The sequence below is a fragment of the Medicago sativa genome, chromosome 4, assembly GCF_051527215.1.
Source record: "Medicago sativa cultivar Bolivia chromosome 4, Bolivia_mono, whole genome shotgun sequence".
Lineage (NCBI taxonomy): Eukaryota > Viridiplantae > Streptophyta > Magnoliopsida > Fabales > Fabaceae > Medicago > Medicago sativa.
In genome coordinates, this window is record NC_140752.1 from 10,962,340 (window position 1) to 11,106,518 (window position 144,179).

The 144,179-nt window shown below is 31.3% G+C and overlaps 6 protein-coding genes, 2 long non-coding RNA genes, 1 other non-coding gene and 1 pseudogene across 13 annotated transcripts; 5 read left to right on the top strand and 5 right to left on the bottom strand.

Annotated features, from left to right (window-relative positions):
* Window positions 1-26,472: 26,472 nt before the first annotated feature.
* LOC146926264 (uncharacterized) lies at window positions 26,473-32,773 on the top strand. 3 transcript variants are annotated; one of them, XR_015034073.1, is made up of 7 exons: window positions 26,473-26,803; window positions 27,167-27,249; window positions 27,976-28,053; window positions 29,177-30,313; window positions 30,857-30,939; window positions 31,348-31,428; window positions 32,695-32,773. It is a non-coding gene; the product is annotated as an uncharacterized LOC146926264 (long non-coding RNA). The 3 variants fall into 3 exon arrangements; XR_015034072.1 differs by having other exon boundaries at window positions 26,473-26,778; XR_015034074.1 differs by lacking the exon at window positions 27,167-27,249 and having other exon boundaries at window positions 26,473-26,778.
* Window positions 32,774-43,208: 10,435 nt separating this feature from the next.
* On the bottom strand, window positions 43,209-49,634 carry TBL35 (TRICHOME BIREFRINGENCE-LIKE 35). Its single transcript, XM_085758654.1, has 6 exons — window positions 49,417-49,634; window positions 48,865-49,144; window positions 47,611-47,782; window positions 47,012-47,208; window positions 46,779-46,931; window positions 43,209-44,059 (listed from the first exon to the last, which is right to left on the bottom strand). Exons 1-6 carry the CDS (start codon window positions 49,622-49,624, stop codon window positions 43,729-43,731), a joined length of 1,341 nt encoding a protein of 446 aa, XP_085614780.1. The 5' UTR covers window positions 49,625-49,634; the 3' UTR covers window positions 43,209-43,728.
* A 4,162-nt stretch (window positions 49,635-53,796) lies between these two features.
* On the bottom strand, window positions 53,797-57,229 carry LOC146926266 (protein trichome birefringence-like 34). Its single transcript, XM_085758655.1, has 5 exons — window positions 56,330-57,229; window positions 55,640-55,817; window positions 55,178-55,374; window positions 54,511-54,669; window positions 53,797-54,339 (listed from the first exon to the last, which is right to left on the bottom strand). Exons 1-5 carry the CDS (start codon window positions 56,677-56,679, stop codon window positions 53,991-53,993), a joined length of 1,233 nt encoding a protein of 410 aa, XP_085614781.1. The 5' UTR covers window positions 56,680-57,229; the 3' UTR covers window positions 53,797-53,990.
* Window positions 57,230-62,095: 4,866 nt separating this feature from the next.
* On the bottom strand, window positions 62,096-63,230 carry LOC146926267 (abscisic acid receptor PYL4 pseudogene; annotated as a pseudogene). The gene has a single exon (XR_015034076.1). The product of XR_015034076.1 is annotated as an abscisic acid receptor PYL4 pseudogene (transcript).
* Window positions 63,231-70,586: 7,356 nt separating this feature from the next.
* Window positions 70,587-74,217, top strand: LOC146926268 (calcium-transporting ATPase 12, plasma membrane-type-like). The gene is made up of 2 exons (XM_085758656.1): window positions 70,587-70,880; window positions 71,306-74,217. The coding sequence occupies exons 1-2, from the start codon at window positions 70,587-70,589 to the stop codon at window positions 73,991-73,993; spliced, it is 2,982 nt and encodes a 993-aa protein (XP_085614782.1). The 3' UTR covers window positions 73,994-74,217.
* Window positions 74,218-86,106: 11,889 nt separating this feature from the next.
* Window positions 86,107-88,260, bottom strand: LOC146926269 (uncharacterized). 2 transcript variants are annotated; one of them, XR_015034077.1, is made up of 4 exons: window positions 88,124-88,260; window positions 87,304-87,898; window positions 86,611-87,188; window positions 86,107-86,496 (listed from the first exon to the last, which is right to left on the bottom strand). XR_015034077.1 is itself a non-coding variant. In XM_085758657.1 (4 exons), exons 2-3 carry the CDS (start codon window positions 87,881-87,883, stop codon window positions 87,095-87,097), a joined length of 588 nt encoding a protein of 195 aa, XP_085614783.1. In that variant the 5' UTR covers window positions 87,884-87,898; window positions 88,124-88,260; the 3' UTR covers window positions 86,107-86,496; window positions 86,611-87,094. The 2 variants fall into 2 exon arrangements, 1 of the variants encoding a protein (XP_085614783.1); XM_085758657.1 differs by having other exon boundaries at window positions 87,390-87,898.
* Window positions 88,261-88,579: 319 nt separating this feature from the next.
* On the top strand, window positions 88,580-91,678 carry LOC146926270 (uncharacterized protein At5g01610). Its single transcript, XM_085758658.1, has 3 exons — window positions 88,580-88,770; window positions 89,849-89,903; window positions 91,144-91,678. Exons 1-3 carry the CDS (start codon window positions 88,684-88,686, stop codon window positions 91,512-91,514), a joined length of 513 nt encoding a protein of 170 aa, XP_085614784.1. The 5' UTR covers window positions 88,580-88,683; the 3' UTR covers window positions 91,515-91,678.
* A 12,766-nt stretch (window positions 91,679-104,444) lies between these two features.
* LOC146926271 (small nucleolar RNA U3) lies at window positions 104,445-104,658 on the bottom strand. Its single transcript, XR_015009044.1, has one exon. It is a non-coding gene; the product is annotated as a small nucleolar RNA U3 (small nucleolar RNA).
* Window positions 104,659-105,894: 1,236 nt separating this feature from the next.
* On the top strand, window positions 105,895-108,794 carry FER1 (ferretin 1). Its single transcript, XM_085758660.1, has 8 exons — window positions 105,895-106,281; window positions 106,644-106,727; window positions 106,837-106,897; window positions 107,270-107,357; window positions 107,635-107,696; window positions 107,831-107,896; window positions 108,381-108,444; window positions 108,549-108,794. Exons 1-8 carry the CDS (start codon window positions 105,989-105,991, stop codon window positions 108,581-108,583), a joined length of 753 nt encoding a protein of 250 aa, XP_085614786.1. The 5' UTR covers window positions 105,895-105,988; the 3' UTR covers window positions 108,584-108,794.
* A 1,519-nt stretch (window positions 108,795-110,313) lies between these two features.
* On the top strand, window positions 110,314-113,084 carry LOC146926273 (uncharacterized). The gene is made up of 4 exons (XR_015034078.1): window positions 110,314-110,948; window positions 111,321-111,406; window positions 111,627-112,476; window positions 112,705-113,084. It is a non-coding gene; the product is annotated as an uncharacterized LOC146926273 (long non-coding RNA).
* The last annotated feature ends 31,095 nt before the right edge of the window (window positions 113,085-144,179 follow it).

Below are 144,179 nucleotides of genomic sequence, written 5' to 3' on the forward strand. Positions count from 1 at the left end.
AATTTTGGAAGAGAACTACGGTGGATTTGATCCCTTAAACGGGTACGTAGGCAAGGAATCAAAATTCCTTCAATTCAAATAAAATAAAAAATTCAAACACATTCTTCTCCCTCCAATTCTTCATTTAGAAAACCTTTAGGCTTAATATCACTTTCAAAATAGCATTTAAAAAATAAAGCGCGCGCGTAGAAAATAAAGACGGTTCCTATGGGATACTATAGTCGTTATGGGTGCCTAACACCTTCCCGTAGCGAAAACAACTCCCGGACCTCGATTCTCAAGGGTTTTGCTTATTTTTTCCCTTCCCAAGAAAAAATGAGATATCACCGGTTAAAAAGGTTCAAACGTAATCAATGTTTGACACCCGAAAACCAAGATAAAACATCAATCACATCACTTTTATTTTTCATAAGATACATACAAAATATGTTGGAACAATCATCAATAAAAGTGATAAATTTTCTTTTTTGGTTTATAGTGAAGATACCATCCAACTCCCATATATCAAAATGTATTAGATCTAAAGGTTCAAATTCTTTAATTACCGATTTATGCGATTGTTTGGTATTTTAACTTGACTACAAAATTTGCAATTTTCAAAATAATTTAAAAATATATTTGAAATTAAACCTAAGTCACTAAGTTAAAAATAATTCGTTTATTTTGCGTGAAAGAGTCTAGTATGCCAAATATTAAAATCACACATTTTTTTTTGAAATCACACAACATATAAGTGAAGGAGAAATTTTATTAATTTCAACATTCATGAACACAAAAATCAGTTCTATGGTTGGAGATGCCCTAATATAGTTATTCTTTCGGTTCATGATCACTTTTAGACTTCTTTTTTAACACTAATCCTTGGTTTAATGATTAAGAAGGTAATTTATTGATATTTCTAATGTGGTAAACTTGCATTACCCAAAGCATTAACACTGATTTAACGGAAAACATATATAAAAAATGAATTTGCTCAACTTAATTTTCCAAAGAAAATCATGTGTGCATTTACCTAATCATGTTTTGGGATGTACTTTGGTGTCGTGGTCTGCAACTTTAAATTGGAATAGTATTGTAACTGAACTATAGTGTTTATAATTTACACTTAGCTTCTTTAAAAAAAATAAAATAATTTACACTTAGCTTGGGCACATGATTAAGTGTTCTTTTCAACTATTTATAGAAAGTGGAGAGATCGTAATTACTAATGATACTTTCTTAATCAAGATTAGCAATGATGTTGAGCTAAATGATTTTAATAAAATGATTTGCTTATTGGAAAAATCACTAATAGTACTATATTTTACGATAAATATATGCATTTGATTGTCTTGTCTCCCACTATGGCCTCGTTTGGTATGCCCAAAGAAGATAGAAACACAAAAAGAGTTGAGTACATGATTATTTCCATAAATTTGGTATTAGTGTATCATGTTGAGAAAAAGATTTGAAAATGATAGTACTTCTAAGGGGCTTACTGGTTTTTCATATCTCAATTTTGATACTATGTTTATGAGGAAATTAGATTCTATACCTTTCAATTATCTATTTTTTTTTTCTTCTAAGGATTTATTTGCGAGTTTGGAGGAGAAGGAAAGAGAAGACTTTAGAAAAAAAAAGAATGAGCAAGTGGAAGAAACAGAGAAAAATGGCAGAGGAGAATTTTAGGGGTTAATTTTTTTTTTCATAATACAAAACACTCCCCAAAGCTCTCCATTTCTCTCCCCTCCAAACTCCCAATCTCTGTTTGATTGCGTTTTCAGTTTTAGTTTTTTAAAAGCATTTTATAAATCAGTTTTTAGAAACTATTTTTAAGAAGAAAATAAGATAAATACCTGTTTGGTAATCTTATTTTTAAAAAGTGTTTTATAGATAAGAAAATTTTGCCACCTATTTACTAAAATGCCATTAATGAAAATATACCACATTTCCGTGTTTTTAGTTTTGGAAACTGGAAATCAAAACACTGTTTAGCAGTTCTCATTTTTCAGTTTTAAAAACAGCAAAACATAAAACAGTTTTGGGAAACAGTTTTTAAAAAGTAGTCAACCAAACAAGTTTTAGAATTTTCAAATTTTAGAGAAGAGAAAACAGTTTTCAAAAATGGAATCAAACAGGCCCTAAATCTCTAGATTTGCTTTCTCACGCTTTTTTCCATTATTAACATCATTATCTCTCTTACTGCCCTTTATTTTTTCCTAAAGTCATTCTTGAAAGGTAGCGGATCTTTGTCCGCCTATGAGAAAGATCAAAGTTTTCAACTTTGAAGGGTAAAATGAGTATATAAAACTTTCCAATAGTGACATTTTGACATAAATTACACGATATAGAGGAATAAGAAAAATAAATAAATTGTTGAATGTTAAAAGTAATATTAATTAGAGGATAGAATCGAAAAACAAACAATTTATATTTCTTTAAAGGGTAATGTTAACCAGTGCCTCCGGGGCACTGGTTAAGGAGTCAAATGTGGTAAGTATTATATTGGAACTTGTGTTGTCAACTTTTCAAAAGCATAAAAAGTATTACTTTTATTTTAAAACTTCCTTTTTTAGTTTCCTTAACCAGTGCCCCTGGGGTACTGGTGACCCTTCTTTAAAAAGCAAAAATGTTATTCATTTAGGGATTTTTTTCTTCAAAATAAGTCATTCATCGTGGAATGAAAAAATGTATAGTATACACCCTCCGGTCACTATTATAAACAAAAAACTACATTTTAGATTCATTCATTAAATGATGTATGTGGTTCATAATAAAGACCACATACATCATTTAATGAATGAATCTAAAATGTAGTTTTTTGTTTATAATAGTGACCGGAGGGTGTATGTATATATTTAAAATAGTTAAATTTGATGTATTTTAATACATGTGTGTCCAAATAGTATGATCAAATGATTATAATCAAGCAAGTATCTTCCATGGTTCTCCTAGAAGAAAAAAAGGTACTTTTCCATGTTTGGCATTGCTTTTCTCTTTTTTCTACACTAAAAAGAAAAAGAAAGAAAGTAATCTCTCACTGATTCGGAGGGTTACCTCGAAAATGTGGAGTGAGAGTGACTTTTGATATGAGCGACCAGAGCATTTGTAGTATTGGAGGCTTCCCTGCAGTACATGTTCTGATGCCCACACTCGTTACCTTATAAGCACATTCTTCAATATCTTTTGAAAAGGACCCACCAACCAATACTTATGTTGTGCTCATTTATACTCCCTAAAATATGTGTCTAAATAAATATATTCATTTAAGTTCACATCAAGTAATAAGCAAAAAAAAAAAATCATAATAAATTTTGGAGGAGTTTGAGATTTCTTTACCATAATAATTTGGGTCTTGTAATCTTGTGCCCTTAGGGCACAAGTTAAGGAATCCAAAACTAGAAACTTTTTGTGGAAAAGAGTAAAACTTTGACTTTAAAAAGTTGAATGCACAACTTTTAAGACAACTATTTCTATTTTAAATTCCTTAACATATGCCTTTGGGGCACATGTTAACATTTGCCAAATAATTTTAGTCTTTTGGATGTATGATATGTTTGGATAGTTAAGTGTTTTGAAAGAGTTTTCAATTTTCATTGGATAACAATTTTAATTGAAAGAATTTTCATTTTTTTAGTGTGAAAATTATACGAGTATGTCATTTTCTCTTTTGTAAACATTGCAAATTTAGTGATAACTTTTTTGTGAGTTGTCTATTGATTATTTTTGCTTGTGTGAAGATTTTCCGTCGTTATCTTTTCAACAATAGAAATATAGTAGTGCCCCCACAAAATTCATTTGGAGAGAGGTTGGTTATCATCGTATTTTTGTTTTTTTAGATAGTGTTATGAGACTACTTTGAAGTTGAACTTTTCTTTGTTTGATGGGAGAATGAATTTCTCCTTGTAACAATGACTCAAGGAGAAAGTTTACTATGGTCACAAACATAAATATATAGTGTATGGGCATACACACATCAAAACATTTTTTTTATTAATAAAAAGATTTAGTATTTTGAGAAATTTTTTATTATTTGTGTGTGACCAAATACTATTCATTTATGTTTGTGTCTATACAAGCCTCTAACTCAAGAGTATCTGGTCCAGTATGGTCTTGATTGTACTTGGAAAAAATAAAAACAAGTGATATGAAAGATCAAGAGTGGAGTCCTTAAAAAAGGAAATAGATTGTGTTTGAAAGAAACTTCTCCAAAGAAATTGTGAAATTTGTTGGAGGGAAAGTTTACTTTAGCCACAATAACCAACTAATTGATGATGAAAATGTGCTTGAAGAAAAAAAGTAATATGTTTGTTTGGTAAAAATAGAAGATAGCTGATAGCTTATAACTGACGACTGATAGTTTATAGTGGATAGCTGATGACTTATAAATGATAAGCTAGTTGAAGTATTTGGTAAAATTTGCGTTTATATTTATTTAAGAGTAAATACCCAAATTCGTCCTTGAATTTGCAAAGATCAGCCAAATCCATCCCCCCAATTTTTCAAAATATCAAATTAGTCCTTGAACTTAACAGACGTCCATCAAATTCATCCCTCCGTCCAATCCCTCTGTTAGTGAGGCTGACGTGTCGTTCTGCATGCTGTGATGTGATGTCCACGTGTCATCCAGTCAGTCACGTGTACATGGACCAATTCGATGGAAACATTACAAATTGGCTTAATACATCAATTGGTCCCTTAACTTATTTTATGTTTTCAATTTGGTCCCTTAACTATTAAACGTTTCAAATTGGTCCTTTATCTTCTTTCCTTCATTCAATTTGGTCCTATTTTATTCATTTTAACCCCCAAAAAAAGGAGACCGTTGGATAAATGAGGTCTATCGGATCTAATTGTGTATCACCAACACCTGATTTATTTTACTTTTCTTCATCTTCTTCCCTCATCTTCAATCTTCATCAATCTTCATGATCTTCAACTTTTTTTTGTTCTTTCAAAAATTCATGGTTTCAACTTCAACAAAAACCACATAATCAAACCTTTAAATTTATAATTAACACCACCACCATCATTCAAAATCAGATCACCAAAACCCATTAACTCCAAAAAGAACTCTCCCTTTCATTACAAACAAACAAATACCCATCGTACATAGCTTTATACATTGAATTATTGAAAGAAACCAAACAAAATTTTGTACAAATTTCAAAGCCGACATAAACAAGAATTGGAGATTTTATCTGGCCCTCTTAAGAAATATTATCTTGATTGTCACGTGAATCTATGAGATTTTGCCGCACGTTATTAACCAGATCATTCACGTTCATGCAGTATTCATCATCCATCTGCATGATATAGCTAAAGCATATTTAGAATTTCAATTTTCAAATGACTATATACTTAAAGGTTTGAATGATGGTGGTCGAGTTAATGGGTTTTGATGATCCGATTTTGAATGACCTCATTTTGGTGATTCGATTTTGAATGATGGTGGTATAGTTCTTTTTGGAGTTAATGGGTTTTGGCGATCTGATTTTGAATGATAGTGGTGGTTTTAATTATAAATTTAAAGGTTTGATTATGTGGTTTTTGTTGAAGTTGAAATGATGAATTTTTGAAAGAACAAAAAAAAGTTAAAGATGATGAAGATTGATGAAGATGAGGGAAGAAGGTGAAGAAATTAAAAGTAAAATAAATCAGGTGTTGGTGATACACAGTTAGATCTGATAGACCTCATTTATCCAACGATCTCCTTTTTTGGAGGGTTAAAATGAATAAAATAGGATCAAATTGAATGATGGAAAGAAGATAAATGACCAATTTGAAACGTTTAATAGTTAGAGGACCAAATTGAAAACGAAAAATAAGTTAAGGGACCAATTGATGTATTAAGCCTTACAAATTTTAGTTTTAACTTTTCATTTTCAATTTTTTTATGTTTTTCCTATTTTACCCCTCTTTTAAGGATCTATTTGGTAGTAACTGTAATAATTTAGGGACTGATTTGATTGAAAATTTTAGAAATCTAGGGTCTGATTTGATCGATTTTATTGTAGGAAGTGAGTACAAGGAGGTATGGAATGAGAGGATCACTTATTTCAACTGAGAAGTCTATGCAAACACCAGTGAGGTGTTCTGCTCCACCACATCCAATTGCTCCTAGAGTTATTAGAATGACATATCCAAGTTATGTGTTTACTAGAAGGTATAGAATGAGAGGACCAGTTATTTCAACAGAGAAGTCTATGGAAACACTAGTGAGGGGTCCTGCTCCACCACATCCAATTGCTCCATAAGTTATTAGAATGACATATCCAAGTTATGGGTCACCCGGTTCTACTTAACCCTAATTCATGGAATTTATCTCAACCCCAAAATTTCCAAAGAAGTGATGCTTGATGCCAGATTAAATTATGCTTTTGGAAAATGTAATATTTAGACTTGTTTAAATTATGTCCCCTAGTCAATGCCCCATGGTTGGGTTTCTTTTTGCCTATGTAATATTCCTGCACTTCTAGTGTAATGACTGAATTACGACTTATTTGATGGAATATATGACTTATGACTTGTTAATGCCTCATATAGTTGAGTTGCTTTTTGCCTATGTAATGTTCTTGCACTTGTAGTGCAATGACTGAATTATGACTTATTTGATGGTATAATCAAGGATCAAATTGTGTCTCTTTACTTTTTTACTTTATTCTGCACATATATGCACCAAGGATCACATTGACATCTGTTTAAATAATTCAAGGATTTATTTGATGGTATTTTTATATAATGTAGGGATCAATTTGATACGTAGGCAAATAATTTAAGGACTAATTTGATGGAAATATTCCGACAGAAAGGTTGCATTCATTCATCTTCAACCTCTTTTCATTACAACAATACACATACATAGTACAATACAGTAACATGTTAAACAACTCAAACAAGCAAATTATGACTATCAAATACTTAATCAACCTAAGCTCACTTCCTACACAATCAACTTTGTCCATCAACCTTGCCCTTCAAACCTCTTTATTGCCACTTTCCTTAGACCGGCTATTATATTTGTTTTTGCCAATACGCCCACCACTAATCATTTCTGAACACCAAAACTTGAACAATTTTGGGGGATTTTTGGATTTCTAATTCAATAAAAAAAAGGTTTTTAAGTTTTTTGAATTGGGGAAGAACGTTGTCATCAATTAATGGAAGAAATTTTGGGGATTTTGAACTCTATGTGACAAATTTTAAAATTAGGGTTCCAAATTTATAGATTTGGGGAAGAAAGAGACGTTGGGTAACAGTTATTTCTCTGCAAAAGTGATTTCGAATTTTCAGTAAATCAATCAATTTGGTCCTTGGAAATTTTGTCATTTTCAGCCAAATTAGTTCCTGCTTGCGTGACATCTGACATGGCAAGCCTTGTAAGAGGTTAACAGTACAAATCACCTCCGTTAACAGGCCAACTTAATGGAGGGATTGATTTGATTGACATTTGGTAAATTCAGGGATGGAATAGACATTTCGAAAAATTTGAGGACGAATTTGGCTGGTCAAATTCAAGGACGAACTTGGGTATTTACTCATTTATTTAATAAGGTAGTTGAAGTGTTTGGTGAAATTTGCGTTTATATTTACAGCGGATAGCTGATGACTTATAGCTGATGACATAAAAAGACATTCCTATTTTATACTCCATCCGTTTCAAAATGAGTGTCGCTTTAGCAAAAAAAAATTGTTTCAAAATGAGTGTCGCTTTCAGTTCCAATGCAATAATAACTTTTTCTTTTCAATTGTACCCTCCAATTAATACTCAACACACTACTTACAAAGTATTACTTTTAAAACTAACCAATAGTTAATAAGGATAATTTGGTAAAATAACCATTATCTTTCTTTTAATCATTGCATTTCTTAATATGTGTGTAAACACCTAAAACGACACTCATTTTGAAACGGATGGAGTAATAAAATTTATATTTATTCCTAGTTTATAATTTAATATGTTTTTATGGATTATTATTTGAAAAATATAAAGAGTATCTACTCATGAAAAAAAAATATAAAGAGAAAGATTTGGACGTAAAAAAAATATAAAGAGTTTAGTGAATTTAAGCGTGTCGTAAAAGTATTAAAAAATGTGATTATTTTGCGTTGAAGGTATATTGCAGTTGCATTGTTATTACAAAGTAATTATATCTTTATTATTATTATTATTATTACAACAAAAGGCAATAGATATAACCATGTAATTATATCTATTAGTTAAATTAATTATAAAAGTGCAAAAATGAATTTTAGATAAAATAATAAAGGTAAAAATGAAAGAAATAATGAAAGAAATATTGATAAGCTATAAGTTCAAATACTACTTGAAATAGTGTTAGAAAATAAGTTGTAAGCTCGTGAAATAATCTATAAGCTCGTTATCAAAATACGGTTATCAAGTATTTTTTTTGTCGAGCGCATTATTAGTTATAAAGTAGTTTATTGGCTTTGCTAAAGAGAGCCTTAATAAGTTTAAGGGAAATGTTAACTTGTGCCCTTGAGGCATAAGTTAAGGAACCAAATATAGAAACTTTTTCTTAAAAGTTGTGCATTCAATGCTTTGAAAATTTCAAAAGTTATCATTTAAATATAAAATTTATTTGTTAATTCTATTTTAAGCTCCTTAACTTGTGCCATAAGGGCACAAGTTAACATGTCCCTTCTAAGTTTAATAAGTTTTTATTTAGATTTATGAATGGAGGAGAAATATCAAAGAAGTGTGATGAGATGGGATAACAACACTTGGGTGATATTAGTGACATTGATCAACCACAATGTTACAAGTGACTTTTTCTTTCTCTCTCACAAGAATGTTTGTTTTTTTATACACGTGATATTGTGGTTGATCAATATTATCAATGTCATCAACCACAATGTCACGCAAGTGCTATATGATGAGATGGTATTTAGATGAGTTGGCATCTTGGTTTGTATGCATGAACATGAAGAATATAATCCCTCTTAATATAAGAAAATGTTATGCTGTGGAAAATCCCAGACTAACCTATCCTCTAATTATGCCACGTCCAACATTCAGGGGTAAAACAAGTCTTAATTACCAACTTACATGTTTTTTTTGTTTCATTGCACTTCAAAAAAATTTGTAAGAGTTCACTTTTTCGAGTTCCAAAATCTGACCCAAAATGTCAATTTAATATGCACTTCTACCAATACATCTAAGACTTCACATGTGCTGTATAAAATTTTGGGGGAAACTCACATTTGAATTTCAAATTTCAAAACACTTTTCTATAAGATTCAATACTTTTACAAACATGCCTTTCAATTTTATTCTCCCACTTTTTCTTATCTATATGTTTCATCTACTCTTAATTTTTAATCTTCACTTTCTTATTTTGCAGCAAATGTAAAGGAAATGTAAGGTAACAAAAACAACTCTTCTTTCTTCTTCCTTCTCTATGCAAACATGTTTTCTTCTTGCTTTATGTCCTTCATATCATCATGTTAAACTAAACTAACTTTCTTTTTTTCAACTGCACAAACATAACAAACTCTACTTCAAAGTATCTCAAACAACATTCATTAATAAAAAGTTCTGCCTTTGTGTTTTTGCAAACTTACCTTCTTTTTGCAAAAGAGTTAGAACAATAAGAGTGGAAGATGAGTACAATGATCAAAAGTAACAACTAAGAGAGTTTTCTAAATTGAATATCACCATTAATATTTTTTTTTTAACAGCAATAGGCAACAAAATTTAAGATTTGCCACAAAAAAAAATTGAAGGTAACAAAAACAACTCTTCTTTCTTCTTCCTTCTCTATGCAAACATGTTTTCTTCTTGCTTTATGTCCTTCATATCATCATGTTAAACTAAACTAACTTTCTTTTTTTCAACTGCACAAACATAACAAACTCTACTTCAAAGTATCTCAAACAACATTCATTAATAAAAAGTTCTGCCTTTGTGTTTTTGCAAACTTACCTTCTTTTTGCAAAAGAGTTAGAACAATAAGAGTGGAAGATGAGTACAATGATCAAAAGTAACAACTAAGAGAGTTTTCTAAATTGAATATCACCATTAATATATTTTTTTAATAGCAATAGGCAACAAAATTTAAGATTTGCCACAAAAAAAATTGAAGGTAACAAAAACAACTCTTCTTTCTTCTTCCTTCTCTATGCAAACATGTTTTCTTCTTGCTTTATGTCCTTCATATCATCATGTTAAACTAAACTAACTTTCTTTTTTTCAACTGCACAAACATAACAAACTCTACTTCAAAGTATCTCAAACAACATTCATTAATAAAAAGTTCTGCCTTTGTGTTTTTGCAAACTTACCTTCTTTTTGCAAAAGAGTTAGAACAATAAGAGTGGAAGATGAGTACAATGTGTTGTAATTTTTGTATATTTCAAAAGTTTTATAATATATAGTTAATAGAAAATTATTATCACATTATTATTATTTATTATTTTGACTTGGTCTTATGCCCATGTTTTAATTCAAAAAAATTTGTAACTGTCTTTCCATTATATCTCTTGAACGTGGCATTAATACAGCTTGGTCATACCTTATATTTCTCTAAAACAAAAACGGTCACTTAGCTAAGCTTGTGCCTATTTATATTGTTTTAGTGGCCATGCTATAATGAGGATTTTCTCACACCTATCCTTTCAGAAATATAGAATGTCGTTTTTATTTAATTATGATTCTTTCTTCTTCTTATATTCACGTACAAAAGGAAGAATTGTTTCACCTCTCTTCAAAATCATTTTTCTCTCCTCCAATAGATTGAGTTCCTGATTACATCATTCCAGTGATTATCAAATTCAAGCTGTTCTGTCGCCTCTGATATGATTCATATCAGGGAAGAACATGTTGTATCCTGGGAGGATATGCGCTTATGAGGCGGATAAAATCCTTAAGGACAGTGACTTTGTCACGCCTCATGTTATATAATGGATTACTGTTTGGCAGGTTATCTCTTTTCATTGTTTCGTGTTTGCTTACTTCGATTTTGCCGACGTCAAATCACCGCAATTTCAAGAAAGATAAGTTTAATTGTTGTTCCTCTTGTTTATTCTCTTTAATATTTAATTGATGCTTTTATTTATATGATAGATTATTATTTGTAGAAATAATTTATTCCTAATTTTTACAACACAATGATCAAAAGTAACAACTAAGAGAGTTTTCTAAATTGAATATCACCATTAATATTTTTTTTTAATAGCAATAGGCAACAAAATTTAAGATTTGCCAAAAAAAAAAATTGAAATTGGAAAATCATTATTATGTATATCTAAAAAACTGTAGTATTTTTTTTTAATGCATAAAATAAAGAGTGAGAATATAAATATGTCGATTAAGTATGAGGAAATATCTTAAAAATAGGAGGACCCAACTTAAATTCACTTAATTTTAGTTCTTTTATCAACAGCCAGAACAACATACTTTTTCCTACAATTGAAACAAGATTTATGTTTTGACAAAAAAATTATTGTTTACAGCGAAGAAAAAAAAAACAAAGATGAGAAAATAAATACAAACATGGATAAATAACATATAGATTGTATTTTTCAAAATGACAAGCATTTGTATGAACCAAAATAAATACACATAATGGATCTAGAAGAATTAAAATTAAGTTGCTTATGATCTAACTTTTTGATTTTTTTTACATTACTGTATATCTAATATAAATACATACTGTGTATTGTTATTGTTACAAGATGAGAACTTATTTTTTTGCATGTAAAATATTTAAACAAAATAGAACACTAAATCTTATAATTTCTTCTTTGTTCTAAAAATAAAATCTTTATGATTTGGGTTCAAGAAAAGTGTCATCTATTTATACTTTAAACAAAAAAAAAATATCTTCCTATTCCCTAACAAAAAGTCTTTATATTTACATTAAAAAAGGTCTTCTATTTACATGATTTTTGCGAAGGAAAAAAAATTCTTCAACGAAACTGCAGGAAAAGAAAAAAGAAATATTTTTCTCAAAGATTCAATACAAGGATTACGAAAATAATACCAGTAATATCAGATCTAAAAGAGTTAAAACATATTGATTGATCTAAAAGAATAAGTCTTGCATCTCTGGAAAATTAAACAGAACCATATCCAACAATTTCATCTTTTGATTGTTGTTATTGTTGGTGTTGTTGTTGCATGCAATCAGATGTACAGAACATGACTCTGATGAAGAAACCAACCCAAATTTCAAACTATAACACTGTGGTGGAATTTCGGACCATAACACTGGTGGCTGCAATTTCCGGCTACGATGGTCGCCGGAAAAAACTTCGAATTTTCACCTTTTTTTTGGTGTGTTTTTTAGAGGATATGGAGGATAGTCTTTTTATAATGATGATTTTTCGAAAGGTTGTCTATGTTGGCCGAGATCTAGGTGTGAAAGTGGTGGTTGAGATGTTCACAAATATATATGATCTGAAAAATGAACGTAATAGAATTATAAAGGGGAAGGAATAGATGAAGAATCCTAGAGGAGGAGAGCTTATCAGATTGTGTGCTGAAGAGAGAGGAAAAAATTACTAAATGAGTGTTTGTGTGGGAGAGAAAGGATGTGGCGGCCGTATGAAAGAAAATGAGTGATGGGAGGCTGATACAAATGGGATTAGGGTTTATTATTAATTTGGGCTTGGTTTATTGTTGTACCCGGCCCAAACATTACCGACTGGTTTAGATGGAGGAAGAGGGACACTCTCCACTTGCAAGAGAGACTAAAATATGAAAAAATTAAAGAAGAGTGATGGGAGCTGAAGCACTTCACGTGATAAAGGGTATAATAATACCAAAGATAAATGATCAAGAATAACTATAACAAATAATTCTCTAAAAAAATTATGAGACTTTCCACTTCTCAATAATAACTACAACAAATAATTCTCTAAAAAAAATTATATGGTCATGTTAATTTGTGCTTTTATGACATATGATAATTATTCTATTAATAATAGATATTTTTTTTGGTGGTGGTCGGGTTCAAACACCGAACTTTGCATATATTATTCATTGTTTTTACCAACTGAGTTAAGTTCACAAGGACTAATAGTAGATATACAAAACATTAATTTTAAAATTTTAAAAAATAAATCAGAATAATTATTTAGATAAAAAATATTATGCAAGTGGAGACTTGAGCGACAGTGATGTGAAATTAAATATTGAAAGGAGTGATTAGTGATGCAAGTGGAGACTTACAATGTATTCACGTGGAAGAGACCATAGTAAAGGACAAAAAAAAAAATAGTTTGTTTGGTAAAAATGAGAGGTGAGACAGCTAAGAAAAATGGTCAAAAAGACATAACCCTTTTAATAAATTTTTCGATTGAAAAATTATTCCTAATAACTATCCATTTGTTTTTCACGAAAGTAGAATAAATATTTTGAAAGTAGTGTACACAATATTAATTAAAGGATATATTCCCTCCGTTTCTTTTTATAAGCAAATTTTACTTTTTATATTCATCCAATTAATGATGTATATGGTCTATATTATAAAAAGAAACGGAGTGAGTAGTTATAAAATTTACTTAAAAAATGAAATGACATTCATTTTAAAACAATTTTTTTCATATTTATTAGATATTCATTTTAAAAAGGATGGAGTATTATCTTTGTGTACGTAATTAGTTCTGCAATAATAATAATCGATTTTCAATTAATTTGTAATATTAAATTATTTATAGATAAAATTAATTAAATGTAAAATAATTTATGTTTGAATGCATTACACGTTCAACATTGTTGTCATTGCTAAAAATTAAAAATATCTATACAATAATTATAATACATGAAACAAGTCGTCATTGATATAAATTTTAAAATAATTATTATATACGAGACAAGCCATGAGAAAAATGCATATTATATAATAGTCATTATATGCAGGACAAATTATCACTGCTAAACTTTTTAAAAAAATTATAATTTATAGGCAGAGTCGTCACAAGTACAAATTTTAAAATGATTGTTATAGACGAGTCAATTTGTTACTGTTCATAATTTCGAAATAATTGTAATACATGAAACATGTTTTTTTTTAAAGATATACATGAGACATGTTGCAATTGACATAAAAAAAAGTTATACATATGAGATAAGTCATCACTAAAATCAATTTTAAATTTAAAATGATATTGAATCCTGATCAACTAAAATGCAAAGGATAAGTGAACATTATCTAAAATTTTCTAAATAGATAAAATGCATGGGAGAAGTGGACATTGACAAAAAAATTCAAAAGTAACTCAAATGCACAGGATAAGTTGTCATTCACTATACTAACTTTGATACACGTGACAAATTGTTACTTATAAAAAAAATGATCTTAGAAAAACGTTTATGCTATTTAGAATATCACATCATTTTAATTCTATAATTATATTAAAACCTTATCAATTAAAGTACATGGGATAAGTGGAGAGTGTCTAAAATATCGTAAATAAATTAAATGCATGTGAGAAGTGGACATTGACTAAAATTTTAAAATTAACTCAAATACACGGGATGAGTTGTCACTAACTAAACTAACTTTCATACACGAGACAATTTGTTATTTATAAATAAAAAAATGTTCTTGCTAAAACGTAAATACTATTTAAAATATCACATCAATTTAGTTATACAATAATATTGAACTCTCTTCAACTAAAATCCATCGGTTAAGTGGCCATTGTCTAAAATTTTCTAAATAACTAAATTACATGGGAGAAGTGGGCATTTACTAAAGTTTCAGAAGTAACTCAAATGCACGGGATAAGTTGTCACCGACTAACTTAACTTTGATAAACGGGACAAGTTGTTATTTATAAAAAAAAAGTTCTTAGATAACGGTTTATACTATTTAAAATATCACATCGCTTCAATTATACAATGATATTGAACACTTATCAACTAAAATACACGGGATAAGTGGGCATTGAATAACATTTGAAATGCATCGGAGAAGTGGCATTTATTGAAATTTCAAAAGTAACATAAAGGCACGGGATAAGTTGTCGCTGCCTATACTAACTTTGATAAAGGGTATTTATAAAAATTGTTCCTGCTAGAACGTTCATGCTATTTATAATGTCACTTCACTTCAATTCTATAATGATATTGAACCGTCATAAACTAAAATGCATGAGATAAGTGAACATTGACTAAACTTCCAGTAATAAATAAAATACACGGGATAAATTGTCATTGACTAAACTAATCTTGATTTACAGAAGAAATTGTCATTTATAAAAATGGTTACTCCTTAAACTTATAAACTATTTAGAATATCATCACCTCAATTCAATTTTACAATGATATTGAACACTTATCAACTAAAATAACCTGAAAGAGATTATATAAATAAATAATATCTATAAGTAAATTTTTGTTGAACAAACAAAAATGGAATTATATTAACACTGCAATAGTAATCTCCCCAACATAAGATGTGTCAAAAAGACCACTAGAAAAGAAGCAGTTCACAAAACATACAAAGAGAATCAATCTAATATCTATAAGTAAATTAAACATCACTTTACTTGAACAAAAAAATAATTAAACATCACTTTATCCGTTGTGAGCCATCACGTGTCCGTCTTTCCGTTTTTTAACTACCCTAACGTTTAAAAATTATTAATGGTGTTTTTTCATGAAATTTTGATTTGGATTAAATCTAATAATATAAATGTTTGTTGCTTTCAAGTTATAACAAATCAAGTTAATCATGATTATTTATTTCAATGACACCAACAATATAATTAAAAAAAAATCAAAAATTAACATTTAATAACTCAAATGCACGGTATAAGTTGTCACCGGCTAAATTATCTTTGATACACGGAAGCAGTTGTTATTTATAAAAAGTTGTTCTTACGAAAACGTTTATACTATTTAGAATATTAGATAACATTGATTCTACAATTATATTGAACCCTCACGACTAAAATGAACGGGGATAAATAGGCGTTGTTTAAAATTTCGCAAATATATAAAATGCATGGGAGAGAAGGGCATTGCCTAAAATTTCATAATTAACTCAAATGTACAAGATAAGTTGACACTGACTAAATTAACCTTGATACACGGGGACAAACCGTCATTTATTAAAAACAATTCTTGATAAAAAATTTATACTATTTAGAATATCACATCACTTTAACTTTATAATTATATTGAACCCTCATCAATTAAAATACACAGGATAAATGAACATTCTTTATAATATCGTGAATAAATAAAATGCGACTAAAATATCAGAAGTAACTCAAATGCACGGGGTAAGTTATCACTAACTAAATTAACTCTGATCCATGGAACAAGTTGACATTTATAAAAAGTTATTCATGATAAAATGTTTATACTATCTAGAATATCACTTCGCTTCAATTCTACAATGATATTGGAGATTCATCAACTAAAATACACGGGGATAAATGGACGTTGTTTAAAATTTCGTAAATATATAAAATGCATGGGAGAAAAGGGAATTGACTCAAATTTCATAATTAACTCAAATGTACAAGATAAGTTGACACTCACAAAATTAACTTTGATACACGAGACAAGTTGTCATTTATTAAAAGCAATTCTTGATAAAAACGTTTATAGTATTTAGAGTATTACATCAGTTTAACTCTATAGTTATATTGAACCCTCATCAATTAAAATGCACAGGATAAATGGACATTGTTTACAATATCGTGGATAAATAAAATGCATGAGAGAAGCGAGCATTGACTAGAATATCAGAAGTAACTCAAATGCACGGTGTAAGTTATCACCGACTAAATTAACTTTCATACCTGTAACAAGTTGTCATTTATAAAAATTTGTTCTTGATAAAATGTTTATACTATCTACAATATCACTTCGCTTCAATTCTACAATGATATTGAACTGTCATCAACTAAAATACACGAGATCAGTGAAATTGTATAAAATATCGTAAATAAATACAATGCACAGAAGAAGCGGACATTGATAAAAATTTCAAAAGTAACTCAAATGCACGGTATAAGTTGTCACTGACTAAATTATTTTATATTAGTCTACTTATTCCTAGAAGTAAAAATTATATAATCAATCAATGCAATTTATAAATACTAAAATTAATTTAGTATTTCTGAATGATAAATAAATTAATTTAGTTTTCTACCTATTAATAATATATAAATTAAAAAAACAAAACACGGAACCAAGATTTATGAATGATAAATATAAAAAACATAGGACCAATATTTGTGAATAATAAAAATTAAAAACACAGACTAAGATTTCTGAATGATAAATATAAATCCTCATCAATCTCATTATTACAACTTAACTTTAAAAATCTTAGAAATCTCAGGCCATTGTGGTCTCTCAGTAATTTAAAAAATCAAATAATTATTCACAATCTCATTATTATTAACCTTCACCCTATATCTTTTTGTCCAATCATTCTCTACTTTTAAATAATATCACAATCTTCGTCATGGTGATAACTTTATCCTGATTTAAAACTAAGACCATTTACAATGGTAACCAACATTAAACACCCTTCAACACCCACTTTTTCAATTCCCAACACTCCACATCATCTTCTCTCTCTTAATTCAACACTCATTCAACTTTAACCTCTCCAATGGTTTTTTTCATTCAACACTCTACCCCACCACCTTTTATTTCTTATTCTTATTTAATTTTATATTTTTATTTTTATAATTACATAAAATTACAATTATCGATTATAATTAAATTAAAATAAAGAAAAACTAAAAAAAAATTGAAAAAAATTTATTTAAATAATTTATATTTATTTTTATTTTTCTTAACTTAAAAAGAAGATTAAAACTTCACTTAGTTTGCTAATAGAAAGATATAATAAGAAGAAGATAGTGAAAAACTTGGTATTTTTTTCTGTGTCCAAATGAAATGAACCAAGTCTCTATTTATAGAGAAAAAAAAATCATGAATTTTGATATATATATTTTTTTTTTAAAATTATTTTTCAACAAAATAATTGATGTACAATTATTAAAAAAAATTAAAAACCGGACAACCAATCAAAGACCAACACGCGTCCCCATCATTCCACATTTCCGCTTCTCTCTCTCCTTCCTCTGCAACTAACGCGCCCTGTCGGCGATTGTGCTACACGCGCCAATTTTGGCCCAATCAAAGCGTGACGCGTGGCAGTTCGCAGGCTTTCATTTGTGTTGAACAGATTAAACATCTCTCTCCTCCTTGTCATATTCAACAAGCCATTAAACTACCACTGCAAGGCATTTTCATGTTGAATGTCAGATTCAACTCCCCCATCGCAAATGGTCTAAGTACTTCATCTTTAACTATCAAGTGGGGGACACTACAAAACATTGTTCCGTAGAATCTCAATAAAAGCTCACCTTTATATGCCTACAGTCAAGATTCCTGCTAAAGTTATATTGATGGTACTATATATTATTTTATAAAAGTGCATTGTTTATAAAAGTGCATTGTTAAACATGCGTAGAATGCACATGCTTATATAGTATATTCCATATATGCTACTCCCTCCGTCCCGGAATAACTGACCCATTTTCTAAAAAAAAGTGTCCCAAAATAACTGACCCATTTCAATTTTCAATACAACTTTCATCATTCCCAATACAATATAACACTAAATAATACTACTTTTATCATTCCCAATACAATATATTCCACTTTCCCCTTTATTTATACATTTTTCTTAATATGTGTGAAAACAAAATTGTGTCAATTAAATTGGGACGGAGGTAGTAATTAATATATTCATAAAATAATCTATGCTTAATATTATCACTGTATCCGTGCGTCAGGGTATTTTGACATCAATAATAAAATGGGTCATACATCAATAATAAAATGCACTAAAACTTTAACATTGATTAAACAAAATTATCATGCACCTGAAAAGTTTTCAGTGATCCTATTTCATAATTAACTTAAATGCACGGGTTAAGTTGTCAATGACTAAACTAATACTGATACACGGGACATGTTTAACTTAAATGCACGGGTTAAGTTTTCAATGACTAAACTAATACTGATACACGAGACATGTTTAACTTAAATGCACGGGTTAAGTTGTCAATGACTAAACTAATACTGATACACGGGACATGTTATCGTTGATACAAGGTTTATAATAATTATAATACACGGGCCATATTGTTATTGATATAAATGTTAGAATAATTTAAGGGTAAAATCAAGTGTAGAAGCCAAAAACTCATTTTCCATATCTTTTGTACATGCTATTAATGCATTATTAATGCATTATTATCTAAATTTTCCATGGAATAATTTAAATATTAAACTCTTACTGAACCCGTGCGTTAGCACGGGTATACTACTAGTTATGTATATACTCCAATCAAAGAAGTGTGATGGGAAGGGTATTATCGTCCGATCAATAAAACTGCCACCATTGCTGAAATTTATGACACGACCTATGTGGTGATGTTAGGTGACTCACTTTTTAAAAGGCAACAGTGACATTGAGTTCCTATCCGTCCGATACTAGTGGAGAGGATTGATCGATCTAACAGATGCTTCTGAAGGTTTTACCGTCATAGACTAATTACCAAATTTGGATCATAAAGCTATTTACGACTTTGCAATTTAGGTAATGGAAATGAAATCTAACGATAGGATATGGTTTTTGTATCTTTGGATTTCCACTCAATGTTTTGTCCAATGAATTTTTTGCATAGTTACCATTGTCTTCTAATGAATAATTACTAGGATATCGTTACCCGTGCGTTGCACGGCTTTTGTCCCTATTGATTGGATTACACGAACCAACGCCAAAATAAAAAAAATTATGTAATATTTTAATTTATTAATACAGGAATAAGAAAAAGATTATGATGCATCAAGGTTTCAGAAATAAAACAGAGACATATCACGTGATGAAATTATAGAACAAATAGAAATCAAGATTTAAAAAACGTTAAACTTCGAGCGATTGGACAAAAGATGAAAAAGATGCAAAGTAACTATTATATTTAAAAAAGACGACCTCTAAAGTCTTAGTTACGAAAAATTCATAAGAATTACATGGAACACAGCGTTGATCCACCTAATGAGCAGATGCGGATCACATAATCTAAAATGACAGATCCAAAATTAAAAATACTGAATAGATGCACTAACTTATAACATTACAAGGTGTGAAACGACACCAAGGTACAATACAGCAGTATTAGGCAAAAGCCTTACAAAGGAATAAGTGCACAAGCAGGTACAAATACAAACAGGCGCGAGCTAACAGTAAAAGGAAGGAAAAAACTGTAACGCCCTATTTTATTAATTATTTATTTTATCGATTTTAGTGTCTTTTATATAATTCATTTGAATAAATGTTATGTGTTATATGTGATTAATTGTCTGTGTGTATGTTTGGTTGGGATTATTAGAATCCGGTCCGGTAATAATTAGATATTTTACTAAGTTGAGTGAGTAGTAATATTTTTAATTAGTTGCGGTCGTGAGTGGACTCCTCACAAGTGTGTGTCTTAGGTGCTCTGATACGTAACGGGATGGGAATTTAGTTGTTGCTTTCTATTCCTTATAGGGATGGCAATTAGACCCAAGCCCAATGGGCACCCGCAAAAAATACCCATGGTGGGCGGGTAAATACCCGCATTGTTGGGCATGGGCTTGGGCACGGGTAATTGCCCGCAAATTTGAACGGGTATGGGTGCGGGTACGGGCACTCTAGTGCCCACCCCGCCCCATGCCCGCACATTATATAGACTATACCAATAATTTTATTTATATTAAATTTAGCTAATTAATCTTAAGTCTTTGATATTTATTGTAATATGCACTTGTTTTTTATATTTTAGATGCTTTTTATTTGGCTAAATAATATGATGCGTAATATTTTATATGTTGATTTAGCATATTTCATATTATATTTTAATTATGTTGTGATATTTTTTGTTATTTATTATCTTTTTCTTGTGAAAGTGCGGGTAATGGATGCGGGTATGGGCACTTATATACCCATAGGGTATGGGGACGGGCACCAAACTTATTGCCCACGAGGGTATGGTCTCGGGTATGGGGATTTTCTTAAAATGCGGGTATGGGGATGGGCACTATGGTACCCTGCCAAATGGGTACCCATTGCCATCCCTAATTCCTTACATATTATTTTTGAAGTTTTCAAGAATTATTGTTGAACTAAGATTTTATGAGATTTTCTGTTGAGGCCCTTGTGCCAAATATTATTTAAGATGTTGAAACTATTCCGCTGCGAAGATTTTAAATATTATGTTGTTGGATTTTTGAAGGATTAATATTTATTATTCCGTTTACGATTTTAAGAAAAGAATGTGACATTCCGTTTACGTTGAATTACTCTGATTTTTATTAAGAAATTTTTATGTCGGGAAAACGGGGTGTTACAAAAACCAATGACACGAATCCAACCAAAAACCTTATCTGCCTAAAAAACAAATGACAAAAAAAGAAACCAAAGAATTCGTGGAATTATACGAACGTAGTTTTAGTCGTTACCCGCGCGATGCACGGCTAAAACTACGTTTGATTGAATTATACGAAACATTGCCAAAATCAAATATATTTATGTAATATTTATTTTTATTAATTTAACGAAATTATTCATCACTTCAAATAATATGAAGAATGAAAATAAGATTTAGATGCATTAAAGTTTGGGTGATTGGTTGACCAAAATAAAAGTTGGATGATTGGACAAAAGCATATCATTTGATCAAATAATATCCTTTGCATAAGTGGTACACTAATTTTGCACGTCCTCGAAGATAAATACATTCTAATGCTAAGTAGGAATATGATGCAAACTATGAGAGATTACATTGGCAATCTAAATGGCATAACTATCTCAAATACATAGGAAAATATCATATCATATAAAAAATACCCAATTGTCATCGGAAGATCTACAAAGGCATGTCCTTCCATCAAACGATATTTTTTACATTCATATGACATTCCACAAAATATATTACACAATTATATTTTAATTAATTGATTCGTGAATGACAATTATTTAAAAGTGGTACACTAATTTCACACATCATGCAAGATATCCACATGTTAAATATGAATAGGATGCAATTAATATGAGATTACACCGTGTCTTCAAGATATCCACATTCATAACAAATATTTTTACATGCCCCATTTTGAGAGCTCTAGTTGTGTGTGGTTGGTTGCATTGGATTATGATTTGTGGATTTTGTACACTTTCGAAGGTTTTTTTTTTTTATCCATTTTGGCTATTTTTTCTTTTGTCTATATGGGTTAGGTTTTACATACCCCAGTTGTTTGTACTATTTATCGATTTTAATCTACTTAAGGTGACGTATATTTAACATATGTTTGGTTATGATTATGTTCAATGCCACCGCAAGTATCATACCATGAAGATGTTGGAGTCTGTTTTGCCAGTGATCTCACAATTGGTCAGTACTATCATATTGTGTTTCCTTTTGCATTGAATTAATTATGATATTTGTGATTTAGTGATTATTTTAAAAAATATCCAACATTCCATGATAATATCTTGAGTTTGATCTTATGTTTTAACTTTTGTATGATTTGGCAAAAAAGTAATCAAGCTTTACATGATAGATAACATAGACTAAGATGTTTTTTCTGATTTCAAGCATCAATTTCAAACATGTGTCTATTTTCTTCTTTTTGTTCATGGCTTTCAATTGTTTTTCAATGTTTGGATTCAACGCTCAATTGTTACCACAAGATGAAGGTACCCTTCATTTCTTTTTCAAATGCCTCTAAAGGTCAATAGATGCAAAGTAGCAGCACTGAAGAAAAACGCACGGAAAAAATTCGACTTCACTTACGTAATTTAAGCACAAAGAATGAGGTTTAACATGTATGAAGAACAAAAGGTATCCTATGTAAATAAGAAACTCATAGTTTTTGCATTGAAATTACTCTATACAATTTAATGAAATGAATAAACCAACTTTTTATTGTTTAAAGAATAACAATAAGTTAGGCGGGATGGCCTGTTAGCCAGAGAACCCATATAAAGCCGGGTTCAGGCTCGATTATTCCAGCACATATTTAAATAGGGCTTTTCAGCCCAGCGCTAAAAAGCATGTTACCCACTTAGCTAGCCCGAAATGGGACGAATAACCCGTTCTGACAACTTTAGTTGTGTGTGGTTGGTTTATTTAGATCATGATTTGTGGATTTTGTATACTCTCGAAGGTTGTTGTTTTTTTTTATCCATTTTGGCTATTTTTTTCTTTTGTTTATATGGGTTAGGTTTTACATACCCCAGTTGTTTGTACGATTTCTCGATTTTAATCTACCTACGGTGTCGTAACATATGTTTGGTTATGATTATGTTCAATGCCCCCGTAAGTATCATACCATGAAGATGTTGGAGTTTGTTTTGGCAGTGATCTCACAGTTGGTCAGTTCTATCATATCGTGTTTCCCTTTGCATTGAATTAATTATGATATTGTGATTTATTGATTATTTTAAAAAATATCCAACACTCCATGATAATATCTTGAGTTTGATCTTAAGTTTTAACTTTTGTATGATTTGGCGAAGAAAAAAATCAAGCTTTACATGATAGATAACATAGACTAAGATGTTTTTTCTGATTTCAAGCATCAATTACAAACATATATCTATTTTCTTCTTTTTGTTCATGGCTCTCAATTGTTTTTCAATGTTTGGATCCAACGCTCAATTGTTACCACAAGATGAAGGTACCGTTCATTTCTTTTTCAAACGCCTCTAAAGGTCAATAAATGCAAAGTAGCAGCACCGAAGAAAAACGCACGGAAAAAATTCGACTTCACTTACGTAATTTAAGCACAAAGAATGATGTTTAACTTGTATGAAGAACAAAATCTATCTTATGTAAATAAGAAACTCATAGTTTTTGCATTGAAATTACTCTATACAATTTAATGAAATGAATAAACCAACTTTTCATTGTTTGAAGAATAACAATAAGTTAGGCGGGCTGGCCTATTAGCCCGGAAGCCCATATAGAGCCAAGTTCAGGCTCTATTATTCCAGCACATATTTAAACAGGGCTTTTCAGCCCGACCCTAAAAATCATGTTACCCGCTTGGCTAGCCCGAAACGGGCCGGATAACCTGTATTGACAACCTTAATTGTATACGGTTGGTTACTTTGGATTAGGATTTGTGGGTTTTATATACTCTCGAAGGTTTTTTTTTATCCATTTTGATTGGCTATTATCTACAACATTTGGCTATTTTGTCCATTTTAATAAAACAAAGGCATATCATTTGATGAAATTATACGAAGATTGAAAATAAGATTTAGAAGAATTGAAGTTTGAATGATTGGACAAAAGATGAAAAAGATGCATATTAGTTATTAAGATGAAAAAGATGCCCTCTAAAGTCGTAATTATGAAAAATACATAAGAAATACATGGAATACGGCGCTGATCCACTTGATGAAAAGATGCAGATCACATAGTCAAAAATGGCTAAATCCGGAGTCAAAAATACTAAATAGGTGCACTTACCTCTAATGTCACACAGATAATATTGAATTGTTAAAGGAAATAAGTTAATAAGTAAAGCAACATTTGTCCTTAATACAATAACTCAATACCTGCAACATAGCAAAAGAACCAATACAACAATACCTCTTTTTTTTTCTTCTTCCAATCTAAACAACTTGGAAGAAATTCCATCTTTAGAATAATCAAGATCTTCAAAAACATCCAACAAGTTTCTTTTAGAATTACTTGTCCTTTCACTTAAACTACTCAAATTTTTTCCATGAATAGAGGCACCCGAACAAATAATCTCATTACCAAGTATATCAACAGGAGATTTAAAACTATTATCAAAGTCAGCAGGTAGGTTAAAAACATCATTCTTAATGACATACATAGAAGCTTAAGAAATGGATGAAATAAAATTAAAATAACCAAAAAAATAAAGTAATCTTCAATTACCAAAAGGAACTACCTTAGTAGAAGTAAAGTTCTTTCCAAAATCTAAAAATGCCCTGATAATGTCCACCTCTTTGCATATTCTCATCACATTAAAAAATGGATCAATGGAAGAGTTGTAGTTAGCCTTTCGTTCAACCCTGAAAAGGATTTTTTTTACCTACCAACCAATGCTTCGAGCTCAGGAGGATAACCAACGCAACTGTCTACCTAAAGTATACAAACGACGATAGGTCATTTCATAATAGAGTAAAGGATCCGAACAAAAAACTGATAACCATAGTGTAGTAAAAAAACCTTGGAATCTTTAATTAGCCGAGCAAATGTCTTTCCAAGAAGATAACGAACATCATGATCAAACAAAATAAATAGACCTTCCTCACAATCATCTAAATTCTAACCTTCACCTCAAACCTAACGTTAATTTACACATTTAAAATTAAACTTCAAGCAATAAAGACAATTTTAAATAATATGATGGAATTATCGGTGATAAACACTTGTCCCGTGCGTTTTTATACCTTTTTTTGGTACAAACTTATTATTGACACATAATTATTTCATTCTATAAGCGACAAATACTTGTCTTGATATATATATATATATATATATATATATATAGGGGTTTGCTAGAACACACCCACTAGTTTTTATGTGGGAGTGTTTTAGCAAGCTACACCTTAAGGTGTATTTAACTACTTTTTAGTTATAACTTGCTAAAACACACCTTCTAAAAAATAAGTGGGTGTATCCTAGCAAATGCCTATAGGAGTTGCTAACATACACCCACTTATTTTCTATAAGGTGTGTTTTAGCAACATTCACCTTAAGGTGTATTTAACAACTTTTTAGTTATATCTTTGCTAAAACACACCTTAATAAAAACTAGTGGGTGTATCCTAGCAAACCCCATATATATATATATATATATATATATATATATATATATATTTTGTTAAATATTTATCCCATATTTTTTACTATATTTATCAATGACAAATATTTATCCTGTGTATTTTTTTTTATACTTACCGTATATACAAATTTGTCCTATGTTATTTTATTATATTTCTCATCCATAAAATGTTATACCTTTTATTTATGAAGGATTTTTTTCCTATAAATTTTTGTATTTTAAGTGTTTGAGTAAATATATAAGGAATTGTTTCCTCAAAAATTGTAGTTTGGCTGAAGCCGATCATTTTTTTTGGGTTCACCTATGTTCCCTTTAATCTGAGGATTGTATCAGAGGCTTTCTAGTTTTTTTCTTTGTCAAAATAATTATGAATATACCTGAATCAATTTAACCTATTTTAAGTAATATGATTATAATTTGAGTAAATAAAAGATTTATGTTTTTTGATAATTTATATAAACTATTATAATCCAAACCATTTTTTTGTTTGGATTATATAAACAATTGAGGGTATTTTAGTCAAAAGTCGAAGGGGAGTGAAAAGAGAAGAGGGTGGGGGAAAAAACAGCTTAATTCTTTAATGTAAAAAAGGAAGAAGAAAAAAACCAAAATTTTCTACGGATCATTTCTATCCACATCCCAGTAAGTCAATGAGAAACTTTCATCTCTCTCCCCTCGAAAACCCTAACGGCAGCCACCTCCCTCTTCCTTTGTCGTGCCACATTGTAAAAAGTCATCGTCAATGTTCAAACCAAAACCCCAATCTCGTCCTTTGCCTTTGACACGAATTTGATGTCCGATCTCCGCCACCAAAAGCTTTGTTTCCGGTCACCCTCATGCTCATCCACGAAGTTAGCAGCAGATCTGTTACATGCAGCCACAACAACGAAGTCAGTGTTTGAATTCGTTATTCTATAGACACGGTACTGTAATTATATCGTCTTAAATGTATGGTTTGAATGTTTATTTATCAACTGCCTTCTGTTTTAGATTTTAGAGATGGTTTTTGTGGATTAGTGTAATTTTGTAGAGATGGTTCCTGTTATAATTTTTTTTGCCGGTTCCTACTAAAAGAATTTGGTAAATAAAAAGATTTATGTTTTTTGATAATTTTGAAGAAGTGTTAGTTATGTTCATTTTTTTTTTTGTATTTTTTAAATCCATGTATTTTTACAGATATATTTTCGTTTTTTTTAATTAAGTTTTTTTTTTAACAATTTATTCTGCTATTTATCTTCATTTTACCATTTTTTAGATTCCCTTTTTTTTACAACCTATTCTCTCTCCCTCTTTTTTTTGTTTTCCTTTCAGATTCGACTCCGCAAAAAGCTTCATTTTCGGTCACTTTCAAGCTCAACCATGGAGTTTAGCGGCAGATCTACAACCTTCATCATGTAAGTTCCCTTTTGACCTACTTACACAATCTTTGTAACAAACCGTGTGACTTATCCTCATCCACAAGGATCTCACACATGCAACAACACCACCAAAAAATCAAAGATTATATTTTGGATCTCAACTTATCGGACCATTTATCTTATTTTTTCTTCAAAATCTATGCATTGAAACTCTCCAATATTTGTTTATGATATGTATATCTTGAGGAATTTGTTTTCGATATTTTTTCAAATGTTTTATTCAGTTCTAGTAGAACCACTTGATAAACCAAATTAGAGGTCTAAATCAAATTAAGACATTTATGATCTTCTTGAATAAGTATTATTTAATTATGATTTGATGATGTAGTAATTATTTGAAAATAAAACAACTTTGCTTGCTAATATCTTGGGTTTAAGTTAAAGTTTAACTTGTATGGTTCAGTGAAATAAAAATTCATCTTTACATGATATTAAAATTTATAACAATTTTGAGATGTACGGCTTACAGTTGCAGCATCCGATATAACCTTCTTTGAATGTACTCCCTCCGGTCACTATTATAAGCAAATTTCGACTTTTTTGATTCATTCAATAAATGATGTATGTGGTCTACATTGTAGACCACATACAACATTTATTGAATGAACCTAAAAATACAAAATTTGCTTATAATAGTGACCGGAGGGAGTATGGTTTGTTATTGTCTTATATTTTCCCACTTCAATTCGTTTTACTTTTCAGGACAAGTAGTACAGAGAAAGAAAGAAAAATCTCATCCTGAATTTACTTATTTTGGAGATTACCACTTACAAAATCAAGGTAATCATACTCATCCAACATACCATATTTACTCGTTTTCAATGCATAGGATAACGCAAAAAAGAGGCCTACCAATTCTGTCAAATTTTTTGTTGAACTATATTCACATGTTAGACATATTGCATGAAAAATTCAAAGATTCAACTTTTCTTTTACACTCCAATCATATTACCATTAAAGATGAAAACGCAAGTGTCTTTCATATTTGCTCACGAATAGGGGGGAAAATGCTTTCCTAAACAGTTTCTTTTGTGCACACTCTTTAGATTGGATCTAAACTTGTTAAAGTGCAGGGTAACTTAAAAATGGTAACTTTTTTTTCTCTGTGTTTTTGGTCCCAACCATCCCAATCATCTTGAATCGTATATATGAACACTATCATAATTATTTGAAGTGTTGACAAGACTTGTGAAACATCGTTCAAATTTAACATATTATTCTAATTCACCAAATTGATTTTTTTCTTCTTCTGATGCCTTATTGAGTTTTCTATATCTTTAATTTCTAAATGTTGATTACTCTATAACAATGTTCGTGATTAACTATATACATTTTTCCTTCAACCAATAGGGTTTTAAAGATGATATTTTGTTAAAGTTAATATAATAACGGGGAAAGGGATGTGTTTTATAATGAAATTTTGTTCAAATTCACTGGTAAAAAAAATCTGTTAGAAAACTGTAAAAGATCAAACCTTTTAATGGCTGCTTAGTTCTCTAGAAATAGGTTCCTGTCCTACTCCTTTCTGGGTTTGTTGTGGGCAATTTTGTGTATAGTATAATTTATTATATAATGAATGAAAATGGTAGTAATTATATGTTCATTGAGACATTTTTGTTATAGGTGTTATGTGTCTCCATCTTTTTCTTCAAAAAAGAAAATGTATCTCTATCATTAACTACTTAAATTTCCTTTCACCCAAAACTATTCAACTGTATTCCTGCAAACATTTTTGACTGAATTGCAAAAATAATTAAAAACCATTAAACTTGCTTTATTCTAATAAATCTCTTGAATAAAATAATCAAATTAATTATAGGTTATATTTTTATTATATGGAATAATTGTTGATGTCTTGCTTATGATGTCTTGTTGATGTCTTGTATTCTTGCTTATGATGCAGGGAGGTCAATGACTCAATGTATAAAATCTCCTTAGAAAACATAAGTCACCCTTAAATGGAACTCAAAAATGAAAGCTTGCTATCTGCCTCCATGTGGGTATGAACTTTCTGATAACCTTCATCCGTGTTAGTTTGTATTGTGTGTAGAATAAACTCTTACCCAAACACATTTTCAGTTTTTTTCTTGTTTGCTGTTGAGGAAATTTACGTGGTTTTGTACGCATTTTCCATTAAGATGAATACACAAGTATTGTCCACTTTTGATCCTGATTTGTAAGTAAGAACAATTACAAGTAAATTTAAACTTGTTTGCATTAAATAATATAAGTCGAAATAACAGAAGAAATACCTTTTAAACATACACCTGATGCATTTGATTATTATGAGGAACATACTTTTAAATACCTTTCTTGGACTTTTGGTGTGTTGTAAATCAACGATTCTTGAATGGAATGCAAGCACTGCTCATAAAATGTGTTAGTTTTCTTTCTAAATGCATGTGTAGAAAAGTTGCATTTTTGGATACAACTTGCTGGTGTGGGTGCTTCAAGCACTGTAATATAAATCAACAACTTGAATATAACAAGCAAGCACTGCTCAATAATAGATAAACTACATTCTTTAATATAACATGAGAACCTTTTTGTTAAATTATACTTACACCTTGGACATATTGCATAAAAAATAATCCTATGTGCTTCAAAAATTTAAAATAATTTGTGTTAGATTCGAACATACTCTATGACAAAAATTTAAAATAATTTGTGTTAGATTCAAACATACTTTATGACTTGGCTGTACATGAGGTAAATTTGTGTTGTTTATCATGTATTTTCTTTTGTTGGTGGTAAATAAGTCTAAATGGTTGAATATTCTTGCATATGTTGAAAGAGAAATAACAATCTATGACACTGCACTCTAACATATTGTCTTATGTTCCTGCACTTTCTATTAACATTTTTATTTCGTGCACTGATAACTTTGTTTCTTCTTGGTTTTGGATTGGGGGGGAGATGAACCTGACATCATTGCGACTTTCAAAGGCATTGATGGTGCCTGAAACATCAACGGTCTATGAAGTTTTTCGTCGAATGGCTATTTGCAGAGTAGATGCTCTATTTCTAACTGATTCAAATGGTAATTTATGAACTTCTTCACTATGGAATTGATTACTTAATTATGATTTGGTGATATAGTGATCATTTAAAAAAAATCATAGATCGTTGATGTCTTGGGTTTGAGTTAAAGTTAACTTGTATGATTCAGTAAAAATCATCTTCACATGATACAGTCATCTTGAATCATACATTTGAACACTATCATAATTATTTCATACATTCAAACAAAGCAAGTATATAATGTTAGCATCCTGAATTTAGTAACAATATCAAATAAACAAATTTCCCTTTGTTGACTTTTAAATTAACAAATAACTTTACATTTAGAAAGCAATTAATGATGATTAATTCTATCAGTTTGGAAATATCTGCTGGGAATCTTTCAAGCAAAAGTTCTATTAATTTATGGTAATTTAGCCTCTTAAAAGGAATGCTTCCATGAAAAGAATCAAATTAAATTTAAACTTGTGAATTGAGAGTTTTTCTTCAAAATTAGGATACATCATACATATTTTTTTTCTAGTCTCTTATGCGTTCAACTGATTGGTCTTGTTTTTTGCAGTTGATATGCACATTTCCAGTGCATTGACCATGAGGGTGATGAGAGACAGAGACAACCACTTCCCTCACCTAGATTCACCTAATGTACGTTTTTTCTCTCCATTTTAATTATGTTTCTTCGCTAATCAATTTACACGGTTTTGTATTTATAGCGCAAGCATTTCGAATAGATGTGATGGGACAAAAGGCTTATTAAGTTATTAGCATAGTGGAATGACAATTTTTGTATCAGCTGGACAACACTAAAATAAAAAGTTCCTAATTTTAAATAATATTTATAATTAGGACATTAAAGTAATCTTGTCCCTTATGCCAATTGTCATAGAATAAGCTATCCTTTATCAAGCTTGATATGTACTTCTTCAATAATTAATTAATTTCTCCTTTTACTGTTTTATTGTATCTTGCTTGTTTAATTTCATTTTTGTTTTGTTTTAATATTTAATATGTTTTGTTCCTTGTTTCTTTGTTTGTTTGTTTGTTTGTTAACAGTATTGGATGTGGTTGAGTTTGGGGAGCTGCTAGAAGCAAGAGTTCTGCAAGGAGTCAATAGTTAGACATGATGAAAACCATGTAAGTTTTCCTTTTCTACCGAATTTCTAAATGAAAAACATAAAGTCCTAATGTGATTACTAATATCATGACAAATTTTGGTTTTTCGGTAAAAGTAATATGACAAATATGACACTTTGAAAAAGCTCTGGCAATTCAAAGTATCATATTTATAGAAAAACCTAAAGTCTTAATCGTTTTGAAACCCATGTTTTTTTACTTCAAAACCTGAATTTAATTTTTAACTCTACATAAGATAATTCAACAAAGAAGCCTTTAACTCTAAATTACATGTACCTTTTTTGGACTCTTGGTGTGATGTAAATCATTAGTCATTCTTGATTATTATGCAAGCATCCCTTAAATATAACAAATCAGCCCAGCTGAATACAAAAAATACTATAGATTACTTTTTAGTGTTAAAAGTGTATCAACTTACGGATTGAATTACAATTAGAGCCTTCAAAACTTTTTTGATGAACAAACATTATCTTCACATCAGCAAAACAATTCTTTTCATTTAGCTCCATTTATACAAGGGTTTTGATTTCTCGAGTTTGAGTTGAAGTATCACTTTTGTATGATTTAGTGATATATAGATAAAAAATCCAACTTTACATGATAATTTTTTTAAATTGAGTTTAACTTTTAAGATTTACAATCACGAGACTTCTGATGCTCATCTTTTTTTTTCTTATCTCCGCATTCTTAATCATCATGTTTCTTGAAGTGAAGATTCACATTGCCTTTATTTCTCATGTCATTTTTGTTGTATACAGATGAAAAGAAGTTAAACCTATTAGTTATAAAAAAAAATTTAACTTTTTTTTTCTGCAGTAGACCAGAAGAATATTATTTTTATAATAAAAAGAAGTAAAAAAAAAATTCAATTTCTCTTTGGTTATAATAAAAAATGATCCTAGGTGTGCTTCAAATATTTAAAATAATTTGAGTTAGATTCTAACATACTTTATGACTTAATGAATGTGTCTTAATTTTGGTTGTTTATATTTGTGTCTTAGATCTTAATACTCTTTTTGTATGATTTAGTGAAAAAAATAATCCAGCTTCATTTATGATTAAATGAAAACCATAAAATGATGTATAGCATAAATTTGATGAATACCTTTGCATATGTGAAAAATAAAAGAATTAAGAGGTTGAAGTAGTGTGGTTGGCAGCAGTAATCAATTTCTTGTATTCCTTCATATCTGTTGTTTGTCTTCAATCACTTTCTCTTGTAATAGCTTTTCTAATAACCCCCAATTTCATCACAATATTCTGCAGGGAAAGAAAACATAAGAGAACTCCAAAGAAATATGTTGAATATGCAGGAAAAGAGATCTGGCAAAACAATGAAAACAAAGGGGAAGGAAATGGAATACTATATATATATATATATATATATATATATATATATATATATATATATATATATATATATATATATATATATATATATATATATAGGGGAATGCTAATACACACCCACCTTAATTTTAGAAGGTGTGCATTAGCATCCTACACCTATTTGTTTTGGACAAAAAATACCCTTCCTCTCTTTTTTAGTTGTGATTAAATATATGTCCTTAAAAGTAATTTTCTTACATATGACCCACCATATGTTTCTCTCTCCTTATCTCTCCAAAAGAAAATTCCCTTCACGCGCCCCACTTTTCTATTGCTGCACAAACGAGTTTCAAAATCTCCACCTATGCGCCGCCACCATTCTGCGTTATTGAATATTTTGGGACGAGGATGGAAGGGTCGGGACTGCAGTCCGACAAAACGACGCCGTTCCAACGCTCGTTGGGGGTGTGGTGAGGGTTTTTTATGACGCCACCACAGCTGAGTTTGTTACGTTGATCGACCAGGGTAGGAAGATCTATTTTTTTTGGCTTTGGATGGATCATCATCTCTGTTGAGTTCCATTTCCATGGCTTATAGTTATCGACCTTCCATTTCAAACAAACACACAAGCCAGCCACGTGAGAAGAATTGTTTTGGGTGGGTCACGTGAAGGATTTGAGTAGTGGAGAGAGAATCAATGGGTGTGAGGGTGGGACAATTACTATAAAGGGCATGCAATTAATAACAACTAAAAAAGAGAGGAAGGGTAGTTTTTGTCAAAAACAAATAGGTGTAGGATGCTAATGCACACCTTCTAAACTTAAGGTGGGTGTGTATTAGCATTCCCCATATATATATATATATATATATATATATATATATATATATATATTATAGGGTGGAGCGTCTCCAGGATATTGTTTATATTATTTTTTGTGTGTATCCTGTAGACATCGTTACTTTTTCACAGAAAATGACAGTTATCAGTCCAAAACTGTAGCTAAGCCACAATGGCAATAACGAGGGCGGCGCCTCTGACATGCAATCAAAGATACAGTTCACATAGTCTATATAAGCCAAATCCGGTATTAGTAGGTGTACTTTCCTATTCTTAGCAACAATAATGAGTTATTAAGCGGGCCACTCCCTATTAAAAACTTTAATAAAAAAAATTAACTCTAAATTACCGAGATAATGCCACATCAGCGAAACAGTTGCCTTGAAATAGCTCCATTTATATAAGGGTTTTGATGTTCAACGTTTGTATTAAACTTGATTAGTTTATGGACTCATAAAGTCCTCACTTTTTTTAGAATCTCATTACTCATTAGTGCTCAGGGTCTCCTATTAAGTAACACATTATTGTATTTTATTTTTGAGTAATCATAGTTGAACATTAAATATTTGACAACTCATGAGACAGTTTACAAAATCAAGTGTTAACTTGGTTAGGATGGAGAAAGAAGAAATTATAATAAAAATATCATGCCATGCTTTTAATGTGATTTTATAGTTTGTCACATAAGTTGTTCAAATTTTGATGTTCAAATATTAAATATTTTTACTTTTTAGCCTTTTGATTTTTGAGACTTCAGTCATTCGAAATTCAGTTGAAAGGTAAATAAAATCAGATTAGGACTTGTTTCATTTAAGGATTTAACTTGAATTCTTTTGAATAATTTGTTGTTAGATGGAACTCATTAATCATTTAAGTGTTTATTCTACATATTAAAAAGGGGTTCGATTCTTGAGTCTTGCATACAATTTTTTTTTGGTTGAAATAGAAAACCAGCCTTGTCTTCCACGTGTTTGTCGACGGAGATCAATCACAATTATGTGGCGGTGGAAACGTCGTACCGATATCATGGTAAAAAGTAAGTGAATGATTAGACATAAAGTTTGATAGTGTATATAGATACCATGTAAAAATGCATTCCATTCAATTGTTATTTTTTTACAGCAAAGAAATTCAAGTGTAAATTTGATTGAAACAGAGAGAAAATTTTGCAATATATAAATTGTTGGGTTAAGACTATGACAACCATAAATACTATATTATGCGCTCTAGTGTTTGTATTTAATAATTCTCTTTGCATATTTTAGTGCTAACCTTCTGGTCTTCTGGATGTTATCTTCTATCATATTCTTGATCTCCCATGTCATTGATGTCATCGTGACCAAAAGTTCTTATAACATTTTGTAATTATTCCAATGGTATATAATTGTGATATTTATTCATACCACTAAGGAACAAAATTACATACATACATACATGCGAGGTGATGAGGAGAACGACGTCCATCAAACTTGTACAGTGTTGAAGTCGAGTTAGGGGTATCTACAAACAATCTGACGTTCAAGTCAATATGTGAGCAAGAGTGAGAGGTTAATAATAGAATGAATCGTAAATGATAAAGCCGTTAAGAGTCCCGTTCATATGCGAAGGTATGGAGCTTCCAGAAGAGCCGTTGGGTTCGACGGTTACGGACGACCGAAGTCTCATAACCATCGCTCGTTTGGTCCATTTAAGGATGCAAGAAGTGTTTATGCTTTCGATTGTTGAAGCATTGTTTTGTAGCAAACTGGAAATATATATAGTGTATTGTGCCTTCGCATAATTGGACCTCGGTTTAGATTATGCTCAGTCACGTTTATAGGTCTTAAACTGACAATACACTTATGTTCGAAATATGGACCGTCGGACAAAAACCCTTTGGGTAGAAATTTATACATTTAAACATAAGAAAGAAAAAAAAAGAAATTTATACATCCTAATACTCTTACTAAGTTAAAAAAAAAAAAAAAAGAGAGATCTTCAAGAATGGGTCCTAAGCCATCTCTCATCCAACCAAGCCACCATGGGAGACATGGCCAAGCATGTGGGGTATCCTCAAAATCTTAGATCAAAATTCGATTATGTAACAAACAGATCAAACTGTATTGAGAAGGAAAATTCATCATCAAAGTTATATAAAGTCAAACCAAGGATTGGAACCAGCCATATCTTATGGGATAGGGCTCCACATAGTACCTGATCACATATTTCACTAATACAGCCAACGTGAGAACCGGATCAAGCACCCTGCACAAATACCAATCACAATTTTTAGTTTCATGTCCCTCCAAAATCATATTCTCCATATTAATTATATCACCTTTTGTTCTTCAAAAAAATATTATATCACTTTTTGAAAACAAAATTTTCATAACTAACTATTGACCACTTTTTTGTCTTCTTTTTTCTCAATTACAAATCGAAGTATCCATATCAGTGAGATGTTATCGTGTTGTATTAATATGAGTAATGAAATTTATACAACTATTCATGACAACTTTTCAGACAATTCATTCTTTCCTTTTTTTTGAGACAAAAACAATAGAGAAGAGAGTAAAACTATAATAAGAGTATGTGAGAAAATTGTCTTAACATAGTTGTACAAATATCATTTTTCTTAATATATTGAACATCTACTTTTAAAATAATTATCTAGAAGGGAAAAATAACTAGAAAAAACTTTTTGATTTCTATTAAACATCTTTTTCTAAAAATAATTATATAGAAGGGAAAAATAACTAGAAAAAACTCTTTGATTAGATAGAAAACTTAAGTACAATTAGGATATTATATTGTAATTAGACATTTTAGTCTTTAATATGTTTTTTATTTTATTTTTAAACTCGCCGTAACTAAGGCATTTGACACCCAATGATAGTGAGTCCACCATGGTATTCCACAACTTCGACATTTTAGACCAACTACGAGACTAATCCATGATTTGAGTGATTTCATCAACAAGGTTTTATTCCTTTGGATTCTCAATCTCATGTGGGTGACTCCATCATGATACGAACTCGAGTTTTCCATATGTTTCTCTTTGTGGAGAGAAGTTCCTTCCACTTGACTAACACCACATTAGTTCATTTGTCTTTAACTAGTTTGAAACCCGTGCCTTGCACGGGAAATTTTATGCTGATTTTTTGTTTATGTAATTTAATTTACATTGATAATATTTAAAGGGTTATGTTACAAGTCACCCTTTGGTGGTGTCTTTTATCAAGTCACACCTCAAGGTATGATTTTCACTTTTTAGTTATAACTTTGATAAAAGACACCTTCATAAAAAGTAGTTGGTGTCTTTTAACAAATGCTCATAGAGTAACTTGATAAAAGACACCTTCATAAAAGGTGTCTTCTATCATAACACATATTTAAAATACATGTCAAAATGCATGTATATCTTATATATAATGGATATACACGGTATCTTTGAGGTGTTTTTTTTTATTCAATTGTTTCATTTAATTTAAATTATTTCATCATTTTGGATTTATTTAGAGGTAATCATGTTGGCGACAAAAGGTGAACACACGACTTTGAGAATAAGTTAACTCTTTATCAAATGCGCCAACCTTCATCGACTATTTTTATAATATTATTTAAACTACTTTATCATTTCAATGACATCTTTTGATCTTACTTGCCAAAAATTATTATTTTTATATTTCAGTGCAATGAAAATCTCTAGAAAATCTCTTGTATATTTAGTGTGATACAATTTGTCTATCTTGAAATTATGCTTAATAGTCCACTGGTTTACCTTTGATCCTTGTGTACGACTTTTTCCTTGCTATTCCTAGCACATCTTAAAAAAGAACTAATTTTTTTTTTTATTTTTGACGTTTTTTATTAAATGCTTGTTGTTCTTAGCATTATCACACTATTTTTTTTTTATTAAATACAAAACTATTTCATGTATTGCATTAACTTTTTTCGACAAATAAATGGACATTGCTTAAAAGAACAAACATAACGATATCTAATGTTTTCCTTCAAAAAAAACTCTATCTCATATTTCCCTCTCCTTCAACTAATAACTTGAAAAAAAATACTCCTTTGTTTCAAGATACATGTCGTAGTTTTAAAATGTGCACTATTTATCTAACTTACTTTGACAATTATTTTTAACTAATATATCAATACAAATGTTAACATTCAAGATGTTGCTCAATTTGTCTCGATGAATATTTTTAAAAAAAATCATAATTTTCTATTATAGAATACTAAAGATATTAATAGTCAAAGTTACGTATAGACATGTGTAAAGTGGTTGACGGCGACGTGTATTTAAAAACGAAGGAAGTACTATGTTAAAGCTCTATCGAAGAAGAGGAAAACAAATATGAAAAAAAGTCAATAATGCTAGTTGAATGAAAATCAAATCAATGGACGTAGAAAAGTGTGTAACTAAATTCAATGTAATATTTGTTATTTATCAAAACTTTTTAATGGAACATTATACATCCTCCGATCACTATTATAAGGAAAATTTCACTTTATCGGTGTATTCAATAAAGGAAGATTAGTCACTTTAGTCCCTGAATGGGAAAGGAGTCGTCACTTTAGTCGCTGAATGCAGATAAATTGCAAAATAGTCCCTGAATGGAGACTTTGTTAGTCAATTTAGTCCATGAATACAGACTCTGTTAATCAATTTAGTCCCTGAATGTAGATTCCATTAGTCACTTTTGTCCCTGAAATTGACCAACAGAGTCTACATTCAGGGACTGTTTCGCAATTTTTCTGCATTCAGGGACTAAAGTGACTACTCCTTTCCTATTCTGAGACTAAAGTGACTAATTCCCCATTCAATAAATGATGTAAGGGGTCTACTTCATTTGTTCTAAATTATATGTCATTCTAGCAATTTTACATATATTAAAAAATGCAGTTAATGTTGTATAGAAAGAGTAATTATGAGTTATTTTACAAAAAATATCATTAATTCTTGGTATGAAAAACATAAATTAAAAGAGTTGGAAAAAGATAAACTAATAAATAGTAAAGGAAATGATATAAATAAGCATTAATAATCACTAATATTGTAAAATGACATATAATTTAAAACAAACAAATTTTGATAGAATGACATATAATTTGAAACGGAGGGAGTACATTAGGAACTACTCATCATTTTGGATTGTTTCTTAAAAAAAAAACATTTATGAATCGACTGTAATGTTATTAGGGCGTGTTATTTTGAATTTTAAAATTACACCATTTATGCAAGTTTTATTGATCATTTACTTAATTTTAGGGTGAAGATTGGGTAACTTTTGTCTATAAAACCCAATTGATTCACAATTAATGTATAAATATTGATAAACTTTTGTCTCGATTAATGCATTTAATATTATTTTCAGTATAGAACAAATTGAGATTCATTTTTTTTATTGAGAAAAATAAAAAAAACAATTTTTAGTGTTAGAAAATTAGAAAAAATATCGGATCAACTTAATTCAAACTTGAACCATCACCAAAAAAAAGAAGTTAAAACAATTAGGTCTATCAAAAAAAGATAAATTCAAATCCTAATTTTTTTTCTTAGATAAATCATATGCTTTTGTGCTTTTTAGTGTCATGGAAATCAAACAAAATCATTTAATAGTGTGTATGTGGTTTTTATTTGTCAATTCGAAATAATTATATCATAGGTTGAACATTGTGAATGAAAAGCAAACGTGAATTGAACTTATCATATTTATAGTAGAGATTTGGTCTATAATTTTTGAATGAAATCAATTTGTTTTTAGGTGAGAATAAAATTAGAGTTATTTCCATTAAATTTCATATTTAAATTTCTTTTTTTTTTTTGAAAGGATACTTGAAATTTCTATAACTCGTGTATATATAAAAAAAATTAGATTAGAAAAGAATTAGAGTTATTAAAGTAGATATATTAATAGGCTTATTTTTAGCTACTGCACTATAATTAGTATAAAAAACAAAAAACAAAAAATTAAGAACACGCATGGACGAAGATTTATTTATACTGTCAAAGAAATAAAACACTAATCCTATAGACAGAAACACGTGAATAGATGTTGCAAATTAACATGTGAAGGGTGAGAATAGTTACTTTGAAGTTTTCCTAATATGAATATCTCTAATATGAGCATATTCTATACCCAGTAAAAAGAACACATCATAAAAGTTTTTAAGTGCTTAATATTAGACAAACTCATGCCTCTGAGTCTGATGGTGAATCTATCCACTACCCACAGTTTAAAAAGAACACATCATAAAAGTTTTTTTTTTATTTCTTTTCAAGTTTACTATTGTCGTCTAATTTATTTCAAATTTAAACATTTGATTGATAAAAAAAGAATTTATTGATTTATTAGTTTATTTTCTGAGTTGCTTTGTTACTGGAATATTTGATGAATTTTTGAGTTGTCCATTAGCATGTTATTGTAATTTCTCTTTCAATTGTTTGAAATATGACCGTTATTTACAAAAGGAAAATGATATTTTGACAATGATATTTTGACACTCATATAATTCAGATACCTTGAGAGAGAAAAAAATTAATGAGAGTAATGTGATTAGTTGTTTTGTTAATGTTGATGTAATCTGTAGCCAGGGTTACAAAGAGAGAGATGGAGAGAAAGAAGTGTTAAATCAATATTGAGAATTTATAGGTGTTCAAATAAAAATTTATGAAATAAAAGTTACTTACAATTGTGTGTGCAATAATGAAGGAAAAAATAATACGTAAATATATTAACCAACACAAACAAATAGATCTCTTATATTTTCATTTGATAATGATTTGAATGTTTTTACATTCAATCATTCTGTAGGAGACCATAAACACCTTTACGAAATGCATGTGCGTAATTAAAAAAAATCTCCCAGACGAAAATAAAAGACAAAATATTTACAAAAAAGAGCGTTTTCTTCCGTTCAATAAACTTGTACTACTAATGTTACATACGATAATTGTTACATAATATTACAAAGAAATGCATATTATCAATTAAAAAAGAAAAAGAAATTGATAACCTGAAGAAAGAAATGTGAAATTGCTCACATGTAATACATATAGTTGTGGGTTTAACGTTGTGAATGAAGCAACAATGAATTTGTTATCATATTTATTGTAGAGTTTTGGTCTAAATGTTTTGAATGAAATTAGAGTCTTTTCTCTTAGTGAAGAATAAAATTGGAGCTATTACTATTAAATCACACTTTTGAAATTCGAAATTGGTATAACCCATGTATATTACTATTCTATTTTCAAACCAACTCAATTATGACGTAATATTTTTCATTAAAATGATTTATTGGACAATAAGTATTATATTATTTCCCTATTTCATTTTTTTAAGAGACTTTATCTTCCTAATTTTCCTAATTCATGTGTTGGACTAAAATTTATGTGGACAATTTGCGATTATTTTAAATTTGAAAATAGTTACACATATTTGTAGATACCCGTATTACAAAATTACAAAATATAATATAGAAAAGCAATGAAATAAAAATAAAAAACACATAAACATCACAAAGTAACAGAAGCTCAATACACAAATATCATTATATTACACTATGATCTCAATTATAATAAGCATCTTTGATAACCAAAAGACCCAAATGAAATTAGATTGATCAATTGTATAGAGACAAATAAGTAGAATTTTTTCGAAGAAATTGGAATTGATAGGCTAATGATATGGTTGATGCAGCTAATTGTTATCTTCCGAATGATTAGATGATAGCAAAGAAGGATATAGAAAATGAATTTATTTCTTGTTTCTATGAAAAGTTATGAATATATATGTTCTTAAGAAGAAAATAAATCAATGGGTATATTTTCTCTATTTTTCTTTCTGGTTTCTAAATCATTTGTCTTTCATTATTTTTATGATGCATATTAGTATTTTTTTTGGTTAAATATGTTTTTTTTATCCATATAAATATTCCAACTTTTCATTATAGATGTCCTCAAATTTTTCTTTAACTTTTAGTCACCCAAAAATTTTTCATTACCGCTTTTCATCTCTACTTTTAAATCAACTGACGTGTGGACTTCATATTTTTTTTAATGAAATTTGCAAGAATGTTTAGAATATTATAAGAATCTCTTTAAGTTTTATTTTTTAACAAAACTTGAATTAAATGTTTTTTTGTTTTTTGTTTTTGGTGCTTAAAAATTCATGTTTTTTTTTTTTAAATTCTAACCATTTTTTTTGGTAGAGATTGTCATCACATTCTATATTTTCTTGAAAAAATTTCATTAAAAAAATATAAAGGTTATACATGAGTTAACTAAGAAGTAGAAATCAAGAGTGGTGATGAAAAACTTTTGAAAGATTAAAAGTCTAACAATAAATTTAGAAGAACTTAAACCAAAAATTGATATATTTATAGGATAAAAACATATTTAACGTTTTTTTTCTTCTGTCGAAAAGTATAATACTCCCTCCGTTTCAAAATGAGTGTCACTTTAGTCAAAAAAATTTGTTTCAAAATGAATGCCACTTTACATTTCCAATACAACTTTAATTTTTTTCTTCCAACTTTACCCTCAATAAATACTCCAACTTTTCTCTCACACAATTTTTAATGCTACTTTAAGTTTGTCTTTGTCATATAAAGTAAGGACAGTTTAGTAAAAGTGTTATGTTTAAAGATTATTTCATTCCATTCCTTGATCTGTGTGCAATTGGCTAAAGCGACTCATTTTGAAACGGATGGAGTATTATCTTTTTGTTTGTCATTATCATTTACCTTTCTCTCTAGGTTTGTGTAGTTTGTAGAGTTCCACGTTCTACCTGTGGTAGCCGCAATATTTATCCATGTGTGATCATCATGTCTTCGTAGTTTGCATATACTATTTTCTTAACAAAGGATGAAAGTGTTAAAAGAATTGCAGAAGAGCTTTGATTTGTACAAGTATAAGAATAATCTGAGCTTATTGATCCAAGAAAAGATAAAATAATTGAAGAAGAGATAAGAGAGCAAGATATGAAAATATTTAACTTCCGACATGATCACGATGCACTTAAATATAAGAATGATTCATAACCTTTGTGATTTGGAGTAAATCAAATCGATGTATATTCAATCAATGTGTGTATAAAAGAGGTTTTTCGACACGTAGCTATTCTCATTCATGGCAGAGGAAGTTCACCAGCGAGATTACAAAGTAGACTCAATAGGAGAGTCGGTAGAAAAGTGGTGAAAAATGTGACTTGTCATTTGTGGTGGCGCGAAGTCACCTTTACATAGACGGGTCTGATTGTAACAGATTTTATGAAATCCGACAGAGAAGACGGGAGTTTGGTAGAGATCATATCGATAGTCTTGATTGATGGAGTTGCGCTCCTGTGCGGTAAGGAGCACATGAAGTGTTCTATCGTACCTTAGGTGGCGAGGATTATATACTCAGGCCTAGTCCAAAAACTGTCTTAGTGAGTTGATTCACATAGAACAAGATACTTATAAAAAGGAGAATGCTAAACAGAAAATGTGGATTCTGCAAGAATGTGTCACAATTCTTTTCTACAAAATTTTTTTTTTTTTTTTTTGGAGTACCTTCTACAAGAAATTTCATTACTTCTAAATGTGGATTCTGCAACATCATTGATAAGGTGAAGGTTCACATAAGTGATGTTGAAACAAATATATATGGTACAAATGAATTGTTATCAAAGTGCATCTTCTCTTTCAACATATGCAACTTTATACTCATTACCAGAACTAGAATTCAAATCCTCTACACATGGTTAAAAGATCCAAGATACTAATCCACACAAAAGACCATGTCAAAAATGCTTGTAACCTTGATTTTGTGAAGCAACACCATACAAGCATTCCAATCAAAACTTCTAACACCTAAAGCTAAAGGAAAACACTTCAAAAGAATTTGCCAAAAGCATAAAAACTGAATAAATTACATTAAAAAGAAATCAAACAAATAAACTATCTCTGTTTCTATTAATTCCTTTTCTACATCAAACTAAATTTTAACATATCTGCACAAATTTCCCTTAATTTTCAGCAGATTCTCTTCACCCTTGTATCAAACAACAGAGCAGAAGCTTTTGCTGCTTTCCAAATGCAAAGGTCGCGGTTATCATACACATATGATCATATTCGATTAACAAAATTGAATTGTGCAATGAATTTCATAAAAAATGGAATAGTAACTCATTCCACGTATCAGGTACCCCTGGCAAGCACCAATGTATGCAATCAGAGTAAGACGGAGGATTTGACAATTGTTCAGGGCGAAGAGGCTCCCAAAATTTGCGAAAAATTGAAGGATGACCATCTTTTCGATACTCAGAAAGTTGAGTAACATTGAGGACAGAAACTTTTGAATTTAAACTGCTTAGGATGTTCTCCACAGTGCTCATTGTTGGCAAATCAGAACCACTTCCCCAATAGCTCTCGACATCAATAGGTTTCTTCTCGCCGTAACAATTTCCTTCACTTTCTGGATTCCACTCTCGGCTCCTAAATGAGAAAAGGTTTAATTGAATAGTTTAGTATGATCACCTTGTATTATACAAAGGGGATGTGCTAATATATACATACACGAGAAAATAACTAATAAGGAAAAATAATAATCTAAGAAAACTGTATCAAAGATTTTAAATAGGGAGAATAATCCTAGTCACTACAATAATCAACATGTTTAATTCAGTGTAAAACTACAGTGTGTGGTGTTTGGATTCCTAATGTTCGGATACTATAAAGAGCAGATGTGGGATGTGGCAATCATGATATGAGACGAAAACCTATTATTTGAACAAGATTAATTTGGGAACTTCATTGTATAAACATGTTTAATAAGAAACTGGTCCGAAGTAGATAGCTCAGTTGGAAAACCAGTGGACATCAAAGGAGTTTTAAGCAGGAGATTTAGAGTTCGAACCATGTAAAAACTAACATACCCATTAACTTACTAACATTTGCCTAACAAAAAATTAATTAATAAGAAACTGGAAAATCAAAAATAGGTTAAGTATGTTTTTTTTATCTCTGTAAAATTTGTCAAATTTGAATTTCATCTCGTAGAAGTTTTATTCATTTTAGCTTCTACATTTAACAAAAATAACCGCTTCTCGTCTCACATCAGTCTTTTCACAAGGACTAAAAACACAATTTTTTATATTTTTTGGGAGGACAAAAAAGAATAAAATTTTGAGATGAAAATCAAATTTTGTCAATTTTTTAAGGGTCAAAAGTATATTTAACACAAAAAATCTTGATACATCACTGACCAGCAAGTTTTCTTGACACATGATTAGACCTGTACGTATTTTGCCATTTCAGTGTCTAATTTTATAACAAAAAATAAAAAATAACATCAATAAAAGTAAAAACTTTCTTTGGGAATGTGGGATGCTTCATTGGGACCTAGCAAAGGGAAAGGGAATGTTAAACCTATAATGATATGTGCGGCAGTGCGGAGAGGAAGGGGCACTCAGTAAATACCACGCAATTACTAGAGAATGACCAAGTGGCATCTACGACTCCTTTTTCCCAAGTTATTCATAACTAGGTACCCCTCAAACATTCACTACTAGAAAAATAAAATTAGTGATGAAAACTGGTGATAAAAAAAAAAAATTCTTCTCTAATTCTCTCAACATAAATTTTAGTGACAGAATTAGAGACGAATTTTATGTTTTCCATCTCTAAATTTCCCTCTCTAATTAAAGTTTTGTTAGTAACGATGAAAGAGTAGTATCACTGCTTATAAAAAAAATTAAATAAATACTAGTACCACTTCTGAGAGGGAGGAAGTACAAATTTTCTTCATAGTGGATGTAAGTTAAGATTTTAAGGGAAGGGGATGCTACTCCATTTCATTTCTTCTATGTGAATAGATTCATACCAACTGAACCAATCTGTAGCTCAAACATTTCAACCGAACAAAATGCTTACTACACGAACAATGTGACATGGTATCTAAAGAAAATTAAAACTCAGACCATAAATAGTATTTTTGCAGTGTCAATACATAGAATGAGGGAGTTAAAAACTCTAGTTATAAAAACACAATGGCATTGAATTCTCATTGAGTTAAATCCAAATGAAAACAAACATATAAGATGTAATATAAAGAGGGATCTCAGTTGAGAGTGTGGAAACAGAAAAACCAGGGAAAATTAGAGATCTAAGCTCTTTGAATTTTCTACTGATTATGACAAAGTTAGTTACATGCGAATAGGCGACTGGTATTTATACCAGTGAGACTTGTGCTGAGACTCAGCAAGAGTTAGTTACAGCAATAAGGCCTTGTTTGACTCTTTTCTCTTTTCTGTTTTTCATAGCTAATACTAACAGTTACTCTATTATCTACCCTTCAACCCCAGATCTAGTGAACTATGTGGATTGTCCATGATTCTGAGTTTGCTTTTGTCCCTTAGACTTTGGAACCTCAGAGGTGACAAAGGCTTTGTAAGCAGATCAGCATGCTGGGTTGTTTTGGCATGGAGCACTGGTTTGTGTGACAAGGCCATAATGCAGAGATTATCACAGTACAGGATAGGTTGAAAGGAACTTTGAGCTCAGTTAGAAGAGAAGAGACTGTATCCACAAATCCTCTGAAGTTGTGTTAGCAAGACTTCTGTACGTTGGAATGAGCTACTAGGGTTTGCTTTCTTGACCACCAAGAAATTAGGTTAGGTCCAAGATAGACGCAGGACCCTAAGGTTTCTATCATCAGTTCAGGGTCTCTGCTCCCAATACGTATCATAGAACATAATTCTGCCAAGAGTTCCAAGAATGCATCTCAACAAAAAATTATTATATAGGCCAATCACAAACAAACTGCTTTGATTTGGCATTTGGAATTCCCAAATCACAATTTGGCCAAAAGTTACAAAAGACAAGTTTTGCTCAAAAACATGGTTTGCAGTTTTTCAAATACAAATTGCTTGATATTATGAAAAGGTTCATCACAATTCTGTCAAAATCTTATCGAAAAATTTACTTGATTCTTAAAAAGTGACGCGTGTAATGTTGTGACATCCATGAATTATTTTTCTCGTAACTTATAGCACTGCTCTTTTTCAAACAAAAATGAGACATGCACCATGTCAGTTTAATAAAGAACTAGGCAGCTAGCACAAATTCAAGCTAAAGTTTCACGGCCAAGAATGCTTGCTAGCAAAAGTATTTCCTCCTAACAGATAATCATACAGAATCAAGATTGGATTCTCACCAGAGATGTGTCGGGGACATGGTTACAAAAAAGACACGTTTCTTGAGCGGATCGACTTTAGAAGAAACCCAATCGGCCCATGCTCCCATGGCCAACTCCATAGCTCCTCGTCCGTCTAATTCTTCACAAGCTCCATTTTCTTCATCAGTCCATCTACAAAAGTTCAAATCACAAGATCCTATCAGAATAGAGTAGACAAACTTCACTTTGTGTATTGATGAACTGATACGGACAATAGCTTAACTGGGCCTTGTCTCCACCACAAGTATGTATTGAAAACAAGTATATCAGCATGCTCCCAGAGTGCTGCATGCTTCAGAACTGAATCAGGACGAATTATCCGTTCATCCAGTCTGTGATTCACCGGATCGTCGGAATTAGATTCAACAAGAAGTGGAGCCCAGAGGAATTCAACTGTTGCATTGTACTCCTGAAAAATTGGCAGAAGAATACCAGTGTGCAAATAATGAGACTCTCAAGTGGTGGTTACTAGAACGACTGCTTACTAGAACATTGAATGTTTAAGAAGAAATGTTGTGTGTGGAATGACAGAAGAAGGTACGGTTAGTGTGTGTTTAATTCTACAGTGACAAAAATTGATTTAGTAAAATAAATTTTAGTTGATTGTGAAGTGATTTATGTATGGATAAATTCACATAAAGTGAGTTGAACGATGACAGTTAGAGACCCCAGCTTCAAGTTAGAATCAATTCTAGAGCCAAAATGAATTCCAACCGACACCACTCAAACATATCAAAATCAATTTTATGTGTCTAGAATCATTTTCATAAACATCGTACAGAAGTTTCAACTATAGGGGTTCAATTCATACCTCTGCTCTGAAAATGGTAAGATGAGCATTTGGTGACATTGATCTCTTATCAGCAGGAATTTCTGACTGTAACAAGCATACCATAGATATCCATTGCCCTCTATTAAGGGAATCTCCAACAAACATTAGCCTTTTTCCTCTCAACTTTTCCCACATTTCTTTTACATTCCACCTGTTTTAGACAAGAAATAGATGTGAAGCAGTGAAGCCTCACAAAAATAACATACTTTGTCACCAAAAAACATAAGACCTGTTTGGTGATTGAAAACTTTTTTTTTTTGCTTTATATTGAATCATTCACAATTAAAAAAAAAAAAAAAGAGCACAGTTGTGGGGGGCCCGATGTATGATCTTATTTATATGCATGTGAAGATGTCATACATAATAGGATCATTTGGCAAATACCTGACAATTCAAGAGTACATATTTTAAAACACCAGAATTCGATAGTCTCACATTTTATTCTGCTTTATAAACATTGTTATAAACCTGTATATTTGGCTTATCACAGTGTAGGTTCCCATTGCCGCACTCATGAATAGATTAAGTTTGTTTTCCTTTGTCTTTGTTATTACAAAGTTTGAAATTGTTTTAGCATTTAGGAACTTATTAATGTATCTTTGTTTATCTTAAATGTTCAGCGAGACTCGTTGAATGCAGTAAAAGATGATAAGTGGATAACATCATGACAACAAATGTAAACATTCAATTAGATCATTTTCTATTGACGCTTTTGGACACGCCAAAAAGCATAAGAATTTCAACAACTCCAATTCCCTATTCCACTTGAACAATAGAACAAATGTTATACTACTTGGAACTACATACAACTCAATCTAGGTTATACATTAAATTCACAAACTAATGTTAAGTCGATAGCCTTAAAACTTTCAACTAGGTCATTCGTTCCAGCTAGGTCCTATTTGGTTAACAACATTATTAAGCCTTTATCATATAAGTGTTTATATATAACTACGTCTATAACAAAAGATAAAATAAAGTCAAATTGTTTTCATCTAAGCTATAAGTTGTTATGATAAGCTATAGAGAGCTTATGGATAAAGCTGAAAACAATTTACCGACAAGTCATAAGCTGTTTTCATAAGCTCTCTCAAACAGTCTCGCAAGTGCTTATATTAATAGTTAACCTCAAACAAGTCAATCCAAAAAGGTCATTGACTAGTACCACCGACAAAACCATAACTTAATTATGCTCACAAGAAACAATAAAAAAGTGCTAAAAATAGAAAGCACCTCTTCAAATCACAATCATGTGGTTGCCATCTCCAATGCTGATACCCCAAATCATTTCTTCCATGCTTGTGACAAGCCAATTGATCCGACATATAAGGACAATCTGATTCATTATACAATGGATATGAAGCATTATCAAACACCCATTTGCCTGAAAAAACATCACAGCTTTCCGAACTCACTCTCCGATGACTCGAACTCTTTGAACCGCCACGCCGAGCAATTTTCCGACCACTATACCCTATAGTAGAGTTGCATCTACTATATCTATCCAAAATCTCTAAAATAATAAAATTCCAATCAAACCCATTTCAACAAATCACAAAAAAAAAAAAAAAAGTCACAAACCAAATCAAACTCAAATTACAAATCTTAACCCATAAAGTTTACATTTTTAAGTCTAAAATTCCATTTTCAAATCAAACCCATTTCAACAAAACACAAAAATAGAAAGTTACAAACAAAATCAAAGTGAAATTACAAAGCTTAAACTTAAACCATAAAGTTCACATTTTTAAGCAAGTTTTGAACTGAAAATTCATGCAAGCATACCTTGAGATTTCTTGAGGTGATTAGGGAGATTAGGTTTAACATATGTAGTTGAAGAAGCTTGTTCTTGATGAATGTGAAGTGGGTTTTCATGGAATTTGTGAATGGTACTACCATTGTGGAGAGTTGAGAATGCTATGAAAACTAATAACAGAAGAAGGATAAAAGGAAAAATTGGAACTTTCTTTTTGTTCCATTTCATCTTCTGCATAGTTTGCGTTAAAGGATTGTTGGGTTTTTCTATTTTGACTTATATACTCCCTCCGGTCTCAAATGTAAGAAAATATTCTTTTTTTAGGTTCATAGATTAATGAATGTATCTTACATATAATATAGACTATGTACATTAATTACTCAATGAACCTAAAAAAAGAATCTTTTCTTACATATGAGACCGGAGGGAGTACTTTGGTTCTTTGACGAGAAACTTTGACTTGGAAAATTGAAGTTTGAAGGATGGTTCAATGTTTCATTTAGATCTATTAGTAAAACATATCGAGACAGGAAATCCGATCATGACACTGACACGTCAACATCAATAATAATTTGAGAAAAATAAAATACTTTCTTTAATTTTAATGGGGAATTAGTCACTTTAGTCCCTGAATGGGGAACGATTCGTCAATTTAGTCCCTGAATGCAGATAAATTGCAAAATAGTCCCTGAATGTAGACTTTGTTAGTCAATTTAGTCCCTGAATGCAGACTCCGTTAGTCAATTTAGTCCCTGAATGTAGACTTCGTTAGTCACTTTAGTCCCTTAAATTGACCATGCAGGGACTGTTTTGCATATTATCTGCATTCAGGGACTAAATTGACGAATCGTTCCCCATTCAAGGACTAAAGTGACTAATTCCCCAATTTTAATTTATACAAAAACAATTTGGTCAACAAAATATGGTCTATTTGGTTAAGAATTTGACTAAATATATGAACTTTTGTTGACCTATATGTGTCCTATGAATAAAATCAGAGGCAGTATTTGAATATAATCATATGTCATGAGTGTCCTGTTAGACACTAGACATGTCTTTAATTAAAAATGTCGATGCATATTGGTGCTATAGAATGGATTCATTGTTGAATTGTCAATGAAAGTTGTATTGTGGTTATTGATTGGGTAGTATAGAATCTTAATTTATGGATTGAGAAGTTATAGAAGAAGATGCAGTTTGACCCAAGTAGACTTTCATTTTCACCATTTGACGTTGTTTCTTATGTTGTGACAATTATTGTGGGTGGGGTTCTGGTAGTGGTTGAGAGAACAAAGAATCTTGGATGAGATGTGTTTTTTGTTAGATTGAATGGAATGGTATGCAAAGTGGTCCTTGCCATGATGGAAACATAAGTAATTAGGATTTGTTTATTGTTTCCATTCTTGAGTAATATATACTTGGTGCAAGAAATAACAAATGGAAAGATCAAGTAATTAGGACACTAATTTTGAATTTGTTCAAAAAACTTTAACCGAAACTAATTTTGGAAAGGATAAGATTTTAATGGACGAAGAAGATTTTTATCAAGAGTTTTAACATTGTTGTACTAATCAAACTATCTGATTCAAACGATCTTAAGTTGAATCTATTTTTTATTTTTTTTTGGTACAAAAGTTGAATCTATTTTATTTTCTCTCTATAGATGATCAAGTGATTACACACACGAGAATGAGCCATTGATGTCAAATTTATAAGTCTTGGACTCGACTCATTTAATTAATCGAGCTCAATATTAAGTCGTAGTTTGTTTATTTCATTCAATAGACGAGTTTGACTAAATATTGGATGAATCAAGCCTAAATAGTTTACAAATAGCTCAACTAATTTACCCGCCTCATGAAAGGTCAGCTTCCAACTTTTCTTTCATAGAGAGAAATTTCCACAAATTTGTAGTGTTTTTTTTAATATAAATAACAAAATACTCTCATTATAAATTATAAGAGTGAAGTTTCATTCTTGCCTCTCACCCACCCAACTATGAAATCCAAATTAGACCTTTAGAAGGAAAAAAAAAAAAGTCAACAAACTTGAAGTTGAGACATTCAATTTGAAGGGACAATTTAGTCCCTCAATTGTTTTGCCCAATTTTGTAACATTGTGCACATCTTCATTCTCTATGTCTTCAAGTGTAAATAATGGTTTGTATTATTGATGAGTTGAGATTTTCTCTCAATCATAACCATTTAATATAGCAGGATCTTCTGCACCAACAAACAACCAAATTAAGTTATATTGAAATATTGTGACTGAGATGGTATTTAGTCCTAACAAATTATACTTTACATAAGTTAGTCCATCGCAAAATAAGAAACACTCATTTAAGTGATCACTCTCGATCAAATTCGAAAGTAGAAATGCAGGTTAGTGACAAAAATAACAACGATTTGAAAAACATAATCAACACAAGATCTATTGAGATTCTTGTGTGTTTGCAACATTCAAATATGATTTTGTCTCACATTTATAATTAGGAGTAACAACATTCTGACAACACTTAAAGAACTTCCAATTCAACTCACATCATGTTTGGAAGGTAATGGAGTACTCGACATCACGTATACGGATTAGGGACAAAGTATAAACAAATTATGTGACTGTTCCTTCAATGAAGGAAGAAGGAGAAAGAAGTATATACTTTCTTATATAATAATTCAAAATATGATTTGGGATCCAAATTGTCATGAAATACAGTCTCAAATGTGTTGTCTTCTACTTCACTTTCAGTTTTCCTAGATGTGCTAGTTGGTGAAAAAAAGGTAACATCTATGCTTCTACAAATTTCAACTTTAGGTGCTTTGAAGTTTGGTCAAGAGGTAAATTAAGTCTAGCAAATGATTGTTCCAATAAGGATATGAACTCCATTATTCCCGATCAATTTGTCAATCTCTTTGTGTTACACTAAGCAAGGTTCCACCCAAATAGGGCCGTTCTTTGGGGAGTGCAAAGAGCTCAACCGAGCTGGGCCTCCCAAAACAATGGGCCTCAAGAAAAAATAATTGCTCAATATCCCCACCCCCACTCAAAAAAGAAAAATAAATATGTTTCATATTTCAATTTCTAAGTAAAAAATCATGTTCCATGTTTCTATTTCTAAGTTAAAAGACACATCTTTAGTAATCATTATACAAGTGTTATTTTCAATTTAAATAGAAAATTAATCTTTTAAAAAAATTGCGCGTTTAATTTTTTATTAAGAGTCTATTTTTACTATGAGAGCCGAGCCTCCAGATTCATAGGGACGGACCTGCACCTAATGGTGGTCTTCAACTATTCAAAATCTCGTTCTAGTTTGCAGGATATATGGGACAAAAATTTTGGCTTTTAGTTTTACATTATTGAAGCATAATTCAAATTAGACTTTGATCTTGACTTGTTAGTTTTAGAGTAGTTACTTGATATACAAGTAACTTACTATATGAGTTTGTTAGATATTATTGAGCCTATGTATGGTATAGAAAGTCCATCACCATGTTGTATATGTACTATTGAATTCAACGAATAAGAAGTAGTTGCATGCACACAAAAATTAACCAGAATGTTCTCTTCTTTCTCTTTTCACAATTCACTTTTCCCTTTTCTATTCTCTCAACAATCCTAACATACATGAGTAACCCTAGTGGAAATTATGGTGATTGGAAAGCTGGAGCTATCGGTAATAATAACCAAGATGCACAAGCAATGGATCAATACTAGAAAAGGACTAATGGGATATGAACAACACAAGTTTTTACCTCGGACGAACCTGAACTTGCAGAGGTTTATTTTTCACCCTCTGGAAAAGTTAAGCATGAAGTTTTCTCCTCAGAGTCACTTACTAAGCTGTTAGAAGTGAGTTTGCTGTCACTCAACTTGCACGACAGACACTGCCGTGCCTAGGTTGATGTTCCATTGCCAAATGCAATTTTGCTATGTCCTTGTCCTATTTTATTTCAAATGTTTTTGCATTAGATGACACATATTGGATCAATCATATTTCAGGCTTAAACATTTTGTATGTTGGTAAATGACTTTGTATTTCTAACATCTTTCTTGGAATTCAAGACAGTTCGTTGATATTTATGTCCCATTTGGTTTTTTTAGTTTGAATCGAGTATACTTCAAGCAACTACATAAACTAATCATCCGATCTAGATATAATCACAAAATGGAAAAGCTCTCCCTCGAGACTCCTAACGCTGCTGTTTTTTAAGGGATTGACTCAAACTTGAGATTACAATTAAGCTGAAAAATGTTTGTTTCATCTTATCTAAACACTAGTGCAGTTTCAATTAGAGTTAACATATAAGTTTGTCGAGCAATTTTCGATCCAATTATTCTCTCCATTACTTTTATGTCATTCAGCTTGAAACTAGGTCTGATTTTTTGTTTAGTAAGGTAAACAAGTATCATGGTGTTGAAAGTAATACATAAGACATTAAAAAAAAAACTAGCATATGCATGTTTTTTGAGGATTAGGGATGACAATATTCTTTACACTTCAACTTCCCTCACCTCAGTCAACATCAAGAGAAAACAAGATGACAAACCAAACCAAACATAAATGTAACATATTGTACTTCAAGTTTTCAATATCAAATGTTTGTCATCTATGGAAAATATAGGCATAAAGAAGCTCATTCCAAGTATCAGGCACACCAGGGAGACACCAATGAATGCAATCTGCATAAGATTTTGGATTTGATATTTGCTCTTCTGTTAGAGGCTCCCATTGCTTCCTATATATTGATGGATGACCTTCTTTTCTGTACTCTGATAGCTGTGTTATGTTAAGCAATTGAACATTCAAACCTCTTGATTTCAAATCTCCTAGAACATTTTCTACCACTTGCATCATTTTAGGAACAGAACCATTTCCACTATATCCCTCTTCTTTAATTTGATCTATTTCTTTGTAACAATTTTCACCCTTTGCTCCTCCCCATTCATGAGCCCTGAAATCATTTTATCTTAAATATTATAAATCAAATTTGTTCTTTGATTTGATCATAAAATAGTCTACTTCACGCATATAATTGTTTAATTTATTTGTACAAGCATATAATATATAGTTTAATTAAATAAATTAAAGCAAGTTATAATTTATTATATTTAGGTTCACATACCTTTGGTGAGTAGGTGACATAGAAACAAAAAATAATTGGGTCTTGTTACGATTAATATGGACTTCCAACCAATCAGACCAAGTCCTCAAGGCCATTTCATAGACTCTCACCATTGCTACCTTTTTGTATACTCCATTAGGGCTTCCAAATGACCCCCACCTGCTTGTAGTTAAAATGTCACTATTAAAATCAACTTGCTAACTAGTGGAGTTAGGATAGGAATCATTCTATATTTGGTGAAAATATTACAACACTATCATATTTGGTGGGTGGAAATATATTGGATTAATTGTTGATAGGCAATTTTTAAGGCGATATGACGTGGACTAGTACTTAAAAATTGTTCGAAACTTTAATGAGGGCGCGCTGACATCGTTTTTTAAAAATAATCGTTTATGATTCTCTTTGTTACAACTTATGAGGTAATGACTTGATCAATATCAATTTAATTTGACAAAAACAAAATAAAATAGATAGTATGTCTCAAAACTCAATCTATAATGTTTTGGTTTTGTCAAACTGGCACCAATCATATTATTGTCTCAATCGTGAGACTAAAGAAGATTGCGAGTTTCTACTTCTAGAGAAAACATCAATCACAATTTACACTAAAAAAGAGTTTGATATAGGCAAGTTGATCAAAGAAAGTGATTGGTGTTGTACTTACAAAACATTCATTGCTTTCCTTCTCCACCAAAGGAATGTGTTGAAGACTATAATATCTGCATCAGTCCAATACTTAGCATGTTTCTCAATGGCTTGAACTCTCACAGTCCTATCTGGCACCTTATGGTTCACTGGATCATCTGAATTTGATTCTACAAGCAATGGGGCCCAATAGAATTCGATGGTTGCATTGTATTCCTTTGATTAAATGTGTCAATTCAAAAAATCTTGGTCATAAAACATTTTGTAGGAAAAAGTTTAAAATTATAATCTTATAATAATTTTGTACGAAAATTTTATGTTACTTAGAGACTAAGTAGAAGAGAGGGTGATATAGTTTATGGAATAAATTGTGAGTTTACACATCAAATTTTCATTTGTATATAGTATAAGTGAAATATGTTTGATAATGAGTTGATGAAATTAAATTGATGTATCTTTCTACTCCTATAGACCTACGCACTTTGGCCTTGAAAATGTTGAGGGAACCATTGGCAATGGTTTGCATGGATTTGAGACTTAGGGGAATTGAAGATTCAACAAGGCAAACCATTGAAACCCATTGTCCTCTGTTGAGTGAATCCCCAACAAACACAAGCCTCTTGTTCCTTAGCCTTTCAAGCAATGTTGTGGCATTGAACCTTATATTAACATTAAAAAGTAAATAAATTTCAAGAAAGCTCAAAATTTTATATAACCAAACTTAATTATTAAAAAAAAAATATCAAACACATACACAATTTAAATAATTAAAATATGTTATGAAAAAGTGTCTCCATATTCTCATTTCAAATATTTACATGGAAAATCAATTTAGGTTATATGGTGCAGTTTGTTTAATTGGTTTATTCACAATTCAATAAGATAACAAATACAATTTTAAGAAATTATTAAAAAATGTTATAAGAAAAAAGTTAAAACCATACTACGTATGATGAAGATCAAACCAATTAGCAAATTGACCGTTTCTTGGTTTACCAAGTTGAACCGTATAATTAAATCCGGCTCAAATTTTAAAATATTTTTCTCAGTCAAATGATCTCGACAATTGGATGAAAACTAGACTACAATTCGTATTTTAACATTACAAATCAACTTTATAACACATTTCAAAATAAAGTTATCTGATCAACATAGATGTGGTTTATAATACCTTGGTAGGTCACATTGATGAGGCTTCCACCTCCAATTCTGGTAGCTAAGATCCTCCCTTCCAAACTTCACACAAGCCAACTGATCAGACATGAACTTACATTGTTGTTCTTTGTAGAGTGGATAAGATTCATTGTCAAAAACCCACTTACCATCGAATAAGTCACATTTTGACATTGATTCAGAAGTGGTAGTCTTTTCAAGAGACCATTGTCCTCCTTCTTGTGTTAGATATATGGCAGTGACAACTAGAATAGTTGTTAAAAATGCTACAAGAGAATGAAAAGTGATTCTGATTCCCAAATTGGTGTGTAACACTACTATTTGGTGTTCCTTAATTGCCATTTGCATTCAACTTTTTTTGTTTCTCTTGTTACCATAGCAATATCCTTTTTTAAGCTTCTAGCAACTGGTTGGTCAGAAGTTTATTATCATCATGCATATAGTGGATTTTATCCAAGATGTGTTTTCTAAGTTAAAAACAATCAAACTTATCACCAACTTTTGGCTTGAGTTTAAGTAAACAAGGATCTTTTTTTTATAAAAATAAATCTAAAACTTAAAACTCTAGTCTTACATTATCTTTGATTTAGTTGAAAACTGAAGGAACTTAGAAAAGGAGTGAAAAAAGAAAATGGATTCATTCCAATGCAATTGGATTCCAGCATTCATGGTCATACATTAATGGTTGTTTGATTTAGATCAAACGACTTATAGAATATTCGAATTTTGATCTTTTAGAAAATCTAAAGAATGAAACTTGAAATCTAGACCGTTTGATTTATATTCATCCGGGAAAAAGTAGTGTTCTAATTGGAAATGAAAACTGAATTATTACCAATTATTACCAATGAAAACTGAATTTATCTTTCCATTTCATGTAACCAATTATTACCGAATCAATGTGTGTGTATATATATATATGAAGAAGTTCCTCTCAAAAAAATAAATATATATGAAGAAGTTGATAAATTTACTCTCACTTATCTTTTACCAAAATACTAACTTCTATTAATCAAACCAATTTTAAATGTAAGGGTAGTTTTGTAAATTTCTTTAATTAATTAAAACAAAAACATAAATCCTTTGAAAAAACCCTTTCATAAAAAAAAACAACACACACACATACACACACAAAACGTGTTAAGAGTCCCACATCGGTTAGGAGTTGGCCTGACAATTTGTTTATAAGTGGGGGCAATCCTCACATCACAAGCCGGTTTTGTGGGGTTGTGTTAGGCCCAACCACGATTTCTAATATGGTATCAGAGCCTCTTCACGATTCTTTGGGCCACCTGTTATCAGGTTTCCGTTATCGGGCCACCCGTCATTTATGTTCACGCTTCAGATGTGCAATCCTGAGCGTGAGGGGGTGTGTTAAGAGTCCCACATCGGTTAGGAGTTGGCCTGACAATTTGTTTATAAGTGGGGGCAATCCTCACCTCACAAGCCGGTTTTGTGGGGTTGTGTTAGGCCCAACCCAGATGTGCAATCCTGAGCGTGAGGGGGTGTGTTAAGAGTCCCACATCGGTTAGGAGTTGGCCTGACAATTTGTTTATAAGTGGGGGCAATCCTCACCTCACAAGCCAGTTTTGTGGGGTTGTGTTAGGCCCAACCACGATTTCTAATAAAAGTGGGGGCAATCCTCACCTCACAAGCCGGTTTTGTGGGGTTGTGTTAGGCCCAACCACGATTTCTAATAAAACGCAATGGCGCTATTGTGTTTCTAAGTGTGTGTTTGGTTATGTGGTAGAGAAAATTGATTTTTACAAAATTGATTTGGGTAAAAGTGAGTTGAATCTAAATTGATTTATGTTTGGATATATTGACATAAAAGTGATTCTTACCAATTCATGATGTTTGGGTAGTTTCAATCAAAATTGATTTTTAATGTATACTTACTAAAAGGGCTTTAATACGTATATTTAAAATTAGATTTCATTTCTATTTTATAATTATTTAAATTTATTTGTATTATTAATTTAATTAGTTATACCTCTAATTTTTTATTTATTTTGTTTGGTTATGAGGTAGAGAAAATTGGTTTTTACAAAATTGATTTTGGTAAAAGTGAGTTGAATCTAAATTGATTTATGTTTGGATATATTGACATAAAAGTGATTCTTACCAATTCATGATGTTTGGGTAGTTTCAATCAAAATTGATTTTTAATGTATACTTACTAAAAGGGCTTTAATACGTATATTTAAAATTAGATTTCATTTCTATTTTATAATTATTTAAATTTATTTGTATTATTAATTTAATTAGTTATACCTCTAATTTTTTATTTATTTATAGATATTAGGTTATATAACTTAAATTTTTTTATTGGTCAAATTATATAACTTAATATAATGAGTAGATAACTAGATATAATAAAAAGAAGTCCATAAAAACGTGTAGAAATCCATAATGAAAATTAAAATGGGTTTCGAAACTCACCCTAAAATACAATGGGGGTAGAAACTCACTAAAACAAAATTGAAACGGCACCGTCAAAATTAATTTCTAAACTCACCATTAGAAAAGGAAGTAAGGATAGACATGGAAAACTATAGCAGCTTTTATTAAAATAACAAATCAAATTGAATCAATCCTCACCGTGAACGCAAAAGCTACAAATATGAGCTTTTGTTTAAATCGATTTTGAAACCTGAATCAATTTGAAAAAGGGTTGTGTTAACCAGTGCCCCCGGGGCACTAGTTAAGAATGTTAAAAATATTTATCCAAACACATGTCTTTTAAAGTAGACTCACGTTTGTCTATCCAAACTCACTTTTGAGGCTCTCAAACGCGCAACCAAACGAGGGCTAAGTAATTTTGCAGAAGACAAGTTAGACAAATAACCAAAATATAACGAGTGAACAAATCTAATAGAGACTTTTCCTTAAAAAAGAAAAATGTAATAGAGACTTAAATTCTCTACTATTCCATCCGTCTCACAATTATTGTCTCTTTAACATTTTTTTCTCAAAATAATTGTTACTTTACAATACCAATGCATCATTTATTATTTTTCCCACTATGATACCATTATTTATTGAATTTTATCTAACTTAACTATTCCACTAACTACAATTAATAAGAGTGTTTTAGTAAAGAGTAATGATATTTTGACATCCATTTGATGACAACTTTGTTGACAACCTTGTTTTTCTCACTTCTTATTGGTCAAAAACAATGGAGAGAGAAAAAAGAAGAGAGAGAATAACAACATCATGTGAGTATGAGAGAGAAAGTTGTCCAAAAGTTGTCAAAAAATGGTTGTCAAAATATCATTTCTCTTTAGTAAATGCCACTAATTTTACCATTGAAATCAACACAATTAATCATTTCCTTAATAATCGTGCACAAAACTTAAACGACTAATATTGTGAGACGGAGGGAGTATCGTTTTTTTCCTTTTTCGGTGGTATTACTTTTTTGTTGCTGATGATTTTGTTGGTTAATTAATAAAAGATTTGTGTCGTCGGGTCGCATTGCAGCAATTATATAAAAAAATTAATTACATTAATAATATTTTGAAGTGTTTAAAGATAATAAATAAATATTATTAGCATTTTTTTAAAGATAGTAAATGATTTGCATCTGTAACCAAAAAAAAAAAAAAAGATAGTAAATGAAAATTATCACAGTTAATGTAAGGTTTCTATTAAAACAAATTATGTGCAAAAATATGTTAAATATTTGCATCGCGCCATTGCATATTTTTTTGTCTATACCTGCGAAAGCAAATTTTTGTGTATGAGATGTATAAAAAAAATATAATCATGTAAGAAAGTGGATATGATAAAAATTTTAAAACTCGTGACTGTTTTTAAAATATCAACATTAATGTAATATTTTTATTAAGTATTTTGTTATTTTTTATGCAAAACATCGTTATACATTTCTACTGTGTCCGTTGCAAAATTATACTTCTTGTTGATGAAGGTAACGAGAGAGAAGTGATTCAATTAATCAACATTAGATAAAATCTGTGTTAAGTTCTTTTAATGATTCTTCTCTCAATATTCCAACATATGAAAATATAATATGGCTTATAAGAAAACTTTACATTTTTTTATTTTTATCACATTTATTATTTTTAAAAAATTGTGACTTTTATAATAATATAATAATGAAGAGTAATCAATGTTTATTTCCTTCAAGTATTTTACATACATATAAGTTTTTTTATAAATTTTTTGTTAACGTATCCTAGCCGTATCGTATCTTAAATTTAAAAAAATTTGCGTATCCACATACCCGTATCGAATCGTAGACGCACCCATATCCGTATTCGTGCTTCATAGACCTTATGGTACCTTGTTTTCGTACTATGTAGCTGATATATTCACTTAGAGTGGGACATAGATGATTAGGTGTGTGTATATATATATATATATATATATATATATATATATATATATATATATATATATATATATATATTGCCATGTGAAGTGAAAACGATATAAAGGAAAAAAAAAACTTCAATATCAAAATATTCAATTCTATGAAGAAAAAAAATCAATTCAATGTTCATATATTCAATTCAAAACCCCAAAAGTGGACAAACTAAAAGGTTATGGTGCTTTCACCAAGTTGATACTTAATTAATTAAAAGCTTCTTCTCTCTACACACGATCTTGTCTATTTCTTATCTCATGTTGTGTTTCCTTTCTCCCACTTGCTCATCAACTTGCACAAACCGACGATGTAATAATCGTCATTCACACTCAAACATAACAAACATGTAACCTTTTTTTTCTCTACTCACCTATTTCTTCAATGCTTCCTTTTGATTCCATTTATTTCTCTCTCTCCGTTAGTCACGCACAAATTGAATTAAAAAAGTACAACAAGTTGAAATTAAATAAACTTGAGTGTGCACAAAACTATATATTACTACATGCAACTTGTATGTTTTGTTTATACATATAATTTACTTTCTTCTGGTTGCGCATTTAATAATGTTTTGATGGACCACCCAAGTTTGCAACTTGGAAGTATATATATATATATGGTCGAAATTAAGTAAGAGTTGATATATTACAGTTTGTTTTACCAATAATAATATTACTTCACGACGTGTTGGTTGGTAAAAAAGTATATACTCTTTAATATTCCAGCTAGTTTTTATTTTTTATTTTGGTAAGGTTGTCACTCTTTTTCTTTCATGTTCATAAACTTATTAGTTTAAAAGGTTCAAAGTATATAGGCTATGATTGATTTAAAAGTAACCTTACAAAAGTAATTCAAGGGAGAGAGAAAAATAAAAATCATAATAAAAATCGCAACTGGTCTAGAACTTTTATTAAGTTTACATAAAATTCATAACAAAAAATAAAAATCGTGTAAAAATACATTATCGTTGATGTAGTTAATTTGTCTTTAAATTATTTTGTAATGTGCGCTCACTAACCTATAGAGCAAATTGTATACACGATCGTCATGTTTGCCTTAACTTATGTCTGGTAACATAACTTCATTACATAAATAACCACTTAGTTTATGTCTATAATTAAACAAATCAATTCCTTAATTTAAAAACAAAACAAATACCTCAAAAAAAAGACATAAATTAATTTATAAAAAATACACACCCCATTAATTAGTGCAATAATTTTCTTCCTTGTGCTACCACCTTCTCTTCCACTAGCTTAATTTTAAAAAAAGAATTAGCCCCCATAAGATAAGATTCAGATTCTCTATATTCGTCGTTACATCTAAAGAGAGAGAGAGAGAGAGAGATCTTCATATCTAACAATTCTAGAGGCATGACCAAGATCCATGTTTTATTTTCACTTGCGAAATTAAATCAAGAAATAATAATATCCCTAAAAAAATAAAACAATAAATCAATAACTAAGAAAACTTGATCATGCAATTTACCAACTCATGCATTACACAATCTAGTAATAATAATCACAATATACACAATACTTAATTAACAAGATCACAATATAAATTATACAATGTGAAGCAAAAAAAATCAGGAACAACTCTTGTTGTTTTGCTGTGTAATGTTCTCTGCTGTTTGTGCAAGTGACTGAAGGTTACACCGAACAATTGTATCAACAAACACATGTGTGTCCTCTTTAGTATTTTCCGAAGGAATATCCACCACATAGGACTCAACTATCACCGTGCCGGAACAGTCACCCTCTGTGGAGGGATGAAGTGTAGTAACGGAACGGTAGTTAGCAAGCTTGTGATCACCACCAACAACACTAAAACTGATGACATGGCGATCCTCATCGAGGATCTCAAGGCGTTCGGTGCTGCGTGCAGCAGGGAGGCCAGATATAAGGTTGACCTCCCTGAGTGTGCCCACATCACCGTCGCCACCAACGAGGTTACAACTCTTGATGAAATTTTTGTAGGCTTGTGGTTTGTCGAAGCGGCGAACCACTGACCAAACGGCGGTGATGGAGGCGGTTGTCTCTTGGACGACCGCCGAGCATAATTGGTCGGATGATATTGAGTGTGTGTGATAGTGGGCTATAGTATTAGGAATGGTGTTGGTGACAGGGTTGATGAAGAGGGTGTTGTTTTCGCCGTGGAGGTCGTGGTGGTTGGTGATGGTCGTAGTGGTGGTGTGGTTGATCCTGTGGAGGAGAAGTGAAGACTTTGGTGGATTTGGAGGCATTTTTTTGATACTAATTGTATAATATAGAAAAATAAAAGAAAAGAAGTAGTAATAAGATTTGATGGATCTTGTTATAGTTTGAGTGGTGTTATTAGAAAGGGTTTTGAAGATGAAATGAAGATGAAGAAATGAGAGATTTTCTGGGGAGGGGTTTGGGTTTGGGATGTGATTAGGGTTATATAGTAGTATAAGTCTAAGCTTGGATGCAAGTTGGACGTATTCTTTTATGGCTTTGAGAGAGAGAGAGAGAGAGAGAGAGAGAGGGGTTCAATGAAATTCATGTGGGGATATTAAAATATAGGGACCAAGTTGGCCGACATCAATTTACCAAATTGGGGTTTTGTGTATCTCAAATTTTGTGTTGTATTCTTTTGTAATTTAAATTATCTTTGCTTGTGGAATCAAAGAACCTATTTCATTACAAATTTGTCACTTTGTTTATTTCAATTTCTAGTCAAATTTGTAATATTGATAATTTTTTCAATTTAAATTAGGGTGTTCACATTCAAATTTATAATTTTTTCAATTTAAATTAGGGTGTTCACATTCAAATTTATCTAAATAAAAATTGTAAATCGATTTAAAAAATTTGAAATGCGCTCAAATTAAAATTCAATTAAATTTATTTTGTTATATTTATATAAAAACTATTGGATCGGCTCAAATTTTATTTATATTTTAAAAATATGCTTATAGTTTAAAATTTAAAATTTATTTTATTTTAGAAAGGAATATTTATTTTATTATTAGTATGAAATATTGTATTCATTTTTAATGATACTAAAAATATAATATAGAAAAATATGGTGTTGGTGATGGTGGTTCGATATGGGTTGGAGGGAGGTCGTGTGAAGGAGGGGGCCTAAAGCATCGTTGTGGTGGAACATGGCATCTATGTTGAAAGTGTCTTTGATTTCTTTGTAACTTTTGAACAACAGAATTCCAACTAAGGATAATTTGTTTTGTTGTGGAGTAATGCATGATAGATCTAGTCATTGCCTGCATGGGAAGGAGCGGATCAGACGAATTTGTCGACCATTTGTTTTTTGATTGTGAATGGTTTGGTCAAATTTGGATCTTAATTAATTTTAAACTGGTTTTGTGTTTCTAGTGTTCTTTCTATTTTTTATTTTGATCATGCTACTGGGTTTACTGGTTTGGTTGTGTGCTCTAAAATGATACAATCAATCAAATGTTCATCTTATTTGAAGTTTTTCGAAGGAAAGAAATACTCGTATTTTTCGTAATTTGGAGGTTTGGATTAATCAAGTGTTTAATGTGAGATTATTGGTGTTTTTATGGCTTAGAGGTAAGTTTTGTAATTTATCATTTGATTTTCATGTTTGGTGGAGAAATCTCTTGGTTTGTTTAGGGATGCTCACTTAGTGCTTCAGCTGTTTTGTTTAGCCGGTTTGGCTTTGTGGTTCATTTGTTCGACTTTTCTTCGTTATTATTTTATGCACACCTTGTGGTGGGATGTTAATCGTTTCATTTCATTTTGGCTTCACCAAAAACAAAGTGTTCTATTCATTTTTTATTTATTGATTTTTTAAGACAAATAATATTTTAAAAAACATAATTGAGAAGTACACACTACTATACAATTTTCCCATCAATCTGAGTAATGAAAATAAGAATATTTGAAGAGTAGTGATAGTAACAACCTCGTTTCAACATTCACTATTTTATTTGGGTGAAATACATATGAGTCTCACTAATTTATGTGAACCTTAAATCTAAAATGGTGGACATCATTTCTAAAATGATGAAACTCAAGTGCATTTTATCTGATAATAACATGAGTATTGGAAAAGAAATGGTAAAGTTAGTTTTTTTTTTCTTTTATTTTACTAAAAGAAGGCACTCATTTATTCAGTTAAATTGATAGAAAAAACATCGAATAACACAAATTTAAAATTATCAAATCAAACATGATTATTCTACAAACAAACTTACAGAATCCATGATACAACGGAAAAATGCTTATAACTATGGCAAAACCTACAAATACGACGAAATACGAAATAAAAGTATGGAATGCCCTAGCCTTTAGATTTTGTAACATTAAACGTCAAAGCCATTGATTGTGCATTGAATCAGAGCTAATATGTCGATCTGAACGGAACGAACACCGCTACAACATGAGAAAGCAAAACAACGCCGCACCAAAGCGACGAACAAATTACACGTCGCATAAGATGACAAAATCATAAAAGGAAAATATATATATATATATATATATATATATATATATATATATATATATATATGGAAACCACTTATTTAAACAAAAAGAATAAAATCAATCTATATAGGTGATTTCATACCAAAAAATTGGCCCTCAGTCATCCTCTCTTAAGTGGATGAAGAGGAGCGAATAGTTCAGTGTTGTTAACGCTACTCAAAAATTAAAAGAAGATCGTCATTTAAACCCTCAAAGCACGGAATAATGCAAAACGAAATAAAATTTGAAATACTTTTTTTATATATCAGAAATATATGTCAAGCATAGGCCAAAATCATATCCCTGCCCCCTCTTTTTGAGCATGTGACATGAGATTCATACAAACATATATGTGTTCCCTCTTGCATCTGTGAGACTGGCCGGCCACAGCTATGATTAGTTGTTACATATGTGATGCACCACAAAACTTGCCGACATCTAACCTTTGGAGTAGAAATATCTTTTACATGATTGGTAGGTTTAACTTTTTACATTTAATAGAGCATATGTGCATTGTCCTTAAAAAAAAGTAGTTTACCTATATAAATATACTAATATATTTTTGTTAGAAATCTTCATGCATATAGTTATTTGATTTGGATCACTAATTTTATAACAATTTATAAATCTTTTGTGGTGATAAGCCTCTTGGAGAAGAAGTCATTTATGTATGTACAAGTACAAGCACCACTTTTCCTCCTACTTGTAACTTTGGATGGGTTCAGATTACAGATATGATTTATAAGCTTTTGGTATCATAATAGGTTTAATGTGTGGCCAAAAATTAAAAGATTCTTGGACTAAGATCTTGGTTGCTGGTTTAATAAGTTATATACCCCACTTGCATGCTTTTAATTTTTGAGTACCAATCGAAGGGAACTATTTTATTGTTTAAGTTGCTTTGCTTATTTGCTTATCTTTTTTTTTTTTTTTCCCTCTCTAATATAAATAAAGTTCTTATTCTCTCCACTTGACTAATGACTATCCCAATTTTCATATAAAAAAAGCTATCCAAACAAAATAAACATGTCATGAAGGGTCCATTTGAAAAGGTTGATTCCATATGAAATGTACACCCACCCCAATTAATTTAAAAAAATGTTTAAAAGTAAAATAAACCAAATTATATCGACCTTTGGATGCCAATTTTCTAATATGAGTTTCATTTCCATCATGCTCACTTCTCACATGCCCGTTATATTGACCATTTTATCTAGTTCAAATTTTATAGTCTGAAGAGTAATTGACATTTTTAGATTTTACAATCCGAACTGTATTTGCTTAGACTTTTCACTACAATGACATAAATTACTAAAATGGCATAAAGTAAAATGACATAATATAAATTGGCAAAGATTCAACATTTTTTTTGTTTGATCAAGAATTCATATTACATTTACATTAACATAAAGCTTATTACAACAAAATATTATACACCTAATGCTAAACATGGTGTACAAGAAGATTGAGGAAGAAGGAGGAAAAGACTTATCATCCCTCTCGCACACCCTCTAGAGAACATGAGAATACAAGATGACGGAGTGGAAGAAGATGATTGTGATTAGCAATCCCAGATCTAGACGGATCTAGAGTGCGAATTTGCATAATGGAACAACACCATTTGACCATTCTTACTATCAACACAAGATGACATGAACCTTTGTATGAAAGGTTGATGGTGAAAAAATGACATCATAAACGACTCAAAATAAAAGTAAGAAAGAAAAGAACAGAATGAGAGTTTGAATGAGAAATTGTGAAGTATGACTAGGCTTTTATAAGCAAAATGCAAACATAGACTGTAGCGACATGCAAGGCAAGTCATAACACGAGGTCAACCATGTAATTCAGTCCAAAAACACATGAAAAGGCATGGAATTACCCAACCTTGCTGACCAAGCCACCATCCACATTCAGAATTATTTTAGATTTTATAATCTGAAACCTTCCAAGTATTGGTTCAGATTACATAATCTAAAACCCACCTAAATTGTGTAAAAACCTGTGTTTTGGAAGGTTTGACATGCTTCCTATTATGTAATTCAAACCAGTCAGATACAAGATTTTTATGTGGGTGTCCAAATTGTACTGACATTTTCCATGGTCCACGACGCATAAAACCATTTATAAATTGGTGTGTGATGATATGTCATCTTACGTTATTTTCAGCATATTTTTTAGTCATTTTAATTATGATTTGACCCAATTTAGAGGAGTTTTGGAACATTTGTCTATGGTTTAAAGGACATTTTGTAATGTTTTTACATCGAGTCGAGTAATTCTAGTTTTCCCTAAACCAAGCAATTCTTATGTGTTTTTGATGTAATTCACTATAAAATCAGGTAATTCGACAAAGCAAAGCACCTCATAAAAAATTAGGAAGAGTATGAATGAAGATTCAAGAGGCCTCCGAAGACATTACATAGTGGAGAAATACTTGAGGACAATCCACTCAAAAATTTATAAAGTGCATGCTTCATTTGTACGGTACTAGGAATTAGGAACCGACATTCAATGCTTTTCATTTGCATCACTCGTGGTCGAACAATGTTTAAATTTGGGGGGTGTGATAAACAACAAAAATGTTGGTTATTACCTCGTTTTACCACTAAATCAAGTATCTTTTAAGTAATTTCATGACTTATTTCTCATAATTTGTGTCTATTTAGTTGTTTTGTTTTGTCGGTTCCCTTTGCAATGTTTAAGTATGATATTTAAACATTTGACTTTTTTCGAGTATGTTTGATCATGTAGTACTGGAGGCAGTTAAAAGGCTAATCATGAGTAAGAATCAAAGTGGATGAATACATGATGTTTTAGGGTCCATTGAAGGACTTGTGCCGAAATTTCATGAAAGCGCAATATGATTCATATGCAGTATTTTGATCATATATCGAGTTGTAGATTTTCAAATGGAGTTCAACCAAAGGCAAATGAAAGTTAACATCCATATCTACAACTTTTATGAAGACACCGAAACTCAATTTGGAAGAGAAAGGGGTGAAAAAGACACATAAGTGGGCGTTAGACGCCATAAAAACCATTCATAAGCGCCAGGTGCCTGTAACTGGGCGCTAGTGTAACAGACCCGACGCCCCGTCTCGGTCGAGAATGCTATATTGTTGATATCACTCAATAAGATAAAAATTTACATTATATTTATTATATTGTTAATCTCGTTGAAAAATATAGTTATGATTTTTTACTAATTGAAAGTAAGAAATATCTATACATATAATTTTAATCAAATATATTTTTTTAAATCTATAACAAACGGACACAATCCCATTTGGGTTGGTCGAGTGGTGTTGGCTTGAAACCTAGAAGTGTGGTCATTTCAAGGTCTCAGGTTCGATTCTACTTGGTGCCAATTTTGGTGAGCTAGTTTAACTTCTTTAAAAAAGGGTTAAATATGTTTTTATTTCCTATAAATATGTCAACTTTTCGTTTTAGTCCCTCTATAAATTTTCTTCAACTTTTAGTCCCCCAAAAAATTTTATTTTCACTTTTGGTCCCTTCTTTAAAGTAAACATATATGTAGAATTCATATTTTTGAATAAAATTTTGCTGAAAAATTTATAATATTATAAGAATCTCTCCCAAAAAAATTAGAATTTAAAAAAAAAAGAATTAAATATGATTTTTTATATTTTTGGTGATTAAAAATTCATATTTAATTTATGTTTTGATAAAAAAAATCTAATTTTCTTGGGAGAGATTTTTACAATATTCTACATATTACTGCACAATTTCATTAAAAAATATAAAAATTTACTTAAAAATAGGGACCAAATGTAATGATTGAAAATTTTATAGGGACTAAAAGTTGAAAAAAAAATTTAAACGGGCACAAACAAAAAGTTGGTATATTTATAGGGACCAAAAATATATTTAACACTAAAACAAAGGGTTAAATATATTTTTCGTCCCTATAAATATATCTGCTTTTCATTTTAATCCCTCTAAAAGTTTTATTCGACTTTTAGTCTCCCAAAAGTTTTTCATTTTCACTTTTGGTCCCTCATTTTAAGTAAACTCATATGTAAAATTTATAATATTGAATAAGATTTTGCAGAAACAGTTATAATATTATAAGAATCTTTTTAAAAAAATTAGAATTTTTTAACAAAATATGAAGTTTTATATTTTTGGCGGTTTAAAATTTAAGGTTAAATATATTTTGATAATACATCAACTTTTCGTTTTAGTCCCTCTAAAATTTTCTTTCAACTTTTAGTCCCTATTTTCAAGTCAATTTTTGTATTTTTTTTAATGAAATTGTGCAGAAATATGTAGAATATTGGAAAAATCACTCCTAAAAAAGTTTTTTTAAAACAAAACATAAATTAAATATGAATTTCTAACTGTAAAAAATATAAAAATTCATATTTAATTCATGTTTAGTGAAAAAAATTCTAATTTTTTTTTGGAGAGATTTTTATATTACTATAAATTTTTCTGTAAAATTTATTAAAAAATATGAATTCTACATATGAGTTTACTTTAAAGGAGAGACCACAAATGAAGATGAAAAACTTTTGATGAAGATGAACAACTTTCGGAAGACTAAAAGTTGAAGAAATTTTTTATAGGGACTAAAATGAAAAGTTGACATATGTAAAGGGGCCAAAAACATATTGAACCCAAAAATTTATATTTAATTCATGTTTTATTAAAAAAATCTAATTTTTTAGGAGAGATTTTTACAATATTCTACACATTTCTACACAATTTCATTAAAAACTACATGAGTTAACTTAAAAATAGGAACAAAAAATGGTGATTGAAAATTTTACAGGGACTAGAAGTCGAAGAAATTTTTTAGAGAGATTAAAACAAAAATTTGATATATTTATAGGGACCAAAAAAATGTTTAACAAAAAAAAATGGACTCATTGTGACATGTTTAGTATATCTAAAAATAGAATTGATTTTGTCTCCATAATTGATTCGACTTGAAACTAAAAATTGTAGTTTCTAATTTTAGAACTAATTTTCACACTTAAATTTATTTTTCAATTCATTTTTACATGAATATATTCAAATCTAAATCATTTTACCTTCAACTCAATTTTGCCAAAATCAAATTTTACCAAAATCAATTTATTCAAAATCATACATTATGATATATAAAGCACACGATGAATTTATTCAATACATTATGATCTACAAAGCACATCAATCTTGCCCCTTCATATTCTTGTCCTTGATGATGCTCTGTTTTATTTGAATTTCATTTGTTGAAAAAAAAGACCACGTGGCAGCATCTTAATAATTCGATTGATCAAACGGTGGCAAAATAGCAAAAGTCTCACTCTAACGGTTCTCAGTTCCTACGAATAGAAAGAAAGCTGTTTGAATTTGTGTCTTTTGAAAACAAGTATTACGTACCAAGCATGTTCCCAGAATCAGATAATGGCAACAACATAGAACTTGGTGCTACTTTACTCACAACTACTAGAGGTAGCGTGTACAACAAGAAATGGCTTCCAAGGTTATACAAGAACCCTACAACTTCTAGGGCTAACTATGAAGAATCTGCATCACCCCTTTCGTCGGTAGAACTGCGCGTTACGAATGATATTGCTGGAATTGTGAAGGAGAAGGACTTGAAATCTCTTCTTGAGTTTGGTGGGGTTGGTAGAGTTTGTGATGTTCTTCGTGGTCAAATTCATCACTCATCGGTAGAGGTAATAATTCTCTTCAATATCATGGTTGGGTGTTTGATCAAATATATAAATGCTTTCTTGGTTTTATTAAGTGTTAGGGTTGCGTATAATATTTCCGTGGCACCGACACTTTTGATTGAAGACGTATTCTGATGTCCAACAATTGTCGGTGTCTGACACAACACTGACACATGTGATTACTTTGAGTTATGTCATTTTCTCAAAATTTTATCGGGGTCAACATCTCAAGTGTGTGTGAGTCATGTCTGATGTTTGTGACTGTGTCTGTCTGTGCTTCATAGCATATAATATATCATTGAAATTCAAGTATGAGTTGTTAGTACCACATTGACTTGGAATGTGTCTGTCTGTGCTTGATCATATGCTTGAGAAAGATGAATTTTTTTGTTTTGTTGATGAAGTTTTGGTTTTTATGGAATGAACAGAAGATCACTAGGAACCTTGGATCAAGCTTCTTTGACTTTTTATGGTATACCATCAAGGACAATCGTTACACAGTTTCATTGCTTCTGATTTCGGCCTTATTCTCCTTAGCCATAGGATACATGGAGGAGGGACTCAAGTATGGTTGGCATGATGGTGTTGCCATTGCTTTTTCTGTTCTACTAATGCTTGCATTCTCTTCAATAACAAGCTTTTGGCGTCATAGGAAAACGATGAACAAACCGACGAAGAGAAATGGCAAGGAGGTGAAATTCAATGTTAAAAGAGGTGAAGTGTCACAATCTGTTGATCTTGCTCTCGCGGCATCTGATATTGTGGTGGGTGACATGGTGTTTCTGAGTCCTCATGATGAAGTTCCAGCCGATGGTTTGCTTGTGAGTCGTGGAATTCTTGTGCTGGCTAAAGGAATAAAAAAAGAAAAAGTTGATCGTGATGAGAATCCATTTCTTATAGCTGGTTCAGAGGTGATTGCAGGTTATGGACAGATGATTGTGACATCAGTTAGAAACGAATCAGATTTTGCTGAGATGAAGTGCTCAATGAGTTCTCATTTTGAAAAGAGAGGCCTTTTGGAAAAACTAATTGAGAAGCCGATTTCCTACCTTGACAAAGCTTCGCTTTTTATCTTTACATTGGTTGCATTTGTGGTGTTCATTCGCCTAGTTTGTGAAAAAGATGGAGATGGTGATGGATTGCCAGATACTAAAGTTTCAGTTGGCTTGTTGATGGAACTCCTTGAGAATATTTTGTTGAGACCAAGAGGAAGGATTTCCATTCTAGCATGTGTTTTTACAGCTGCAATATTGTTTGTGCAACATGGAATGCCACTTATGGTTACTTTTTCTCTCCATTACCACATTAATGATGTATTGCCAGACCAAGAAGCTGTTTTTAATGATTTATCTGCTTGTACAACCATGGGGTTGGTAACTGTCATCTGCGTCGATGTATCTGGTAAGCTCATTTCTAAACCAATGGAGGTCAGTGAAATCTGGATTGGGGAGGGGGAGACAGAAATTTGTGAAGTTGAGGGTTCAGAAACAGTTGTACTTGACAAGCTTAAAGAAGGAGTTGTTTTATCGATTATTTCACCAGAACTTTCTCTTTCTCCAAGGTCCAGCGCACTTGTTTCTTGGGCAGAAACAAAGTGTGAAGTGGACATTAAATCTTTCATAGAAAGATTTGACATTCTTAAGCATAGCAAGCTGAATTCTGACAAAGGGGGGAGTGGAGTTTTGGTGAAAGAAGTTTTAGGCACTGAACATGTTCTGCATTTGCACTGGAGTGGTTCTGCATCCACAATATTGGAAACATGTTCACAATATTATGATGGTCAAGGAGAATGTCATGCCATGGGAAACCAGAAAATAAAATTTATGCAGAAGATCATAGAGATGGAGGATAGTGGCCTTAAACCAATTGCATTTGCTTATAGAAAAACACATTTGCAGGTACTTGAGCAAGACGATTTGACCTTGTTAGCTCTGATAGGTTTCAAGGAAAAATGTCAAGAATCGATAAAATCAGCTTTGCAAGGTGTCCAAAATACTGGAATAAAGATCAAATTGGTCTCAGAGGATGACATCGATTTAGTTGAAGAGATAGCTTATGAACTTGGAATAGAAGTGCCGGTAGGCTGTCACCTTGAGGGAAAAGAATTTAAGGATTTGCATGAAGCAGCTAGATTCGATGAAGTCGAGAAAGCCATTGCAATGGGAAGCTTCTGTGCTGAAGATAAACTTTGTATGGTGAATTGTTTGCAAGACAAAGGTGATGTGGTTGCATTCATTGACCAAAGGCTGATAACTCGTCATGCTTCAGAAGTTTTGAAAGTAGCCGATGTAGGTATAGTTTCCCTTAATTCTCTGAGGAACAAAATGGACAAAGGGAGTTGTGGCATAACTATCACATGTTTCGGTGCATTGGAAAAAATTGTGAAGGCCGGCAGACGTAAATATCACAATATTCAAAAGTTCATTCAACTTCAGCTGACAGTTAGCATATCAGGGTTACTCATAACCTTGATTACAACAATTTTCACAGAAAATTCTCCTCTAACAGCAATCCAAATGATTTGGATAAATGTGCTCATGTGCCTTCTAGGTGGCCTAATGATGGTGATGGAACCAAGTCGCGAGGAAGAGCTTGCCAAACAACCATGTGATAGGAATCAGCCAATTATAACCATGAAAATCTTGAAAAACATTGTTTATCAGGTTTTGTATCAGGCCTTTTTATGCATGATACTTCAGTTTGGGGGGCATATTACTCACAGTGAAAAGCAAGTTCGGAAAACCATGATCTTCAACACATTCTTATTTTGCCAACTCTTTAATCTGCTCAATAACGTAGATTTGTTGAAAAAACAAGGTTTCAAGATAGTTGTTCAGAACTTGATTTTCTCGGTGGCTTTAGGCACTTGTGTTGTAATGCAGTTTTTGGTGATTCAGTATGCAAAAGGCCTAGCAGATTGCGTACCGTTGAATGCTGCTGGATGGACTATATGCGTGCTGGTTAGCGCTCTTTCATGGGTATTTGAATGGATCTTGAAGAGTCTTCCAGTTATTATGCGCACCAATTATGCTACAAGCTCCGACCCTGCAGGGACCGAGTTATTATTTGCGCCAATTATGCTTCAACATCAGAACCTGCAGAATCCACCAGTTTAAACACAGAATGCTTTTGTTGATTGAAATGCAGCCAACATGATTTCTGTTGAACTGACTCATCATTGAGTTAGTCATGATTTAGAAGGATTGGCTTTCAAGTTTCATATAACAAGGCTTAGTAGAAATAGTTATACATCTGTATCACATTAGCACCCCTTTTGTATTTTACGAATAGTATTCCGTTTATTGCACATTTTTTCTTAAATGAAATCAGTTTATCATTCTCTTCTGCTTTGCTTTGTTTCTACAAGTTTTCATATCCACTGTAAGTTTGATTGAGGTTTAAGATGGTGTTGCAGCATCCTTAAGTTCTCATGCTTCTATTTGAACTCTATGACGCGAAATAGCCACATAAATGATTCAGCTGGTTTAGGAACGACTAGATGTAAGGACGTCTTTCATCGATTAGATACGTCTGAGGATAAATAAAAGCGACGGCACATGTGTGTCATTGTGAATTTGTGAGTGAAGAGTTTTTTGTGACAAATTTTCTACTGTGTGCTGCTCTTGTGACTTGGGAAAGGTTATGCATGAAATAAAACAATCTGGCATTGCCATGAATGAATGTTCTGTCTTGATAAATTGAAATTATGGTAGATGCCATCAGTATTACCAACTTGGTGCCTAGAATATTCATTCATGTCACAACTCACAACTAGGTGCACTTGACCACTGAGCAAACTATTATTACTAATAAAGGGAATATATGATTTTTTTTGTAGCCTATTTAAATAGCATCTGTTATGGATATGCTAGAAAAAAAGAAGCAATATCTTATTCAAAAATAGATGAAAAAATTGCACTTTAAAGGGAGATATATGCTGAAAAATTATAATGAGATGTGATAATCTCTATTATATATATTTGCACTATTTTATTTTGATAGTACACATGGCATCCTTATATTGAAAGGTGCATTTAATGTATTGTGTAATTGGTACATATTATGTGATTTGTGCAAGACTTTTGTAATTAACATGATTATGCAAGTTGACTAAAAGGCTTATAATGACAAAAAAATAAATGGAATATTTTATTCAAATTATTTTTGCTATTTAATGTGTTACTAATTTCATTACTAAATTAATAGCATAATTGATGTGAATTACTTCCTTCTTTTTTCCTATAAATATTGTTTGTCCGTCTCAAACATCTTCACATCATTTAGAATTCATACTAAAATTTTAAAATTATTCTCAAAATCTCTCTTTTATAATATCATTTATTTGAAATGCAAATATTTCTACCTCCTGACCAATTCAATTTTATTGATTTCATTATTATCAAATTGATTTAGGCACCTTTTTTTTTCCTTCCGAATTTTGATTCCCTTTTATAGGTTTAGCTGTCGGCTCTATTAATTTTAGGGTTTTCATCCCCACATATATTTACAGCTTTTGAAAAAGTTTGCTTCACGTTTTAATGAATTTCATTATTTTTCTATTAATTTGAAGCGACGTAATTGAAAGACGTTTTGAATCAGATTTCTTCATTCCAAAACAATTTTTTTGCCACTATTAATAATGAGAGATATGTGAAAGGCATGTCAATGTTTTGTTCTTCCAACGTTGAAGTTGTGCATATAAAAGAGAATTCTTCCTTATAAAAAAAACAGAGAATTCTCAAGTATTTTTGGGTAACATATTAGTTGATAGTTCTCAAGATATTATATTTTTATCTTACATTTTTGTGGTGCAAACTATTCATGTATGTTGTAGAACAAGACCGACCCCTGCGAAAATGTAGAAAATTTATTTTAGTTATTTTTTTTCAATGAATTTTATCTAAACCTCACTATTTTCTTTATTATTTTCATTTGCTCCTATTCAAAAGAACTGGTTTAATTTACTAAGTTTTTTCGTTTCTATTGTCAATCACTCATTTTCACTAAACATGGCGTTGATATATATTATTTCACATAAATTATTTTAACATCAAATCTCATCCATTCATTTCATTTGATAAATTAGTTCACATGCATCAAATACTTTTTATCACCTAATCAAGCATTCCATTTTTATCTCCCCATAATTATTTATTTCTGCCATCAACACATACTCAAACTTTTTTGTTAATTTTTTTACAAATTGCATGATAAAACACATATTTATGGTTGTTTGAGTCACTCATCAACATCGATAATATTTATTTGCCTTTATTTCATACCCATATTTTTTTTTAAATTATATTAAAAGAAAAGACAACAATCTCGGCTAAACTATCAATATCTCTATCCGAATCCTTATCTACATCTACAATCTACATCTACATCTACAATATAAACAAGTGAAACCATTTTCAGTCAAAAGTACATGTGGCATGTCATAGTCTCATTTTAATTAATGTCAGGCTAATTAATGCTAGAAAAATTCAAATTTCCATTACATGGTATATGCTTAACACCTGGTATTTCAGTCTCAACACATACTTCCATATACTGCCTCTATTTTAAGAAATCATTCGATTTATTATTATGATCAAAATGATATCTAGAAATTTAATTGCCTGATATCAAATCAAACAAGAAACTGCCCATAAAAAAATCAAACAAGAAACTATCAACTGCCAATTAATGAAATTAAATTCAAATTATTCAACACTTATAACAGTCCTAAAAAAGAATGTTGACAATTGGTCTAATTCAAGACTATCGTTGAATTGTTTCTCACCTATTAACATCAAATTAAAACCAAAATAAAATAGTGAAAGGTAATGATTTTTTTTGTCACAAAAAGGAAATAAAATAGCTCAGATTTTTATCTCCCATCCTATTCTCATCACTATTACTATTTTTTCAAAAATGGTTTTGAGAACGGTAAGAAGATCAAGAACACTTTTAGTTCCTACAATTTCATCAAATTTTATTGTTGATTGCATCAGACCATTCCCCTTCATCATGGTTTGTGACCATGGTTTAGGATTTTATTGCTAATAGTTGGATTTTTAGCTATACATGAGAAAATAAGAGGGAGAATGTTAGTTATCAAATAATTTGTTGAGAAATTGATTTTGAAGCTGAAGAAAGGAATAAACGAAAGTGATCTTGAATCTTCTCTCATGATTTATATTTTGTTCCAATTCTCTCATGATTTATATTTTGTTCCAAATAATTGTCTACTATATATCATTTTTGAAAATGCGTCATTTGAGACATTATTTTCATCATATAATGATATGATCTTATTCATTAAATTTCTTTTGCTATTAATGTAACATATTTATTTTCCCATATATTTGTTTGCGGATGACCATATTGCTACTCAATGTTCCTCAAATTTACAAAGAACTTATCGGATTTATAACTAAAGTATATCTCAGTTTAATCGACTTTAATTCCTTCCAGTTTGGTTGTGTTTCTTCTAATTGAAAGGAAACTCAACATTATTGAAATTTCTTTTATCGGTTTTGTTTACAATGTGTTCATTATTTTGCGGAGACCTTTATAATATTGAGAACAAAGTAGTTTCCTATCTATATATTCATTTCAAGGTCGCGCATCCTATATTAACTGTCAGGGCCAAACTTTAGTTTTTTTGGTAATTTGTCATTTACTCATTTTATACCACGAATCATATGTAATAAGTGTGTATTTTAGTCTTTTTAAGGCTTTTGTTTATTTTTCTTCTTTGTGTTGTTTGGATTAGTGTTACATTATAAGAATTTTGAATTAGGATTTCATTTTTCTTTGTTGCAGCTTCTCTTCTAGATTCTTAAGTTTCTTTTTTGACATATTCTAGATTCTTACGTTGCAAAAGTTTTTCTGAATTTTATTACTATGATTATTTCTGAATTTTGCTAAAAAAAAAATCTAAATTTTTATTGCAACTTTATTTCTGAATTATGTGTTCTCACGGAATTTCATATATTTTATTTTTAGTATTAAATAAATACTAACATTTGAAGAAAAAAAATTCCTCTTTTATTTTTTTTTAGGGAATTCCTCTTTTATTTAAATGCAGTTTTGGTCGAACCAAACCGTACACCATCGATTCAGTTTGGTTCGTTTTCACTTTTAAAAAATGATAAAACCCAAACCTCATTTGACTTTGAAGAGCATGTAAATGGTAATTTAAAAAAATCATTATAACAATCAATATTTTGAATAAAACACGTTTACTCAATAATATAAGTATTGTACTACCTCTCATACAAACAAAGTTGTAAAGAGTGTATATACACATTAATCAAAATATATCTATTTTAAAAGGGGCACTAGCCAACAAATGTGTATTTTTTTTTATGTTAATTTTAAACCGAACCTCCACTAGATAGAACTAGAAAATTAGGTGTACAACATATACAGTGGCTAGACCTATGGGTTTTTAGATGCAATATTGCACATGTTAAAGCAACTGAAAGTAATAACTTCTTATTGAAAACAACTATTATTTATAAAAAACTACACATTTAATATAAAATGCACAACAATTATTTATTAATAAGACCCATTTAATATTTTTTGAAGTGTTGAGTTTGAGAGATTTTTTATTTTTTTAGTTAAATGGGGTTCAATTATGAACCAGCTGCATCACTATATAAATGCATAAATAAAAGGAAATAAGAACAAAAGGAGTTGGGGGATGGACCAAAACCTTCTCAATAAAGCTAAGCAAAAAGCTGAGGGGCAAACACCAAACCAAGAAAAAAGTAAATAACAAGAAAATAAAAAGTAAAGAAAATAAAAAGTAAAGAAAACCAAAAGAAAAATAAAAGGAACGAACTAAGAGAAAGTCCTTGGGTTATTCTGGTAACATATATACTCCTAGAGTTTGAAAGATTAAATCTTATTAAGTATTAATTATAAGAGCAAGTGACATGTACATAGAGACTCATTTAAGCAACCCAAAAGGAGAGGCCCATTGTGGATGCTCTAACAATCGATTAACTTATTGATGAAAATTTTTGGTCAAAAATAATACAAAATAAATGCTTGCTGAAATTATCAATTTTTAAATATTATTGTTATTATTATTATATTATTATTAATAATAATAATAAATATTGATTTTTAATGTTTATTAGATATACTAATTAAATGTATCAATTAAGTTTGGTAACTAATTTTATATTTGATATTTTTTTCGAGTTATCATGAAATTGGTATAAAGCTTACATCACCGCTTAGCAGTGACTAATTTTAGTTGGAAAACCTGTGGGATACATAAGACGAGTTCTCTCATCTCAGCCGAATATTTTCCATACACATGAGGCAGAAATTGAACTGCTATCCACATACTTACGAGGCTCTAATCTATTATCAATTTGACCATTTTTTCCTAGGGTCATAGCTTACATGTTAATTCCAGGTGTTCGTAGAACCGGTTCATCCTTCAATATTCCATTGAAAATCAATGAAGCATTGATACATGGATTTGAAAAGAAAATACGAGACCTTAAAATTGATATGAAGGCAGCAGAGAGAATCAAACACGAGACCTTAAAAGTAGTCCCAGGCCAAAACAAGTGGGTTAGATCAAACTTATTCATTGTGTTCCCTTATTGACTTTGTTTATCCAAATAATTTGGAAAATATATAGATCTCCAAAAAAATCAAGAGCGAGGGATACTTGCTCAAACTTTGGACCCATTTGAGCACTTTAACAATATTATTCTATCGTTGTTTCCAGAAAACGAGAAGGAAAATATTAGCTTTGATTTGGTTTGTCAATCTGACCAAAATAAAAAGCTACAAAGCAAATGGTATTCAATTGAGTTCTTGAATGATATTAACAGTTGCATATTTCAAACCACAAATTAAGATTTAAAGTTGGATGTCCAATAATATTGATGAGGAACATATACCAAGGTATTGTGTTTCAAAATGAGAAACCCCACATCTTCATCCAAAACCTTAAGACAATATGTATATTACTCATCTCATTTATATGTTCATAAATATCAAATCTTGCTGGCAATATAGAATTTTTACTCACACATGACAAATTAGCATTTCTCCCTTAAACGTGAGACTCTCTATGTCTATGATATGATGAAATAGTCAAATAAGGCCAGAGGCACAACATGGTAAAAAAGGTGGCTTGGTGGTGGTTTCATAGAGATGTGTTTTTTTTTCTCATTTATTTTATGAGAAGAGAGAAATTAAATTAGAAAAATTATTCGAACTAGAAAGAAATGACAAGGAAAACGAGTGAGTTGTGGGTAGTTTTATGAGTTTGTTGAAGGAGTTGGATATTACTGAGTAATTATTCTACCAAAAATATTAGACTCATTAAAAATGTCACATCAATTTAAAATGTACAATAAACATGTATTTTTCAACTCAGCATAACACATAAACGTTTTTCCTTTGTCATATCCCACTAAAGACTAAAAGTGAAGGAACTTAAAATAATAGAGGTTAAATAAAAAAAGTTATCGCCTTGACAAATAAAAATTGCATGAAAGCGAACGACTTCCAAAATATAATATTTAACATAAAAAAATTAAACAAATGACATTCAAAAGCTAACAAAACAAATCATCATAATTTCGGGACTGCAAGTGTAACCTACATTGGGTTGTATCTTTGCATTAGGCTAAAAGAAACTAGACAAATGATATCAACACCACAATTTCTCTCAAATTATTTAGGCACACGTTTGTGAGTCATCTCACTTATATCTTATTCAATATCTACTATTCCTTTCATTGTAGAACTTTAACTCTTATTTTACACGATAACATATCTCCCTCAAGTGTGACATTCTTTGTGTCCGTAATTACGTGACATAGCCAAATAAGGTCAAACCGATGTACAACATGATCAAAAAGGTAGATTAATGGTAATTTACTAAAAGTGTGTTTTTGTTCCTTTATTTCATGAGAAGAGATCAAAGAAATTAGAAGATGAAAAATAAATTTGAGATTGAGAGAACTGATACCGGTTAAAAAAAAATAAGAATTGTGTATTTTGTCCATGAGGTTATAAAGAACGAAGTAAGTTGCAAGTGATTTTATGAAATTGTTGAAGGAGTTGAAGATTTTTGTGTAATTAATTTACCAAAAAGTTAGATTGCGTTAAAAAAACTAATTTACCAAAAAGTTAGATTCGGGTAAAAAAACGCAACAACATATAAAGAATTTACTAAGCACATATTTTGTTAACTCAGCATAACACTTAAGTGTTTATCTATGGTTAAATTCCACCAAAGATCAAAGGATAAGGAATTTAATATCTTAGAGATTGATTAAAAAATATTGCATGAAAGTGAACAACACCCAAAAACATAAATTTGATATAAAAATTAAATAATTGGCATCCCAAAACTAACGAAACCGTTTATCGTAATGTTGAGAGTTCTAAGGGTGTCTTCAGTAGGTTGGACTATCACATTAGGCTAAGTGAAACCACACAATTGTGATTGACATCACATCATTATCCAAAACCTTAAGGCATTAGGTGTATTGGTCATCTTACTTATATGTTTCTCAACGTCTACTTTGGCATCCAATAATGTGGAACTTTAAGTCACAATTTACACATGAACATATATCTCTAAAGTGTGAGACTCAATGCGTCTGTAATTTGTTGATAGTCAAATAAGGTTAGGCGAAGGCACAACATGGTTAAAAAAAATGGATTAATGGTGTTTTTGCAGAGGGAAGTTTGTGTTCCCATCTTTAATGAAACGAGAGAAATAAATTTAGCAACAATAAAATTAAATTAGAATATGAAAAGAAATTTGAACATGAAAGAAATGATAAGGGAAAAAAATAGTGTGTGTTTTGTCCATGGAAGTATCGGAAATATAGCGACTTACTGACAATTTTATGGGTCAGTTAAAAAGTGTTGGAAATTTAAGAGTAAATATTTCACCAAAAAATAGACTCGGTTAAAAAAACGCCACATCTTTATAAAATGTTTAATAATCATGTACTTTTTCAATTCAGCATAACACTTTTGTATTTTTCCATTCGCATGTTCGTTCACCCAAAGACCAAATATGGAGGTATTTGATATAATATTGATTGGATAAAAAAATTGCATGAAAGCAAATGACATCCAAAAACTTATACTTGATATAAAAAGTTAAACAAATGAATTCAAAAACTAAAAAAAAAAAAAATTTAATGCTTAGAGTTCTGAGGGAGTCTACAATGGGTTGGACCATCACATTTGACTATGAGAAACTCCACAAGTGATATTGACAGCACATCTTCGCGTAAAATCTTAAGACATTAGGTATATTGTTCTTCTCGCTTATACGTTGCTCAATGTATATTATTGCACACAAGTGTAACTCACTATAATGTTTAGAGTTCTGAGGGAGTCTACAATGGGTTGGACCATCACATTTGACTATGAGAAACTCCACAAGTGAGATTGACATCACATCTTTGCTTAAAATCTTAAGACATTAGGTATATTGTTCTTCTTGCTTATATGTTACTCAATGTATATTATTGCACACAAGTTTAACTCACATATGAAACATAAACATCTCTCCCTTAAGTGTGAGACTATTATGTATGTGATCTGGTGAGATATCACATAAGGTCAGAGACACGACGGCTCTGTTTGGTAAAAATAGCGGATAGCTTATAAGCTAGCTGATAGCTTTTAGCTGATAGCTTATAGCTGATAAGCTAATTAAAGTGTTTGGTAAAAATAGCGGTTGAACTAGCTGATAAATGTAAAATTACATAAAAGGACATTATTAATTCATATAAAATTTATACTACTATAAATTAATATTTAAGATATTTGATAATTTAAATATTTTAAATTTAATAAATGTTTATATATTATTAAATTATTGTTTTTCGGTAAAAATTTATTTTCAATTTATTTCGATTCAGTTTCCAGTTATTATACATTAATAAAAAAAACTAAAGTTTACCAATTTATTTTAAGAATAAAATAAAAAATAATCAATTCATATGATTAAAAAAATTTGTTAAAAAGAACGAAGGATAAAACAAAAAAAAAACGTATAAATGGAAATAGGATAAAAAAACATGGGTAAAAAGCTATAAGCGAAGCTATAAGCATGGGTTTAAATTAAACGAAGCTATAAAGGAAGCATGGGTAAAACACGTATAAACGAAGGATAAAAAAAATTTGTTTTAAATTATAATAAATTAATTATTAAGGGTAAACATGGGTTTTAGTTAAAGTGGTAAGGGTATAAATGGAATAAAACATGAAAAGATATAAGCTATAAGCTCAAACGCTACTTGAAGTAGCTTTTGAAAAATAGCTTATAAGCTCGTGGAAATTCGTGAAATAAGCTATAAGCTCGTGGTAAAAGATCGTTACCAAACAGAGCTTTTTTTGTCAAACGAGCTTGTAAGCTATAAGCTCATTTGGTGGCTTACCAAACAGAGCCGACATGGTAAAAAAAAGTGGGTTGGCGGCAGTTTCATAGAGGGGTGTTTGTTTCTTTCTTTCATGAGAAGAGATAAAGTAAATTATAAAAGAAGAGAAGATTAAAAATGAATTTGAACTTGATAGAAATGAAAAGAGAAAAAAAATAAGGAGTGTGCGTTTTATTCGTGAGAGCATAGGAAACATAATGAATTGCTGGTGATTTTATGGATTTGTTGAAGAAGTTGAATATTACTGGGCAATTATGCTACCAAAATATTAGATTTATTGAAAATATGTACATCTATTTAAAATGTCTAACGAATATGTATTTTGTCAACTCATCATACATATACATTTTTCGATTGCAAGATCCCATGAAATACCATAAGTGAAGGAATTTGAAATGACAAAGGTTTTTTTTTTGTGTGCATGAAAGCTAATCACATTCAAAAACTAAAATTTAAGATGAAAAATTAAACAAATGGCACTCAAAAAATAACGAAACAAATCATCACATTAGGCTAGGATCCTACAATGGATTGTATTATCACATTAAGCTAAGATCAATCACAGAAGTGAGATTCACATCCTATCTTCTTTCAAAGTCTTAAGGCATTATGTATATGAGTCATTTCACTTATATGTTTCTCGCATCTACTCTTGCATACAATACGGAATTTTAACTCACACTTGAGACATTAACATCTCTCTATTAAGTGTTAGGATCTTTGTGTCTGTAGTCCACCACCAAGAACAACTCTCGATCCCCCACAACGTCGAACCCGGATGTGATACCACCGTTGGGCTTTCTGTGGGAGCCTACATTGATGTAGATCGACAATTTGGATAAAGAGAAACCACACAAGTGATAATGATACAACCAAAACTCCATCTAAAATTTTAAGTAACACCTGATACATCACAATATTCCCTCCATCAAATATAACGACATTCTAGCCCGTGCTTGGCACGGGTGTCCATGCTAGTACTTAATAGATGAGGAGTGATATTTTGACAACCAAAATCAAACAACTTTAATGACAACCTTTTTTTCTCTCTTCTTATTGGACAATAACAATAGAGAGAGAAAAATGAAGAGAGAGAATAAAAGTATAATGTGAGTATGAGAGAGAAAGTTGTCACAAAAGTTGTTTAAAAATGGTTGTTAAAATATCATTTCTCTTAATAGATATATCGTTAAGTGCAACAGAAAAGCGGATAGTTAACTTAATGTGCTCGTTTTCTCGATAGTAATTAATAATTATGAAATTTTCAAAAATAAATTGTTATGAAACGTGATATCCATGGATAAAGCTGAGAGAAAGCTCAAGAATTTTGTATTGATAGTAAATGTGAATATTACAAATGATAAAGATGAGTACAAATTTGACTACCTCAAGCCTATTTATAGGCACTAACTAGTAACCAACATCAACTAATAACTAGGCTATACCATATCCAATACGACTCTTACATGAAACTAACTCACTTGTGTGTATGAGTTTTCAATGACTATTTTATTGTCATTTGGTCTAAATATAAATATTTATTCATCAATTTGGACTGGATTTCCTTTCCCTTTTTACCCTTCATTTAAACTATTTTATTTACAGATTATTTTATTTTTTATAATATTATTTTAATTATTAAGTAAAAAATAGTTAAATCCCATAAAAATATGAAGAACTCCACTACAATAAGAACAAATTGGACACTCTTTTTTTGTGAGGTAGTCTAGTTGCTAGATATTCACCTCAAAGCCTCGAAAGGTGAATATTTTAGGACCGAGGGAATAACTAACTTTTTTAATAATATTCTGATGAAATTTATAGCTTCAATTATTTTCATTGGTAAAAGTTGAATGACAGGCATGTTCGTGCCCGCTTTAACGCTAGCAAAATTAATATAGTAGTTTATATGCAATAAAAAGTGTGGAAAGACAGTCATTGTACCCGTTTGAATAATTTATATAATTACATCTTTGATCCCCTATTTTTACTTATTCAAAGAATTGGTCAATCATGTTAAAATCACTCGGTTTTTTAAGGATATGACTTAAGTGAATTGGCGTATTTTTTTACTTGAAATTTTTGAATTGGCGTATTTTAAGTGACCTAACATACAACTTAATGATGTTGATCGATCAACACTCTTTTTTAAGGAAAACTCATAAAACTACAAGGAAACCAATAAAAAATTTGTTCAAAACTAGATGATTTTAAAATGAGATACCTAAATAAAGTGATAAAAAAAATGTAATTTTCATAAAATAAAAAATAAAATAAAAAAACAATGCACTTAAAGTCAAATTATTTTCTTTTTCCTTAATAAATTTATTTGTTCATTTTCTCTTCTATATCTATCAAATAATAACTTTTTTAATTAAGAGTGTGACGAAAAAGGAGTAAATACCCAAATTCGTCCTTGAATTTGCACGAATCGGCCAAAAACGTCCCCCAATTATTCGAAATGCACGCTTAGTCCCTGAATTTAACAAACGTCAATCAAATTAGTCCCTACGTCCATTTGGGGTGTTAACGGTGATGACGTGGCCGTTAACCTCTCAGATGGGTTGCCATGTCAGATGCCACGTAAGCAGGGACTAAATTGATGTATAATGACAAAAAATTTCAAGGACGAAATTGATTGATTTCAGAAAATATTTTATAATACAGTCCCTATTAATTTTGAATTGCTATCAAATTGATCCCTGAATTATTTCAAAAAAACGTCAAATAAGACCTTGAATTATATAAACATATTTCCAAGTTGATCCTTGATGCATATATTTGCAGCAAACGAATTAAAAATGACAAAACACACAACTTCATCCATGGAAATATCATTAAATAAGTCATAAACAAGTCATAAGTCATAAGTCATAGAGGATTTTCTTAAATATTACATAGCCAAAAAGAACCCAACTAGAGGGCATAATGTAACCAAAGCAAAATATTCCAAAAAGCGCAATCTAAGCATGCATCAAGCTTCACTTCTTTGGAAAGCCGGGGGTTGGGATAAACTCCATGAACTTAGGTTGACTTGAACCGGATGGACCATAATTTGGATATGGCACTCAAACAACGCCAGGAGCAGTTGGATGTGATGGTGCAGGACCCCTCACTGGTGTTTGCTTAGGCCTCTCATTTGAAATAACTGGACCTCTAACGCCATACCTCCTTGCAGGAACACCCTGCAACAACAGTTTCAATCATATCAGTCCCTGTTTAATAAAAACTTCAATCAAATTAGTCCTTGAATTTCCACACTTACTAGAAAATCGATCCTTACAATCTAACATTCATACTTGTCTAAGCACTGCTTCATTTCCAGCAACATTTCCAACACTGACATTTTGTGCAACTTGTCCATCATTTCCAGCTACAACATGTCCATGATTTTCTGCAACACCTCCATGTCCATCATTTCCAGCTACAACATGTCCAGGATTTTCTGCAACACCTCCATCATTTCCAGCATTATCTGCATTCCCTCCAACATTTTCTTCTTCTGGCTTAGTATCAATCCAGTCTTTTGGTCTCCTAACAACACCTTGCTTATTACATCCTCTTAAGTTATGACCAATCAATCCACACCTTCCACATTAAGTGTCATTGTAAGTCCTCTTCATTTGACTCCCACCAAGAGGTTCCTCATTGCCATCTTTTCTCTTGTTCTTCTTTGGTCTTCCTGCAGCCCTTCTTAGCTTTAGTGGCACAGGTTTTTCATAAGGAGTTGGTTCCCAATATATTTGAGAATTCACTGGTTGGATAAAGTAGTTATAAGTTGCCCTATATGATCCAAGGGTCAACCAAGCATGGCAATGTTCTTCTGGCTTTAAGCCTCTCAGAGCAAGTGTTGAACATGCATGCATACATGGCATTCCTGTGAATACAATCAACAATACAGCCAATGTAAAAGACAACATTTACAACATTTACAACATTCTAAGTATATCAAATATAAACCATCAAAATAAGTCTAAAAATGCAACATTTACATGTTAACTGCCAAAATCTGCAAGTGCAAGTTTGCTTAAACAGATCAACATCCACCTTCACTTTGTAGCTATTTTCTATTTGATACCTTTGCATTGGAGTATCACCACTCCACAGTGGTGTCCAATTGTGACTAGCATTCTTCTCTTTCTCTAGCCTGCTTTGCTGCCAAGGACACAGTGGTCCAGCTCTCCCATCAAGTTTCATCTTGTTTTGACTTATTTTTCTCATTACATAACACCTAACTTCCTCAGCAAAAGTGAGTATTGGTTTCCCTCTATAGTTCAAGATCTTTCCATTGAAAACCTCACAAGCATTGTTCACTATGTTATCTGCCTTGCAATTTTCACTAAAATATGCTTTAGTCCATGCTTCCTTTGGCCATTTATTAAGATACTCCCATGCCTTCTCATTAAGCCTCTTCACCCTCTCCATAATGCGGTTGAATTGAGTGGGAGTTGTTGCCCTTGCACACTCCCATACCACTCCTCTCAATTCCTTATCCTTCCATTGTTTTGTGAAGTTCCTCCAAAGATGCATCACACAATATCTATGTGGCACCCCTGGCATCACTTCCTGCATGGCTGGAATCAAACCCTGCCAATGTTCACAATTACAAACAAAATTCCCTGAATTATATCACTATCCATCAAAACAGTCCCTACATTATATTATTTACTATCAAAACAGTCCCTAAATTATGTCACTTACTATCAAACCAGTCCCTGCGATTATATTACTTATTATCAAAACAGTCCCTGAGATTACTCTAAACCTATAACAGCTATTACTATACATCAGTATGAACAGGAACGGCGTTACCTTATGAAATGACGAAATCTTCTATCAAAACCGATTCTTTTGCAACAGTTCCTTGCCGGAGATGATGCTGATGAAGATGATGAACGGTTAGGCGGGAAGGAGAACTGACAGGGATGTTTTTGATGTTCTGGCTGAAATGTGATCATGAAAAAGGTATAGGTATTACAAGGGTAAATTTGGAAAAGCAGGAAAAATTGAATTCAAAAGTACAATTGAAATTTTGTGTGTTTCAATCAAATTGGTCCTTGTACACGTGGCTTCCTTGTAGACACGTGTACAAGCCAATAAGCCATGCAGGAAGACAACTCAGCACCACTAACGGAGCAATTGGACGGAAGGACTAATTTGATTGACGTTTGTTAAATTCAGGGACCAAGCGTGCATTTCGAATAATTGGGGGACGTTTTTGGCCGATTCGTGCAAATTCAGGGACGAATTTGGGTATTTACTCGACGAAAAAGTCCTAGCGAATAAGCAGCCAACTTGGTATCGTTGTTGTCCATCATCCCTGTTTTCTGTTTTTGTTCATTTTCTCTTTCTGATTGTAGAAAGAAGGAGAAATGGATCAAGTATTCAACAAGGTTGGATCCTATTGGTTCAATCAGAAAGCCAGCAAGGAGCTTAATTCTGTCGGTGATGAAATCAATGTATCTATCTATCTCCCCTTTTCAATTTTTCAGTTTTTTATATTCATCATCTCAAAAAAGATTCCAAAATTATTAATTTTTGGATAATTAAACCTCATGGAAATTGGAAACACGCTGTTATATTTGATCAATTGAATTGAATTGATGGGATATTGTAAAAAAGTTTTCTTCATTTGTAAGATATCTGAATTTTGAATTGGTAAATAATTTTTCCACAATGATGTTTATGTTTGTTGGTAAGCAGATTCTATGGTCACGTCCACCGTGGTCTAGTACTTAAAATTGTTTGACGAAAGACGCAACCTTTTCAAAGTAGAAGCTCACGGTCCTCCTAGCTAGGACGGTGACTTGATCGGTACCAGTTCAACAAAAACAAGGAAAAATGAATACGTGTGGCTCAAAAGTCAACTCATATTCATTTTTTCTTTGTTTTTGTCTAACCGATAACGATCAGGTCACTGTCTTAGCCATGATGACGAGTAGGACCGTTAACTCTTACTTCAGAGGCACATTGTTGCTTGTCGTTAGAATTTTAGGTGATTTTAAGTACTGGTCCACTGTGGACCACCATAGAATCCACCCTGTTGGTGTTGCATTTACCAGCTCTTAGTTTTTGATGAATAAGTCATGACATCGGTGAGGGGAAATGTGGTAATAAGCCTAATTTTACTTGTAGATGTGGATGAGATATAGACATTGGTTGATTCTTAAGATCTTGTAATTAATGAGATGATTCTGTTACGGCGAGGGAGTAGTGAAGCTGTATGAGAAATAGGTCATTCATGTCAGTAAACATAATTTAGATTATGTAGTTTGAGTGCGATGTAGGAGTATTTAATTCTGATTAAGCAAGGGAAAGACGCGAGGATCTGCAACTTAGGTCTGTAAGTCACCGTGTCATAATCCAGCATTAGCTTTGTTACAAACCTTATCTTCCTGTTAGAGATAATGAGTAATGACCTTCTCACATGTTCAGTTTTGAAATTAAATGCTTCTCTAAAACTAGAGCAAATGCAAAAGATGAATTTTCATTGCTTGGATAATGTCTTTATTGACACCTTCTTCTTTTGATATGCAGTCACTGTCGAACAGTATCGAAGGCGGAACCAAATGGTTGGTCAACAAAGTAAAAGGTTTGTATTTCCTATTTCCATATGTTGCTCAAACATTTATCTTTTCAAGTCCTGGACTCCTGGCTATGAAACCTGTGCAACATTTAAGATTTCATTTTTTTTACCTTGTAATCCCAAATTGAGAAATTGATAGAAAACTGGATCAAAATACTCGCAGTTAGGATGAATCTAATGTATTGTTTTTCTGTGCATCAGCGTAGGGTATTGTGAGACCCTGTATTCTCACCCCTCTCATGTCCAATTTTTTCCTTACCTTTCTGTCTTCTCTCGTCTCTCTTTTTTCATATCTGTATTATGTACTGATCAAGTTTTCCCTTTGTTGAGTCTCGCATTGAATGAGATATGACCTGAAAATGTATTTATAAGTGAGAGAATTCTCTCAATTTACAAGCCTATTTTGTAGGGATGAGTTAGGCCCAATTCAATTTTTCCTTCCAATCCCCATTGCATGTAATTACATCAACCATGTTTAGATGCTTTGCGGTTTTTCTCTTAATATACACCTTAGTAATTGGTGACTTTCGAAACGGATATGTGCCCTAATCTTACAATGGATCTCCACAGTTAGTGTGGACTGAGCAGCAACTTGAGAAATTTAGTACTTTGAACCATGGTGGTCTGTTTATAAGTTATTTTGGCAATGATAATTTCTTCTTTTTTTTACCGCATGATAATTTCTTCTCTAAATGTTTGTTTACTATTAATTTTTGCGAAGCTACATTCAGAATTATTTGAAAAATAATTAAACAGTGAAAAGGAATTTAAACTGTATGAACTGAGTCAGTATTTTTTTTTTATTCTTCTCTATTTTTCTACAATTATCATCAATTTTTAAATGTCTTTTGAGTATATGATTTTGCTATCATTCCTTCTATAATTTTGTTATTAGAAATTTTCTAAACCAGTTTGACACTAGTGGTATGAAGCAAAACCACCAATGGTTCTACTTTATTTCTCCACTTCATGAATTGTCTAATTATCCAAAAGGTTTTCCTCAAGCAATAGGTATAAACATCATGAAGGGGTTAGGATCCTCTCCATTGTTTATTCTCTCCATTTCTTCCATTACTACAGTTTTAGAGATATGAATACATAAGTGTATTTATTGAAGTGTATTAAATGCACCTTTGTCACATGATTTGAAATCACAGTTCTATTTGACATAGCAATAATGGTATTTTGTACAACATCAAAGGATATATTTCTATATTGAAAGGAACTTAATTATATCACTTTGCAGGAAAAATGCAGAAGCCATTACCAGAGTTGTTAAAGGAGTATGATCTACCAATAGGAATCTTTCCTCGTGATGCAACAAACTACGAATTCAACGAAGAGACTGGAAAGCTTGAAGTCTTCATTCCTCAGGTCTGCGAAGTAGGCTATAAGGATTCATCCGTCTTGCGTTTCTTCACCACTGTTACAGGTTATCTGGAGAAAGGAAAGCTAGCAGACATAGAGGGAATGAAGACAAAAGTTATTATCTGGGTAAAAGTGACAACCATTTTCTCCGAGGGATCGAAGCTCTATGTGACTGCTGGCATGAAGAAAACAAGGAGTAGGGAAGCATATGATGTTACAAGAGATGGTGTACCTGTAGATAAATTCTAAAACTTTCATATGATATTGTTATTAGTTTGACAATCTGTAAAAGCCTTTGTTGGTTTATAGACCATTTTGAGTCTACTTGTATGGTGGGGTGGTTATTTGTAAGTAGTAAATATGCCTTGGACCTCTGGGTTGTGATTTGAGAAATGTGAAAAGTCTCTTTAGTACTTGATGATTGTGATCAAATAACTGTTGCTGTTTGGTAGTTTACATCTTCACTAATTTTTCGCATTTAGCCAAGCACAACTGCGTTGAATATCACGTTTAGCCAAACCCGAACCGTGAACATCCTTGATCCTAAAGAGTAAGTAATTTCTCGTGAAAACTGAGACTCTTTCGCCAAAGACCTACGGAACACATCCTATTTGCAGTAGCTGGTTTATTCCAGCTGTTATAGATGGACATGTTAAAGAGATGAATATGTTACAGTATCTCATAATACCTACATTCAACGCAACTGCACAAGATTGTGAACTATGGTTTAGTTCTCTATCCATATATATATGCATGATCCAGCATGTTTTTTTTTTTTTTAAGTAAAACAAACTACCCCTTGATCCATGCCTCAAAAGGGGTGTCATTTAAAATCAATGGATGCATGATAAAACCCTCCATAATGCGTTTTTTATTTTTTTAAGGGGTCAAGAGGGGTTGGGGGATCAAATGGTATAGTTCTTTTGTTGGTAAATTAGAGGATTAGAAACATGACTATTGCTTTTCAATTAGCTGTTTTTGCATTAATTGTTACTTCATCCATTTTATTGATTGGTGTACCTATTCGATTTGCTTCTCTTGATGGTTGGTCAAGTAATTAAAATGTTGTATTTTCCGGTACATTAGATTAGTATTTCGAGTGGGTATTCTTAGTATTTCTAGTGGATAAATCAACACACAAACAAAAACAGCTATTGGATCGGAGAATGTGATTGCATTATAAGGGCGCAATTTATACGATCGATGATTATAAACCAATGTTTTTTTTTTCATTAGTTAATGATTATAAATCGATGTGTCTAGAACAAAGATTGATTGTTACAAAGTGGTGCAGTTTCTTTATTTTTTATTTGGTCAAGAGTGGTGCAGTTTTTATATACCTTTTATATAATATAACAGCATTCATTTTAATTTTAGAGGGTACTAAACTATTTTATGTTTGGATTTCTTTAAACCCACTGCCATAAAGTGTAAAAATTTATGTGATAGATATTGTTGGCACAACATTCATAGAGTGAACTCTTAGATAGAAAGCTTCTAAGTTGAACTGGTGAGAAAGATCAATTGTTGATAATCAACATAATGGCAGCAGTGATAGAGATGGTCATTGTATATTATAGAAAAAATAAACTTTATTTAATCCATATGACCATATATACAGGTTATATTTTTTATCGGTCTATGCAAAATATGTAAATCAATTGTCCCTTAAAAAAGAAAAGTGATTAGCAACCTTTATAACAATAACGAGTGTTTCATCTATTTAACATCCGGCTAAATATATACTTTATTGTTGAGTGACAAAAATTAGAATGTTTATACAAAATTGAAGTTAGAATCCTCTCCATTTAAACTATTCTCCATTTCTTCCATTTGAAGAGATAAAGACACAAAAAATCTTAAAAATAGCTAATGATGGTAGGACCCATATAATGATAGGATCCATCATCTATTTTATGTTTATCTCTTTTATAATGGCAATCTCCATTTATTTGTATAAACGGAGAGGATCTCAAGTCTCAACTCACAAAATTGTGGTTATACAAGAATTATCTCGATAGAATCTCAATTTTGTCCGATCAAATACAAAATTTCCAAAAAAAATAAGTAGTGATAATTTTAAAGTGTTTCACATCTTTAGCTTCATCACAACTTTGTTTTCCCACTTTGTTTTTCTGTTTTCCCATTGTTGCCCTAAACAGCATATAATAACTGCATCTGCAATTTTAGTCTTCTTACAATTCCACAACCTTACTATTTTGTCATCTTATAACAATGAACTTGACCTATTTTTTTTAGTATAAATAGGAGTAAAAGTTTAGAGTAAAGGAAGACGGAGAAAGAATTAAAAAGCAGTGTGAATAAAAGAAAAAAAGAGGAGACAAAACTAAAAATGTAAAGGAAGGTAGACATTATGATTCGAACTTACACACAACGTTGTGTTTCAAACTTAAGTGTTCGGTCTAACAATATTAACATCGGTCAGTTGAAGTAGACATTATGGTGTGAGTTTTTTCTTTCTTTTCTCCATTATGATTACGACTTTAAAGTTAAAGCTTTGTGGTTTATTGCTTCCTCTACATGCTTCTAGGCTAGATCCTTCAATTTTTTTCTTTATTACTTTTATTTCATCGTTATATACTTGTGCAAGAGGCATTTCACACGCACTCAAGGATGGAGCTTGGGTTAGCTCTACTCATTTTGGTTGTGTTGCGCTTCTGCCCACAATTGTTAGCTTGACTATTAGGTTCGATATCATTTTATATGATTGTGTTATTGGTCTCAAAATAAATAGTAAATTCAACTCATTATTATTTACCATATTTATAAAGAATGAAAAAAATAAGATTGGTTGAGATATGACAAAAATATATAAGACGTAAGTTGTGACAATTTGGTGATTTTAAAATTTTAAAATAATATCTATTTTTAATTCAAAATAATAGGATTGTATGAGATATGACACATTGTTAATCTTAATTAGATGTGCAAGAATTGTGACAACTTAGTGATCTTAATATTTTAAAATACTAAACTTTATTCTAAGATGATAAATCTTGTTAATCTTTGTTTGAGATGTCTAAGTTATGACAACATGATGATCTTCAACACTTTCAACTAAATTCAAATCAATAATCAAACAAACTTTTCAGAATCGATTTCTCACACTCAATATCTTTTTCCTTCGGCAAATATATATTATCTTTTAGTCAAATTAATCTTTTTACATAACTAATCACAACAAAAATCATTTTCATTAAAATCAACCAACACAGTCCCTGCAAATATAGTTAAGTTGACAGGGACAATGCATTGTTATTTGCAGCATACGTTCGAACTTCATACACCTCACTTATTCACCTTAAAAAGTGAATTCTAGCCATTAAACTACTTGATAAAAAAAAAAAAAAACATCAACCAACACACAAACTTTTTCTATTACAAGAACTAAGTATTTTTTTAATTCTCCATTGTATCAAAAAACGTTTATTTTTGTTCCTCTCTAATAATTTAAACAAAGCGTACTTTTATTTAAAAAATTATTTTTATTGCATTTAATAATAAGGATAAAATTAATGTCTTTTTTTTTTGACACAATCGTGCACAATTAGTTAGAGGAAATCGTTTTTAACAAAAATCATAGAGTGAGAATACCTTTCCTTCACATAATATGATTTCAAAGACCATTTTTTTCCGTTTTACATTTTTTTTTCCTATAAATTTCTATGAATATCATTTTAAAAGAATTATGTGGATTTTGGTATAAGGTAAATCCATCCACTATTTATAAGTCTCTGTAGTATTTTTTGTGCCAAATGTTTTTTGTTACGTGAAGGAATTGTGGCAAATGTTGCGATTAATTAATATACTCCTTTATTTGAATAAAATTGTGGCTAACAATATTGTCTTTACAAAATCTATTTGGGTTGGTTTGGTGGTGTTGATTTGAACCTTAAATGTGGTCATTCCAAGGTCTTACGATTCTCCCTAATAAAAAACAGTCTTTATACATCCTTATTGCACATGTTAGGTCTAAATTTAGGTCTAAGTTTTAGTGCATTTCTTCTTTTGAGGTTAACCTCTCCCATTTCTTGTCTATTTGGCATATTTGATTCTTAGGTTTTTCTTGCAGTTTAGTTTACATTAAATCGCAGTGTTGAATCTAAATCGTGTGTTTATTGTTTTGTTTATGCATTCTCGCATTTGTTATGGCAACATATTTGAGCATTGTTCTTTTGATCGATCGTTTTGGGTATTCATAGGGTTTCATTACAACTTTCCCCCATTTTGTTTCTATTTGGTGTTTTCGATTATCAGACCAAATAGGTCACTAGAATCCATAAACACCTCCCTCGTCTTTTTATTAACAAGTTAAAATGAACACATATCATAAAGGTAAACAAAAATGTTTTAACAAAGTAACTAAACCCTAAAAAAGTTGATGATTATTAGAGAATAAGGAGGAAGACAATAATGCAGTTACATAGCTTCTGATCACTAGGGTCTGAAGTTAACTAGTTTTACAATTGAATTTGTATTTGGATTAGCTTTGTTCATAGGATGATTGTACTTTCTTCCTATAAATACCTCTTGTAAACTCTTTCACATTTGTGAGAAATGAGAATATTCATTTTACACAATTCTAAATTTAAAAAATAGATGTCCTTACATTACTAGGAAATAAATATTGTAAGTCACTGCCATGACTTTGTTGTCTTCTTTTTGTTGTTATTGTTATTAATTAATCAAAACACCATGGCTCAATCCACGTAAATACTACTTTGAAGATTTAAATACACTCCTGATGTTCACCATTACTCAAGAATGCTCCTTCACCACTCAGCTAGAGTAATATATGCATAAGAGTTTAGAACAACACATTTTGACAGTAGCTGAGCACCCATATCACTCACCATTGTGCAAAAATCATCAATCTCTACTCGATTTATGAATTATATACATGCATCTCTTAGCCAAAATCTACAAACCTCCACCCCATTCCAATGTCTAATCCAAGAGATGCACTAGTTCTGCCAAAGACCGCAAGCATACCATCTGTATCATAGTTCAAATAATCCAAGCTTCATGCAGCCATCGTATTGTTGCATGCAACCTATATGTGGAAACCAAACAAATAATACAGATTTGGCCTCATCTCTGCATCGTACTCTTAGTGCCTCCGCTTCAGCCCCTACCATAATAATAATCATGCTTTGCGCTATAACAAGCGACATAGACCAAGACAACTAAAGTATACGCACCAATTCAACACATACTCCCAGCCAACAAAGAAATGCAAAACGATCCTCCAACGTCAAATAAGCAAACACGCTATACTCATGTACTCCTGCACCTGAGAATACACCATCCCTCGTCACACCTACTCATCTATGAACCGTCATAATATTCCATAAAGGCTCTAAGGCCTCCAGAAAGGCTCTAAAGACCTCTAAAAGGGCTCGGGCGCCCTCAGGAAGGGCTCCTGAGACTCTGGCGCGCTTGCCTTAAGGCACCGCCCTTCTAAGCTTCTAGAAACCGCCTAAAATACACAAATACCCATGTTGCTTGGGAACCAAGCAACCGAAACCCAGGCCCATAGCAGGCTATAAATACCACTCTTGAGAGCATTCTCAAGGCATCTATCATCAGTCTAAACCCTAGCACACGATTCTGAACCCTAGAATCCTTACCGTACTTTTTGCATGTACAGTTGGCGCCGTCTGTGGGGAATGGTAAAACTAACCTTGACCACGTTTCTGAATCGTACATCGCGATTTGGAAATCCTAAAACCCTAATTCTGAATTAAGCTCCTAGATCGCATCTCTCATCGCGATCTAGGAACCCAACCTTGCCATCTCTCCGATCAGTTATTGTTCCTTCACCGCCATAGGTTTCACCACGCCGTTCCTGCAAAAATTGTGTGGTCCGGTCTGTATCGTCGTTTGTTCTATAGCAAGTTAGCCGAAGGATATAAAAATAATCTGAAAATTGTGAATCATGTTCGACAGTATTCGAATCTGGCGAGAAGGTTTGTAGATTCTTTCAAACGAAGGATAATACACGCCAACAGGTTTCATCCAATTAACTAATCGTTCATCGAATCTTATTTTTCTATCTTCATATTAATTTTATTCTGTACCACTGTTTTTAATGTGCACATCGCTTTGGTTTTGAAGTCAATGCAACAGGAACCAATTAGTCTATGATCTCATACGTTTTATTAATCTGTGTTGAATTTTATTAATAATGAAACATACTGTGGCAAGCTATTATTAGATTATAAGTGGTTATTGTGAACTGTCGTCACTTTGATCACTTTCTGCCGAGGAATAATCAAATAGACCTACTAACTATTATTGTTTTTACCAATTGAAGTCCATTAATTTGTCAATGTGGTTCTAATATACCCAATTTCGTTTGAATAATTTTATGAGATGCATATTCTACCATGCTGTAATTCTTGTGATTTAATTGCTACTGGTTCTCCATACAGATAGTTTTTGGCGACCTGTAAAATGAATAAATAATGTTAAAGCACATAGTATTGGTTTGTCCCATAATTAAAGTATATCCCATGTTCTTTTATCTTTCTTAGATTCATGTTGTACTTGTATTCAAATTCCTAATGGAGACGTAGTCGGTACGTTTTCGTTTCTTTACTTGAAGAAGGATGAGTTATTTTATGCCTACATGTCGTAGCATCATAATGATGGTTAATTCCTTTTGATTATGCTACTAATTAAATTCCTCTTACTAGTTATATTCCACTTGTATTACTATTCATATTGGCTTGTTTAGACAATAATGGAGAAATCAAGACGCTAAAGCATATGGTATTTGGTAGTTCGGCCGTTATAATCCTTCGCCGAAAAGCAGTACAATTTCTGGCGGCCATTTGACTTTTATAAGGTCCAAGAGAGAAGCAATTAGAATACATATCCCTACTTACCATAACAGAGCTGCACAAAACGCCGCTGGACCTAGCGGCGATCTCTAAAAGACGATGACTGGGGAAGATCAAACCAACATCAGGCCTCAAAATCTAGACGACGAGATACTCTTTCTCGAAGCGATTCTTCCATCCTCAAGCAATTCTCTTTCGAAGAAATATCAAGTTCTATATTTTTTAAGAAAACATACTATTTGATTTGAAGAAAATTTATTGCCCAATATATTTTGAGAAAATATTTTGTTTGAAAAAATATATTTACACTTTTAGATTTGAAGAAAATTTTATGTTCAATATTTTTCCACCTTTTGATTCGAAGAAAATTTCTTGCCCAATAAATTTTGAGAGAATATATTTTACAACCTTAATTTTGAAGGCTCTTTATCGATTTTGTTTATTTTGCAATTATTTGTTGGTGCATATACATCATATGTGGACAATAAGTCTCATAGACAAATTAGCTTTAACTTAATTTGTTTCACTTGATATTAATTTTCGTTGGGCGACTTAGTTACAATGTAATAAGGAGAGAAAAATAAGCAAAACACAAGACATAGGACCAGGTTATTAAAAGAAAGATTACTCTAGGTACCCTGCGGCAAAAGTAAAGTGTAGTATTGTCAAAAGGTCACATGTGAGGGTTTCTGGCGAGGAAAGCCTTGGTATTTAAGAGGTCCAAGTGACCCACCTCTCTTTCCTGGGAACCCCTTCCATGTACCATTTACTTTACGAACTGAACTAAATTGTTTAGTAAAAATATAGATAAAGACTAATAGCACTAGACACACGTAGAAGAATGAAGATGAGCAGAAGGCTTAGTTCCAACTGTATGGGAGGAAACAAAGACATGAAAAATAAAGTACCAAGTAAATTAGAATTCAATTTAGAAGAGAAGGATTATAATAAAAGAACGAAGTAGGCGAGCTAGTAAGGAAGTAGCGGGAAAACTTAATTTCCAATCTAATAGAAGAGAAAGAAGGTTTAAAAACACAAGATAATCAAGTAAGAAGATTAGCAGTAAAATGAGAAATGCAGGAAGGGGAGTAGAAAATATGGGCGAGTTAATAAGAGAAGACAACGAGTAATTAGTTCTCAATAAGTAGGATGATGAAGACACCGTTATTTTGGAAAGTTCGAAAGTATTATTATATTTCAGATTAATGATGATGTAATCGCCAAACAACGCGCCATGATTAAAAATGCAAGGAAGCAATTTTCCCACCATTAAGAACATAAAGATGAAACACGAAGTTATTCTAACCTTTCTCAACCTTTGAGATTTGTTTTGCGGGTTTTTAATGAGGCACCTTAAATTTCTACAACTACTTTGCTGTGTCCGTTTGTTATTTTCCAGGTGCTACAATGTCCACGGAAACTACAAATCGACTATAAAACTCACCCAAAACGACAAAGAATTTGATCCCAAGGATCTGCGAGCCCCCTGAAACGCCAACCCTTAAAGGGCTCTGGCAAGGGTCGACTATAAAAACTCGCCTGAAGACAAAAACATTGATCCCATGGATCTGCGAGCCCCTGAAACGTCAACCCTTAAAGGGCTCTAGCGAGGGTCGACGATAAAAACTCGCCTGAAGACAAAAACATTGATCCCATGGATCTGCGAGCCCCTGAAACGCCAACCCTTAAAGGGCTCTGGCGAGGGTCGACGATAAAAACTCGTCTGAAGACAAAATCCTCTCAAAGCAGAGGTAGTCTAATAACAATGGGCGGGAAGACTAAAAATCCTCTCAAAGCAGAGGTCGTCTAATAACAATGGGCAGGAAGACTAAAAATCCTCTCAAAGCAAAGGTCGTCTAATAAAAATGGGCGGGAAGAAAAATCCGTGCTGACAACAAGTCGCCGGTGCATTTACAAAGAACATCACGCATAAAGGATAAACGCGAGCTAACAATAGCGCCAAGTAAAACATAAATAAGCACATTAGAAAGGTCACGAAATCTGAACCGTTAGATCTTTTGATAAAAGTAACTCGCCTTGTCTTCTTCGAATACTCGCCCCTAGGGAATCGCCATAAAGAAGTCAACTCGTCACAACAATACAAATCACTTCGCCTTGTCCCAAGACTCGTGCTTGGGGGGCTGTGAGTAGTCGACCTATAAAACAATTCGAATATATACTCCCTGAGGTCTTTGAAGAAAACGTAAAATCACCCTAGGGGGACTCTCCAAGTTCGGATGACAACGCCCAAAGGCACACACGTACTAAAAACAAAGCATTAAGCAATTCAAACACCTCGCCTTGACTCAAGACTCGTGCTTGGGGGGCTGTGAACCGCCAAAACCTCCCTAAAAACTTGACGACCTCCAGAAGGTCCAGTCCCATGCTATCATCACTTCGCCTTGACCCAAGACTCGTGTTTAGGGGGCTGTGAACCGTCATAATATTCCATAAAGGCTCTAAGGCCTCCAGAAAGGCTCTAAAGACCTCTAAAAGGGCTCGGGCGCCCTCAGGAAGGGCTCCTGAGACTCTGGCGCGCTTGCCTTAAGGCACCGCCCTTCTAAGCTTCTAGAAACCTCTAAGAACCGCCTAAAATACACAAATACCCCTGTTGCTTGGGAACCAAGCAACCGAAACCCAGGCCCATAGCAGGCTATAAATACCACTCTTGAGAGCATTCTCAAGGCATCTAATCATCAGTCTAAACCTTAGCATACCTAGCACACGATTCTGAACCCTAGAATCCTTACCGTACTTTTTGCAAGTACAATCTAGAAACTCACACGACTCTAGCACACAAAAAACTATTGATGATGAAACACACCATACACTTCTCATCAAATGCAACCATATAAACAACACTTCATCTCAAAATAGAAATGAGTTTCATCGACAGACTTTTTGAAACAAGATGCGTCATGTTTTAAAATGTGTTATTTTACATATATGTTTAAAGTGAAATACTTACTTAATCACAAACCTGAATAAATGCTCCTACCTTTTTACCTTTTTTGTATGTGTTTATACGTGGTGTCTAAATTATGTGACCACACAAGACTTTTTTAACATACAATCGTGTTAACAACATGTGTTCTAGCTACCACCTTTTTTTGGGTACATTCTTTTCTAATAGTTGCATTTGTATGAATTCCACCAAATTAAAAAAAAAAAAAAACTTATATAACTTAATAAAATCATTTTTTTATGAATAGAAATTGAATTCGGTATTACGAAGAAATACTTATACAGACACAACACCAAATCAAAATCATGTAGGCGCACACTCATTAAAATATCTATCATTTAATTATTTCAAAAATATATATTATTTAATTCCCTTCCTTTTCATACTTTTTTCCATTATGTGTGTCTAAATGACTATTTTTATGTTTGTGAGCAAGCAAGTTTATCTCTCATGTTATAAAATTTTCGACACTCACACATTGTAACTTTGACTCCATGCGCCACACCTAGTGGTTATTAATGAGATCAATTTGAATTTTGTAGAAAATATGTTGCTTTCATTCCTACTCAAAATAGAGGTGCATCACCATCAATATTTTCAAAGTTGCGTGTGGCATCCACAAGCCTGAATCTTCAAATTTGTCCACAAGTAAACAATCCTCGCAGTACTTGTTGGCTGTTTCAATCTTTAAATTTGATCAATGCATGTTAAGATATTAAACAATGATGTTATTTTCTTTTCAACGTGTGGTCCAGGTCCCATGGCACATGGTGTCCACAGAGCAGTTTCAGACACTATTAAAAATTTAGAATTCTACATTCTATAAAGGAACTTATTTTAAGTATAAGGTATGTGATTGTAATTAGGATTAAAAGTGTAATAAGTCTTATAATTATAATAGTTAACGTACAAAATAATGATTGATGTTGTATGCCCATGTATAATTAAATTCAATGATAATTAAGTTGATCCAAATAAAATTGAACTCTTCTTAAACAATGTTTTGGGTTTGATTATGGTAGACAGAAAAAAAAAGGTTGTTGAAAGAGATTATAATTATAATTGATTCTTATCTTATATATGTCTTCATATTTCATTTCAAAAAAATATATATGTCTTTATATTTTAAAATTATTGTATGATTTTAAATTTTTAAGCAATAAAAAATGCACTTCTCTTACCGACAAAACAATCATTTTAAATTTTGAAGAAAGTGTGCTTATATTATACTCCCTCCGTCCCGGATTAACTGAACCATTTACTAAAAAAAATGTCCTAAAATAACTGAGGCATTTCAATTTTCAATACTACTTTCATCATTCTCAATTCAATATATTTCATTTTCCTCTTTATTTATACATTTTTCTTAATAAGTGTGAAATGAGCCAATGACTCAATTAATTTGGGAAGGAGGGAGTAAAAAGATGGCATCTTTATATTTTGTAATATGAGAGTGGTACTCTCGAAAGAGTAATGATATTTTGACATCCATTTGATGACAACTTTGTTGACAATCTTGTTTTCTCACTTCTTATTGGTCAAAAACAATGGAGAGAGAAAAATGAAGAGAGAGAATAACAACATCATGTGAGTATGAGAGAGAAAGTTGTCCAAAAATTATCAAAAAGTGGTTGTCAAAATATCACTTCCCCTCTCGATAGATGTTAGAAATTAAATTTAACAGCCTTTGGCAGAAAAAGGTTTAGCTGTCACAAAGCTACAGACAAAAAACCTTCTCTGCCCAATTTTGGTGTTTTCTTTCCTTCATTTCCCCACTCGCTTCCTTCTCACACTCTAATAAACTCACAGGCCCCATGTGATGTTTGCTCTGTTTTCTTTTTGAAAACTGAAAATTCTTGTTATGGATTATGGTTTGTTTAGTAAAAAAATAACCAATAGTTGATAAGTTAATTAATAATGAATGGGACTCAGTCAGTATTTTCCTCGATCACCTCATAAATTAAGTGTTAAAAAGAGTGATAGTCTTACTCTTTCTTAATAGGAAAACGTTATTAAAGGTGATATTGTTTGTGTGTAGCCATAAAATTAAAAATATGCAAAGACATTTGATTCTTACAATAGTATCGTAGTGACCTGAGGTTCGAATTTTAGATACCAGCGACTATCACACTTAATATCCGATAATGTTTTAAATATGATTATTTTTTGAGAGGAAATTTATAAAATATAGAAAAGTTGTTGGTGTTGTAGGGTAAGAGCAATTTCCCTTCGCTGAATGAAGGTTATGTGGCCTTGAAGCCAAAGAAACTTCAACGCCATACTGTAACAGATATACATAGACTACGAAGATCCTAGTGTGAGATAAAGATAAAAAATTTCCTACTAAAAGAAATAAAGATAGTCAATAAAAAGACCAAGTTACGAAGAATTTTCTTTTATATTTTAAGTTTTTCATAAGATGTTTTATATTTTTAATTAACTCATGATAATTACTTAATTTGATGTTTATCTCTAGTAGGTGGTCTTATCCTTTACACCCTCCGGTCACTAATATAAGCAAAAGTTAACATTTTGGATTCATTTATTAAATGATGTATGTGGTCTATAATAAAAACTATATACATCATTAATTGAATGAATACAAAATGCCAATTTTTGCTTATATTAGTGACCGGAGGGTGTACACTTTAGGACCTCTTACGAGATTCATTATGAAAATAGTTTATAAAGCTGGCAGCGATACACTAGATTTTTTTTTTTTCACGAGATTGAGTTGCAAAACATCAACTTGGACCTTCCACGTCTGCATTTAATGATCACGTTCAGCACAATTCAATAGAGTTGGATGCAAAATGATAGCCATATAAACAATATAGGACTTAAATTATTAATTTATAATAGAAAACTTTAAGGGTTGTGTTAACCAGTGCCCCCAGGGCACTAGTTAAGCAGCCAAAATTGGAAAGAAAAAGCAAAGTCAACATTAAAAGTAACACTTTTTCAAATTTCAAAAAGTAAAATACACAATTTCCAAAAAAAACATTTCCTTTTATAATTCCTTAACAAGTGCCCCGGGGACACTGGTTAACATTTCTCAAACTTTAAACATCAACTTGTTATAAAGATCAAAATTAAAGAAACAGAGAATGCCATATAAGACGGATGATCACATTATGATGTTTTTCAAAAATGATCACATTGTGATGACATTGCCATTCTTTCTTTTTAAAACACAATCCTTCAGTTCAAAACACTATTCTCCATGTCCCCAATAATTCGATATATTTCAATAGTTTATATAGATATATTAAAAAAAATTATAAATAAAAGAAAGAGATAGAATAATAATGTTATTGTATCACTCTTTTTGTAACAAAAGTGGTTTTGAGTTTGTCAGACAATTGTGCGACCATTCCGGTTAGTTTTATTAGCCGAGAACGTTCATCTACAACTGAAGATGATGCACACATAATCTTAACCATTAATCACGTTCTTATCACATGATCATGATCAATCCATCAGACGTATGTTCCCGTCTCTTTATAAATGAAGGACACAATAGTTTGATCCAATAGAATAGGCCCTATTCAAGTAAGATTGTAAAAATAAATTTCCATTTTAAAGATATATTCACTCATAAAAAAAAAAACTTATAAAGAGTTAGTATTAGCTTAATATCATTGATTTAAGGGAAATGTTGACTTATGCCCATAAGGCACAAGTTAATGATTCAAACATAGAAATAAATTATTGGAATGTGTGCATTTTATTTAACATGACCCTTTATTTAATCTTTAACTTTTAAATGCATTGAATACACAAAATTTAAGAAAACATTTCTTCTTTTGGATTTCTTAACATGTGCCCTAAGAGCACAAGTTAACACTACCCTTGATTTAATGACAACATATACTCAAATAAACACATGCGTGAAGGAGAAAGAGTAGTGACAAATGACTAAAACCAAAATTCCATATAGATTGTCCTCTTAACCAAACTATTAAATTCTCAAAAAAAAAAAAAAAAACCAAACTATTAAATTGTAACAACATGTATAAAACAAGTACTCCTTCCGGTTTCAAATTTAAGAAACTTTTCACTTTTTTGGTTCATTCAATAAATGATGTATGTGATCTATAATAAAGACCACATACATTATTTATTGAATGAACCAAAAAAGTGAAAAGTTTCTTACATTTGAGACCGGAGGGGGTAGTATTTAGGTGACATAGAATTGGTGACATTGACCATCTAAAATATTACTCCCTCCGGTTCAATTTACAAGAGAAAGTTGACTTTTTAGATACATTGAATAAAATATGTATGTAGTCAAGAACCTAAACCAAATATATAAATTATTTAATGTATCTAAAAAGTTAATTTTTTCTTGTAAATAGGATCAGAGGGAGTATAAATGATTTTTTTCTTTATCTTTCACAAGGATTGAGACATTGTAATTGACCAATGTCACCAATATCATCAATTCTATGTCACCCGGGTGCTACCGATATGGTATAAAACGTAGTGAACATGTGGACCTTTCATACAAGCTCGAATATTTCTATAGGGCGAGTGTGATACAAACAAGCAATAAAGCGAGTGAGGCAACAATAATTGGACCGAAAATGAAGATCAATACTTGATTACTACGTGGATCGGATATTTCCTACTTTTCATCTTCACACTACATTAGGCCACGAGCTCGCCACACGCCTCTTCTTCTCTTTAAATCCCAACCCTCCACGTCAAAACTCATCCAACGCTCCACATTAATCCTATATCCCCATTTTACCCTTCTCCACCACTACTTATATCACCTTTGTCCCTCACCCTCTTCACAACCACACAACAAAGCCGCCATTGTTAACCATCTCTCTTTCCTTCAATCCTTTCTCAATTTTCTCAACGACCCTTTTTGTTATTCTTCTTTAATGGCTCTTTCAGCTTCCAAAGTTTCGATCTTTTCACCTTCACCTATCGTGGGTCATTTCTCAAAAAACACCACTTTTTGTTCTTTTAATCTTCCTATGGATGGTGATAAGAGGAAGAACGTGAAGGTTCATGCTGCTGCTGCAAATGCACCAACGGCATTAACAGGTGTTATCTTTGAACCGTTTGAAGAAGTCAAGAAAGATGTTCTTGCTGTTCCTATTGCTCATAATGTTTCTTTGGCTCGTCAGAATTATCAAGATGAAGTTGAATCTGCAATCAATGAACAGATTAAGTAAGAAAACTTTATCAATCTTTTTCATTTCATTAGTATTTATTTATAAAGTTTACTTTTTTAATTGATTATTTACTTTTTGCTTTTTGGTTGCAATAATGTTAGAGATCTATAGATCTATTTTTTCTCCTTAGGAAGCACAGTAATATAGTTTTTATTTGTCATTTTAATTTTCAGCTATTTATTTTAGGCCCTATTATCATAGGTTGTTACTCTATTTAATCATATTTATTGATGGATGTATAATTTATACTCTCTCTGTTTCAAAATATAAGTAAAATTCACTTTTTAGGTCATTCATTTAATGATGTATATTTTTATTTTGTAAGAGTTTTAATGTTTTTATAATGATGTAAATGCAGTGTGGAATACAATGTTTCCTATGTGTACCACTCTTTGTTTGCATACTTTGACAGAGACAACGTTGCTCTCAAGGGACTTGCCAAGTAAGGATGATACAAAACCCTCTATAAGATTCAGCTTGTAGCTTATTTCTTAATACTATATGGTTATAAAATTTTTGTGACTTTGTGAATTTTTGTGTGTGGATAACAGGTTCTTTAAGGAATCTAGTGAGGAAGAAAGAGAGCATGCTGAAAAGCTCATGAAATATCAGGTTGGTATTTAACTTAAAAAGTGAATCATGTTGGTTTTTATAAGCATTTTGTAGTTATTTTAGAGTTATATATAGAAATTAATTGTAATTGTTAAGTAGTAGTAACTTTTTGGTATAGTGGTAAATAACATGGTAAACCAAGCATGATTCTTTTGTATAATAGCTTGAAATTTTAGGAGGATCTGTGTACATGCTTTTATCTTGATGTTATTGTTGTGGTTACGCTGCAAACTTTTATATTGTGATTAAATGCGAATGATATGCGTTGCAAATACCTCTAAATTCATTATATGTTAAACTATATGTTTGTTAATATTGTCTTCGTATGATGAATATTATAATAACTTGTATTTATGACTTTGATTTGTTTAGAACATTCGTGGTGGAAGAGTGGTGCTGCACCCTATTGTGAGCCCTCCCTCAGAATTTGATCATGCTGAAAAGGGAGATGCATTGTATGGTGAGTGTTCTGTTTTCATTTACTTTGTTTTTTCCTAGACACTGACACATGTATGTAAATTTTTATAATGATAGTTTTAAGTATATGGAAGTGATTATTGATTAAATATAATCACATGTGTCGGTCTCGTGATCATTATGCATTAGACACCAAACATGTTTTCGATCTGCAGTGTCGATGCTACATCATAAATAATATTTGCATGTTCAATTTTAAAGCTTTTAACTATTTATGCTGACTCTTGCTTTTTTATTTCCCTTCTTTTGGTTTGATCCAGCCATGGAATTGGCTCTGTCTTTGGAGAAGTTAGTAAATGAGAAACTTCTGAATGTTCACAGTGTAATGCCTCTTTCTCTCTGTTTTTGAATTGAATATTTTCTCTTTTCATGCAATAAAAATTTCTGTTTCCTACATATACATATTGAGATCAAATGGCTAATCAGTCCAAGAATTATGTTTCATGAATATAATAGGTGGCTGATCGTAACAATGATCCTCAATTGGCAGATTTCATCGAGAGTGAGTTTTTGGTGGAGCAGGTAACACTTGCCTTTAAGTTGTCAAGTTGAAACTTGAAATCATTTTTCTGTATACTTGTAGTAGAAGAAATATTTTGTTTGTATCCATGATATTTATACCTAAACATGAAAAACAAAAACCAATTGGGGACTGCAATTTTTGATGCTACATCAAACTTTTTTATGACTGTCATTAAGGTTTTTGAAATCTCTATGGCTGTATTGTGATTGTAATTGCTACTTTATCAGTAGTATTTCTCACTGCAGTTTTTCACAATACCAATTACCCAATTACCAAGCTTAGAATTGCAATGAGACCACTGTTTAAAACCTTGATTCCATTGAAGATGTTTTTAGATTATACTTGATGATATTTGAAATGAAAAATCTTTAGCTCCAAGAGTAACATGGTGTTTTCTCATGAAACAATTGCTTACACTAAAATATGTGTATCAAAATTTTCCAATTTTTTCTTCTTGTTCTTATATGTATTTTCCTTGCACAGGTTGAATCAATTAAGAAGATATCAGAGTATGTGACTCAACTGAGATTAGTTGGAAAGGGTCACGGTATGTATATTTCCTCCACTTACATTACTTTGGTAATATGAAAATCAAATGATATAAAATATATGAATGAGGTCTAACAGAACATTTGTTTTTGTTGCTTGTAGGTGTGTGGCACTTTGATCAGACTCTTCTCCATTGATTAAGATGATGTATGATCTTGAAGAAGCTACGTGTTGTTTTTACATTACTGGAATAGTGAATAAATGAAATGTATTCTCCTAGGTAATTTTAGACGTAGAAGCTGTGTGTAATATTTTAGTTGCTTAGTAAGAATTGGAGCCATAATAACTGTTTGTAGCTTGCAGAAATTATTTTGTTAGAAATGAAAATGACGTTGGCTATTACTACTACGTAGTTTCACTGAGGAATGTTTGGTGGCAATAAATGCACAGCTATCATTGGTGTTTATTAGGCGTAAGTTCAAACAAATTGTGGTGACACTACACTTTTAACAATTTCCAAACACATGCTTAGACCCGTGAGCTTGAGTTTTGGTCAAACTTTGTTAGCTTCCTGGCTTCCTGCTACCTTGCCTGTTTGGATTGTTACATTTGAACTTATCTATTGAGATAAGCACTTTTGAAATTGTTTTGGGGAATTTGTGATAATAGCTTCATGCTCATAAGTTGCTTTGTTCATAATAAACTCTCTGGGATAGGTTATGAAAACGGTTTAATACATAATAAGTTTTAACTTTATTTTACCCTATCTCTTATTCTTTAAAGTTAACCCGAATTCAAAATGTTGCCCTAGATTTAACCTAACTTCATTGCTTAATTTTACTATATTAACCCTATTTAATTAACCCTATTTAATTTACTCAAAAAGTTATTTTCGTATGCTTCTGAAATCAAAAACAACATATTACTCCTAAATATTAAGAATCACTCCTATTTTTTTGAAAAAACAGATCGCTCCTATAATAATCCAATCGTTGCTTAACAAATTATCCTATTTTCCTACCTCTAACACAATACAATACAATAACTCTTAATACAATACAGTAATTCTGATCACGACCATAATTACAGATAAACATAAAAATAAAAATAAAAACAAATCACTATTTCCTTTAAACAAATCGCTTCTATACAATACAATACAATAACTCTTAATACAATACAGTAATTCTGATCACGACCATAATTACAGATAAACATAAAAATAAAAAAAATAAAAAACAAATCACTATTTCCTTTAAACAAATCGCTTCTATCCTTTCCAACCTAATTCGTGTCGCAATTTTTAACCTAATATCCTTATTTTTTAATTTTGTTAGGTTTGCAGCAATTTAACCTAATATTTTCCTGCTCATTTGCTATATTAGGTTAACAGTAATTTAACCTAACAATTTCCATCTAAAAAAATGCATCGCACCAATTTCATTCCTATCATCTTGCATTTTTTTTATACACTTATTTAACACTAAAAAAATGCATCGCACCAATTTCATTCCTATCTTGTTGGCTATATCTTTATTTATTAATTTTGTTAGGTCTGCAGCAATTTAACCTAATATTTTCCCGCTTATTTGCTGTATCAGGTTAGCAGTAAATTAACCTAACAAATTCCATCTAAAAAAATGCATCGCACCAATTTCATTCATATCATGTTGGTTATATCCTTATTCGTATGACAATCCCTTTACAATAAATCTGTGCGGAGCACAGGTCAAATATCTAGTTAACCTAATTCTATAGCATAATTTCCCTCCAACCAAAACTAAACTAATTAACCTATTTTTTTTATGAAAAAAAAAACAAACCTATTTTTTATTACAAACAAAAGAAAATCGTCCCCTATTTTTTATGAAAAACAAAACAAACCTATTTTTTTTATTAAAAACAAAACAAACCTATTTTTTATTAAAAACAAAAGAAAATCGTCCCCTATTTTTTATGAAAAACAAAACAAACCTATTTTTTATTAAAAACAAAAGAAAATCGTCCGCTGTTTTTTATGAAAAACAAAACAAACCTATTTTTATTAAAACAAAACAAAATTGTCTCCTATTTTCTAAATTCTGCTCCCCTCCTGATTTGTTGCGTCGATTCCTATTCTTAAGGCACATTCAGTGCATTATTTTTGGAAAAAAAAATAAAAAAACACACTGAAAATGAAAACAAAAACTGATAATTTTCATACTTTTTGAATTTCAACCTTCCTAACCTTTTAATATCCACTCATCCATCTGTTGTGCGTTTCCAATGGTAAATGCAGCTCTCATTTTTATATCTCTCAAATCTCCACCGCTTCACAAAATGACCTTCCTCCAAACATTTGCTTCTTCTAACACGGATTAACTCGACGGTGAACGTGAGACCATATGTGGTGCCAACTATTTATCAACGAACATTCTCTCCTATTGAATCTGTGAATACTACTTCCAGAAGCCGTCAGCTATTCAACAGCGTGTATACCTCCAGTTTGTTTCGTCTTCTTTCTTCCAAGGTTGACGATGATGATTGTGTGGTGAGTTGTGTATAGATGGTGATAAAGGAAAGGTATTTCTTTTAAAATCCTTCCATTACTATTTAATAAAAGATGTTTTATATTTTGTTAATTGTTTGAATTGGAAGAGCATAAATTGATGTTGAATTTATTGATGAGGGTTCTTTTATGAGAAGAATTTTTTCATTGTAAAATCAATTTTTATAAATATATGTTGGAAAACATTTTGAATTTTACTTTTCCTCACTCATATATGAATCCTTTAGGCATTGTCTTTTGTTGGTAGGTCAGTTGTAACGATCCTTTAGGCTATCTGATAGGAGTGATAAATATTTTTATACTTCTGATTGTTTTAGTGCTTTCAATTTTCTGTATGGCCAAGGTAACAAGGTTCTACCTCATTTTTTGTTTTGTTCTGCCTTCAGATGCTTTTATCTTATGGCCTTGATGTAGCACAACCAAAATCTGGGTATATAATAAGAAACTAATGTCTTGTCTTGGCTAAAAAAAGGTATAGTTTAAATCTCATTTTTGATTAGGGATTGCAGATGCAGTCATTGGTTTCAATACAACTTTGATATTATTGCAGATGAAGTATTTTGATCTAATTGAGGTTATTGTTTTGCAGAACAATAACCTCAATTAGATCAAAATACTTCATCTGCAATAATATATGGTTAGTCCATGTAAAAAGTTGTTCATAAATTTTTTTTTGCTGCAAAATCATATAGTGTGACATACAAGCTTCAATTTGAACAATTAAATGGAATGCAAGAGGAACTTTTGTTTAGTTTGAGCAGGATGAGGTTTGAGGTTAGTAGCTAAGTTGTCAAACATGTTTGATGATTTCTTTTTAAAATAATTCCAATCTCAGGTTAGAGCTTTATTAAAAGAAACAAAAAAAAAAATGCAATGTTTGATTCAATGTTAGATAGTTTCAAAAACAAAAGATTATATTTTAAAGAATTAATGTTTTGTATGTGAAGTAATTTTCAAATATGCAATTTGTCAAGATTCAGACCAGCTAACTTTACTAAGATGCTTGAGGTTGCAAAGTTTTTAAATCACTTGATTTCGGTGGTAATTTTCTCTCTATTGAAATTCTTGAGTCAATTCGAAGACTACTTTCATGTAATTCACCCTATTTGGAAATTCATTCACATGTGACTTTCCCCTTACAAATTAGTAATTTGTCCACAATTTAGGTTTTAAGGAGACTTATTTCATTATAAACGCTTTGAGTTTAACTATTCCTTTTGGTTCAATTCCTGAACATTTGAAATCTATGTCCTATGAAAATTCTGTTTAAGATGGTTTGATAGGTGATAAAGATGTTGATTTTGATGCTCCAAGTTTACATCCAAAAGATAATACTCTGACTCCTTTGTTATCTGTTGAGGATGGTGAGCATGTCTTGGAAGATGGGAATGAGAGCAATGATTGAAGGCTGTCAAGAGACATAATCGGTCAGTCTGAGACTCAGACAGAAAGCTACAACTATTTATCTGAAGTAAGCATAGCTGATCTTGAACAAAGAATTAGTCGACTTGAGAGAGTACGAAGAAAACTAAAGAAAAGAAGGTTAGGCCTCAATTGAAAACATTATTGTCTCATCAAACTAAAACCTTACATCTCATCTTTTTCTTCAATTGTGAATCTTTTCTGCTATTGATTTTGAAAATGCATTTCTCATTGTAATCTCAAATTTCAATATTTATCCTTCTATACATGATCGTTCCTCTTCTTTTCACTTTAAGCAACTTTTAAGGTGATTTTATTCGTTACTATTTTTAAAATGTATTTGAGCAGAGGAAAGAATCAAGTGCAAGCATGATTGTTCTTTTTTGGTGCATGGCTTGGATCAAATGGAAAACTGTTTGTATATGCAAATTATGAGTGTGAAGGATCATGTAACTGCAAGGGGTATATCATATATTCATGAAGGTCAACTTAAGCTTTCATTGTGCTATGATTAATGTATTCTGATATCTCAATGGTGACTGATGTATGTAATGAAATTTGTAAGTCAAAACTACTAGGGGGTGTCTTTTGAAGAACATAACACATTCCATAACAATTAACAACTTAAATATTGAGTGGCATGTACCGATTGCATCTATTGATATCTTTAATTTAAGTTGAATGATTCTTACCACAAGTGGTATTGAACACTTCAATTTGTTAGTGAATCAGATTTGCATTGCTTAAAAATTGGATTAGTGTGTGTGTGTGCAAATTTAGTGTTCTCAATTTGTTAGTGAATTCACACTAATCCACAGTGTGCTAACCCGAGAACTATATTTATGTTTATGATAAGACTTATATGTGGATTTACGTTTATAATACGACTTATATGAGAACTATATTTTATTTTAGAATAATATGTTTTTTATTAACAAGTACTATGGACAGACAAATTGATGTCTCTTTAGTCGGTAAGACCCGTGCGGAGCACGGGTCAATGGTCTAGTGTTATTTAAATAGCTTACTTATCATGATAATGATAAGCATTTATGTTATAAGCTCCAAATTAAGTTGTTTATCTAAATACTCCATATAAACATGGAGTAGATCTCTAGTGTTATTGCATTTGATTCACCATTTTGATTTTTTTTATTTTTTTTTATAAAATTACGATGGAATCATTGGAAACCAAACAGATTTAAACTATCTCTGACTGCCATTTTCCTTCCACACTTGTTACCTTGCCCTTCATAAGGACCTCCAATTCCCACATTAGAATGTTTGCATCTTTTGACGAAATTTTAACGACATGGGAGAAGCAATATCATTGGTTACACAATCATAATCATAAAGAAAACAAATATTGAAAATTTTAATCACACATTAGCAATAGTTAGTCTTGTTCTCATTATTTATCCTTGTCTATTTCCATAAAATATGATAAACTATGTGATATATATGTGGATCATAGTTTAAGGGTATATTTGGATAGTGGAAGGAATGAAAGTTACAGGAAAGAATGTTAAAGGAAAGAAAGTAAGAAGAAAGTGAGTAGAAAGTGAGATGATTTGTTGGTTGTTTGGTAAGAGTGAAACTGAAAGAGGAAAGAAAGAGATGAATTTGGTAAAAGACATAAATAACCCTATGTTATTGTGTTATTTAAATAATTTTTCAATGAAAATACATTTAAATAATTTTGGTATAAACACTATATTAAAATTGGTCAAAAAAAATGGCTATCCATGAGTATGTCTCATAAAAAATGTGTATAAGTATTAAAAATAATAAAATATTGTATGAGAGTGATATGCAAAAGACAAAAAAACACTTAAACATGGATTGTAAAAATATACAAGACTAGAGGGCCTTTTAGTACATTCAATAGAAATAGTGGTATCTTTCCACTTTCTGCCCAGTCCAGCGCATAATTTTTTTATGCGGGACCCGCCAAAAAGTTTCTTTCCTTTGTTGTGCCAAACCATAGAAAGACCATCTTTCCACTCTCTTTCTATCCACTCACCTATCTTTCCTTTCTCTTTCTTTGAAACCAAACATACCCTAACTGTTTTGTAACTTGTAGGCGTACTAACATATGTTTTGATGGAATAAAAAATTAGCAACAAAAGAAAAAAAGGTGCAAGGAAATGAATTTGATAAAGTCCATATAAACATGATTAAAGTTATGATATATTGCAAATTTTATTACCTCTCAGTTCCCTTACCTAATCTCCTACTAAGCAAACCTCAAGCACATGCATTGCCCATGTAAAAACATTAGGATCAGTTATTTTATGTCCTTATTCAATTTGGCTGAAAGCATATAGTATCGAATATGAAGAGTGTAACGCCCTCCTTTTTATTTAATTATTTTAATTAGTTTTAGAATATATTTATATATTTATATGATGTATATGAGGGATACATGATTTGTTGAGATTAGATGTCTTTTTATAATTTAGTTAATATATTTTGTTGAGTGATATTTTGTTATGTTATATGTTGGTATTTACTAGCATAATATATTTGTTAATTGTTATAGATATATATTTGTTATTTGGTGTAGAAATATATTTGTTATTTGTTAGAGATATATTTGTTATTTGGTGTAGAAATATATTTGTTATTTGTTAGAGATATATTTGTTATTGGTGTATTATTATTATTAAGTGGGGGAGAGATATATTTAATTTAGAAATAAATAAGATTATGAGGAATAGAGTAGTTTTGAGGTGTAAGAGAAATAAGAAGGGGGTTAGAATAGAAAGAAGAATAAGTTGTTGGGCCAAAATAGATTTAGGAAGAGCGTTTAATATTATAAATAGAGAAGCTTAAGTTAGAAAGAGTTTTACGTTAAACCGCTTTTTGGAAAAGAGAAGAACAAGAGAGAAGTCAAAAGAAGAGGAGAATACCTTAGGAAAGAAGAACGCTGCCGCTGATTCAGGAATTAATCTAAGGTGAGGGTGAGACTATCTTGCATTAATATTAAGTTGTTAAATCATTAGATTGCATCTAACAAGTTGGGGAAAGTTTGTGAGAATTTGAGAATTAGGGTTTTGAGAGAGATTTGATGATTAGATGATGGAAACTTGTTGAATTGATGTAGAAATTGTATACAGTCCTTAGATAACCCATATGATGATTATTGGATGTAGTTTTGAGGTTAGAACCATGGAATTGGATGAGATGTTGGTGAGTTTAAGAATTAGGGTTTAATAATTGTAATAGGTTGTTAATAGATTTGAGAAGCCTTTGAATTTGCATACAGTAAGTTGATGAATAATTAGTGTTCTAATGTTAGGGTAATCATAGGGTAATGATTAGGGTCAAGTTTGGAGAGTCTTGGATCGAATACGAAGTGGAAAAAAATTTCCCAAAGCGAAATCGCAGCTGAACTGCGATTTTGCTGTCAATGTGCAAAACGCGATTTTATTGTCTCAGTTTGACAAGTTTAAGTTCCGAACTGGGTTTAGGTGTAAACACGAAAGTTGTAGGTATGGATGTTAGCTTTCTAATGTCGTTGGTCTCACGTCAAAACGATTTATAGAACTTGAGTTATGGTCAAATTACTGCACGTAGGTCACAGTGAATTTTTATGGACTTTCATCACAACTTTTCCGAATTTAAAATGAAAACTGGTATTGATCGGTACAGAATTGGTCTTAGGCGTAAACATGAAAGTTTTAGATAATTTTGTTAGCTTTCTAGTGGCTTTGGTTTGACGTGAAAATGATGTTTGGTCTGTGAGTTATGATGAAAATACTACAGGGAGGTCTTAGCAAAATTGTACGGTGACAACATTCTCTGTTTCATGTTTTTGCGTTTTGTTCATATGTTTCTGTTTTGAATTGATCTTTGTTGTAAACATGAAACTTGTTGATATTTGTGATATCTTTCCAGTAGCTTTGGTTTGACATGAAAATATGTTGTGGATAATTTATTATGTTTTTACAAAGATACTTAGTGAATTATTGTCGATGTTTAAATACGATGTTATATGAAGTTGTTTATGATTGATGAATATGATGTTTTAAGATATTGTTTATTATCATTTTATATTGTTATATTATGATATGACATGAATTATTTATGTGATCCATATGTTGTCAAGATGCTAAGATGTTAAGATGTTAAGACGTTAAGATGATAAGAGTTGTTAAGTCGTCGAGTCGTTATGAAGTCATCAAGTTGTTAAGATGTTATGTTGTCAAGATGTCAAGATGTTAGGATGTCATAGATGTTCATGATGTTGTTTAAGTTGTCAAGTTGTAGGAAGATTGAGTCCATTGCATACTCATTAAAGATGGGGGCTTGAGGCCCGGCATCTTAATGCTCAAACTACGTTGGGGGCTTGAGGCCCGGCAGCTTTATGCTCACTTGTTGAAGAGCCTATTTACGCTCATATATTGGGGGCTTGATGCCCTGAATGGTACCACATGCATTTGCATATCAAGAAGTTTACGATGAGTTAAGTTGTTAAGAGTTGCATCGTCAAGTTGAGTCGCATTGTCAAGTCAAGTGTCGAGCCGACTATGAAGTTGTTTAAGATTGAATATGAAGTGAATGATGAGTTTGATTAAGAATGTTGTTTATGTTTGATGATGATGTTTGATTATGATGATGATGTTTGACGATGATGTTGTTCATGTTTGATGATGATGTTTGATTTTGATGATGATGTTTGACGATGATGTTGTTCATGTTTGACGATGATGTTGTTTAGGATTGATGATGATGTTGATTATGATTTATTTATGATGGTTGAATATGAAGTTGTTATGATAAGATGCTATGTGATTTATGATATGCTGATATGTGAATATGATAAGATGTTATACGTTTACTAATGATGATGTATGATGATTCCTCGTGATTATATTTAAGATGGACTGTTTGTGATTGATATATAATGTTATGAGATGATTATGATTAGTACTTGATGTTATATGATGATGTTTATGTCTATGATTAAGATGCTATGATAAAAAGGATATATGATAATGCTTATGACTAATATTTGTAGATATGTGATGATATTTATATGATGATATAATATGAAGTATATGACTAATGTAGGAAGAACAATCATACTAGTTAAGGAAGGTTAAGTTGCTAGATATGATTAATGAATTATAGGATGTTTAAGTTGTTGAATGTACTTTACATGATTTATATGCTTTATATTATTGTTTGAGAAATCTCACCCCTCTGCTTGGAAATGTTGCCCTTCGGATGGGTAACTTGCAGGTAATCAAGATTAGAGGCGTCGTGAGTGGACTCCTCACATGTGTGTCTAGGTGCTCTGATACGTAACGGGATGAGACTTGACTTTACTTCTATTCCTTACGTATTGTTGATGAACTTTTATGAATAAATATTGAACTAAGACTTATGAGATTTTCTAATGAGGCCTGCGTGTAACACCCCGTTTTCCCAACGTAAAAATTTCTTAAGTAAAATCAGAGTTTTTCATCATAAAACGGAATGTCACATTTCTTAAAAAACGTAAATGGAATAATAATTTATCCTTAAAAAATATAACAACATAATCTTTAAAACTTCGCAGCGGAATAGTTTGACAACTTAAATAATCTTTGGCACAAGGGCCTCAATATAAAATTTTATAAAACTTAGTTCAACATCAATTCTTGAAAGATTCATAAAGTAATACGTAAGGAACAGAAAGTAAAGACATAATCTCATCCCGTTACGTATCAGAGCACCTAAGACACACTTGTGAGGAGTCCACTCACGACCGCAACTAATCCTGGTTACCTGCAAGTTACCCATACGAAGAGCAACATTTCCAAGCAGAGGGGTGAGATTTCTCAAACAATAATATAAAGCATATAAATCATATAAAGTACATTCAACAACTTAAACATCTTATAATTCATTAATCATATTTAACAACTTAAACTTTCTTAACTAGTGTCACTATTCTTCCTATATTAGTCATATACTTCATCTTATATTATCAATAATATCACATACATCATCACATATCATCATTAGTAAAAATGTAGCATCATATCATAAATCACATAGCATCATACCATAAATCACATAGCATCTTATCATAAATCACATAGCATCTTATCATAAACAACTTCATAATCAATCATCATAAGCAACTTCGTAATCAATCATCATACACATCATAATCATTCATCATCTTAAGCATCATAATCATTCATAAAGCACTTCATTAATAGCTCATCAACTTGACATCTTAACATCTTAACATCTCGATAACTTGACATCTTAACAACTTGACCTGACAATGCATCTAGACTCGACTATGCAACTCTTAAACCATCTTTGATCATCATGAAAATGCAAATGCATGTGGTACCATTTTAGGGCATAAGCCCTCATCATCGTGGTTGAGCATAAATATACTCCTAGGGCATAAGCCCTCATCGTCGTGGTTGAGCAAAAGCTCCATCGTCGTGGTTGAGCAAAAAGCTCCATCGTCGTGGTTGAGCAAAAGCTCCAGGGCATGAGCCCTCATCTTTAAATGAGTATGCATGGACTCAACATCTTACGTCTTAGAAACTTTATGAACATCTATGACATCCTAACATCTTGATATCTTGACAACATAACATCTTAACAACTTGATGACTTCATAACGACTCAACGACTTAACAACTCTTATCATCTTAACGTCTTAACATCTTAACATCTTGACAACATATGGATCACATAAATAATTCATGTCATATCATAATATAACAATATCAAATGATAATAAACAACATCTTAAAACATCATATTCATCAATCATAAACAACTTCATATAACATCGTATTTAAACATCGACAATAATTCACTATGTATCTTTGTAAAAACATAATAAATTATCCACAACATATTTTCATGTCAAACCAAAGCTACTGGAAAGATATCACAAATATCAACAACTTTCATGTTTAGAACAAAGATCAATTCAAAACAGAAACATATGAACAAAACGCAAAAACATGAAACAGAGAATGCTGTCACCGTACAATTTTGTTAAGACCTCCCTGTAGTATTTTCATCATAACTCAAAGACCAAACATCATTTTCACGTCAAACCAAAGCCACTAGAAAGCTAACAAAATTATCTAAAACTTTCATGTTTACGCCTAATACCAATTCTGTACCGATCAATACCAGTTTTTATTTTAAATTCGGAAAAGTTGTGCTGAAAGTCCATAAAAATTCACTGTGACCTACGTGCAGTAATTTGACCATAACTCAAGCTCTATAAATCCTATTGACGTGAGACCAACGGCATTAGAAAGCTAACATTCATACCTACAACTTTCGTGTTTACACCTAAACCCAGTTCGGAACTTAAACTTGTCAAACTGAGACAATAAAAACGCGTTTTGCACATTGACAGCAAAATCGCAGTTCAGCTGCGATTTCGCTTTGGGGAAATCTTTTCCACTTCTTATTCGATCCAATACTCTCCAAACTTGATCCTAATCATTACTCTATGATTGCCCTATCATTAGAACACTAATTATTCATCAACTTACTGTATGCAAATTCAAAGGGTTCTCAAATCTATTAACAACCTATTACAATTATTAAACCCTAATTCTTAAACTCACCAACATCTCATCCAATTTCATGGTTTTAACCTCAAAACTACATCCAATAATCATCATATGGGTTATCTAAGGACTGTATACAATTTCTACATCAATTCAACAAGTTTTCATCATCTAATCATCAAATCTCTCTCAAAACCCTAATTCTCAAATTCTCACAAACTTTCCCCAACTTGTTAGATGCAATCTAATGATTTAACAACTTAACATTAATGCAAGATAGTCTCACCCTCACCTTAGATTAATTCCTGAATCAGCGGCAGCGTTCTTCTTTCCTAAGGTCTTCTCCTCTTCTCTTGACTTTTCTCTCCTCTTCTCTTCTTTCTTGTTCTCCTCTTTTCCAAAAAACGGTTTCCGGTAATCTCTTTCTAACCTAAACTTCTCTATTTATAATACTAAGCGCTCTTCCTAAATCTATTTTGGCCCAACAACTTATTCTTCTTTCTATTCTAACCCCCTTCTTATTTCTTACACCTCAAAACTACTCTATTCCTCATAATATTATTTATTTCTAAATTAAATATATCTCTCCCCCCACTTAATAATAATAATACTCCAATAACAAATATATCCCTAACAAATAACAAATATATTTCTACACCAAATAACAAATATATCTATAACAAATAACAAATATATTTCTACACCAAATAACAAATATATCTATAACAAATAACAAATATATTTCTACACCAAATAACAATTATATTATGCTAGTAAATACCAACATATAACATAACAAAATATCACATAAATCATGTAAATCATACCAATCATATAAATATATTCTAAAACTAATTAAAATAATTAAATAAAAAGGAGGGCGTTACAACTCTCCCCAACTTAAAAGAATTTCGTCCTCGAAATTCAAGCACAAGAGAAAATAAATTTAATTATTGTTTCTTCAAACAAAACACAAAACCACATCAATATTAGTCAGTTAAACATGATCACATAATAAAACATAACTACTAACTAGAAAACATGACGACACGACACAACGACTCTTCTACTTGGCTGGACGGACCGACCTGCTCTGATACCAATTGTAACACCCCATTTTCCCAACGTAAAAATTTCTTAAGTAAAATCAGAGTTTTTCATCATAAAACGGAATGTCACATTTCTTAAAAAACGTAAATGGAATAATAATTTATCCTTAAAAAATATAACAACATAATCTTTAAAACTTCGCAGCGGAATAGTTTGACAACTTAAATAATCTTTGGCACATGGGCCTCAATATAAAATTTTATAAAACTTAGTTCAACATCAATTCTTGAAAGATTTATAAAGTAATACGTAAGGAACAGAAAGTAAAGACATAATCTCATCTCGTTATGTATCAGAGCACCTAAGACACACTTGTGAGGAGTCCACTCACGACCGCAACTAATCCTGGTTACCTGCAAGTTACCCATACGAAGAGCAACATTTCCAAGCAGAGGGGTGAGATTTCTCAAAAAATAATATAAAGCATATAAATCATATAAAGTACATTCAACAACTTAAACATCTTATAATTCATTAATCATATCTAACAACTTAAACTTTCTTAACTAGTGTCACTATTCTTCCTACATTAGTCATATACTTCATCTTATATTATCAATAATATCACATACATCATCACATATCATCATTAGTAAACATGTAGCATCATATCATAAATCACATAGTATCATACCATAAATCACATAGCATCTTATCATAAATCACATAGCATCTTATCATAAACAACTTCATAATCAATCATCATAAGCAACTTCGTAATCAATCATCATACACATCATAATCATTCATCATCTTAAGCATCATAATCATTCATAAAGCACTTCATTAATAGCTCATCAACTTGACATCTTAACATCTTAACATCTCGATAACTTGACATCTTAACAACTTGACCTGACAATGCATCTAGACTCGACTATGCAACTCTTAAACCATCTTTGATCATCATGAAAATGCAAATGCATGTGGTACCATTTTAGGGCATAAGCCCTCATCATCGTGGTTGAGCATAAATATACTCCTAGGGCATAAGCCCTCATCGTCGTGGTTGAGCAAAAGCTCCATCGTCGTGGTTGAGCAAAAAGCTCCATCGTCGTGGTTGAGCAAAAACTCCATCGTCGTGGTTGAGCAAAAGCTCCAGGGCATGAGCCCTCATCTTTAAATGAGTATGCATGGACTCAACATCTTACGTCTTAGAAACTTTATGAACATCTATGACATCCTAACATCTTGATATCTTGACAACATAACATCTTAACAACTTGATGACTTCATAACGACTCAACGACTTAACAACTCTTATCATCTTAACGTCTTAACATCTTAACATCTTGACAACATATGGATCACATAAATAATTCATGTCATATCATAATATAACAATATCAAATGATAATAAACAACATCTTAAAACATCATATTCATCAATCATAAACAACTTCATATAACATCGTATTTAAACATCGACAATAATTCACTATGTATCTTTGTAAAAACATAATAAATTATCCACAACATATTTTCATGTCAAACCAAAGCTACTGGAAAGATATCACAAATATCAACAACTTTCATGTTTAGAACAAAGATCAATTCAAAACAGAAACATATGAACAAAACGCAAAAACATGAAACAGAGAATGCTGTCACCGTACAATTTTGTTAAGACCTCCCTGTAGTATTTTCATCATAACTCAAAGACCAAACATCATTTTCACGTCAAACCAAAGCCACTAGAAAGCTAACAAAATTATCTAAAACTTTCATGTTTACGCCTAATACCAATTCTGTACCGATCAATACCAGTTTTTATTTTAAATTCGGAAAAGTTGTGCTGAAAGTCCATAAAAATTCACTGTGACCTACGTGCAGTAATTTGACCATAACTCAAGCTCTATAAATCCTATTGACGTGAGACCAACGGCATTAGAAAGCTAACATTTATACCTACAACTTTCGTGTTTACACCTAAACCCAGTTCGGAACTTAAACTTGTCAAACTGAGACAATAAAAACGCGTTTTGCATATTGACAGCAAAATCGCAGTTCAGCTGCGATTTCGCTTTGGGGAAATCTTTTCCACTTCTTATTCGATCCAATACTCTCCAAACTTGATCCTAATCATTACTCTATGATTGCCCTATCATTAGAACACTAATTATTCATCAACTTATTGTATGCAAATTCAAAGGGTTCTCAAATCTATTAACAACCTATTACAATTATTAAACCCTAATTCTTAAACTCACCAACATCTCATCCAATTTCATGGTTTTAACCTCAAAACTACATCCAATAATCATCATATGGGTTATCTAAGGACTGTATACAATTTCTACATCAATTCAACAAGTTTTCATCATCTAATCATCAAATCTCTCTCAAAACCCTAATTCTCAAATTCTCACAAACTTTCCCCAACTTGTTAGATGCAATCTAATGATTTAACAACTTAACATTAATGCAAGATAGTCTCACCCTCACCTTAGATTAATTCCTGAATCAGCGGCAGCGTTCTTCTTTCCTAAGGTCTTCTCCTCTTCTCTTGACTTTTCTCTCCTCTTCTCTTCTTTCTTGTTCTCCTCTTTTCCAAAAAACGGTTTCCGGTAATCTCTTTCTAACCTAAACTTCTCTATTTATAATACTAAGCGCTCTTCCTAAATCTATTTTGGCCCAACAACTTATTCTTCTTTCTATTCTAACCCCCTTCTTATTTCTTACACCTCAAAACTACTCTATTCCTCATAATATTATTTATTTCTAAATTAAATATATCTCTCCCCCCACTTAATAATAATAATACTCCAATAACAAATATATCCCTAACAAATAACAAATATATTTCTACACCAAATAACAAATATATCTATAACAAATAACAAATATATTTCTACACCAAATAACAAATATATCTATAACAAATAACAAATATATTTCTACACCAAATAACAATTATATTATGCTAGTAAATACCAACATATAACATAACAAAATATCACATAAATCATGTAAATCATACCAATCATATAAATATATTCTAAAACTAATTAAAATAATTAAATAAAAAGGAGGGCGTTACAACTCTCCCCAACTTAAAAGAATTTCGTCCTCGAAATTCAAGCACAAGAGAAAATAAATTTAATTATTGTTTCTTCAAACAAAACACAAAACCACATCAATATTAGTCAGTTAAACATGATCACATAATAAAACATAACTACTAACTAGAAAACATGACGACACGACACAACGACTCTTCTACTTGGCTGGACGGACCGACCTGCTCTGATACCAATTGTAACACCCCATTTTCCCAACGTAAAAATTTCTTAAGTAAAATCAGAGTTTTTCATCATAAAACGGAATGTCACATTTCTTAAAAAACGTAAATGGAATAATAATTTATCCTTAAAAAATATAACAACATAATCTTTAAAACTTCGCAGCGGAATAGTTTGACAACTTAAATAATCTTTGGCACATGGGCCTCAATATAAAATTTTATAAAACTTAGTTCAACATCAATTCTTGAAAGATTTATAAAGTAATACGTAAGGAACAGAAAGTAAAGACATAATCTCATCTCGTTATGTATCAGAGCACCTAAGACACACTTGTGAGGAGTCCACTCACGACCGCAACTAATCCTGGTTACCTGCAAGTTACCCATACGAAGAGCAACATTTCCAAGCAGAGGGGTGAGATTTCTCAAACAATAATATAAAGCATATAAATCATATAAAGTACATTCAACAACTTAAACATCTTATAATTCATTAATCATATCTAACAACTTAAACTTTCTTAACTAGTGTCACTATTCTTCCTACATTAGTCATATACTTCATCTTATATTATCAATAATATCACATACATCATCACATATCATCATTAGTAAACATGTAGCATCATATCATAAATCACATAGTATCATACCATAAATCACATAGCATCTTATCATAAATCACATAGCATCTTATCATAAACAACTTCATAATCAATCATCATAAGCAACTTCGTAATCAATCATCATACACATCATAATCATTCATCATCTTAAGCATCATAATCATTCATAAAGCACTTCATTAATAGCTCATCAACTTGACATCTTAACATCTTAACATCTCGATAACTTGACATCTTAACAACTTGACCTGACAATGCATCTAGACTCGACTATGCAACTCTTAAACCATCTTTGATCATCATGAAAATGCAAATGCATGTGGTACCATTTTAGGGCATAAGCCCTCATCATCGTGGTTGAGCATAAATATACTCCTAGGGCATAAGCCCTCATCGTCGTGGTTGAGCAAAAGCTCCATCGTCGTGGTTGAGCAAAAAGCTCCATCGTCGTGGTTGAGCAAAAACTCCATCGTCGTGGTTGAGCAAAAGCTCCAGGGCATGAGCCCTCATCTTTAAATGAGTATGCATGGACTCAACATCTTACGTCTTAGAAACTTTATGAACATCTATGACATCCTAACATCTTGATATCTTGACAACATAACATCTTAACAACTTGATGACTTCATAACGACTCAACGACTTAACAACTCTTATCATCTTAACGTCTTAACATCTTAACATCTTGACAACATATGGATCACATAAATAATTCATGTCATATCATAATATAACAATATCAAATGATAATAAACAACATCTTAAAACATCATATTCATCAATCATAAACAACTTCATATAACATCGTATTTAAACATCGACAATAATTCACTATGTATCTTTGTAAAAACATAATAAATTATCCACAACATATTTTCATGTCAAACCAAAGCTACTGGAAAGATATCACAAATATCAACAACTTTCATGTTTAGAACAAAGATCAATTCAAAACAGAAACATATGAACAAAACGCAAAAACATGAAACAGAGAATGCTGTCACCGTACAATTTTGTTAAGACCTCCCTGTAGTATTTTCATCATAACTCAAAGACCAAACATCATTTTCACGTCAAACCAAAGCCACTAGAAAGCTAACAAAATTATCTAAAACTTTCATGTTTACGCCTAATACCAATTCTGTACCGATCAATACCAGTTTTTATTTTAAATTCGGAAAAGTTGTGCTGAAAGTCCATAAAAATTCACTGTGACCTACGTGCAGTAATTTGACCATAACTCAAGCTCTATAAATCCTATTGACGTGAGACCAACGGCATTAGAAAGCTAACATTTATACCTACAACTTTCGTGTTTACACCTAAACCCAGTTCGGAACTTAAACTTGTCAAACTGAGACAATAAAAACGCGTTTTGCATATTGACAGCAAAATCGCAGTTCAGCTGCGATTTCGCTTTGGGGAAATCTTTTCCACTTCTTATTCGATCCAATACTCTCCAAACTTGATCCTAATCATTACTCTATGATTGCCCTATCATTAGAACACTAATTATTCATCAACTTATTGTATGCAAATTCAAAGGGTTCTCAAATCTATTAACAACCTATTACAATTATTAAACCCTAATTCTTAAACTCACCAACATCTCATCCAATTTCATGGTTTTAACCTCAAAACTACATCCAATAATCATCATATGGGTTATCTAAGGACTGTATACAATTTCTACATCAATTCAACAAGTTTTCATCATCTAATCATCAAATCTCTCTCAAAACCCTAATTCTCAAATTCTCACAAACTTTCCCCAACTTGTTAGATGCAATCTAATGATTTAACAACTTAACATTAATGCAAGATAGTCTCACCCTCACCTTAGATTAATTCCTGAATCAGCGGCAGCGTTCTTCTTTCCTAAGGTCTTCTCCTCTTCTCTTGACTTTTCTCTCCTCTTCTCTTCTTTCTTGTTCTCCTCTTTTCCAAAAAACGGTTTCCGGTAATCTCTTTCTAACCTAAACTTCTCTATTTATAATACTAAGCGCTCTTCCTAAATCTATTTTGGCCCAACAACTTATTCTTCTTTCTATTCTAACCCCCTTCTTATTTCTTACACCTCAAAACTACTCTATTCCTCATAATATTATTTATTTCTAAATTAAATATATCTCTCCCCCCACTTAATAATAATAATACTCCAATAACAAATATATCCCTAACAAATAACAAATATATTTCTACACCAAATAACAAATATATCTATAACAAATAACAAATATATTTCTACACCAAATAACAAATATATCTATAACAAATAACAAATATATTTCTACACCAAATAACAATTATATTATGCTAGTAAATACCAACATATAACATAACAAAATATCACATAAATCATGTAAATCATACCAATCATATAAATATATTCTAAAACTAATTAAAATAATTAAATAAAAAGGAGGGCGTTACAACTCTCCCCAACTTAAAAGAATTTCGTCCTCGAAATTCAAGCACAAGAGAAAATAAATTTAATTATTGTTTCTTCAAACAAAACACAAAACCACATCAATATTAGTCAGTTAAACATGATCACATAATAAAACATAACTACTAACTAGAAAACATGACGACACGACACAACGACTCTTCTACTTGGCTGGACGGACCGACCTGCTCTGATACCAATTGTAACACCCCATTTTCCCAACGTAAAAATTTCTTAAGTAAAATCAGAGTTTTTCATCATAAAACGGAATGTCACATTTCTTAAAAAACGTAAATGGAATAATAATTTATCCTTAAAAAATATAACAACATAATCTTTAAAACTTCGCAGCGGAATAGTTTGACAACTTAAATAATCTTTGGCACATGGGCCTCAATATAAAATTTTATAAAACTTAGTTCAACATCAATTCTTGAAAGATTTATAAAGTAATACGTAAGGAACAGAAAGTAAAGACATAATCTCATCTCGTTATGTATCAGAGCACCTAAGACACACTTGTGAGGAGTCCACTCACGACCGCAACTAATCCTGGTTACCTGCAAGTTACCCATACGAAGAGCAACATTTCCAAGCAGAGGGGTGAGATTTCTCAAACAATAATATAAAGCATATAAATCATATAAAGTACATTCAACAACTTAAACATCTTATAATTCATTAATCATATCTAACAACTTAAACTTTCTTAACTAGTGTCACTATTCTTCCTACATTAGTCATATACTTCATCTTATATTATCAATAATATCACATACATCATCACATATCATCATTAGTAAACATGTAGCATCATATCATAAATCACATAGTATCATACCATAAATCACATAGCATCTTATCATAAATCACATAGCATCTTATCATAAACAACTTCATAATCAATCATCATAAGCAACTTCGTAATCAATCATCATACACATCATAATCATTCATCATCTTAAGCATCATAATCATTCATAAAGCACTTCATTAATAGCTCATCAACTTGACATCTTAACATCTTAACATCTCGATAACTTGACATCTTAACAACTTGACCTGACAATGCATCTAGACTCGACTATGCAACTCTTAAACCATCTTTGATCATCATGAAAATGCAAATGCATGTGGTACCATTTTAGGGCATAAGCCCTCATCATCGTGGTTGAGCATAAATATACTCCTAGGGCATAAGCCCTCATCGTCGTGGTTGAGCAAAAGCTCCATCGTCGTGGTTGAGCAAAAAGCTCCATCGTCGTGGTTGAGCAAAAACTCCATCGTCGTGGTTGAGCAAAAGCTCCAGGGCATGAGCCCTCATCTTTAAATGAGTATGCATGGACTCAACATCTTACGTCTTAGAAACTTTATGAACATCTATGACATCCTAACATCTTGATATCTTGACAACATAACATCTTAACAACTTGATGACTTCATAACGACTCAACGACTTAACAACTCTTATCATCTTAACGTCTTAACATCTTAACATCTTGACAACATATGGATCACATAAATAATTCATGTCATATCATAATATAACAATATCAAATGATAATAAACAACATCTTAAAACATCATATTCATCAATCATAAACAACTTCATATAACATCGTATTTAAACATCGACAATAATTCACTATGTATCTTTGTAAAAACATAATAAATTATCCACAACATATTTTCATGTCAAACCAAAGCTACTGGAAAGATATCACAAATATCAACAACTTTCATGTTTAGAACAAAGATCAATTCAAAACAGAAACATATGAACAAAACGCAAAAACATGAAACAGAGAATGCTGTCACCGTACAATTTTGTTAAGACCTCCCTGTAGTATTTTCATCATAACTCAAAGACCAAACATCATTTTCACGTCAAACCAAAGCCACTAGAAAGCTAACAAAATTATCTAAAACTTTCATGTTTACGCCTAATACCAATTCTGTACCGATCAATACCAGTTTTTATTTTAAATTCGGAAAAGTTGTGCTGAAAGTCCATAAAAATTCACTGTGACCTACGTGCAGTAATTTGACCATAACTCAAGCTCTATAAATCCTATTGACGTGAGACCAACGGCATTAGAAAGCTAACATTCATACCTACAACTTTCGTGTTTACACCTAAACCCAGTTCGGAACTTAAACTTGTCAAACTGAGACAATAAAAACGCGTTTTGCACATTGACAGCAAAATCGCAGTTCAGCTGCGATTTCGCTTTGGGGAAATCTTTTCCACTTCTTATTCGATCCAATACTCTCCAAACTTGATCCTAATCATTACTCTATGATTGCCCTATCATTAGAACACTAATTATTCATCAACTTACTGTATGCAAATTCAAAGGGTTCTCAAATCTATTAACAACCTATTACAATTATTAAACCCTAATTCTTAAACTCACCAACATCTCATCCAATTTCATGGTTTTAACCTCAAAACTACATCCAATAATCATCATATGGGTTATCTAAGGACTGTATACAATTTCTACATCAATTCAACAAGTTTTCATCATCTAATCATCAAATCTCTCTCAAAACCCTAATTCTCAAATTCTCACAAACTTTCCCCAACTTGTTAGATGCAATCTAATGATTTAACAACTTAACATTAATGCAAGATAGTCTCACCCTCACCTTAGATTAATTCCTGAATCAGCGGCAGCGTTCTTCTTTCCTAAGGTCTTCTCCTCTTCTCTTGACTTTTCTCTCCTCTTCTCTTCTTTCTTGTTCTCCTCTTTTCCAAAAAACGGTTTCCGGTAATCTCTTTCTAACCTAAACTTCTCTATTTATAATACTAAGCGCTCTTCCTAAATCTATTTTGGCCCAACAACTTATTCTTCTTTCTATTCTAACCCCCTTCTTATTTCTTACACCTCAAAACTACTCTATTCCTCATAATATTATTTATTTCTAAATTAAATATATCTCTCCCCCCCACTTAATAATAATAATACTCCAATAACAAATATATCCCTAACAAATAACAAATATATTTTTACACCAAATAACAAATATATCTATAACAAATAACAAATATATTTCTACACCAAATAACAAATATATCTATAACAAATAACAAATATATTTCTACACCAAATAACAATTATATTATGCTAGTAAATACCAACATATAACATAACAAAATATCACATAAATCATGTAAATCATACCAATCATATAAATATATTCTAAAACTAATTAAAATAATTAAATAAAAAGGAGGGCGTTACAACTCTCCCCAACTTAAAAGAATTTCGTCCTCGAAATTCAAGCACAAGAGAAAATAAATTTAATTATTGTTTCTTCAAACAAAACACAAAACCACATCAATATTAGTCAGTTAAACATGATCACATAATAAAACATAACTACTAACTAGAAAACATGACGACACGACACAACGACTCTTCTACTTGGCTGGACGGACCGACCTGCTCTGATACCAATTGTAACACCCCATTTTCCCAACGTAAAAATTTCTTAAGTAAAATCAGAGTTTTTCATCATAAAACGGAATGTCACATTTCTTAAAAAACGTAAATGGAATAATAATTTATCCTTAAAAAATATAACAACATAATCTTTAAAACTTCGCAGCGGAATAGTTTGACAACTTAAATAATCTTTGGCACATGGGCCTCAATATAAAATTTTATAAAACTTAGTTCAACATCAATTCTTGAAAGATTTATAAAGTAATACGTAAGGAACAGAAAGTAAAGACATAATCTCATCTCGTTATGTATCAGAGCACCTAAGACACACTTGTGAGGAGTCCACTCACGACCGCAACTAATCCTGGTTACCTGCAAGTTACCCATACGAAGAGCAACATTTCCAAGCAGAGGGGTGAGATTTCTCAAACAATAATATAAAGCATATAAATCATATAAAGTACATTCAACAACTTAAACATCTTATAATTCATTAATCATATCTAACAACTTAAACTTTCTTAACTAGTGTCACTATTCTTCCTACATTAGTCATATACTTCATCTTATATTATCAATAATATCACATACATCATCACATATCATCATTAGTAAACATGTAGCATCATATCATAAATCACATAGTATCATACCATAAATCACATAGCATCTTATCATAAATCACATAGCATCTTATCATAAACAACTTCATAATCAATCATCATAAGCAACTTCGTAATCAATCATCATACACATCATAATCATTCATCATCTTAAGCATCATAATCATTCATAAAGCACTTCATTAATAGCTCATCAACTTGACATCTTAACATCTTAACATCTCGATAACTTGACATCTTAACAACTTGACCTGACAATGCATCTAGACTCGACTATGCAACTCTTAAACCATCTTTGATCATCATGAAAATGCAAATGCATGTGGTACCATTTTAGGGCATAAGCCCTCATCATCGTGGTTGAGCATAAATATACTCCTAGGGCATAAGCCCTCATCGTCGTGGTTGAGCAAAAGCTCCATCGTCGTGGTTGAGCAAAAAGCTCCATCGTCGTGGTTGAGCAAAAACTCCATCGTCGTGGTTGAGCAAAAGCTCCAGGGCATGAGCCCTCATCTTTAAATGAGTATGCATGGACTCAACATCTTACGTCTTAGAAACTTTATGAACATCTATGACATCCTAACATCTTGATATCTTGACAACATAACATCTTAACAACTTGATGACTTCATAACGACTCAACGACTTAACAACTCTTATCATCTTAACGTCTTAACATCTTAACATCTTGACAACATATGGATCACATAAATAATTCATGTCATATCATAATATAACAATATCAAATGATAATAAACAACATCTTAAAACATCATATTCATCAATCATAAACAACTTCATATAACATCGTATTTAAACATCGACAATAATTCACTATGTATCTTTGTAAAAACATAATAAATTATCCACAACATATTTTCATGTCAAACCAAAGCTACTGGAAAGATATCACAAATATCAACAACTTTCATGTTTAGAACAAAGATCAATTCAAAACAGAAACATATGAACAAAACGCAAAAACATGAAACAGAGAATGCTGTCACCGTACAATTTTGTTAAGACCTCCCTGTAGTATTTTCATCATAACTCAAAGACCAAACATCATTTTCACGTCAAACCAAAGCCACTAGAAAGCTAACAAAATTATCTAAAACTTTCATGTTTACGCCTAATACCAATTCTGTACCGATCAATACCAGTTTTTATTTTAAATTCGGAAAAGTTGTGCTGAAAGTCCATAAAAATTCACTGTGACCTACGTGCAGTAATTTGACCATAACTCAAGCTCTATAAATCCTATTGACGTGAGACCAACGGCATTAGAAAGCTAACATTCATACCTACAACTTTCGTGTTTACACCTAAACCCAGTTCGGAACTTAAACTTGTCAAACTGAGACAATAAAAACGCGTTTTGCACATTGACAGCAAAATCGCAGTTCAGCTGCGATTTCGCTTTGGGGAAATCTTTTCCACTTCTTATTCGATCCAATACTCTCCAAACTTGATCCTAATCATTACTCTATGATTGCCCTATCATTAGAACACTAATTATTCATCAACTTACTGTATGCAAATTCAAAGGGTTCTCAAATCTATTAACAACCTATTACAATTATTAAACCCTAATTCTTAAACTCACCAACATCTCATCCAATTTCATGGTTTTAACCTCAAAACTACATCCAATAATCATCATATGGGTTATCTAAGGACTGTATACAATTTCTACATCAATTCAACAAGTTTTCATCATCTAATCATCAAATCTCTCTCAAAACCCTAATTCTCAAATTCTCACAAACTTTCCCCAACTTGTTAGATGCAATCTAATGATTTAACAACTTAACATTAATGCAAGATAGTCTCACCCTCACCTTAGATTAATTCCTGAATCAGCGGCAGCGTTCTTCTTTCCTAAGGTCTTCTCCTCTTCTCTTGACTTTTCTCTCCTCTTCTCTTCTTTCTTGTTCTCCTCTTTTCCAAAAAACGGTTTCCGGTAATCTCTTTCTAACCTAAACTTCTCTATTTATAATACTAAGCGCTCTTCCTAAATCTATTTTGGCCCAACAACTTATTCTTCTTTCTATTCTAACCCCCTTCTTATTTCTTACACCTCAAAACTACTCTATTCCTCATAATATTATTTATTTCTAAATTAAATATATCTCTCCCCCCCACTTAATAATAATAATACTCCAATAACAAATATATCCCTAACAAATAACAAATATATTTTTACACCAAATAACAAATATATCTATAACAAATAACAAATATATTTCTACACCAAATAACAAATATATCTATAACAAATAACAAATATATTTCTACACCAAATAACAATTATATTATGCTAGTAAATACCAACATATAACATAACAAAATATCACATAAATCATGTAAATCATACCAATCATATAAATATATTCTAAAACTAATTAAAATAATTAAATAAAAAGGAGGGCGTTACAACTCTCCCCAACTTAAAAGAATTTCGTCCTCGAAATTCAAGCACAAGAGAAAATAAATTTAATTATTGTTTCTTCAAACAAAACACAAAACCACATCAATATTAGTCAGTTAAACATGATCACATAATAAAACATAACTACTAACTAGAAAACATGACGACACGACACAACGACTCTTCTACTTGGCTGGACGGACCGACCTGCTCTGATACCAATTGTAACACCCCATTTTCCCAACGTAAAAATTTCTTAAGTAAAATCAGAGTTTTTCATCATAAAACGGAATGTCACATTTCTTAAAAAACGTAAATGGAATAATAATTTATCCTTAAAAAATATAACAACATAATCTTTAAAACTTCGCAGCGGAATAGTTTGACAACTTAAATAATCTTTGGCACATGGGCCTCAATATAAAATTTTATAAAACTTAGTTCAACATCAATTCTTGAAAGATTTATAAAGTAATACGTAAGGAACAGAAAGTAAAGACATAATCTCATCTCGTTATGTATCAGAGCACCTAAGACACACTTGTGAGGAGTCCACTCACGACCGCAACTAATCCTGGTTACCTGCAAGTTACCCATACGAAGAGCAACATTTCCAAGCAGAGGGGTGAGATTTCTCAAACAATAATATAAAGCATATAAATCATATAAAGTACATTCAACAACTTAAACATCTTATAATTCATTAATCATATCTAACAACTTAAACTTTCTTAACTAGTGTCACTATTCTTCCTACATTAGTCATATACTTCATCTTATATTATCAATAATATCACATACATCATCACATATCATCATTAGTAAACATGTAGCATCATATCATAAATCACATAGTATCATACCATAAATCACATAGCATCTTATCATAAATCACATAGCATCTTATCATAAACAACTTCATAATCAATCATCATAAGCAACTTCGTAATCAATCATCATACACATCATAATCATTCATCATCTTAAGCATCATAATCATTCATAAAGCACTTCATTAATAGCTCATCAACTTGACATCTTAACATCTTAACATCTCGATAACTTGACATCTTAACAACTTGACCTGACAATGCATCTAGACTCGACTATGCAACTCTTAAACCATCTTTGATCATCATGAAAATGCAAATGCATGTGGTACCATTTTAGGGCATAAGCCCTCATCATCGTGGTTGAGCATAAATATACTCCTAGGGCATAAGCCCTCATCGTCGTGGTTGAGCAAAAGCTCCATCGTCGTGGTTGAGCAAAAAGCTCCATCGTCGTGGTTGAGCAAAAACTCCATCGTCGTGGTTGAGCAAAAGCTCCAGGGCATGAGCCCTCATCTTTAAATGAGTATGCATGGACTCAACATCTTACGTCTTAGAAACTTTATGAACATCTATGACATCCTAACATCTTGATATCTTGACAACATAACATCTTAACAACTTGATGACTTCATAACGACTCAACGACTTAACAACTCTTATCATCTTAACGTCTTAACATCTTAACATCTTGACAACATATGGATCACATAAATAATTCATGTCATATCATAATATAACAATATCAAATGATAATAAACAACATCTTAAAACATCATATTCATCAATCATAAACAACTTCATATAACATCGTATTTAAACATCGACAATAATTCACTATGTATCTTTGTAAAAACATAATAAATTATCCACAACATATTTTCATGTCAAACCAAAGCTACTGGAAAGATATCACAAATATCAACAACTTTCATGTTTAGAACAAAGATCAATTCAAAACAGAAACATATGAACAAAACGCAAAAACATGAAACAGAGAATGCTGTCACCGTACAATTTTGTTAAGACCTCCCTGTAGTATTTTCATCATAACTCAAAGACCAAACATCATTTTCACGTCAAACCAAAGCCACTAGAAAGCTAACAAAATTATCTAAAACTTTCATGTTTACGCCTAATACCAATTCTGTACCGATCAATACCAGTTTTTATTTTAAATTCGGAAAAGTTGTGCTGAAAGTCCATAAAAATTCACTGTGACCTACGTGCAGTAATTTGACCATAACTCAAGCTCTATAAATCCTATTGACGTGAGACCAACGGCATTAGAAAGCTAACATTCATACCTACAACTTTCGTGTTTACACCTAAACCCAGTTCGGAACTTAAACTTGTCAAACTGAGACAATAAAAACGCGTTTTGCACATTGACAGCAAAATCGCAGTTCAGCTGCGATTTCGCTTTGGGGAAATCTTTTCCACTTCTTATTCGATCCAATACTCTCCAAACTTGATCCTAATCATTACTCTATGATTGCCCTATCATTAGAACACTAATTATTCATCAACTTACTGTATGCAAATTCAAAGGGTTCTCAAATCTATTAACAACCTATTACAATTATTAAACCCTAATTCTTAAACTCACCAACATCTCATCCAATTTCATGGTTTTAACCTCAAAACTACATCCAATAATCATCATATGGGTTATCTAAGGACTGTATACAATTTCTACATCAATTCAACAAGTTTTCATCATCTAATCATCAAATCTCTCTCAAAACCCTAATTCTCAAATTCTCACAAACTTTCCCCAACTTGTTAGATGCAATCTAATGATTTAACAACTTAACATTAATGCAAGATAGTCTCACCCTCACCTTAGATTAATTCCTGAATCAGCGGCAGCGTTCTTCTTTCCTAAGGTCTTCTCCTCTTCTCTTGACTTTTCTCTCCTCTTCTCTTCTTTCTTGTTCTCCTCTTTTCCAAAAAACGGTTTCCGGTAATCTCTTTCTAACCTAAACTTCTCTATTTATAATACTAAGCGCTCTTCCTAAATCTATTTTGGCCCAACAACTTATTCTTCTTTCTATTCTAACCCCCTTCTTATTTCTTACACCTCAAAACTACTCTATTCCTCATAATATTATTTATTTCTAAATTAAATATATCTCTCCCCCCCACTTAATAATAATAATACTCCAATAACAAATATATCCCTAACAAATAACAAATATATTTTTACACCAAATAACAAATATATCTATAACAAATAACAAATATATTTCTACACCAAATAACAAATATATCTATAACAAATAACAAATATATTTCTACACCAAATAACAATTATATTATGCTAGTAAATACCAACATATAACATAACAAAATATCACATAAATCATGTAAATCATACCAATCATATAAATATATTCTAAAACTAATTAAAATAATTAAATAAAAAGGAGGGCGTTACAACTCTCCCCAACTTAAAAGAATTTCGTCCTCGAAATTCAAGCACAAGAGAAAATAAATTTAATTATTGTTTCTTCAAACAAAACACAAAACCACATCAATATTAGTCAGTTAAACATGATCACATAATAAAACATAACTACTAACTAGAAAACATGACGACACGACACAACGACTCTTCTACTTGGCTGGACGGACCGACCTGCTCTGATACCAATTGTAACACCCCATTTTCCCAACGTAAAAATTTCTTAAGTAAAATCAGAGTTTTTCATCATAAAACGGAATGTCACATTTCTTAAAAAACGTAAATGGAATAATAATTTATCCTTAAAAAATATAACAACATAATCTTTAAAACTTCGCAGCGGAATAGTTTGACAACTTAAATAATCTTTGGCACATGGGCCTCAATATAAAATTTTATAAAACTTAGTTCAACATCAATTCTTGAAAGATTTATAAAGTAATACGTAAGGAACAGAAAGTAAAGACATAATCTCATCTCGTTATGTATCAGAGCACCTAAGACACACTTGTGAGGAGTCCACTCACGACCGCAACTAATCCTGGTTACCTGCAAGTTACCCATACGAAGAGCAACATTTCCAAGCAGAGGGGTGAGATTTCTCAAACAATAATATAAAGCATATAAATCATATAAAGTACATTCAACAACTTAAACATCTTATAATTCATTAATCATATCTAACAACTTAAACTTTCTTAACTAGTGTCACTATTCTTCCTACATTAGTCATATACTTCATCTTATATTATCAATAATATCACATACATCATCACATATCATCATTAGTAAACATGTAGCATCATATCATAAATCACATAGTATCATACCATAAATCACATAGCATCTTATCATAAATCACATAGCATCTTATCATAAACAACTTCATAATCAATCATCATAAGCAACTTCGTAATCAATCATCATACACATCATAATCATTCATCATCTTAAGCATCATAATCATTCATAAAGCACTTCATTAATAGCTCATCAACTTGACATCTTAACATCTTAACATCTCGATAACTTGACATCTTAACAACTTGACCTGACAATGCATCTAGACTCGACTATGCAACTCTTAAACCATCTTTGATCATCATGAAAATGCAAATGCATGTGGTACCATTTTAGGGCATAAGCCCTCATCATCGTGGTTGAGCATAAATATACTCCTAGGGCATAAGCCCTCATCGTCGTGGTTGAGCAAAAGCTCCATCGTCGTGGTTGAGCAAAAAGCTCCATCGTCGTGGTTGAGCAAAAACTCCATCGTCGTGGTTGAGCAAAAGCTCCAGGGCATGAGCCCTCATCTTTAAATGAGTATGCATGGACTCAACATCTTACGTCTTAGAAACTTTATGAACATCTATGACATCCTAACATCTTGATATCTTGACAACATAACATCTTAACAACTTGATGACTTCATAACGACTCAACGACTTAACAACTCTTATCATCTTAACGTCTTAACATCTTAACATCTTGACAACATATGGATCACATAAATAATTCATGTCATATCATAATATAACAATATCAAATGATAATAAACAACATCTTAAAACATCATATTCATCAATCATAAACAACTTCATATAACATCGTATTTAAACATCGACAATAATTCACTATGTATCTTTGTAAAAACATAATAAATTATCCACAACATATTTTCATGTCAAACCAAAGCTACTGGAAAGATATCACAAATATCAACAACTTTCATGTTTAGAACAAAGATCAATTCAAAACAGAAACATATGAACAAAACGCAAAAACATGAAACAGAGAATGCTGTCACCGTACAATTTTGTTAAGACCTCCCTGTAGTATTTTCATCATAACTCAAAGACCAAACATCATTTTCACGTCAAACCAAAGCCACTAGAAAGATAACAAAATTATCTAAAACTTTCATGTTTACGCCTAATACCAATTCTGTACCGATCAATACCAGTTTTTATTTTAAATTCGGAAAAGTTGTGCTGAAAGTCCATAAAAATTCACTGTGACCTACGTGCAGTAATTTGACCATAACTCAAGCTCTATAAATCCTATTGACGTGAGACCAACGGCATTAGAAAGCTAACATTTATACCTACAATTTTCGTGTTTACACCTAAACCCAGTTCGGAACTTAAACTTGTCAAACTGAGACAATAAAAACGCGTTTTGCATATTGACAGCAAAATCGCAGTTCAGCTGCGATTTCGCTTTGGGGAAATCTTTTCCACTTCTTATTCGATCCAATACTCTCCAAACTTGATCCTAATCATTACTCTATGATTGCCCTATCATTAGAACACTAATTATTCATCAACTTATTGTATGCAAATTCAAAGGGTTCTCAAATCTATTAACAACCTATTACAATTATTAAACCCTAATTCTTAAACTCACCAACATCTCATCCAATTTCATGGTTTTAACCTCAAAACTACATCCAATAATCATCATATGGGTTATCTAAGGACTGTATACAATTTCTACATCAATTCAACAAGTTTTCATCATCTAATCATCAAATCTCTCTCAAAACCCTAATTCTCAAATTCTCACAAACTTTCCCCAACTTGTTAGATGCAATCTAATGATTTAACAACTTAACATTAATGCAAGATAGTCTCACCCTCACCTTAGATTAATTCCTGAATCAGCGGCAGCGTTCTTCTTTCCTAAGGTCTTCTCCTCTTCTCTTGACTTTTCTCTCCTCTTCTCTTCTTTCTTGTTCTCCTCTTTTCCAAAAAACGGTTTCCGGTAATCTCTTTCTAACCTAAACTTCTCTATTTATAATACTAAGCGCTCTTCCTAAATCTATTTTGGCCCAACAACTTATTCTTCTTTCTATTCTAACCCCCTTCTTATTTCTCTTACACCTCAAAACTACTCTATTCCTCATAATATTATTTATTTCTAAATTAAATATATCTCTCCCCCCCACTTAATAATAATAATACTCCAATAACAAATATATCCTAACAAATAACAAATATATTTCTACACCAAATAACAAATATATCTATAACAAATAACAAATATATTTCTACACCAAATAACAATTATATTATGCTAGTAAATACCAACATATAACATAACAAAATATCACATAAATCATGTAAATCATACCAATCATATAAATATATTCTAAAACTAATTAAAATAATTAAATAAAAAGGAGGGCGTTACACTGCGTGGCAAAGACTTTTTATGTTGAATGAACTAATTCCGCTGCGAAGTTTTGAATTACTTATGTTAAATGATTTTGAAGAATAAATTGTTATTTATTCAGTTTATGAATTTTTAAGAAGTGTAGCATTCTGTTTAAAGTTGAATTACTCTGATTTTTAATTATGAAATTTTTACGTTGGGAAAACGGGGTGTTACAAAGAGTACTTATTGGTATTTTCATAGCGCATGCATATTTAGAAGTCGATGATTGAATTTGAATCATTTTCTACATAACTTGTATGTATATTCACCACAACATTCCATATCGTTATAGAGATTAACAAGCCTATTTCTATGCCTGTAATCAACATCACAAAGAAGAAAAAAATAAGGAACTAAACTACAAACAATTCTTAAGTAATTTGTTGGAGTGTTTGATTATTATTGAAATCCCACATTGACCAAAACTATGTCTATGACAACATTGTTAATAAGAAATTACGTGTTTAAGTGTTGAGACGGATGATCTTCAACATGTTGAGATTAACAATGTTTAAATGTTGTTATTAACAATGTTCAATTTCAATGTTTACGTGTTATTAACAATGAAAGAAAACTATTTATGAAAAACATGTTGTTAATAAGACATTGTTAATCAACACATATTGAGATCATCCGTCTTATTTTGATTTGTTAAACAAAACTGCAATTGAAATTGAACATTGTTAATAACAACACTTAATTTTTTCAGACAGATTTAATAACAACGGCAATTGAAATTGAACATTGTTAATAACAACACTTGAAATTGAATAATCCCAGGATTTCTGGTGTACCGAAAAAAATCCATGGATAGCTTTACTTTCCGGTGATCATTGTTTTAAGTACCTTCTACGGTTTTTTAAACTAGATCCATATATAAATTGTGATACCCTTCTCATTACTCGAGAAAATTAGCTGGCTGAAGTACCAAAATACTTTGTGGAATGGTGTAAGTTATGTAAAAACAGTCACTCGGATACACTAGACTCTATCAAGAACACAAGAGCACGGTTGAAGGAGGAAAGGAAGAAAACACCATATCTAACAAGATTGTGAAAAAGGTACATTTCAAAGTCTTAGTTTAATTATAGTTTATTGTGAGGACAAGAAGTAGGATTAATGATGTTTATTACTGTTTCACGTAAAATGCCATTTTACACTTTCCATTTTACACTTTCTTTCAATTTCTGCATTCAATTCAATATTAAAAGCACTATCACTGTTTCACGTAAAATTTCATTTTACACTTTCAATATAAACCCATTTTCAATTTCTGCATTCAATTCAGTGTTAAAAGCACACGTAAAATGCCATTTTACACTTTCCATTTTACACTTTCTTTCAATTTATGCATTCAATTCAATGTTAAAAGCACTATCACTGTTTCACGTAAAATGTCATTTTACACTTTCAATTTCTGTTTCAGGTGGTATGGCATCTTTACGCACAATCTTCAAATCGATTGGAAACTTCAAATCGAATGGTTCAAAGCCTCAACCAAGGTAACTTAACTTAAGTGTTAAAACTCTGTTTTAAATCTGTCTATTAAAATCTCTGTTTTAAATCTGTCTGAAAAAATTAAGTGTTGTTATTAACATTGTTCAATTTCAATTGCTGTTGTTATTAAATCTGTCTGAAAAAATTAAGTGAGTGGGTTCTTAAAAAGAAGCCAATAACCTGAATAGGAACTATTAATTAGTGGAAAATACACCAACAGCATAGAAGAAAATCTCGAAAACAAAGCATTGGTAAATTTCTGGCCTATTGTGATCAAAAGGTTGCAAGATGCAACAAACCTGATAGAGGCTTCATATCGGAATCTGTTATGCAATTACACCACTTCATATTGAGAGATTCCAACTTAGTTAAACCTGAAAAATATGAACCAAATAGTTTGATTGAAATTATGAGGGAATCAATTTTGGTTTCTATCCATGCTGCACCAACTACTTTTATATAACTTCTTCAACATTTTGTTATCCTCTTATATCTGAGTTCTACTTAGTTTATAGACACACCCAAAGCTCTACTTTTCAGACAAAGTTACACACAAGCATATCTTTTGAATGTTGTATAATAACTGAAGTAGTTGAAGTTCACCAAAGAACACTGGTTAGTAAAGCTTTTTTGTTTACACAAAGTTACACTTTAGAACCAACCTTGAAAATGAACGGTGCCTCCATGAATCCCAGGACATCTCTCCAAATCCAACTTGACCAAGTTAACAAGACCAGATAAGACACTCATTCCTTGAGCAGATATTGAATCATTTCTTCTAAAACTCAAACTTGTCAAGTTTAACAAACCTGGAATATTTCATTACAGATATTGTAAACCATCAGTAAAAGCAACCTAGGGGAAAAGCTTCCAGACATAAGTAACATCACATAATCAAGATGAGAAAATTTTAAACAATGTTATGCAACAATGTTGTTATTAACAATGTTCAATTTCAAATGCAGTTGTTATTAAATCTGTCTGAAAAAATTAAGTGTTGTTATTAACAATGTTCAATTCCAATTGCTGTTGTTATTAAATCTGTCTGAAAAAATTAAGTGTTGTTATTAACAATGTTCAATTTCAATTGCAGTTTTGTTTAACAAATCAAAATAAGACGGATGATCTCAATATGTGTTGATTAACAATGTCTTATTAACAACATGTTTTTCATAAATAGTTTTCTTTCATTGTTAATAACACGTAAACATTGAAATTGAACATTGTTAATAACAACACTTAAACATTGTTAATCTCAACATGTTGAAGATCATCCGTCTCAACACTTAAACACATAATTTCTTATTAACAATATTGAGGTTGATCTTTCAATATGTTGTTAATCTCAACATGTTTAAGTGTTTTTCTTTCATTAATAGCACTTAATAAACTAATTTTTTCAACACTTCAACGTGTTTAAGTGTTGAAAACTATAGACATGTTGAGATTGAAGATCATATAAGCAAAAACTACAAACATGTTGATAACACACATGCAAATCTCAATCAACTCATTCAAGTAGGCTCTATGCATCAGCAAATCAAACAATGGAAGTGTATGGACAACCAGGGACGGAGCTAGAAAAAAGGTTGAGGGGGCGATAATAGAATAAACGATAAGAAAAAAAATTTAACAAACAAATGATAAGCAAAATAATGGTATATTTAGTTAATATTAAATGTCATAAATCAAAGACATGATGTCAAAAACCATAAGCACTTTCTTTGATAGTGAATGTGTTTGCAGCAGTGAAAATATTTGATAAGAAAACCATCATGTATTTTATTAATTAAGAAGCTTTGATTTTGTAGGAAAAAAAAGGTTTATTTTCATAAGCATCATGTTCATTAATATGAAACGATTATGCATACTTTATTTCTCGACATTTTTTTAAGTTACTCTCTTGCATAAAAAAAGTTATTTTAGAGTTAGGAATTGAGCTGCTTCTTTTTCCACCCTATGAGTTTCTCGCGCTCCCTATGCAGATCGAATTATAGAATCCAAACGGCATAAACACCTCATAAAAACCTCCAAAACACGTTTAAATATTTCGGATTTTAAAATCCAAATAAGGCGTGCGAAAAACTCATATGATAGCAAAAGTAACAATCTAGGAATTGAATGCTCGATCAAACGTCTAGAGAGCCCAACCATCTATTAACTTGCAACACCATATATTAATTTTCCCTTTTTTTATTCAATTTAATGATGCTATCTTCTATTAGGCATGTGTTTAAATTTAAATTCTAAGGTGTGAACAATTCAATGAATAGCTATTATTAAGTAATAATTTGGTTAACTGAAAGTGGGAATAAAATATTAATGTAC

Bases quoted from the DNA above. Each gene is read 5' to 3' on its own strand.
- TBL35 (XM_085758654.1), bottom strand. From the start codon at position 49,624: ATGCAGAAGATGAAATGGAACAAAAAGAAAGTTCCAATTTTTCCTTTT. The intron at 47,783-48,864 runs GTGCTTTCTATT...TGTCTAAAACAG, and splicing joins CATGATTGTGATTTGAAGAG to GTGGAATGTAAAAGAAATGT. The intron at 47,209-47,610 runs GTATGAATTGAA...CCAATTTTTCAG, and splicing joins TTACCATTTTCAGAGCAGAG to GAGTACAATGCAACAGTTGA.
- LOC146926266 (XM_085758655.1), bottom strand. From the start codon at position 56,679: ATGCAAATGGCAATTAAGGAACACCAAATAGTAGTGTTACACACCAAT. The intron at 55,818-56,329 runs GTATTATAAACC...TGTTAATATAAG, and splicing joins CATCAATGTGACCTACCAAG to GTTCAATGCCACAACATTGC. The intron at 54,670-55,177 runs GTAAGTACAACA...AACTACAAGCAG, and splicing joins AGGAAAGCAATGAATGTTTT to GTGGGGGTCATTTGGAAGCC.
- LOC146926268 (XM_085758656.1), top strand. From the start codon at position 70,587: ATGTTCCCAGAATCAGATAATGGCAACAACATAGAACTTGGTGCTACT. The intron at 70,881-71,305 runs GTAATAATTCTC...TGGAATGAACAG, and splicing joins TTCATCACTCATCGGTAGAG to AAGATCACTAGGAACCTTGG.
- LOC146926269 (XM_085758657.1), bottom strand. From the start codon at position 87,883: ATGCAGGAAGTGATGCCAGGGGTGCCACATAGATATTGTGTGATGCAT. The intron at 87,189-87,389 runs GTATCAAATAGA...TTGTATTCACAG, and splicing joins GGTGATACTCCAATGCAAAG to GAATGCCATGTATGCATGCA.
- LOC146926270 (XM_085758658.1), top strand. From the start codon at position 88,684: ATGGATCAAGTATTCAACAAGGTTGGATCCTATTGGTTCAATCAGAAA. The intron at 88,771-89,848 runs GTATCTATCTAT...TTTGATATGCAG, and splicing joins CTGTCGGTGATGAAATCAAT to TCACTGTCGAACAGTATCGA. The intron at 89,904-91,143 runs GTTTGTATTTCC...ATCACTTTGCAG, and splicing joins GTTGGTCAACAAAGTAAAAG to GAAAAATGCAGAAGCCATTA.
- FER1 (XM_085758660.1), top strand. From the start codon at position 105,989: ATGGCTCTTTCAGCTTCCAAAGTTTCGATCTTTTCACCTTCACCTATC. The intron at 106,282-106,643 runs GTAAGAAAACTT...ATGTAAATGCAG, and splicing joins GCAATCAATGAACAGATTAA to TGTGGAATACAATGTTTCCT. The intron at 107,358-107,634 runs GTGAGTGTTCTG...GGTTTGATCCAG, and splicing joins AAAGGGAGATGCATTGTATG to CCATGGAATTGGCTCTGTCT.